This window comes from Odontesthes bonariensis, chromosome 9 (assembly GCF_027942865.1).
Source record: "Odontesthes bonariensis isolate fOdoBon6 chromosome 9, fOdoBon6.hap1, whole genome shotgun sequence".
In the NCBI taxonomy this organism is placed as follows: Eukaryota; Metazoa; Chordata; class Actinopteri; order Atheriniformes; family Atherinopsidae; genus Odontesthes; species Odontesthes bonariensis.
Window position 1 is genome coordinate 573,393 of NC_134514.1, and position 135,276 is coordinate 708,668.

Genomic DNA, 135,276 nt, shown 5'->3' on the forward strand with positions numbered 1-135,276 from the left:
TTCAGTCCAAAACCAAGTCTACATTCAGTCCAAAACCAAGTCTAAAACCAGCCCAAAACCAACCCAAAACCAAGTCTAAAACCAAGTCTAAAACCAGTCCAAAACCAAGTCTAAAACCAGCCCAAAACCAAGTCTAAAACCAGTCCAAACCAGTCTAAAACCAGCCCAAAACCAAGTCTAAAACCAGCCCAAAACCAACCCAAAACCAAGTCTAAAACCAGTCCAAAACCAAGTCTAAAACCAGCCCAAAACCAAGTCTAAAACCAGCCCAAAACCAAGTCTAAAACCAGCCCAAACCCAAGTCTAAAACCAGTCCAAAACCAAGTCTAAAACCAGTCCAAACCAGTCTAAAACCAGCCCAAAACCAAATCTAAAACCAGTCCAAACCAGTCTAAAACCAAGTCCAAAACCAAGTCTAAAACCAGTCCAAAACCAAGTCTACATTCAGTCCAAAACCAAGTCTAAAACCAAGTCTAAAACCAACCCAAAACCAAGTCTAAAACCAAGTCTAAAACCAGTCCAAAACCAAGTCTAAAACCAGCCCAAAACCAAGTCTACATTCAGTCCAAAACCAAGTCTACATTCAGTCCAAAACCAAGTCTACATTCAGTCCAAAACCAAGTCTAAAACCAGCCCAAAACCAACCCAAAACCAAGTCTAAAACCAAGTCTAAAACCAGCCCAAAACCAAGTCTAAAACCAGCCCAAAACCAAGTCTAAAACCAGCCCAAAACCAAGTCTAAAACCAGTCCAAACCAGTCTAAAACCAGCCCAAAACCAAGTCTAAAACCAGCCCAAAACCAAGTCTAAAACCAGCCCAAAACCAAGTCTAAAACCAGCCCAAAACCAAGTCTAAAACCAAGTCTAAAATCAAGTCTAAAACCAGCCCAAAACCAAGTCTAAAACCAGCCCAAAACCAAGTCTAAAACCAGCCCAAAACCAAGTCTAAAACCAGCCCAAAACCAAGTCTAAAACCAGTCCAAACCAGTCTAAAACCAGCCCAAAACCAAGTCTAAAACCAGTCCAAAACCAAGTCTAAAACCAGTCCAAAACCAAGTCTAAAACCAGCCCAAAACCAAGTCTAAAACCAGCCCAAAACCAAGTCTAAAACCAGTCCAAACCAGTCTAAAACCAAGTCCAAAACCAAGTCTAAAACAAGCCCAAAACCAAGTCTACATTCAGTCCAAAACCAAGTCTACATTCAGTCCAAAACCAAGTCTAAAACCAAGTCTAAAACCACTCCAAAACCAAGTCTAAAACCAGTCCAAACAGTCTAAAACCAGCCCAAAACCAAGTCTAAAACCAGTCCAAAACCAAGTCTAAAACCAGTCCAAAACCAAGTCTAAAACCAGCCCAAAACCAAGTCTAAAAGCAGCCCAAAACCAAGTCTAAAACCAGTCCAAACCAGTCTAAAACCAGCCCAAAACCAAGTCTAAAACCAGTCCAAACCAGTCTAAAACCAAGTCCAAAACCAAGTCTAAAACAAGTCCAAAACCAAGTCTACATTCAGTCCAAAACCAAGTCTACATTCAGTCCAAAACCAAGTCTAAAACCAAGTCTAAAACCAAGTCTAAAACCAGTCCAAAACCAAGTCTAAAACCAGCCCAAAACCAAGTCTAAAACCAGCCCAAAACCAAGTCTAAAACCAGTCCAAACCAGTCTAAAACCAGCCCAAAACCAAGTCTAAAACCAGTCCAAACCAGTCTAAAACCAAGTCCAAAACCAAGTCTAAAACAAGTCCAAAACCAAGTCTACATTCAGTCCAAAACCAAGTCTACATTCAGTCCAAAACCAAGTCTAAAACCAGCCCAAAACCAAGTCTAAAACCAGCCCAAAACCAAGTCTAAAACCAGCCCAAACCATCGTACACACAGTAGGGGGTTCCTTACCGCCGGGCCGTCCGTGGTGGTGTAGCGGACCGTGATCTGGATCAGCCGGCCGGGCTTCACCGCCGCGGTGGGCAGACTGATGCAGAGCGAGGAGCCGTAGTCCGTGAAGGGGTCCACCCGGTAGGTGAGGGAGGCGGGCTCCGGCTGCCCGGGGACCTTACAGTCTATGGAGTGGATGAGCAGGGACGGGTGAGAGTCCAGGACCAGGGCGCAGACGCCGGGCTGCACCGGGACCAGGTCCAGGACCAGCCAGCCGCTCATCTCCTTCAGCGCAAAGTTCAGCCGAAGGTCCAGGTGGAGGTGACTCAGCCGGAAGCACCGGAAGTTCGAGGCCGAGGCCACGTCCACCAGAGGGCAGCGCGGGGCCCCGGGACCAGGACCAGGACCGGCCGAGGGCCGGTTAGAGTCCCCAACAAACCGGGGCCCCGAAACCGGCACCGATTTACGGCAGCAGCAAAGCGAGGTGGGAGTCTGCTGGAGCTCTGCCATGGTGGCCTGAACCTGGGACTAAAGTCCGCTTAGACCTACCTGGGCTAAACCTGGGACTGAAGCCCACTTAGACCTGGTTTAGTCCTGGGCTAAACCTGGGACTAAAGCCCACTTAGACCTGGGCTAAACCTGGGACTGAAGCCCACTTAGTCCTGGGCTAAACCTGGGACTAAAGCCCACTTAGACCTGGGCTAAACCTGGGACTGAAGCCAGCTTAGACCTGGGCTAAACCTGGGACTAAAGCCCACTTAGACCTGGGCTAAACCTGGGACTGAAGCCAGCTTAGACCTGGGCTAAACCTGGGACTGAAGCCCACTTAGACCTGGGCTAAACCTTGGACTGAAGCCCCCTTAGACCTGGTTTAGTCCTGGGCTAAACCTGGGACTGAAGCCCACTTAGACCTGGGCTAAACCTGGGACTGAAGCCCCCTTAGACCTGGTTTAGTCCTGGGCTAAACCTGGGACTGAAGCCCGCTTAGTCCTGGGCTAAACCTGGGACTGAAGCCCCCTTTAATCCAGATCCACCTGCTTCCTGAGTCCTTTAAACACAGATCCACCCCACACAGAACCGAGCTTTGACAGCCCAGTTTTAACCGGTTTAGACCAGTTTAAACCCAGTCCAAATAATTCTAACCTAACTGAAACTGATCCGGTCCAACAGACTCAGAAACTCGGGAACAGAACCAGAAACAGAACAAATTCAACAAACTTTTAAATTCACTTTTAAACCGTCGGAAAAAAACGTCTGAAACCGGGTCAGAACCTTCAGCTTTCCGAGCCGACACTCCCGAACTGAGCCGAACCGAGCCAAACCGAGCCGAACCGCGTTCGGAGCCGGTTTTAACGGCATCAGCAGCTCGGTAAAGCGGCACCTTGAGCTGGAAGTGAGGGACAGAAATAGCTCGGAGGAGCTTTAATGTCGGAGTTAGAGGTCAAACCGGCCAGTTAACCAACTTAACTAGTTTAACTGACCTGGTTAGCACAGCCGGCTAATCAGCCTTCAGCCTAATGAGCCTTCAGCCCACATTCAGCATTTTGTGGAGCTTCAGAGGAGAAACATTTAGGTAAAATCCATCAGGAAGCAGGAACCAGAGGAACCAGAGGAACACCGACTCCTCTCGCGGGGCTCAGCCCGGCGCCCTGCGCGGCGGCCCGGGTCACGGAGTCCAGCTCCTCCCGGTGGTTCGGTCACAGCCAGAGTCCGAGGACCGGGACACAGAGGACGGGTTGGGCCGAACAAAAGGGACCGGAGCCGCCGCCGGAGCACCGAGGAGACTCCTCTGCGGGCAAAACAGGAAGTAACTACCGCGGGGAGAAAGTTTCTGCAGGCCGCTGGGGGGCGCTGTGGAGGCGGGGAGAGAGCCGGGGCCGGTCCGGGGGAGGCTGCACCCATCCGACCGGCTACTGGTGGTTTACCCACAGACAGGGGCGGTCCTAGAAGCGGGCCAACCGGGCAGGCGCCCGGGGGGTGGGGAAAAAAAAAAAAAAAAAAAAAAAAAAGGGGGGGGGGGTTCCTGGTTACGTTTCTGCCACAGTTGTTTTTCGGCAGAGCGGCACCCCCATCTTCCCCCTCCCCTTGGCTTGTCCCATGGTGGGAAAGCATCTGGACGCCTGTACAACCCACTGTCCTCTATCTGTCATCATCACGCTCTGCTTATTGTATATTTCTAATAAAGCTTTCCAAATGCTCTACATTCCCATTAGGTTTGTTTGATTCTGTGTTGTGTGTGATGAACCGAATAAATTACCAAGATATGGTGGTAGGTAGTCGTGGTGGTCAACTGGTCAAGATGAAATGTCTCAGTGACAGTCAGTCTCACCTCTGGCGTTACGTTAGCTGAGCAACGCAGCACAGTGCAGGGTTTGTGCAGGGGGGGGTTCAATATTTGGACGAGGAGGTGTTCGTCTGTCGAATCGTAAACAGATTAAGACATAATCATAATGGATAGGAAACGACCAAAGCCATCGGGTGCCCAATTTCGGAAGAAAAAAGAAAGAAGAAGAGGAGAAAAGAGCAAAGGAAAAAGGTATGTATCGAGTTATGTTTGAATGGATTAGTGAGTGATATGACGAATTAGTGGCCTAGCCTGATGATGCTTGCTAAATCGGACGGACAACATATAAACAAACAGTGAAGTGCAACATCTCTCTGTGAGCAGTAGGGGGGGTTAGGGGTGCCAGCACCGGGTTTCGCCCGGGGCGTAAATCAGTGTCGGACCGCCACTGCCCACAGATTAACCCGTTTATTATGATGGTTTAACCACAGATTAACCCGTTTATTATGATGGTTTAACCACAGATTAACCCGTTTATTATGATGGTTTAACTACAGATTAACCCGTTTATTATGATGGTTTAACTACAGATTAACCCGTTTATTATGTTGGTTTAACCACAGATTAACCCGTTTATTATGATGGCTTAACCACAGATTAACCCGTTTATTATGATGGTTTAACCACAGATTAACCCGTTTATTATGATGGTTTAACCACAGATTAACCCGTTTATTATGATGGTTTAACCACAGATTAACCCGTTTATTATGATGGTTTAACCACAGATTAACCCGTTTATTATGATGGTTTAACCACAGATTAACCCGTTTATTATGATGGTTTAACCACAGATTAACCCGTTTATTATGTTGGTTTAACTACAGATTAACCCGTTTATTATGATGGTTTAACTACAGATTAACCCGTTTATTATGTTTTTTATCATGTTCTGTTCTTCATTCTAACTGTTCCCCCGGGTCACAGGGTTAGGGTCAGGTTACAGTTAAGTTAGGTTAGGTTAGGTTAACCCTAACCCCAGAGCACAGGGTTAGGTTACAGTCAGGTTACAGTTAGGTTAGGTTAGGTTAACCCTAACCCCAGAGCACAGGGTTAGGTTACAGTTAGGTTAGGTTAGGTTAACCCTAACCATGAGCACAGCGAGGAAGAAGAAGGCAGTTTGTTCAGCTGAAAGCTGCAGAAACACCTGCTGTTTGATGGTTGAATCACACGCTGAAGCAGGATGTTTGTTTGTTTGTTTATTTATCGCAGCTCTTTGACAGCAGCAGGGACTCGGGTCAGAGCGACAGAGTGTTACACCACTCTGACTCAGGTGAGTCCAGCAGGTTACCTGTCACCTGTTACCTGTCTTTAGCTCCGCCCTCCTCCGGCTGTTCACCATGTGGACCAGCTGGTCTGCCCTCACCTGAACCCAAACCCAGCACCACCCGTGTGTAACTCTCAGGTAACTTCAGGTTCCCACAGGTGTGACGCTCTCAGGTAGAGGCTCCGCCCCCTTGCTGACACGTGCAGTGTTCATCAGAACCCGTTCAGAACTGCTTGGACCCATAAATGCGGCGCTGGTTCAGATTTAAACTGATTTTTCTTATTGATCAGCAATCAATAATTGATAAATAACTGAAAAGTTTCAGTCGCTCATGAGAATAAAAAAAGTTACTTTCTCACGTTTGTTCTGCTTCTTTCTGATCGTTAAAACATCTTCAACGTGTTTTCAGTATTTATGGATCCCTGATTCCAGGGTTTTAAAGGTCAGTTTGTTCAGAGGTAGAACATCTGAGCAGCTGAGACCAGAACACTTTGTTCGGTAAGAAGTAACTCCAGTTGCTCAGAGAACCGAACTCGGTCCCAGTTTAGTTCTGGAGGTTCTTGTTCTCACCTTTCTGCAGGAGCAGAGGCCCGTCGGCCCGTTCCAAACCGGTTCTGCTGGTAATGCGGGCACAGAAGAAGAAATGAGCAGGAAGAGGTGGTCCCGCCCAACGGAGCGCTACAACTCAAAGCTGAGAAGCTCCAAGGCTGTGTTCCAAACCTTCTCCTACTACTCCTACTAACTTTAACTTTTTTAAGTTCCCGGATGCATACTAGATTCTCTAAATGTTGGGTATGCATCATGAGGTTACTACTCATACTCAAACTACCCAAGATGCAACATAACGATCGTCATTTCCTGTCAAAACGGCAGTTTCAAGCTAGCTACAACGAGGGTAGGTTCACTTCCTGTTTTCAAAACAAAAGCACCAATTGTATGGTAATGGCTTTCCCTATGATAAAAGGCAACGGGTATTTTATTTTGTGAAAATAACAGGAAGTGCGTTGCTCACTGCGGCTAGCTTTAGTAGCGCGAATTCGTGGGAACAAAATTGTAAACAGCCGGTATTTTGTCAGGTTTTCAACACGTTGGGGATCTAAACGACTACTTTCTCTCCTGAAAATGTTTCAAATGTTGCTAAAGTTTACAGAGTTTAGAGCTTAAGGGAAATCAGCTTCAGGCCGGCTGATTTCGGCTCGGGCAGGAGCGAGATGCATTGTGGGTAAACGCTCTGCATACTGTCTGATCGATGAGTATGCGGTTTTGAACACAGCCTCAGTGTAGAACCTTCAGAACCAGGCCGCCCTCAAAGACCCGCCTCCACCTCTGAGCTTCATCTGGTTCCGTTTCTTCTTCTGGGACGGCTGTGGAGGCAGCTAACCTTTAACTTACTGCTAATTTCTTTTGTTAGCGTTAGCATGTTTCTCTGTTTCAGGATGTCGAACACCTGCCGGCTCTCAGCCAATCAGGATTCAGCAGGAAACAGACAACACAGCAGCAGGTTGGATCGATCACTTTATTGATCATTTTTTTTTATTTCTGTACAAACATCAGAGACGATTGATCAGCTTCACACCCGAGAGGGATACAGCATCTGAAAAACAGGAAGGGACCGTCAGAATAAAACAGGAAGGGACCGTCAGAATAAAACAGGAAGGGACCGTCAGAATAAAACAGGAAGGGACCGTCAGAATAAAACAGGAAGGGACCGTCAGAATAAAACAGGAAGGGACCGTCAGAATAAAACAGACAGGGACCGTCAGAATAAAACAGGAAGGGACCGTCAGAATAAAACAGGAAGGGACCGTCAGAATAAAACAGGAAGGGACCGTCAGAATAAAACAGACAGGGACCGTCAGAATAAAACAGGAAGGGACCGTCAGAATAAAACAGGAAGGGACCGTCAGAATAAAACAGGAAGGGACCGTCAGAATAAAACAGACAGGGACCGTCAGAATAAAACAGACAGGGACCGTCAGAATAAAACAAGAATAAAACAGACAGGGACCGTCAGAATAAAACAGGAAGGGACCGTCAGAATAAAACAGACAGGGACCGTCAGAATAAAACAGACAGGGACCGTCAGAATAAAACAGACAGGGACCGTCAGAATAAAACAGACAGGGACCGTCAGAATAAAACAGACAGGGACCGTCAGAATAAAACAGACAGGGACCGTCAGAATAAAACAGGAAGGGACCGTCAGAATAAAACAGGAAGGGACCGTCAGAATAAAACAGGAAGGGACCGTCAGAATAAAACAGACAGGGACCGTCAGAATAAAACAGGAAGGGACCGTCAGAATAAAACAGACAGGGACCGTCAGAATAAAACAGGAAGGGACCGTCAGAATAAAACAGTTTCAAGGTGAACATGACCAGCAGGGTTCTGGATCCTCAAACAGATTTCTGAACCCAGGAATTCTCCTGGACCCTCTGAGGGCTCAGAACACCTGTGCAGGTGTGAGCACCATCGGCAGAATATCAGATCTTGGGAACACACTTGGGAATTATTGTTGCCTTTCAGGATGCAACAATAATAATAATAATAATAATAATAACAACAACAATAATAACAGATGGTTTTCTATCTCGCTGATACTTAAAGCTGCTTCCAGAGAATGAAACGGCAGCATATTTCCTAACGACGTCATTTATTTACAAATAAAAGTGTTTTACACGACAACCGTCAGCCTGTTTCCCAGGCGGTCCGTCCGGTTTGTCGTTCTCAGCACGCCACGTTACCGCTGCACGACTACGTGCTGCGCCGCCTTTTCATGGCGCCACCAGGCAGAAATACGTCATTAAGACGGCACGCCGTGAGCGACGCGTCAGCCACAAACCCAGCTTAACGATCACCTGACCATCAGTCAGCAGTGGGGGCGGAGTCAAAGGCAGCTCATTTCATCCTCAGAAAAACAGAAAATCAGTGAAACATCTTTAGGCTATGTACACACGTAGCCGGGTATTTCTAAAACCGAATGTTTCCCCCCCTCCGTTTATAAAATAATCTGTATCCACATTACCTCGTTTTCGAAAAAAAAAAACCTTCCACACATAACCGAACATCTGCGTTTTCACCTGTCTTGGCAACCCAAATGCATTTGCTGTTTTGTGTAATCTGCCCTCGTCAGCTAAATAATAAAGTGTGCACGCAGCTTTTTTGAGCACACTGACAGTGGACTGCCCCTCGATATGAGGACGTAATAATTCCGACAGCGAGAGGAGTGAGGACCGGGACATGCGAAACTGTCACGCCATTCCTCTGGGAGTACGACTGTGGCGTGTAAAATCAAGGCAGTAAACAGCGCCTGCACAATAATAACCACCACAGTTCTCAGGGCAGCCATGCTTCTTCAGTTAGCAAAGGTCGCACTTTAGACTTTAAAGCAGATTTGTTGTTGTTTTGGCGCATATTGTGACGTTCGAAAACGCAAAACTCCGGTTATCTCTGTCTACACGCAGCTGCATAAACGGAGTTTTCAAAAATCTTCACTTTACCCGGAGTTTTTAAAAACATTCGTTTACGATACGTTTTTATGCGTTTTCATGTGGATGACAGGTGCAAACGTAGAAAAAATATATTCGTTTTAGCAGATACCCGGCTACGTGTGGATGGGGCCTTAATCAGATCCTGATTCTGAACTGGTGTTGATCTCTGTTAGCTTCAGGAGCTCCACAGGGCTGTGTACTGTCACCTCTACTCTTCTCCCTGTACACCAACTGTTGCACCTCCAGCCATGACTCCGTTAAGCTTATTAAGTTTGCGGACGACACCACCCTCATCGGACTCATCTCGGGCGGCGATGAGACTGCCTACAGGAGGGAGGTGGACCGGCTGGTGACCTGGTGCAGCAGCAACCACCTGGAGCTCAACGCCCAGAAGACAGTGGAGATGGTCGTTGACTTTGGGAAATCCACAGCTGCCGGCCCAGCTGCCGGCCCAGCTGCCGGCCCAGCTGCCGGCCCAGCTGCCGGCCCAGCTGCCGGTGCAGTTCTACACGGCCATCACGGTGTGGTATGCCGGGGCCTCTGCCAGGGACAGACACAGACTGCAGCGAGCTGTGCGCTCCGCTGAGAAGCTGACGGGCTGCAGCCTCCATCTATCCATGACCTGCACGTCTCCAGGACTCTGGGGCGAGCAGGCCGGATCACAGCTGACCCTTCTCACCCTGCACAGGGACTATTTGCACCAGGAGGCTTCGGTCCATTCGGGAGAGGAACCTCCCGTCACAAAAACAGTTTTCCCCCCTTGCAGTTGGACTTATGAACACTTTATAATCACCTCATAACCTGCCCCAGTCACTTCACCATCATTAAAACTGCACTAATGAAGCTGCACTGTTGTTGCTCTGTATATTGGATACTGTGTATTGTTGTACACACCTTGTACATTTTATATTCATATTTTTTTATTCTTTATTATTATATCCTATATTACATGTTTGCACCTTACGCCGCAGCTAATTCCTAGTTAGTGAACACTGTTCACTAACAATGGCAATAAAACGGATTCTGCTTCACCTCCGTTAGCTTCATCAGAACCAAGAACCCGAGTTAACTCTGACCTCTGACCTTTAGAGCTGGAGCTTCCTCAGATTAAACGGTTCTGACTGAGGAACCAGAACCCCCTGATGTCACATTCTGGGTGCACGTGTGTGCGTGCACGGCGCCCCGACTCACCACTCTGACTCGGTGTCCGATGGCCTTGGCCGGCAGGTTGCTGCCGAACTTGGCGCGCACCATCCCGCTGTTCCCGTGGGCGCGGGTCACCTTCCCCCAGATCACCCGGGTCTTGTTGGGTTTCCCGCCGGGCGTCACCGTGTTCCTGCGGACAGACAGAACCGGGTCAGAACCGGGGCCTCCTGTGCGGGGGCGTGGCCTGTGCGGGGGCGCGGCCTTACTTCTTGGCCTTGTAGACGTAGGCGCAGCGCTTGCCCAGGTAGAAGTCCACCTCGTCCCGGCTGTAGCAGCCCTCCAGCTTCAGCAGCGCCGTGTGCTCGCGCTGGTTCCTCAGCCCGCGCTTGTAGCCGGTGAAGATGGCCTTACTCCAGAGTCTGCGGCACAAACCGGGTCAGAGCGGTTCTGATCATCACTTTAACAACTCAAACCGGGTCAGAGCGGTTCTGATCATCACTTTAACAACACAAACCGGGTCAGAGCGGTTCTGATCATCACTTAAAGGAACAGTTCTCCTCTTTAAAGGGACAGTTCGCCTCTTTAAAGGGACAGTTCGCCTCTTCTGACATGAAGCTGTGTAACATCCCATATCAGCATCATTTCTGAACATCTTCTTACCCCCTGCTGCGTCCTGTGAGCAGAGTTCCAGCCTCGTTTTGGTGTTGATGAAGGTAGTCCGGCTAGTTGGCTGGGGTTTAAAAAATAAAGCGTCTTGCTTCTCAGAACAATATGCGTTCAACAGAGTAATACATTTGCATCACAAAATGGTTCTCCAGGAAAAAGTCAGACCTCACAATCTCCTATTTTCTCTCCCTTCGTATCACTGCCTGCTGTGCAGACTGAGCAGTCCCCTGCTCATACTAACTTTTTGAGTAAGCAGAAGTTCCCGGATGCATACTAGATTCTCCTAAATGTTGGGTATGCATCATGAGGTTACTACTCATACTCAAACTACCCAAGATGCAACGTGACGTCGCCGATCGTCATTTCCTGTCAAAACGGCAGTTTCAAGCTAGCTACAACGAGGGTAGGTTCACTTCCTGTTTTCAAAACAAAAGCACCAATTGTATGGTAATGGCTTTCCCTATGATAAAAGGCAACGGGGATTTTATTTTGTGAAAATAACCGGAAGTGCGTTGCTCACTGCGGCTAGCTTTAGTAGCGCCGAATTCTTGGGAACAAAATGGTAAACAGCCGGTATTTTGTCAGGTTTTCAACACGTTGGGGATCTAAACGACTACTTTCTCTCCTGAAAATGTTTCAAATGTTGCTAAAGTTTACAGAGTTTAGAGCTTAAGAGAAATCAGCTTCAGGCCGGCTGATTTCAGCTCGGGCAGGAGCCAAATGCATTGTGGGTAAACGCTCTGCATACTGTCTGATCGATGAATATGTGGTTTGTAGTATGTGGTTTCGAACACAGCCCTGAACTAAAATAATTATGCTGTAATTGGTTACATTACAGGCTGGTCGATACTTTCCATGTGATACGAAGGGAGAGAAAATAGCACCAAGCGATTGTGAGGTCTGACTTTTTCCTGGAGAACCATTTTGTGATGCAAATGTATTACTCTGTTGAACGCATATTGTTCTGAGAAGCAAAACGCTTTATTTTTTAAACCCCAGCCAACTAGCCGGACTACCTTCATCAGCACCAAAACGAGGCTGGAACTCTGCTCACAGGACGCAGCAGGGGGTAAGAAGATGTTCAGAAATGATGCTGCTGATATGGGATGTTACACAGCTTCATGTCAGAAGAGGCGAACTGTCCCTTTAAAGAGGCGAACTGTCCCTTTAAACAACACACACCGGGTCAGAGCCGGTTCTGATCCACACTTTAACAACACAAACCAGGAGGCAGCTTACCTTCCAGGCATCGTCGTAGTCTTCAGGTGAGTTCACCTGCACAGACAAGACACGTTAGCACCCCTGTGACGTCACTGACACGCGTTATTTACCTCCAGAACATCTGACTGAACCAGAACCCTCAGAACCTCCGGTCCAGCTCAGGGTTCGGTTCATGTGTGAGAGAGAAATCTGATGGTGATGCTGCTAGCCACCGTTAGCTCGCTGCTAGCCACCGTTAGCTTCCCCCATCCGCTCACTATGAGCTCAACTGCTAGCCACCGTTAGCTCGCTGCTAGCCACCGTTAGCTCCTCCATCCGCTCTTAATCTCCGCCATCCGAGCCTCGGCGGCGGACAGAAACCCACCGGCGGCCGGTGGACACTTTGCCCGCATCATTATGTTGTTTATCAACCACAAATGAACCGAACCAAGAGAGAAATTCTGGAGTTTTTCGTCGGACATGTTGGCACTTACCTGTTCTGGGTCTAGAAAGATGGAGGAAAAGGAAGGCCGAACGGAATGCTGGGTAATTAGTGTAAAACAGAGGTGGCCGCGGAGCTGCCGGATCAAAATGTTTCACTCGAAATTATTAAACCGATAAACGTTGATTAAGTTTTCACCCGAGCTGCAGTTTTTGGTTTATTTAGTCAAATCCTAGTTTATGTCATTAAGGTTTTATTCTGTTATTCCATTTTTTTGGTCAAAGGGACGTTTTTAAATGTGAATTAATTCGCGGGGAGCCGCACGATGGTCCCAACAGCAGAGTTTTTTTTTTTTTAATACTTTATTTAAACAGAAAGAAGTATACAACAAACAAACGGATGAGATAAAAACATATAGAAATTGTCCTTGGAGCCTTTTCATTAGTAGCCTCTGTTATTGATTTAAAATATAGTTCCATATTTTTAATAAAATGGGGAAAACATGGCGTTTTATTAGCAAATTTCCATTTATGAATATAAAATTTAGCAAAAAGAATAAGCAAGTTTATTATAAAAACATTTAGCATCCTTTCTGGGGGAATCTATAGAAACAAAATAAAATATTTTCCCAGCATAAGGAAAAATTCCTTCAAATATGGTCATTAATAAACCTGCTAAACTGCCAGTGGAGATTAAACTTTCACCAAATGGAGACATTTTTAAATCCAGGTTAAAAACATTTCTGTTCTCATGTGTCTATGCATGAAATCTGCACGATATCTTTGAACTTATCTGGACTGTTGGTGGTTTTTAAATTCATTTAAATCATTTTATTTGTTTCTCTTTATATTCTTTTATGTATTTTAATGCTTCTTCCACTCCCTGCTACAATGCTTTTATTTTATGTGAAGCACTTTGAACTGTTTGTACATGAAGTGTGCTATACAAATAAATTTGATTTGATTTGATTTGATTTGATAAACTCCATCCAAAACCTCCGTGTGAAAGGGGCGGAGCCTAAATAGATGCGTCACAGTTTCTGGAAGGCCATCACAGAAACTGCAATTAGTATGTATGTCTCCTTTAACCATATGGTGCGTAAATTTCATGGATCATTTTAATGACACTTCCTGTTTACAGATAAATATTTATATAAATATATGTAAATAAATATAAATATTTATGGGGATCATCCAAACAGTTTCCCAGTGGATGTTCGGATATGACGGCTCCAATAAAATGTTCCAAATGGACGGAAACAACCTTCTGTTCCCATTCTGCTGTGGGAAACAGATTCTTCCCACAGATGATCAGGGACAGCGAGTCAGGCTGCGGCTACACGGAAACGTTTTTCACTGTAAACGATACTTTTTCTTATCGTTTCGCTGTCGCGGCCACACGGAGCCGGCGTTCCCACTACCCCAAAACGATAGTTTTTGAAAACGGGTTCCAGAGTGGGAAAGTTTGAAAACGGCCTCGTTTCGTTTCCATTGTTACAGCAAAAACGTTTTTGCGTCAGCCACACGTTGACGCTGGGAGCCAATTTTAACACTTCTCTATTGTCTCACAGCGTGGCGTGACACAGCGGCGTGTGTACTGCATCGTTTCATCGTTGTCGTCTGGACAGCAGCGCGTTTCCGTGTGGTCGCAAGAATTTTCGAACCCGTTTTCAAAAAAAACCTCGTTTCGTTTTCGTGTAGCCGTAGCCTCAGAGTACCAGTTTGTGTTTTTATACAACATTAAGGAGCCTGAGGGTGGAGCATCAACTGTTTTAAATCAAATATCTCTGTAAGGTGTTTGTGAGGTGAGAAGTTGTGTTTATAAATGAGCTGCTTATGGAAAGATGACTTTCACAGGAGGTTTATCAGCTTTGTAATTACAGCTTAAAATGAAGCTAAAGAAAACCTGAGAAGGTTCCAGATACAAGTTGGATTCTTAAAAAAGTGTTTCATTTAGTAAAAGTGTAATTTAGGGTAGAGAAATCCAAACACTGAAGTCTGATTCATAATTATGCATAACAACAGTTTTTCTGATCCAAAATGAAGAATTATACGGTCATATCTTTCCTCATGTTGTTGTCTAAGGGCAGACAAGTGTATGTCAGTCGGGATATAATATAATATATAATATAATATAATATAATCCTTCAGCTTCAGTCATTAATTCTCCTTTTACAGATTAAAGCAGCCACAGCTTTAGGTTCTCTGGTTTTCTGTAGAATTGCTGTGAACTTAGAGCAGCATCTGAACTTTTGGTCTTTAGAGAATAAAAGTCCTAAATAAGAAACTTCTTGTTCCCAACAGCAGGTTCTGGTTCTGATGGGTTCTGGTGGGTTCTGATGGATTCTGGTGGGTTCTGGTGGGTTCTGATGGATTCTGGTGGGTTCTGGTGGATTCTGGTGGGTTCTGATGGATTCTGGTGGGTTCTGGTGGGTTCTGGTGGATTCTGGTGGGTTCTGATGGATTCTGGTGGGTTCTGGTGGGTTCTGGTGGATTCTGGTGGGTTCTGGTGGGTTCTGGTGGGTTCTGGTTACCCAGGCTCCGCCCTCGCAGTGATGCAACACCTTCGGCTCTGCTACACTTACTCAGGCAAACTGCTCATTCAGGTGGATTCGAGTTCCCGAAAAAATGGGAACTCCACCCACTTTGTCGGGAAGCAATCAACTTTGAGCAGCGCCAACCAAGGCGGGTTCAAGGTAGTGACGTGGTTGAACTGCCACTCAACCCATGGATTGTACACGGAAGCGCTTCATTCAATATCAACATGGAGCAGCATCAAGCTTTTGACACTGCTGTAGATGCTGTAATGAAAGTGTTTGACGGGAGATTTAAAAATCGAGCAAAGAACAGCCCTTGAATAATTTCTTGACAGGAAAGACGTTTTCGCCTTGCTCCCTACTGGCTTTGGTAAGAGTTTAATCTACCAGTTAGCCCCGCTGGTAGCTAAATCATACGTCAGAGGAAAGAGTGGTGTGATTGGCTTAAGCTTAGGCACAGCCTTTTCTGGCCACAACCAGTAGCAACCCGAGGGAGGCGGGTTGACCAGGCCATTTCCAATCGTATTCGTTATGGTCTTGGTCAGACCAGAATCTCGAAGAGATTTGAAAGTCTATGTTAATCAGGCTAGGTTCTGGTGGGTTCTGATGGGTTCTGAAACCTGAGCTGAAAGCGTGTTTTCTCTCTGAATGACGACGTGTTTCTGACACAATGAAACAACAAACTTTGGAGAGAAATTTAAAATATTTATTTCATGACTTAAACTCTTCAAACAGCTGTGTTCAAATCTTTTATAGTTTTCAGCAAAAAACAAGTAAAATGTGTTTGTCCCCCTTTAAAAAACGGCGGAATGTCCTTTAGAAACACGGCGTCACATGACCTGTGAGCACGGCGGGACAAAAAAAAAAAAAAAACTTGTCTCCTCGCTTCCTTATCTCACATCCTAGCCCCTCAGCGAGGATGGAGGAGGCTCCCGAACCCTCGGCTCTCTCTGATTGGCTGCTCACGCTTCAGAAAGGTCGACACGAACAAACCGAACGAGTTCAAACCTGAGACAGAGCCCTGCGGGACGCCGGCGGCTTTAATCTGCTCGTCCTGTTTGATGCAGAATCGGAACTCTGGCAGATGCTCGTCCTTCAGCCCGACACAGCTGGACGTGACACTCCTGGTGCCATTTTTAACCGGATAGATTTGTGTGTTTCTTCTTGAAAAGTGCTCAATAAATAAAAGTAGTGTGAACAGGAGCGGTTTGTTTGTTTGGAGGCTACAGCGGGAAATAAAAAACTGAAAGAAAAAACTAAAAAAGGGTTCGGCCTCATATACAGAAAATATCTGAATATGTAAATATTTACAGGATAAATATCTGAGGGCCCGTCAGGAGGTCACATGATGCAGCCGGGTCACATGATGCACCCGCAGCCTCCATCAGAACAACAACAGAAAACAGCTGACAGTTAACAAAAATAAGAAAATAAAAACTGTACAGAGGAACACGGCGCCCGTCTGTCTGTTGGACCCCGAACAGATTTATAAACACGAGGCGTCGGCTTCCTGTTGGGATCTGACGGAGACGTTAAAAACAGCTGAACATTTGGTCTTTGTTTGTTTCAGTCCTATCACTCCATTACCAACGGTTTTATAGTCTCACTGTTTATAAAGGCCGGCCAATCAGAGGAAAGTGGGCGTGTTTGGAGACAGGAAGTAATTTAGCCCGTTTCAGACAGGAAGTAAGTTAGCCCGTTTCAGACGGGAAGTTAGTTAGCCCCTTTCAGACGGGAAGTAAGTTAGCCCCTTTCAGACGGGAAGTAAGTTAGCCCCTTTCAGACGGGAAGTAAGTTAGCCCCTTTCAGACGGGAAGTAAGTTAGCCCCTTTCAGACGGGAAGTAAGTTAGCCCCTTTCAGACGGGAAGTAAGTTAGCCCCTTTCAGACGGGAAGTAATTTAGCCCCTTTCAGACGGGAAGTAAGTTAGCCCCTTTCAGACGGGAAGTTAGTTAGCCCCTTTCAGACGGGAAGTAAGTTAGCCCCTTTCAGACGGGAAGTAAGTTAGCCCCTTTCAGACGGGAAGTAATTTAGCCCCTTTCAGACGGGAAGTAATTTAGCCCCTTTCAGACGGGAAGCAAGTTAGCCCCTTTCAGACGGGAAGTTAGTTAGCCCCTTTCAGACGGGAAGTAAGTTAGCCCCTTTCAGACGGGAAGTAAGTTAGCCCCTTTCAGACGGGAAGTTAGTTAGCCCCTTTCAGACGGGAAGTAAGTTAGCCCCTTTCAGACGGGAAGTAAGTTAGCCCCTTTCAGACAGGAAGTAAGTTAGCCCCTTTCAGACGGGAAGTAAGTTAGCCCCTTTCAGACAGGAAGTAAGTTAGCCCCTTTCAGACGGGAAGTAAGTTAGCCCCTTTCAGACGGGAAGTAAGTTAGCCCCTTTCAGACGGGAAGTAAGTTAGCCCCTTTCAGACGGGAAGTAAGTTAGCCCCTTTCAGACAGGAAGTAAGTTAGCCCCTTTCAGACGGGAAGTAAGTTAGCCCCTTTCAGACGGGAAGTAAGTTAGCCCCTTTCAGACGGGAAGTAAGTTAGCCCCTTTCAGACAGGAAGTAATTTAGCCCGTTTCAGAAAGGAAGTAAGTTAGCCCCTTTCAGACGGGAAGTAATTTAGCCCCTTTCAGACGGGAAGTAAGTTAGCCCGTTTCAGACGGGAAGTAAGTTAGCCCCTTTCAGACGGGAAGTAAGTTAGCCCCTTTCAGACGGGAAGTAAGTTAGCCCCTTTCAGACGGGAAGTAAGTTAGCCCCTTTCAGACGGGAAGTAAGTTAGCCCCTTTCAGACGGGAAGTAAGTTAGCCCCTTTCAGACAGGAAGTAAGTTAGCCCGTTTCAGACGGGAAGTTAGTTAGCCCCTTTCAGACGGGAAGTAAGTTAGCCCCTTTCAGACGGGAAGTTAGTTATCCCCTTTCAGACAGGAAGTAAGTTAGCCCCTTTCAGACGGGAAGTAAGTTAGCCCCTTTCAGACGGGAAGTAAGTTAGCCCCTTTCAGACAGGAAGTAATTTAGCCCGTTTCAGACGGGAAGTAAGTTAGCCCCTTTCAGACAGGAAGTAATTTAGCCCGTTTCAGACAGGAAGTAAGTTAGCCCGTTTCAGACAGGAAGTAATTTAGCCCGTTTCAGACGGGAAGTAATTTAGCCCGTTTCAGACAGGAAGTAAGTTAGCCCGTTTCAGACAGGAAGTAATTTAGCCCGTTTCAGACAGGAAGTAAGTTAGCCCGTTTCAGACAGGAAGTAATTTAGCCCGTTTCAGACACAGGATGTGCTGCATAAACAACATTAAAAACAAGCCTACTGGTTCTAACCCCCCCTTTTATCCCTGGAAAAGCTAAATCCTGGTTCTACTGGCTCTTTGAACCGTCCTGGTTTTTTGTTATTTGACCTTTAAACACCAGGACGGTAACCTGAGTCCGATGACTTGAATACATAAATAAACAAATAAGAACATATCATATCTGAAATATGATCAACACCTGGATACAAGTTAGTATGTAAACAAAGTTTGTGTTTACTATTATTAGCATTTAGCTTGTGTCAGTCAAACCAGAACAGCTACATTTGTGTTTGATACCATTAGCTTTGAGCTACATTAGCTCACCAAACACAACTTATATTTACCATCATAGACGGTTAGTTAATCTGTAAACCAACTCAACCAGTTTTAAATGTTACTTTAAAGCTAATTGGTTTAATTTAATGTATTCTAATACTGGGTGTTAGCAGAGTTAGCATAAACATTACACAAACACTGTTAACTTCACCAGTTTTTCATAGATTTAGGCTAATTACAGCTAGCTGCATTAGCCTAAATCATTTTCATAATACTTTATCATTTGTATCATTAACAGTGAGCTACCTTTGCTTTGAGTTAGTTAAGTTGGCAAACTACACCTCATTTTCTCTCACACTCTAAATTAGCATTTTCATATTACAGCTTATTTATGCTTTATGCTGATCCACCTCTCTGAATTACCACAGAAGAACAGCGGCGGCTTAACAAAACTGATCTGAGAAAACTGTTGTAGCTTTTAATTTAAATAGATTTTCAGGCTTTCAATGTTAGCTTAAAGTCCAAACCAGGAAAGTTTTATTCTAAGCTAATGTTAGCTTCATGCTACATGTAACTTCTCAGCTGCAATCAAAGTTAGTGTAATTTCTAGCTCATTAATATTAGCTATTTTTTTGTCAGTAAGCTACTTTGGTGTCTTTTGAAATAAAATAATAAGCTGCTGCTCATTAGCCTGTTAGTTGTTGTTATCGATTAGCAGCATGTCAGTGTGTTGAGAAGTGTTAGCCATTAGCAACAATAGCTTAATTTACAAAGCAACCATAATCAAGTGGTATTAGTTAGTTATAAATATTCTGATTTAGTTGTAATTTAGTGCTTTGATAAGAATACATTTCTATTGAGACTTAAAGTTGTTTTTAAATATTCTATCTTTGAATTATTTCTGTTTAACACTCGTTTAGCCAAAAATAAATAAAGCTTAAAATGATAAAAAAAAATGTCAGTAATATCGGCAAAGGACTTATTTACAAACTAGAGAAAATAATTGTTTTATCTAAAATCAGGACAGTGAGTCAGTGAAGTATAATCAACACGATGATGTCATCAGCTGTCAAATATAAATACATTAACTTTCTTCCTGTAAAAGCTTTTTTTAATATTTTATTCTGATCTCAGAGGATTTTTACATCCTGGAGATGAAGAAAAAATAAATATGAACAAACCATCTTTTAGGAAAAAGGAAGGAAAGTGTTTTTAATATTCAAAACCATCAATATGTGCAAAAACATCCAAGTTTGAAAGCTTAACTGACTTGGTTTCAGTTTCTCAGGTGTGAAGATATCTGATCGTGGTTTATTTGCATCAGAGAAGATGATGAACGGATGAATTCATCATAAACATCATCACCACCTGCAGCTCAGGTGTAAGGAGCAGCAAACATGCTGAGTCAGCAGCAGCTGCAGCTTCAAAACGCTTCAAATATTTGTTCATCTAAAGGAGAAAAACTTACAAATAAAGAAGTTAAATCTGTTAAATTTGACTAGAAACACTTTATTCTTTACTTACTGTTCGTAATGATGTCAGAAAATAATAAAAAATTACCACCAATGTTCCCTGAATCTCGCATGAAAGCAGATCTGAGGTTTGGTTTGGTCTGAAAAACGGAGAAACTTTCACACCTGAGAAATAAAACCAGCGTTTTTCCGGCAGAATGTGGTCATGTGACCCGGTTGTGTTCAGCTCAGATCACGTCTCCGTCAGAACCAAAGTTTGAACTCGGCGCCGGCGGTTCTGTCACATCCAGACAACATGACTCACCTGTCACAGGTTGCTACGGAAGCCCATTTCTGCCACTTTCAGTTCGAATGTGTCGGTAAATATACAAAGTAAAACAAAACTTTAAACTTTCCTGTGAACCAAAAGTTTAAATAAAAACATGAAATCCGGGTTTTAGACGTATTTAAAGTAAAATCATCTCTAACGAGTTTTATTTTGCTAGTTTTGGCAGACGTGGGCTTCCGTACACAACGCGGCTTCGGCACGGAGACGGTAACCGTGGCAACAGCGAAGCCTGTCCTTGTGCGGATGGGGTCGTTGCTGTTTGTTTTTATAAACATGTGATGTTGTTTGTTTACATTCCGGCTTCCTGGTGACATCACTCAGGCAGTGAAGTACAGCGAGCTGTGATTGGCTGACTGAGCGCGTGCGGTAGGCGGAGTCTAAATGGTGACAGAGGGTCCAGCGGGTGCAGCAGCCGTCGTCGTCGTGGCGACAGATTGTCGGGGCGGGGCCAGCTGGAGCAGCGCGGCGACGGTCCCGGCCACCTGGGGGAGGCCTCGCTCCTCCAGGATGTGAAGAGGAAGACACAACTGACTCTGCGCAGACGGACACCACAGAAGAAGAGACGAACCCGGGGGCGTGCGGGGGGAGGGGGGGACAACAGAAAGGAGGGTCAACGGATGGCAAATTAAATCAACGAGTAAAATAACTGTAACCATGGCAACACAGGGGTGGAAACAGAAGCGGAAACCAAAGGAAACTGATGGAGGTGAAAGGTGGAGGAACAGAGGAGTGAGGTGGAGCAGAAAAAAAACACATCCTGCTGACATCCAATCAGAAAAAGAACCAGGGGCTGATGGGAGTTGTAGTGTAACACCACCAAAGGCATCAGGTTCTTTCAATTACTCCATTTCAGGTCGTGTTTCCATGGAAATACGTATAAATTGCACGAAAACCACGGCATTTTAACCTTTCGGCCCGTCGTTTAGGCTTCTTCATAGTTTACGGACCGTTGTTTACGCTTCTTCCAAGTTTACGGCCCGTCGTTTACGCGCCTTCTAAGTTTACGGACCGTTATTTACGCTTCTTCCAAGTTTACGGACCGTCGTTTACGCGCCTTCTAAGTATACGGACCGTCGTTTACGCGCCTTCTAAGTTTACGGACCGTCGTTTACGCGCCTTCTAAGTATACGGACCGTCGTTTACGCTTCTTCTGAGTTTACGGACCGTCGTTTACGCGCCTTCTAAGTTTACGGACCGTTATTTACGCTTCTTCCAAGTTTACGGCCCGTCATTTACGCTTCTTCCAAGTTTACGGCCCGTCGTTTACGCTTCTTCCAAGTTTACGGGCCGTCGTTTACGCTTCTTCTGAGTTTACGGCCCGTCGTTTACGCTTTTTCTGAGTTTACGGACCGTCGTTTACGCGCCTTCTAAGTTTACGGACCGTCGTTTACGCGCCTTCTAAGTTTACGGCCCGTTATTTACAATTCTTCCAAGTTTACGGACCGTCGTTTACGCGCCTTCTAAGTATACGGACCGTCGTTTACGCGCCTTCTAAGTTTACGGACCGTCGTTTACGCGCCTTCTAAGTATACGGACCGTCGTTTACGCGCCTTCTAAGTTTACGGACCGTCGTTTACGCGCCTTCTGAGTTTACGGACCGTCGTTTACGCTTCTTCTGAGTTTACGGACCGTCCTTTACGCTCCTTCTAAGTTTACGGACTGTCGTTTACGCTTCTTCTGAGTTTACGGACCGTCGTTTACGCTTCTTCTGAGTTTACGGACCGTCGTTTACGCTTCTTCTGAGTTTACAGATCGTCGTTTACGCTTCTTCTGAGTTTACGGATCGTCGTTTACGCTTCTTCTGAGTTTACGGACCGTCCTTTACGCTTCTTCTAAGTTTACGGACCGTCGTTTACGCTTCGTCTAAAGGCTCTAGCATGGTTGCTGCGTCTGCTCACGCGAGCGGTGTTGATGACGTCACGAGTTCGTGCCCGCCATATATAGTGGCGCAAGTCGTTGCGCCAGTAGTTGCAATTTTCTCCGTCACAGAGGTGGCGCTGCTACCTGAAGGTTACCGCTAACTACTCTACAACCACGAAAGTGAAGAAGAAAACAATGAAGAGCAGGAATACTGTCATTAATGATACTGCTGCAGTATTCGGATAATTTTAATTTTCTAATTCAGTTAAAAGAGGTGAATGTCTGAAACCCCCGGCATCACCACTTTTTGAGTCTCTGCCCTCTTCTTTGCCTTCACGTATCTGTCCCGTAGCTTCTTCCACACATTCTTACAGAACTCTTCCTCTTTCCCCAAAGTTCTGCCCATCTCTGTGCACCAGTTTTGGGAGTTTACGTGCTCCCTGTGCTGTTTCCCTGCAGTTTCGTACAGCTGCCTGTACAAACGCACCTCCTGACTGAGCCTGGTCTCACAACGGTCCATCCGGTTTTTCGTTGGTGGCGCCGCCAAGTTACAATAATCGACTGGTGCACGACACCGCGCTGCGCCGTCTTTTCAAGGGAAGCGCCAGGCCTGATACGTCATTTTGACGTCACGGTCCACCACCGCCGTGACAGACGCGTCAACCATGCTAGCGCCTTAAGTTTACGGACCGTCGTTTACGCTTCTTCTAAGTTTACGGCCCGTCGTTTACGCTTCTTCTGAGTTTACGGCCCGTCGTTTACGCTTCTTCTGAGTTTACGGACCGTCGTTTACGCTTCTTCTGAGTTTACGGACCCTCGTTTACGCTTCTTCTGAGTTTACGGACCGTCGTTTACGCTTCTTCTGAGTTTACGGACCGTCCTTTACGCTTCTTCTAAGTTTACGGACCGTCGTTTACGCGCCTTCTAAGTTTACGGCCCGTTATTTACAATTCTTCCAAGTTTACGGACCGTCGTTTACGCGCCTTCTAAGTATACGGACCGTCGTTTACACGCCTTCTAAGTTTACGGACTGTCGTTTACGCGCCTTCTAAGTATACGGACCGTCGTTTACGCGCCTTCTAAGTTTACGGACTGTCGTTTACGCTTCTTCTGAGTTTACGGACCGTCCTTTACGCTTCTTCTAAGTTTACGGACCGTCGTTGACACTTCTTCTGAGTTTACGGATCGTCGTTTACGCTTCTTCTGAGTTTACGGACCGTCCTTTACGCTTCTTCTAAGTTTACGGACCGTCGTTGACGCTTCGTCTAAAGGCTCTAGCATGGTTGCTGCGTCTGCTCACGCGAGCGGTGTTGATGACGTCACGAGTTCGTGCCCGCCATATATAGTGGCGCAAGTCGTTGCGCCAGTAGTTGCAATTTTCTCCGTCACAGAGGTGGCGCTGCTACCTGAAGGTTACCGCTAACTACTCTACAACCACGAAAGTGAAGAAGAAAACAATGAAGAGCAGGAATACTGTCATTAATGATACTGCTGCAGTATTCGGATAATTTTAATTTTCTAATTCAGTTAAAAGAGGTGAATGTCTGAAACCCCCGGCATCACCACTTTTTGAGTCTCTGCCCTCTTCTTTGCCTTCACGTATCTGTCCCGTAGCTTCTTCCACACATTCTTACAGAACTCTCCCTCTTTCCCCAAAGTTCTGCCCGTCTCTGTGCACCAGTTTTGGGAGTTTACGTGCTCCCTGTGCTGTTTCCCTGCAGTTTCGTACAGCTGCCTGTACAAACGCACCTCCTGACTGAGCCTGGTCTCACATCGGTCCATCCGGTTTTTCGTTGGTGGCGCCGCCAAGTTACAATAATCGACTGGTGCACGACACCGCGCTGCGCCGTCTTTTCAAGGGAAGCGCCAGGCCTGATACGTCATTTTGACGTCACGGTCCACCACCGCCGTGACAGACGCGTCAACCATGCTAGCGCCTTAAGTTTACGGACCGTCGTTTACGCTTCTTCTAAGTTTACAGCCCGTCGTTTACGCTTCTTCTAAGTTTACGGCCCGTCGTTTACGCTTCTTCTGAGTTTACAGCCCGTCGTTTACGCTTCTTCTAAGTTTACGGCCCGTCGTTTACGCTTCTTCTGAGTTTACGGCCCGTCGTTTACGCTTCTTCTGAGTTTACGGCCCGTCGTTTACGCTTCTTCTAAGTTTACGGCCCGTCGTTTACGCTTCTTCTGAGTTTACGGCCCCTCGTTTACGCTTCTTCTGAGTTTACGGCCCGTCGTTTACGCTTCTTCTGAGTTTACGGCCCGTCGTTTACGCTTCTTCTGAGTTTACGGACCGTCGTTTACGCTTCGTCTGAGTTTACGGACCGTCGTTTACGCTTCTTCTAAGTTTACAGACCGTCGTTTACGCTTCTTCTAAGTTTACAGCCCGTCGTTTACGCTTCTTCTGAGTTTACGGCCCGTCGTTTACGCTTCTTCTGAGTTTACGGACCGTCGTTTACGCTTCTTCTGAGTTTACAGACCGTCGTTTACGCTTCTTCTAAGTTTACAGACCGTCGTTTACGCGCCTTCTAAGTTTACGGCCCATCGTTTCGAGCATAATTTCATCCAAACATGAAGCGTACAAAGAGACAAAGTGAGCTGAGATGCTATGATCAACTTTATTCAACAAGCTCAGATATTCTCCAACACGAGGACGAAGCAGAGGCACACAGTCAGACATCTTTATCATCACTCTGCAGATAATAAAACGTCTCAGAAGAAAGTCACGTTTCGTTATCGTCCTGAATTACCAAACATAACTGGGTTTCCTGGTTTAAAGCAATGAAAAGTAAAAAAAAAAAAAAAGGACGACCGACTGTTCTTCTGAGCTCAGGATGGCCGGTGCCGAATCCTCATTCAATCGGACTTTAAGGCAGGACCAAAAGACCTCAAGTGGACCAAACTACCCATCAAATATGAAATGGTTAAAATGGTCTGTTCTGAGCAGAACCAAGATTTAGTTCCAGCATCCCGACCCCCTACAGGCAGAGAAGTGAAAACTAAAGAAGAACTGGAGACACTGGTTGGGTTGTGGTTCTGGTCCTGGTATTACTGACCGGTTACTCAATCTCCATGTGAACGTAGATCTGCTCAGTGATGAAAACGCTCAGTCACTGCTGGCATCACAAAGAGGAAGACCACAAGAGGACATTAACTTTTGGTTCAGTTCAGGCAAACATGTCAGCAAAGAACATCAGAACTCCGACGGGTCAAAACAAGTGGCTCCGAACCATTTTACAAACAGTAAAAAACACACTCAGACAGGCAGCCAATCATAAGGCACGGGGGCGGGGCTTCAACAGGCAGGTAACGAGCTTCATGGCGGGATTGTCAGGTTTCAATGTTAGCTGATGGATCGTGTGATCCTCTATGGCTCAAAGGATCTCCAACATCCAAACAACATACGTGTGCTTGGCTGACAACGGTTTGGTCCCAACATGGCTTCAACAGGGAGCCACAAACCAGTACTGGTCTGGACCGACAACAAGGAGCCACAAACCAGTTCTGGTCAGGACCGACGACAAGGAGCCACAAACCAGTTCTGGTCAGGACCGACGACAAGGAGCCACAAACCAGTTCTGGTCAGGACCGACAACAAGGAGCCACAAACCAGTTCTGGTCTGGACCGACGACAAGGAGCCACAAACCAGTTCTGGTCAGGACCGACGACAAGGAGCCACAAACCAGTTCTGGTCTGGACCGACAACAAGGAGCCACAAACCAGTTCTGTTCAGGACCGAATCATTTTCTGGCAGCTGAGAAGTTCTGGTGATGATATGAAGTCATTTCAAGTCAAAGGGTAAAGTTCACGTGAGATTGTGCTGAGTGTGTGACCAGTGGAGGAAACTGGTGAGAACTGGATCTGATAAACGTGCTCCATCTTATAGAGCAGAAATATGTTGAATAGATATGAGATATAATAAATCCGATGCAGGGAACCGACAACAACCTGTTCGGATCAAACAGCTCGCTTTGCGTCTGATTTCTGACATCTATAACACTAGAAGGAAAGTGTCCATCTGAGGCGGACAGATGGACACTTTCCGTCCCTGGGGGGGCCGCGGCCGGCGTGCCGTCAGACGTGCGGCGGCAGATGAACGTAGATGGCGCACAGCACCGACACGATGGACAGGTAAAAGAGGGCGAAGCCGGCCAGCTGGACCTGCAGGGAGGGGCCGACAGGGGGCGGGGCCAAGGACAGCAGCACGCCCACCGTCCTGTAAACCCCGCCTCCCGATCCCTCCAGAACCTCCCCCACCGAACAGAGGCGGTCCTGAGGGCGTGGGTGAGATGGACACGGTGGAGAACGTGGACGGAGGAAGAGACAGAATGATGAAAGATGGAGGAAAGGAAACAAGGCTGTTAGTCGAGGAGAAGAAGAAGAAGAAGAAGAAGCTTCATCATCAGTTTCAGTTTCAGTAGCTTTAAATCAATCACACGGGCTATGTTCGAAACCGCCTACTACTCCTACTACTCCTACTACTCCTACTACCTTTAACTTTTTTTAAGTTCCCGGATGCATACTAGATTCTCCTAAATGTTGGGTATGCATCATGAGGTTACTACTCATACTCAAACTACCCAAGATGCAACGTAACGTGACGTCGCCGATCGTCATTTCCTGTCAAAACGGCAGTTTCAAGCTAGCTACAACGAGGGTAGGTTCACTTCCTGTTTTCAAAACAAAAGCACCAATTGTATGGTAATGGCTTTCCCTATGATAAAAGGCAACGGGTATTTTATTTTGTGAAAATAACAGGAAGTGTGTTAGCTCACTGCGGCTAGCTTTAGTAGCGCCGAATTCGTGGGAACAAAATTGTAAACAGCCGGTATTTTGTCAGGTTTTCAACATGTTGGGGATCTAAACGACTACTTTCTCACCTGAAAATGTTTCAAATGTTGCTAAAGTTTACAGAGTTTAGAGCTTAAGAGAAATCAGCTTCAGGCCGGCTGATTTCGGCTCGGGCAGGAGCGAAATGCATTGTGGGTAAACACTCTGCATACTGTCTGATTGATGAGTATGTAGTATGCAGTATGTAGTATGTAGTATGTGGTATGCGGTATGTAGTATGCGGTATGCGGTATGTAGTATGCGGTATGCGGTATGTAGTATGCGGTATGTGGTATGTAGTATGCAATATGCAGTATGCGGTATGCAGTATGTAGTATGCGGTATGTAGTATGCGGTATGTGGTATGCAATATGCAGTGTGCAGTATGCAGTATGCAGTATGCAGTGTGTAGTATGCAGTATGCAGTATGCAGTGTGTAGTATGCAGTATGCAGTATGCAGTGTGTAGTATGCAGTATGCAGTGTGCAGTATGCAGTATGCAGTATGCAGTATGTAGTATGCAGTATGCAGTATGCAGTATGTAGTATGCAGTATGCAGTATGCAGTATGTAGTATGCAGTATGCAGTATGCAGTATGTAGTAGGCGGTTTTGAACACAGCCACTGAATCCATCAGATCTCCTCCTCAGAGGTACTGAGCTCCTCTTCTCTTCTGTCCTGATGGATTCAGCCTCATTCATTCATCCATCCGGTCACTAACAGCCCATCACTCAGGTGTGTGTTACCTGTGGAACCCCAATCCTGCGGCACGCCTCCAGGAAGTTCTCTACGTTCCGCCGACATTTGGCCATGGTGAGTTTAGGCTGCGGAGTGAGATGAGATTCAGATTTATTGTCATTACACAATATGCTATACAAGTATAGCATAACGAAAAGTAAGTTCCAGTACGACCCATCCAGACAGACAACTTAAAAAACAAACAAGGGAGACGGGTGACCATGGCCATGCCGCTCAGTGATAATTATTATAATGACAATTAATAGCTCAGTGATAATTTATATTTATAATCAATTCAACTCTTACTGTTCTGCATTTCTAATTTTTATTATTTTATGTTATTGTTGAGTGTTGTACTTTGTGAGTGAAGTTACCGGAGTCAAATTCCTTGTTTGTTTAGTCAAACCTGGCCAATAAAGCTGATTCTGATTCTGATAAGCGCTGCCAGATAGGAGAAATACCACATTAGGTGAGAGGAGGAGAAAATCATATTTCACACTTTACCCTTACCAAGATACAGTTTGAGATTGCAAAAAAAAAACAGCACAAAAAAGAAAAAGCAACACATACACACAACATCAAGCCTTGGGACCGGTGAGGAGGTGTGGGAGTCGCGTATGTTAATCATTGAGCATGTGTGTGTGCTTTGTAGGGATGGGAATCGAAAACCGGTTCTTGTTGAGAACCGGTTCCCAGTGTTTCAATTCCTTGGAATCGTTTTGGCGATTTTGCAAACGATTCCCTTATCGATTCCAGTGGGCGCGAATGACGTCACCACGCAGCGTTGCGTGGCGAGTCCAGCGTAGCCAGCAGCCAACAGTAAACATGGCGCCCAAGCGGTACAAACGCTCGAAAGTTTGGTTACACATCCCTAAAAAAGACGACAACAGGGCAACTTGCAAAGTGAATATTTCACCAAAGGGAGGAAATACTACCAACATGCAATAACTATGAATGAATGATTAACGTTGGTGAATCTGAACCCAGCAACGTTAGCAACGTTAGCAACGTTAGCATGTCCTCGGCTAACACTGCAGGTAACTAACAAACACTGTCTATCATGTTAGCACCATTTGCCTGATTGTAAAAGCTGCTGTTAGTAACGGTTAAGGTTAAATGAATGCCTTCTCAGGCATTACATTTAGATGAAATCATGAGAGACAGAGCCTGACTGGCTCAGAGCCAGAGGCTGGTGGTGCTACCCCCAGTTCACCTCTACCTCCAGCTTCTCCTTTCACCAGAGCAGGAAGAGTTAAATTACCCAGGTGGTCAGCTGGGAGGGACTCACCACAGCGGGGGAGGGGACGTGGATGCTGGGGACGGACCGCGGTCTCACATGATTGGCCAGGTGACACAGCACCACGCCGTCTGTCAGAGCTGCTCCCAGGTCGCTAGGCAACGACACCTTTAGACGAGCCTCGATGTTCTAGAGACACAAAGGACAGGTGTGAGACAGATGTGGGACAGGTGTGGGACAGGTGAGGGACAGGTGTGAGACAGGTGAGGGACAGGTGAGAGACAGGTGAGGGACAGGTGTGGGACAGGTGAGGGACAGGTGAGGGACAGGTGAGGGACAGGTGTGAGACAGGTGTGAGACAGGTGAGGGACAGGTGTGAGACAGGTGTGAGACAGGTGTGAGACAGGTGAGGGACAGGTGTGAGACAGGTGTGAGACAGGTGTGAGACAGGTGAGGGACAGGTGTGAGACAGGTGAGGGACAGGTGTGAGACAGGTGTGAGACAGGTGTGAGACAGGTGTGAGACAGGTGAGGGACAGGTGTGAGACAGGTGAGGGACAGGTGAGGGACAGGTGTGAGACAGGTGAGGGACAGGTGTGAGACAGGTGAGGGACAGGTGAGGGACAGGTGTGAGACAGGTGAGGGACAGGTGAGGGACAGGTGTGAGACAGGTGAGGGACAGGTGTGAGACAGGTGAGGGACAGGTGAGGGACAGGTGTGAGACAGGTGAGGGACAGGTGTGAGACAGGTGAGGGACAGGTGAGGGACAGGTGTGAGACAGGTGAGGGACAGGTGAGGGACAGGTGTGAGACAGGTGAGGGACAGGTGTGAGACAGGTGAGGGACAGGTGAGGGACAGGTGTGAGACAGGTGAGGGACAGGTGTGAGACAGGTGTGAGACAGGTGTGAGACAGGTGTGAGACAGGTGAGGGACAGGTGTGAGACAGGTGAGGGACAGGTGTGAGACAGGTGTGAGACAGGTGTGAGACAGGTGTGAGACAGGTGTGAGACAGGTGAGGGACAGGTGTGAGACAGGTGAGGGACAGGTGAGGGACAGGTGTGAGACAGGTGAGGGACAGGTGTGAGACAGGTGAGGGACAGGTGAGGGACAGGTGAGGGACAGGTGTGAGACAGGTGAGGGACAGGTGTGAGACAGGTGAGGGACAGGTGAGGGACAGGTGTGAGACAGGTGAGGGACAGGTGAGGGACAGGTGTGAGACAGGTGAGGGACAGGTGTGAGACAGGTGAGGGACAGGTGAGGGACAGGTGTGAGACAGGTGAGGGACAGGTGAGGGACAGGTGTGAGACAGGTGAGGGACAGGTGTGAGACAGGTGAGGGACAGGTGAGGGACAGGTGTGAGACAGGTGAGGGACAGGTGTGAGACAGGTGTGAGACAGGTGAGGGACAGGTGAGGGACAGGTGTGAGACAGGTGAGGGACAGGTGTGACACAGGTGTGACAGGTGTGGAACAGGTGTGGAACAGGTGTGAGACAGGTGTGAGACAGGTGTGACACAGGTGTGACACAGGTGTGGAACAGGTGTGGGACAGGTGTGGGACAGATGTGGAACAGATGTTGGACAGATGTTGGACAGGTGTGGGACAGGTGTGGAACAGGTGTGACACAGGTGTCGAACAGTTGTGGGACAGGTGTGGGACAGATGTGGAACAGATGTTGGACAGGTGTGGGAAAGATGTGGAACAGGTGTGGGACAAGTGCTGGACAGGTGTGAGACAGGTGTCGAACAGGTGTGGGACAGGTGTGAGACAGTTGTGGGACAGGTGTGGGACAGATGTGGAACAGATGTTGGACAGGTGTGGAACAGGTGTGGGACAGATGTGGAACAGATGTTGGACAGGTGTGGGACAGGTGTCGAACAGGTGTGGGACAGGTGTGAGACAGATGTGGGACAGATGTGGAACAGATGTTGGACAGGTGTGGGACAGGTGTGAGACAGTTGTGGGACAGGTGTGGGAAAGATGTGGAACAGATGTGGAACAGGTGTCGAACAGATGTTGGACAGGTGTGGGACAGGTGTCGAACAGATGTGGGACAGGTGTTGGACAGATGTGGGACAGGTGTGAGACAGGTGTGGGACAGGTGCTGGACAGGTGTGAGACAGTTGTGGGACAGGTGTGGGACAGGTGTGGGACAGATGTGGAACAGATGTGGAACAGATGTTGGACATGTGTCGAACAGGTGTGAGACAGGTGTTGGACAGATGTTGGACAGATGTGGGACGGGTGTGGGACAGATGGGAGACAGGTGTGAGACAGGTGTAGACAGGTGTCGAACAGGTGTGAGACAGGTGTTGGACAGGTGTGGGACAGGTGTGGGACAGATGTTGGACAGGTGTTGGACAGGTGTGAGACAGGTGTGGACAGGTGTCGAACAGGTGTGAGACAGGTGTTGGACAGGTGTGAGAGGTGTGAGACAGGTGTGGACAGGTGAGGGACAGATGTTGGACAGATGTTGGACAGGTGTGGGACAGATGTTTGACAGCACCTTTCTGAGCTGCTCCACCAGCTCTGCATCTTCTCCCACCAGAGGCGGCGGCCCAGGCGCCTCCTGCTGGCTCTGAGCAGGTGTGGCGGCGGCGTCCCCTGGTGGACAGAGAGGGAAGCGCAGCAGCAGTCACACACCTGACAGGTGAAGCTGCTCTCAGCTCCTATTGGCTGATAACAAAGACGGACCACGCACCTTTCCTTTTCTCCTCTCTCTGTCCGAGGCGATACAGGAAGCTCTCCGGCCTCACGCTGGCTGTCCGACAGGCGGCCACGCCCCCTGAGCCGGGGTACGAAGGCGACTGATTGGCTGAGAGAAATCAGAACACGCCGAGTCAAAGGCAGGTGAAGGCGATCAGACCGATGATGTCAGAGTCATGTGGCTGTGCTTACCTGTAGGAGACAGAGCGGCCCTGTCCTCCCCCTGCTGAGAGAACACACAGTTACACACCTGCATTAGGAAACTCTGAAAGTGTATACTGATCTGAACGTGACGATCAGACGGCACCTGAGACCAGTCTGGTGTGAGTCTGACCTAAAGCCATCATGAGGTCCGAGGAAGAACCTTTTCACATCACGTGTGACATCACAAGTCGGACTTAACAGGTGAGATCATAAACGGGTGAGATCATAAACAGGTGAGATCATAAACGGGTGAGATCATAAACGGGTGAGATCATAAACAGGAAACAGGTGAGTCCGACTCAACCTGCAGAACCCACTGACACACAGAGAGGAGAAGAAACAACCATGAAAAAGAAGAAGATTCTCTCTGGATCAACTGAGCTCTTCAGCTGTGAGCCGACGTCAGAACCGGACCTGATGTGTCACCAGAACAAACATTTGTGTTTCTCACAGGTTCTTCTCCTGGTTCTCTCAAACACCCGGGCTGTGTTCAAAACCGCCTACTTCTCCTACTACTCATACTACCTTTAACTTTTTTTAAGTTCCCGGATGCATACTAGATTCTAAATGTTGGGTATGCATCATGAGGTTACTACTCATACTCAAACTACCCAAGATGCAACGTAACGTGGCCGATCGTCATTTCCTGTCAAAACGGCAGTTTCAAGCTAGCTAAAACGAGGGTAGGTTCACTTCCTGTTTTCAAAACAAAAGCACCAATTGTATGGTAATGGCTTTCCCTATGATAAAAGGCAACGGGTATTTTATTTTGTGAAAATAACCGGAAGTGCGTTAGCTCACTGCGGCTAGCTTTAGCAGCGCCGAAGTTGTGGGAACAAAATTGTAAACAGCCGGTATTTTGTCAGATTTTCAACACGTTGGGGATCTAAACGACTACTTTCTCTCCTGAAAATGTTTCAAATGTTGCTAAAGTTTACAGAGTTTAGAGCTTAAGGGAAATCAGCTTCAGGCCGGCTGATTTCGGCTCGGGCAGGAGCGAAATGCATTGTGGGTAAACGCTCTGCATACTGTCTGATTGATGAGTATGCAGTATGTAGTATGCAGTATGCAGTATGTAGTATGCAGTATGGAGTATGCAGTATGGAGTATGCAGTATGGAGTATGCAGTATGCAGTATGCAGTATGGAGTATGCAGTATGCAGTATGGAGTATGCAGTATGCAGTATGGAGTATGCAGTATGCAGTATGCAGTATGCAGTATGGAGTATGCAGTATGCAGTATGCAGTATGGAGTATGCAGTATGGAGTATGGAGTATGCAGTATGCAGTATGGAGTATGCAGTATGCAGTATGGAGTATGCAGTATGGAGTATGCAGTATGCAGTATGCAGTATGCAGTATGGAGTATGCAGTATGGAGTATGGAGTATGCAGTATGGAGTATGCAGTATGCAGTATGGAGTATACAGTTACAGTATGCAGTATGCAGTATGCAGTATGGAGTATGGAGTATGGAGTATGCAGTATGGAGTATGCAGTATGCAGTATGCAGTATGCAGTATGGAGTATGCAGTATGGAGTATGGAGTATGCAGTATGGAGTATGCAGTATGCAGTATGGAGTATACAGTTACAGTATGCAGTATGCAGTATGCAGTATGGAGTATGGAGTATGCAGTATGGAGTATGCAGTATGCAGTATGCAGTATGCAGTATGGAGTATGCAGTATGCAGTATGCAGTATGCAGTTACAGTATGCAGTATGCAGTATGCAGTATGGAGTATGCAGTATGCAGTATGGAGTATGCAGTATGCAGTATGCAGTATGCAGTATGGAGTATGCAGTATGCAGTTTGCAGTATGCAGTATGCAGTATGCAGTATGGAGTATGCAGTTACAGTATGCAGTATGGAGTATGCAGTATGGAGTATGCAGTATGTAGTATGCAGTATGCAGTATGGAGTATGCAGTATGCAGTATGGAGTATGCAGTATGGAGTATGCAGTATGGAGTATGCAGTTACAGTATGCAGTATGTAGTATGCAGTATGCAGTATGGAGTATGCAGTATGCAGTATGGAGTATGCAGTATGCAGTATGGAGTATGCAGTTACAGTATGCAGTAAGCAGTATGCAGTATGCAGTATGGAGTATGGAGTATGCAGTATGGAGTATGCAGTTACAGTATGCAGTATGGAGTATGCAGTATGTAGTATGCAGTATGCAGTATGGAGTATGCAGTATGCAGTATGGAGTATGCAGTTTGCAGTATGCAGTATGCAGTATGGAGTATGTAGTATGCAGTATGGAGTATGCAGTTACAGTATGCAGTATGTAGTATGCAGTATGCAGTATGGAGTATGCAGTATGCAGTATGGAGTATGGAGTATGCAGTATGCAGTATGGAGTATGCAGTATGGAGTATGGAGTATGCAGTATGGAGTATGGAGTATGCAGTATGCAGTATGGAGTATGCAGTATGCAGTATGGAGTATGCAGTTACAGTATGCAGTATGTAGTATGCAGTATGCAGTATGCAGTATGGAGTATGCAGTATGCAGTATGGAGTATGCAGTATGTAGTATGCAGTATGCAGTATGCAGTATGGAGTATGCAGTATGTAGTATGCAGTATGCAGTTACAGTATGCAGTATGCAGTATGGAGTATGTAGTATGCAGTATGGAGTATGCAGTATGGAGTATGCAGTATGCAGTATGGAGTATGCAGTTACAGTATGCAGTATGTAGTATGCAGTATGCAGTATGGAGTATGGAGTATGCAGTTACAGTATGCAGTATGGAGTATGCAGTATGTAGTATGGAGTATGGAGTATGCAGTTACAGTATGCAGTATGGAGTATGTAGTATGCAGTATGGAGTATGCAGTATGCAGTATGGAGTATGGAGTATGCAGTTACAGTATGCAGTATGGAGTATGCAGTATGTAGTATGCAGTATGCAGTTACAGTATGCAGTATGCAGTATGGAGTATGTAGTATGCAGTATGGAGTATGCAGTATGCAGTATGGAGTATGCAGTTACAGTATGCAGTATGTAGTATGCAGTATGCAGTATGGAGTATGCAGTATGTAGTATGCAGTATGGAGTATGGAGTATGCAGTATGTAGTATGCAGTATGCAGTATGCAGTATGGAGTATGTAGTATGCAGTATGGAGTATGCAGTATGGAGTATGCAGTATGCAGTATGGAGTATGTAGTATGCAGTATGGAGTATGCAGTATGGAGTATGCAGTATGGAGTATCCAGTATGTAGGATGCAGTATGGAGTATGCAGTATGCAGTATGCAGTATGTAGTATGTAGGATGCAGTATGGAGTATGCAGTATGCAGTATGGAGTATGCAGTATGGAGTATGCAGTATGCAGTATGGAGTATGCAGTATGCAGTATGGAGTATGCAGTATGCAGCATGGAGTATGCAGTTTGCAGTATGCAGTACGTAGTATGCAGTATGGAGTATGCAGTATGGAGTATGGAGTATGCAGTATGCAGTATGGAGTATGCAGTACGCAGTATGGAGTATGCAGTATGCAGTATGGAGTATGCAGTATGCAGTATGGAGTATGCAGTACGCAGTACGGAGTACGCAGTATGCAGTATGCAGTATGCAGTATGGAGTATGCAGTATGCAGTATGCAGTACGTAGTATGCAGTATGGAGTATGCAGTTTGCAGTATGCAGTACGTAGTATGCAGTATGGAGTATGCAGTATGGAGTATGCAGTATGCAGTATGCAGTATGGAGTATGCAGTACGCAGTATGGAGTATGCAGTATGCAGTATGGAGTATGCAGTACGCAGTACGGAGTACGCAGTATGCAGTATGCAGTATGCAGTATGGAGTATGCAGTATGCAGTATGGAGTATGCAGTATGCAGTATGCAGTATGCAGTATGAAGTATGCAGTATGCAGTATGGAGTATGCAGTATGCAGTATGCAGTATGCAGTATGTAGTATGTAGTATGCAGTACGTAGTAGGCGGTTTCGAACAGAGCCTTGGTCTATATATAAACTATCTGCCATGTTTCCATGGTAACTGGCTTATAACAGAGGGTGTGAGAAGGATCAGTGGAAACAACAACAATCTGTGAGAAGATGTAGGAGAAACCAAAAGGTTAATGGAACTGGATCATCAGATCTGTTGACAGGGAAAGGTTAAAGGAGGAAGGATGGGGGCGGGGCTTACACAACAGGAGACAGGTGTGTTCATGCTGCAGAGAGGAGACCGTGAGGTCACATGCTGCTCGTGACAGTCAGATTTATGAAAAGTCACCAAAGAAGTTTGACGTGTCGCAGTAACTCGAGCAGGTAGACTCAGGTATACTCAGGTAGACTCAGGTAGAGTCATGTAGACTCAGGTAGACTCAGGTAGAGTCATGTAGACTCAGGTAGAGTCAGGTAGAGTCATGTAGACTCAGGTAGAGTCATGTAGAGTCATGTAGACTCAGGTAGAGTCATGTAGACTCAGGTAGACTCAGGTAGACTCAGGTAGACTCATGTAGACTCAGGTAGAGTCAGGTAGACTCAGGTAGAGTCATGTAGACTCAGGTAGACTCAGGTAGACTCAGGTAGAGTCATGTAGACTCAGGTAGACTCAGGTAGGCTCAGGTAGAGTCAGGTAGAGTCAGGTAGAGTCAGGTAGACTCAGGTAGACTCAGGTAGACTCAGGTAGACTCAGGTAGAGTCATGTAGACTCAGGTAGACTCAGGTAGGCTCAGGTAGAGTCAGGTAGAGTCAGGTAGAGTCAGGTAGACTCAGGTAGACTCAGGTAGACTCAGGTAGACTCAGGTAGACTCAGGTAGAGTCATGTAGACTCAGGTAGAGTCAGGTAGACTCAGGTAGAGTCATGTAGACTCAGGTAGAGTCAGGTAGACACAGGTAGAGTCATGTAGACTCAGGTAGAGTCATGTAGACTCAGGTAGAGTCAGGTAGACACAGGTAGAGTCAGGTAGAGTCATGTAGACTCAGGTAGAGTCATGTAGACTCAGGTAGAGTCAGGTAGACTCAGGTAGAGTCATGTAGACACAGGTAGAGTCAGGTAGACACAGGTAGAGTCATGTAGACTCAGGTAGAGTCATGTAGACACAGGTAGAGTCAGGTAGAGTCATGTAGACTCAGGTAGAGTCATGTAGACTCAGGTAGAGTCAGGTAGACTCAGGTAGAGTCATGTAGACTCAGGTAGAGTCAGGTAGACACAGGTAGAGTCAGGTAGACTCAGGTAGACTCAGGTAGAGTCAGGTAGACTCAGGTAGACTCAGGTAGAGTCAGGTAGACTCAGGTAGACTCAGGTAGAGTCAGGTAGACTCAGGTAGAGTCAGGTAGACTCAGGTAGAGTCATGTAGACTCAGGTAGACTCAGGTAGACTCAGGTAGACTCAGGTAGACTCAGGTAGAGTCATGTAGACTCAGGTAGAGTCAGGTAGAGTCATGTAGAGTCAGGTAGACTCAGGTAGACTCAGGTAGACTCAGGTAGACTCATGTAGACTCATGTAGACTCAGGTAGACTCAGGTAGAGTCATGTAGACTCAGGTAGACTCAGGTAGAGTCATGTAGACTCAGGTAGACTCAGGTAGGCTCAGGTAGAGTCAGGTAGAGTCAGGTAGACTCAGGTAGAGTCATGTAGACTCAGGTAGAGTCAGGTAGAGTCATGTAGACTCAGGTAGAGTCAGGTAGAGTCAGGTAGACTCAGGTAGACTCAGGTAGAGTCATGTAGACTCAGGTAGACTCAGGTAGACTCAGGTAGGCTCAGGTAGAGTCAGGTAGACTCAGGTAGACTCAGGTAGACTCAGGTAGACTCAGGTAGAGTCAGGTAGAGTCAGGTAGACTCAGGTAGAGTCAGGTAGACTCAGGTAGACTCAGGTAGAGTCAGGTAGACTCAGGTAGAGTCATGTAGACTCAGGTAGAGTCATGTAGACTCAGGTAGACTCAGGTAGGCTCAGGTAGAGTCATGTAGACTCAGGTAGACTCAGGTAGAGTCAGGTAGACTCAGGTAGAGTCATGTAGACTCAGGTAGACTCAGGTAGGCTCAGGTAGAGTCATGTAGACTCAGGTAGACTCAGGTAGAGTCATGTAGACTCAGGTAGAGTCATGTAGACTCAGGTAGACTCAGGTAGAGTCAGGTAGACTCAGGTAGAGTCATGTAGACTCAGGTAGAGTCAGGTAGGCTCAAGTAGACTCAGGTAGAGTCAGGTAGAGTCATGTAGAGTCAGGTAGGCTCAAGTAGACTCAGGTAGAGTCAGGTAGAGTCATGTAGAGTCATGTAGACTCAGGTAGACTCAGGTAGAGTCAGGTAGACTCAGGTAGAGTCATGTAGAGTCATGTAGAGTCAGGTAGACTCAGGTAGAGTCAGGTAGACTCAGTATAAGGAATATAGGAATAGTCAGTATAATCATCATCGACAGTGTACGGTTTCCTTATGACCAATGTTTCTGGTGATCAAACATAAATCTGACCGATTTCCATGAGCCTTTGTTTTGTAAATCAGTTAGTAGCTTTTTGGGGGAGTGGCCAACCCTTACCATAAAAAGGGCGGAGTCATCTGTGTGGGTGGAGCGTCTGGAGGGGTAGATGTTCTGAACACACAAACATCACAGACACAAACATAAACAAAGACATACAGCTATAACATGAAGGAGAACAGGTGTAGTGAGGGGCGTGGTCTACACATGGGGGCGGGGCTACAACACTGATGGCTGCATGAGACCAAATTCAAGACTGGGAGGAATTCAGTGCTTTGACATGATGAGGGGGTTTATTTCTGAAAGAACATGAAATTAAATTCTAAAAACAGTTCCACAACATTTAGTCTCTTTTTCAGGCCCACGACCTTTTTGATGCCGATGCCCAGAGGGGAGCAGAAAAACCACAGCAACAACAGATAAAGTCTCACCTCAGAATCAGGACCGGACTTTGTTGGACTCTGAGCAGCTTTGTGCTGAAACACAACAATAGGCAGAGGTCAGTGAGTGACACTGCACCTGGTTAACCAGTTGGTTAACCTGACCTAACAGGTGATCTCGACAAAAACACAGAGGAGATACAAGGTCCACCTGCTGGTACAAACAGGTGAACTGGTGCAGGACTGGTTAAACTGGGATGGGACAAGTTCAAACTGGTGCAGGACTGTTTAAACTGGGATGGGACGAGTCAAACTGGTGCAGGACTGGTTAAACTGGGATGGGACGAGTTAAACTGGTGCAGGACTGGTTAAACTGGGTAGGATTTACAATACTAATGTTAAAATGCTTAAACTGATGTAAACTAGTTAAAGAGATGTGTAACTGATTAAAATGGCACGTCACTGGGTAACAGTGGCACGTCAATGGGTAAGAGTGGCATGTCAATGGGTAAAAGTGGCATGTCACTGGGTAAAAGTGGCATGTCACTGGGGAAGAGTGGCATGTCAATGGGTAAAAGTGGCATGTCACTGGGTAAAAGTGGCATGTCAATGGGGAAGAGTGGCATGTCAATGGGTAAAAGTGGCATGTCAATGGGTAAAAGTGGCATGTCAATGGGTAAGAGTGGCATGTCAATGGGTAAAAGTGGCATGTCAATGGGTAAGAGTGGCATGTCAATGGGTAAAAGTGGCATGTCAATGGGTAAAAGTGGAATGTCACTGGGTAAAAGTGGAATGTCACTGGGTAAAAGTGGCATGTCAATGGGTAAGAGTGGCATGTCAATGGGTAAAAGTGGCATGTCACTGGGTAAAAGTGGAATGTCACTGGGTAAAAGTGGAATGTCACTGGGTAAAAGTGGAATGTCACTGGGTAAGAGTGGCATGTCAATGGGTAAGAGTGTCATGTCAATGGGTAACAGTGGCATGTCACTGGGTAACAGTGGCATGTCACTGGGTAAAAGTGGCATGTCACTGGGTAAAAGTGGCATATCAATGGGTAAAAGTGGCATGTCACTAGGTAAGAGTGGCATGTCAATGGGTAAGAGCGGCATGTCAATGGGTAAGAGTGGCATGTCAATGGCATGTCACTGGGTAAAATTGGCATGTCAAGGTAAGAGTGGCATGTCAATGGGTAAGAGTGGCATGTCACTGGTTAAGAGTGGCATGTCAATGGGTAAGAGTGGCATGTCACTGGTTAAGAGTGGCATGTCAATGGGTAAGAGTGGCATGTCACTGGGTAAAAGTGGCATGTCAATGGGTAAAAGTGGCATGTCACTGGGTAAGAGTGGCATGTCACTGGGTAAAAGTGGCATGTCAATGGGTAAGAGTGGCATGTCAATGGGTAAGAGTGGCATGTCAATGGCATGTCACTGGGTAAAATTAGCATGTCACTGGGTAAGAGTGGCATGTCACTGGGTAAGAGTGGCATGTCACTGGGTAAGAGTGGCATGTCAATGGGTAAGAGTGGCATGTCACTGGGTAAGAGTGGCATGTCAAGGGGTAAGAGTGGCATGTCAAGGGGTAAAAGTGGCATGTCAATGGGTAACAGTGGCATGTCAATGGGTAACAGTGGCATGTCAATGAGTAAAAGTGGCATGTCAATGGGTAACAGTGGCATGTCAATGGGTAAGTGGCATGTCAATGGGTAAGTGGCATGTCAATGGGTAAGTGGCATGTCAATGGGTAAGTGGCATGTCACTGGGTAAAAGTGGCATGTCAATGGGTAAGAGTGGCATGTCAATGGGTAAGAGTGGCATGTCAATGGGTAAGAGTGGCATGTCAATGGGTAACAGTGGCATGTCAATGGGTAAAAGTGGAATGTCAATGGGTAAGAGTGGCATGTCACTGGGTAAAAGTGGCATGTCAATGGGTAAAAGTGGCATGTCAATGGGTAAGAGTGGCATGTCAATGGGTAAGAGTGGCATGTCATTGGGTAAAAGTGGCATGTCACGGGGTAAGAGTGGCATGTCACTGGGTAAAAGTGGCATGTCAATGGGTAACAGTGGCATGTCAATGGGTAACAGTGGCATGTCAATGGGTAAAAGTGGCATGTCAATGGGTAAGAGTGGCATGTCACTGGGTAAAAGTGGCATGTCACTGGGTAAAAGTGGCATGTCACTGGGTAAAAGTGGCATGTCACTGGGTAAAAGTGGCATGTCACTGGGTAAAAGTGGCATGTCAATGGGTAAAAGTGGCATGTCAATGGGTAAAAGTGGCATGTCAATGGGTAAAAGTGGCATGTCACTGGGTAAGAGTGGCATGTCAAGGGGTAAGAGTGGCATGTCACTGGGTAAAAGTGGCATGTCAATGGGTAAAAGTGGCATGTCAATGGGTAACAGTGGCATGTCAATGGGTAACAGTGGCATGTCAATGGGTAAGAGTGGCATGTCAATGGGTAAGTGGCATGTCAATGGGTAACAGTGGCATGTCAATGGGTAAGTGGCATGTCAATGGGTAAGAGTGGCATGTCAATGGGTAAGAGTGGCATGTCAATGGGTAAGAGTGGCATGTCAATGGGTAAGAGTGGCATGTCAATGGGTAAGAGTGGCATGTCACTGGGTAAAAGTGGCATGTCACTGGGTAAAAGTGGCATGTCACTGGGGAAGAGTGGCATGTCAATGGGTAAAAGTGGCATGTCAATGGGTAAAAGTGGCACAACTGGTAAAAGTGGCATGTCAATGGGTAAGAGTGGCATGTCAATGGGTAAAAGTGGCATGTCAATGGGTAAAAGTGGCATGTCAATGGGTAAAAGTGGAATGTCACTGGGTAAAAGTGGAATGTCACTGGGTAAGAGTGGCATGTCAATGGGTAAGAGTAGCATATCAATGGGTAAAAGTGGCATGTCAATGGGTAAGAGTGGCATGTCAATGGGTAAAAGTGGCATGTCACTGGGTAAAAGTGGAATGTCACTGGGTAAAAGTGGAATGTCACTGGGTAAGAGTGGCATGTCAATGGGTAAGAGTGTCATGTCAATGGGTAACAGTGGCATGTCACTGGGTAACAGTGGCATGTCACTGGGTAAAAGTGGCATGTCACTGGGTAAAAGTGGCATATCAATGGGTAAAAGTGGCATGTCACTGGGTAAGAGTGGCATGTCAATGGGTAAGAGCGGCATGTCAATGGGTAAGAGTGGCATGTCAATGGCATGTCACTGGGTAAAATTGGCATGTCAAGGTAAGAGTGGCATTTCACTGGTTAAGAGTGGCATGTCAATGGGTAAGAGTGGCATGTCACTGGGTAAAAGAGGCATGTCAATGGGTAAAAGTGGCATGTCACTGGGTAAGAGTGGCATGTAACTGGTAAAAGTGGCATGTCAATGGGTAAGAGTGGCATGTCAATGGGTAAGAGTGGCATGTCAATGGCATGTCACTGGGTAAAATTAGCATGTCACTGGGTAAGAGTGGCATGTCACTGGGTAAGAGTGGCATGTCAATGGGTAAGAGTGGCATGTCAATGGGTAAGAGTGGCATGTCACTGGGTAAAAGTGGCATGTCAATGGGTAAAAGTGGCATGTCACTGGGTAAGAGTGGCATGTCAAGGGGTAAGAGTGGCATGTCAATGGGTAGAAGTGGCATGTCAATGGGTAAAAGTGGCATGTCAATGGGTAACAGTGGCATGTCAATGGGTAACAGTGGCATGTCAATGAGTAAAAGTGGCATGTCAATGGGTAACAGTGGCATGTCAATGGGTAAGTGGCATGTCAATGGGTAAAAGTGGCATGTCACTGGGTAAAAGTGGCATGTCAATGGGTAAGAGTGGCATGTCAATGGGTAAGAGTGGCATGTCAATGGGTAAGAGTGGCATGTCAATGGGTAAAAGTGGCATGTCAATGGGTAAGAGTGGCATGTCAATGGGTAAGAGTGGCATGTCAATGGGTAAAAGTGGCATGTCAATGGGTAAGAGTGGCATGTCAATGGGTAAGAGTGGCATGTCAATGGGTAAGAGTGGCATGTCAATGGGTAAGAGTGGCATGTCACTGGGTAAAAGTGGCATGTCACGGGGTAAGAGTGGCATGTCACTGGGTAAAAGTGGCATGTCAATGGGTAACAGTGGCATGTCAATGGGTAACAGTGGCATGTCAATGGGTAAAAGTGGCATGTCAATGGGTAAGAGTGGCATGTCAATGGGTAAGAGTGGCATGTCACTGGGTAAAAGTGGCATGTCACTGGGTAAAAGTGGCATGTCACTGGGTAAAAGTGGCATGTCAATGGGTAAAAGTGGCATGTCAATGGGTAACAGTGGCATGTCAATGGGTAACAGTGGCATGTCAATGGGTAAGAGTTGCATGTCAATGGGTAAGAGTGGCATGTCAATGGGTAAGTGGCATGTCAATGGGTAAGTGGCATGTCAATGGGTAACAGTGGCATGTCAATGGGTAAGTGGCATGTCAATGGGTAAGAGTGGCATGTCAATGGGTAAGAGTGGCATGTCAATGGGTAAGAGTGGCATGTCACTGGGTAAAAGTGGCATGTCAATGGTTAAAAGTGGCATGTCAATGGTTAAAAGTGGCATGTCAATGGTTAAAAGTGGCATGTCAATGGGTAAAAGTGGCATGTCAATGGTTAAAAGTGGCATGTCAATGGGTAAAAGTGGCATGTCAATGGGTAACAGTGGCATGTCAATGGGTAACAGTGGCATGTCACTGGGTAAAAGTGGCATGTCAATGGGTAACAGTGGCATGTCAATGGGTAACAGTGGCATGTCACTGGGTAAAAGTGGCATGTCAATGGTTAAAAGTGGCATGTCAATGGGTAAAAGTGGCATGTCAATGGGTAAAAGTGGCATGTCAATGGGTAACAGTGGCATGTCAATGGGTAACAGTGGCATGTCAATGGGTAACAGTGGCATGTCACTGGGTAAGAGTGGCATGTCAATGGGTAAGAGTGGCATGTCACTGGGTAAGAGTGGCATGTCACTGGGTAACAGTGGCATGTCACTGGGTAACAGTGGCATGTCACTGGGTAACAGTGGCATGTCACTGGGTAAGAGTGGCATGTCACTGGGTAACAGTGGCATGTCACTGGGTAACAGTGGCATGTCACTGGGTAACAGTGGCATGTCAATGGGTAAAAGTGGCATGTCAATGGGTAAGTGGCATGTCAATGGGTAAAAGTGGCATGTCACTGGGTAAAAGTGGCATGTCAATGGGTAAGAGTGGCATATCAATGGGTAAGAGTTGCATGTCAATGGGTAAGAGTGGCATGTCACTGGGTAAAAGTGGCATGTCAATGGGTAAAAGTGGCATGTCAATGGTTAAAAGTGGCATGTCAATGGTTAAAAGTGGCATGTCAATGGGTAAAAGTGGCATGTCAATGGTTAAAAGTGGCATGTCAATGGGTAAGAGTGGCATGTCAATGGGTAACAGTGGCATGTCAATGGGTAAAAGTGGCATGTCAATGGGTAAGTGGCATGTCAATGGGTAAAAGTGGCATGTCACTGGGTAAAAGTGGCATGTCAATGGGTAAGAGTGGCATGTCAATGGGTAAGAGTTGCATGTCAATGGGTAAGAGTGGCATGTCACTGGGTAAAAGTGGCATGTCAATGGGTAAAAGTGGCATGTCAATGGTTAAAAGTGGCATGTCAATGGTTAAAAGTGGCATGTCAATGGGTAAAAGTGGCATGTCAATGGGTAAAAGTGGCATGTCAATGGGTAAAAGTGGCATGTCAATGGGTAACAGTGGCATGTCAATGGGTAACAGTGGCATGTCAATGGGTAACAGTGGCATGTCACTGGGTAAAAGTGGCATGTCAATGGGTAACAGTGGCATGTCAATGGGTAACAGTGGCATGTCAATGGGTAACAGTGGCATGTCACTGGGTAAGAGTGGCATGTCATTGGGTAAAAGTGGCATGTCAATGGGTAATAGTGGCATGTCACTGGGTAAGAGTGGCATGTCACTGGGTAACAGTGGCATGTCACTGGGTAACAGTGGCATGTCACTGGGTAACAGTGGCATGTCACGGGGTAAGAGTGGCATGTCACTGGGTAAAAGTGGCATGTCAATGGGTAACAGTGGCATGTCAATGGGTAACAGTGGCATGTCAATGGGTAAAAGTGGCATGTCAATGGGTAAGAGTGGCATGTCAATGGGTAAGAGTGGCATGTCACTGGGTAAAAGTGGCATGTCACTGGGTAAAAGTGGCATGTCAATGGGTAAAAGTGGCATGTCAATGGGTAACAGTGGCATGTCAATGGGTAACAGTGGCATGTCAATGGGTAACAGTGGCATGTCACTGGGTAAGAGTCGCATGTCATTGGGTAAAAGTGGCATGTCAATGGGTAAGAGTGGCATGTCACTGGGTAAGAGTGGCATGTCACTGGGTAAGAGTGGCATGTCACTGGGTAACAGTGGCATGTCACTGGGTAACAGTGGCATGTCACTGGGTAAGAGTGGCATGTCACTGGGTAAGAGTGGCATGTCACTGGGTAACAGTGGCATGTCACTGGGTAACAGTGGCATGTCAATGGGTAAAAGTGGCATGTCAATGGGTAAGTGGCATGTCAATGGGTAAGAGTGGCATGTCAATGGGTAAAAGTGGCATGTCAATGGGTAAAAGTGGCATGTCAATGGGTAAGAGTGGCATGTCAATGGGTAAGAGTGGCATGTCAATGGGTAAAAGTGGCATGTCAATGGGTAAGAGTGGCATGTCAATGGGTAAAAGTGGCATGTCAATGGGTAAGAGTGGCATGTCAATGGGTAAGAGTGGCATGTCAATGGGTAAGAGTGGCATGTCAATGGGTAAGAGTGGCATGTCAATGGGTAAAAGTGGCATGTCAATGGGTAAGAGTGGCATGTCAATGGGTAAGAGTGGCATGTCATTGGGTAAAAGTGGCATGTCACGGGGTAAGAGTGGCATGTCACTGGGTAAAAGTGGCATGTCAATGGGTAACAGTGGCATGTCAATGGGTAACAGTGGCATGTCAATGGGTAACAGTGGCATGTCAATGGGTAAGAGTTGCATGTCAATGGGTAAGAGTGGCATGTCAATGGGTAAGTGGCATGTCAATGGGTAAGTGGCATGTCAATGGGTAACAGTGGCATGTCAATGGGTAACAGTGGCATGTCAATGGGTAAGAGTGGCATGTCAATGGGTAAGAGTGGCATGTCAATGGGTAAGAGTGGCATGTCACTGGGTAAAAGTGGCATGTCAATGGGTAAAAGTGGCATGTCAATGGTTAAAAGTGGCATGTCAATGGGTAAAAGTGGCATGTCAATGGTTAAAAGTGGCATGTCAATGGGTAAAAGTGGCATGTCAATGGGTAACAGTGGCATGTCAATGGGTAACAGTGGCATGTCAATGGGTAACAGTGGCATGTCACTGGGTAAAAGTGGCATGTCAATGGGTAACAGTGGCATGTCAATGGGTAACAGTGGCATGTCACTGGGTAAAAGTGGCATGTCAATGGTTAAAAGTGGCATGTCAATGGTTAAAAGTGGCATGTCAATGGGTAAAAGTGGCATGTCAATGGGTAACAGTGGCATGTCAATGGGTAACAGTGGCATGTCAATGGGTAAAAGTGGCATGTCAATGGGTAAGAGTGGCATGTCAATGGGTAAGAGTGGCATGTCACTGGGTAAAAGTGGCATGTCACTGGGTAAAAGTGGCATGTCACTGGGTAAAAGTGGCATGTCAATGGGTAAAAGTGGCATGTCAATGGGTAACAGTGGCATGTCAATGGGTAACAGTGGCATGTCAATGGGTAAGAGTTGCATGTCAATGGGTAAGAGTGGCATGTCAATGGGTAAGTGGCATGTCAATGGGTAAGTGGCATGTCAATGGGTAACAGTGGCATGTCAATGGGTAAGTGGCATGTCAATGGGTAAGAGTGGCATGTCAATGGGTAAGAGTGGCATGTCAATGGGTAAGAGTGGCATGTCACTGGGTAAAAGTGGCATGTCAATGGTTAAAAGTGGCATGTCAATGGTTAAAAGTGGCATGTCAATGGTTAAAAGTGGCATGTCAATGGGTAAAAGTGGCATGTCAATGGTTAAAAGTGGCATGTCAATGGGTAAAAGTGGCATGTCAATGGGTAACAGTGGCATGTCAATGGGTAACAGTGGCATGTCAATGGGTAACAGTGGCATGTCACTGGGTAAAAGTGGCATGTCAATGGGTAACAGTGGCATGTCAATGGGTAACAGTGGCATGTCACTGGGTAAAAGTGGCATGTCAATGGTTAAAAGTGGCATGTCAATGGGTAAAAGTGGCATGTCAATGGGTAAAAGTGGCATGTCAATGGGTAACAGTGGCATGTCAATGGGTAACAGTGGCATGTCAATGGGTAACAGTGGCATGTCACTGGGTAAGAGTGGCATGTCAATGGGTAAGAGTGGCATGTCAATGGGTAAGAGTGGCATGTCACTGGGTAACAGTGGCATGTCACTGGGTAACAGTGGCATGTCACTGGGTAAGAGTGGCATGTCACTGGGTAACAGTGGCATGTCACTGGGTAACAGTGGCATGTCACTGGGTAACAGTGGCATGTCAATGGGTAAAAGTGGCATGTCAATGGGTAAGTGGCATGTCAATGGGTAAAAGTGGCATGTCACTGGGTAAAAGTGGCATGTCAATGGGTAAGAGTGGCATGTCAATGGGTAAGAGTTGCATGTCAATGGGTAAGAGTGGCATGTCACTGGGTAAAAGTGGCATGTCAATGGGTAAAAGTGGCATGTCAATGGTTAAAAGTGGCATGTCAATGGTTAAAAGTGGCATGTCAATGGGTAAAAGTGGCATGTCAATGGTTAAAAGTGGCATGTCAATGGGTAAGAGTGGCATGTCAATGGGTAACAGTGGCATGTCAATGGGTAAAAGTGGCATGTCAATGGGTAAGTGGCGTGTCAATGGGTAAAAGTGGCATGTCACTGGGTAAAAGTGGCATGTCAATGGGTAAGAGTGGCATGTCAATGGGTAAGAGTTGCATGTCAATGGGTAAGAGTGGCATGTCACTGGGTAAAAGTGGCATGTCAATGGGTAAAAGTGGCATGTCAATGGTTAAAAGTGGCATGTCAATGGTTAAAAGTGGCATGTCAATGGGTAAAAGTGGCATGTCAATGGGTAAAAGTGGCATGTCAATGGTTAAAAGTGGCATGTCAATGGGTAAAAGTGGCATGTCAATGGGTAACAGTGGCATGTCAATGGGTAACAGTGGCATGTCAATGGGTAACAGTGGCATGTCACTGGGTAAAAGTGGCATGTCAATGGGTAACAGTGGCATGTCAATGGGTAACAGTGGCATGTCAATGGGTAACAGTGGCATGTCACTGGGTAAGAGTGGCATGTCATTGGGTAAAAGTGGCATGTCAATGGGTAATAGTGGCATGTCACTGGGTAAGAGTGGCATGTCACTGGGTAACAGTGGCATGTCACTGGGTAACAGTGGCATGTCACTGGGTAACAGTGGCATGTCACTGGGTAACAGTGGCATGTCACTGGGTAACAGTGGCATGTCACGGGGTAAGAGTGGCATGTCACTGGGTAAAAGTGGCATGTCAATGGGTAACAGTGGCATGTCAATGGGTAACAGTGGCATGTCAATGGGTAAAAGTGGCATGTCAATGGGTAAGAGTGGCATGTCAATGGGTAAGAGTGGCATGTCACTGGGTAAAAGTGGCATGTCACTGGGTAAAAGTGGCATGTCAATGGGTAAAAGTGGCATGTCAATGGGTAACAGTGGCATGTCAATGGGTAACAGTGGCATGTCAATGGGTAACAGTGGCATGTCACTGGGTAAGAGTCGCATGTCATTGGGTAAAAGTGGCATGTCAATGGGTAAGAGTGGCATGTCACTGGGTAAGAGTGGCATGTCACTGGGTAAGAGTGGCATGTCACTGGGTAACAGTGGCATGTCACTGGGTAACAGTGGCATGTCACTGGGTAAGAGTGGCATGTCACTGGGTAAGAGTGGCATGTCACTGGGTAACAGTGGCATGTCACTGGGTAACAGTGGCATGTCAATGGGTAAAAGTGGCATGTCAATGGGTAAGTGGCATGTCAATGGGTAAGAGTGGCATGTCAATGGGTAAAAGTGGCATGTCAATGGGTAAAAGTGGCATGTCAATGGGTAAGAGTGGCATGTCAATGGGTAAGAGTGGCATGTCAATGGGTAAAAGTGGCATGTCAATGGGTAAGAGTGGCATGTCAATGGGTAAAAGTGGCATGTCAATGGGTAAGAGTGGCATGTCAATGGGTAAGAGTGGCATGTCAATGGGTAAGAGTGGCATGTCAATGGGTAAGAGTGGCATGTCAATGGGTAAAAGTGGCATGTCAATGGGTAAGAGTGGCATGTCAATGGGTAAGAGTGGCATGTCATTGGGTAAAAGTGGCATGTCACGGGGTAAGAGTGGCATGTCACTGGGTAAAAGTGGCATGTCAATGGGTAACAGTGGCATGTCAATGGGTAACAGTGGCATGTCAATGGGTAACAGTGGCATGTCAATGGGTAAGAGTTGCATGTCAATGGGTAAGAGTGGCATGTCAATGGGTAAGTGGCATGTCAATGGGTAAGTGGCATGTCAATGGGTAACAGTGGCATGTCAATGGGTAACAGTGGCATGTCAATGGGTAAGAGTGGCATGTCAATGGGTAAGAGTGGCATGTCAATGGGTAAGAGTGGCATGTCACTGGGTAAAAGTGGCATGTCAATGGGTAAAAGTGGCATGTCAATGGTTAAAAGTGGCATGTCAATGGGTAAAAGTGGCATGTCAATGGTTAAAAGTGGCATGTCAATGGGTAAAAGTGGCATGTCAATGGGTAACAGTGGCATGTCAATGGGTAACAGTGGCATGTCAATGGGTAACAGTGGCATGTCACTGGGTAAAAGTGGCATGTCAATGGGTAACAGTGGCATGTCAATGGGTAACAGTGGCATGTCACTGGGTAAAAGTGGCATGTCAATGGTTAAAAGTGGCATGTCAATGGTTAAAAGTGGCATGTCAATGGGTAAAAGTGGCATGTCAATGGGTAACAGTGGCATGTCAATGGGTAACAGTGGCATGTCAATGGGTAACAGTGGCATGTCAATGGGTAACAGTGGCATGTCACTGGGTAAGAGTGGCATGTCACTGGGTAAGAGTGGCATGTCACTGGGTAAGAGTGGCATGTCACTGGGTAACAGTGGCATGTCAATGGGTAACAGTGGCATGTCAATGAGTAAAAGTGGCATGTCAATGGGTAACAGTGGCATGTCAATGGGTAAGTGGCATGTCAATGGGTAAGTGGCATGTAAATGGGTAAGTGGCATGTCAATGGGTAAAAGTCGCATGTAAATGGGTAAGTGGCATGTCAATGGGTAAGTGGCATGTAAATGGGTAAGTGGCATGTCACTGGGTAAAAGTGGCATGTCAATGGGTAACAGTGGCATGTCACTGGGTAACAGTGGCATGTCAATGGGTAACAGTGGCATGTCAATGAGTAAAAGTGGCATGTCAATGGGTAACAGTGGCATGTCAATGGGTAAGTGGCATGTCAATGGGTAAGTGGCATGTAAATGGGTAAGTGGCATGTCAATGGGTAAAAGTGGCATGTAAATGGGTAAGTGGCATGTCAATGGGTAAGTGGCATGTAAATGGGTAAGTGGCATGTCACTGGGTAAAAGTGGCATGTCACTGGGTAAAAGTGGCATGTCACTGGGTAAAAGTGGCATGTCAATGGGTAACAGTGGCATGTCAATGGGTAAGTGGCATGTCAATGGGTAAGTGGCATGTAAATGGGTAAGTGGCATGTCACTGGGTAAAAGTGGCATGTCACTGGGTAAAAGTGGCATGTCACTGGGTAAAAGTGGCATGTCACTGGGTAAAAGTGGCATGTCAATGGGTAAGAGTGGCATGTCAATGGGTAAGAGTGGCATGTCAATGGGTAAGAGTGGCATGTCAATGGGTAAGAGTGGCATGTCACTGGTTAAAGTGGCACATAACTGGTTATGTGGCATATAAGTGGTAAACGTGGCGTAGAGCTCGATAAAGTAGGTGTACCTTGGCATAGCTGGTGACGCCATCCCGCTGTAGAGAACGGTTCTTCTGTCTCTCTTCGTCATACCGCAGAGCAGCCAGCTGCGCCTCCCTCCTCATCCTCTCCACACCTCTCTGAGGATGAAGACACAGATGGTCAGTCCGAAGGCAACGCTTGGTCTCACAGAGATGATCAGTCTGACAGGTGGGAGGAGTTACCTGGCCGTGGGAGCTAGAGGGCGCTGTGACACCATCGACCACACTCCTGCATCACAAAGGGGGGCGGACAGGAGGTTAGACAGAAAGTGAGGTCACATAGATGCAGGAAGTGAGGTCACATAGATGCAGACCGAGTTGGTTTCTGTTTGTACCTGTTCTGTCTCTTTGTGTCCTCCGGCCTGGACAGGCTGTTTTTGACGGGAGAACCCTGAGAACACAGAGTGTTTTTCTAAATGAAACTGTTGGAACACGATGCCGAGTCAGAACCTCATGATGGTAAAAACCTTTGAACCGTGTGTTCCTGCAGCAGCACATGATGAGCTACACGGAGGAAACCTCCGCACTCAGCTGATGAGCCAAACGGAACAAAGCTTCCCTTCGTGTGGTCACAACTAAAAACAGTCACATGACTCATCTCTTTTTACTTCAGTTCAGGAAACAACGTTAATCACAGAAGTTAAAGGTAAAGTCAATGCCACTCTTACCCATTGACATGCCACTCTTACCCATTGACATGCCACTCTTACCCATTGACATGCCACTCTTACCCATTAAGGTAAAGTTAATCAATGAAGTTAAAAGGTAAAGTTAATCACAGAAGTTAAAGGTAAAGTTAATCACAGAAGTTAAAGGTAAAGTTAATCACAGAAGTTAAAGGTAAAGTTAATCGTTAACTAACCCGGCCCTTCTGGTCACCTGAGTGACTTGTGGGCGGAGCTCCTACCTCTCTGGTGATGCGTCTCTCGATGTAGGCCATGAACTGAGAGCTGAGGCTGCTCCTGTCCCCTCCCCCTCCTCCCCCTCCTCCCCCTCGACTCTTCCCCTCCTCCTCCTCCTCCACACAGCTGTCGATGAAGTCTATCTGCTCCATCTCCACACCTGGAACAGACAGGAGATGATGAGGAGCTGAAGCATCGTTCCTCACCTGTAACCTGATCAGAAGGAGTCTCACATGTTCCGTTGGGCAGCAGAGGCGCTCCTGCTCGCCGCTGGTCTCTGCTGACGTCGTTCCCTCTGAGCGGCAGCTCCGACAGCTCCTCCGAGGTCTGAGAGGACAGACAGGAAGCTGATTCCGTATTCCCCCTCCGGTGAGCAACACTTTGGTGTTTAACTCATCAGGTTAAATAAATGTGAAAAGGTTTGTGAGGCGGAATCTGTTCGCTGCACAGGTCGGGGTCAGGTTTTAGGGATCCGAGGTTGGTTATGTGTTGGTTCTCACATGCACAGTACATGTGTGTGTGTGTATGTGTATATATATATATATATATATATATAGGTTCTCACATGCACAGTACATGTACAGTGGGGAAAAAAAGTATTTAGTCAGTCACCAATTGTGCAAGTTCTCCCACTTAAAAAGATGAGAGGCCTGTAATTGACATCATAGGTAGACCTCAACTATGAGAGACATAATGAGAAAAAAAAAAAACTCAAAAAATCACATTATAATGATTTTTACAAATAACTACTGTACGGTAAAATAATCATTTTAATCATCAATACGAACTGAAGGCTTCAAATTGCGGAGATCAGCGCCGCCCCACCGCGACCCGAGTCATTGGATTAGAACGGGAGAAAATGAAAAATGATTTTGAAAAAAAATACAAAGTACAGTACAGTGGGACAAATAGTGACTCAGGTGTATCTCACTGCTCTCTGACTGAGCCGCTGCATCCTGACTCCGCTCTGTAGCGCTTTTTTCTCCTAAAGCCCGCGGTGCAGGTGTGTTTTTTCGAGAGAAGAGCTTAGTTATCGGTAGTTGTTGTCGCTCTTTTTTCTTCTGGGCAAAAAGATTCTTATATACCGACATGCCACCATCGATTATGTTTGAAAACTGTAATGAACGTGTACGTGTACATATTAAACCGCAACGTTATTGACACACAGGTAAAGTAGAAGCGGAGAGACTGTTTAGCCAATCAGAATGCAGAACACAATGCACGATGCAAATCCGTGAAGCAGCGAGACCGTGAAAGGTGAACCACGTTATAGCGAGGGTTCACTGTATATCCTTTGTTGGCAATGACAGAGGTCAAACGGTTTCTGTACGTCTTCACAAGGTTGGCACACACCATTGCTGGAATGTTGGCCCATTCTTCCTCTAAAGCAGTGATGTTCTGGGGCGGGCAACACGGACTTTCAACTCCCTCCAAAGGTTTTCGATGGGGTTGAGATCTGGAGACTGGCTAGGCCACTCCAGGACCTTGAAATGCTTCTTACGAAGCCACGCCTTTGTTGCCCTGGCAGTGTGCTTGGGATCGTGGTCATGCTGAAAGACCCAGCCACGTTTCCTCTTCAGTGTAGGTCTTACATTTTCTGATTATCGCCCCCACAGTAGATTTCTTCACACCAAGCTGCTTGCCTATTGCAGATTCAGTTTTCCCAGCCTGGTGCAGGTCTACAATTCTGTTTCTGGTGTCCTTCGACAGCTCTTTGGTCTTCACCATAGTGGAACTTGGACTGTTTGAGGTTGTGGGCGGGTGTCTTTTATACTATTAACGAGTTCAAACAGGTGCCAGTGATACAGGTTATGAGTGGAGGACAGAGTAGCCTCTTAAGGAAGAAGTTGCAGGTCTGTGACAGCCAGAAATCTGGCTTGTTTGTAGGTGACAAAATACTTATTTTCCACCCTTATTTGCAAATAAATTCTTTAAAAATCATTATAATGTGATTTTTTGAGTTTTTTTTTTTTCTCATTATGTCTCTCATAGTTGAGGTCTCCCTATGATGTCAATTACAGGCCTCTCATCTTTTTAAGTGGGAGAACTTGCACAATTGGTGACTGACTAAATACTTTTTTCCCCACTGTGTATATATATATATATGTGTTGGTTCTCACATGCACAGTACATGTATATATATATGTGTGTGTGTGTGTGTGTGTGTGTGTGTGTGTGTGTGTGTGTGTGTGTGTGTGTGTGTGAGTCTGACCTCGTTGCCCAACCATCTCTTGTCTCCACTGTCCACGCTGTTGAAGCCGGAGTCGAGCGCTCCGTACGGGCGGCCGGGGTACAGCTCATCCACACTGGCACGAGAGACGGACAGTCAGTAACAGTGAGTGAGTGTGTGTGTGTGTGTGTGTGTGTGTGTGCATGTGTGTGTGTGCGTGTGTGTGTGTGTGTGCATGTGTGTGCATGTGTGTGCGTGTGTGTGTGTGCGTGTGTGTGTGTGTGCGTGTGTGTGTGTGTGCGTGTGTGTGTGTGTGCGTGTGTGTGTGTGCGTGTCTGTGTGCATGTGTGTGTGCATTTGCGTGTGCATGTGCATGTGTGTGTGTGTGTGTGTGCATGTGCGTGTGTGCATGTGCGTGTGTGCATGTGCGTGTGTTTGAGTGTGTGTGCGTGCATTTGCGTGTGCATGTGCATGTGTGTATGGGTGTGTGCATGTGACAGACCAGGAGGTCAGGGGTCGCCTGTCGAACTCGGGCAGGTCCGGCGTGGTCTTGCTGGCCTCCAGGTTCAGGTATTTAAAGATGTGGACCTTCCCTTTGATGCAGATCTGCAGATCAAACAGCAGACGGTTAAACACCAACACAGGCCGGCTGCACGCCGTGATGTCACTTCCTGCGTACCTGTGCGGGCGGAGTCTGCAGCGGGTTGTTGTCGAGGACGATGGTCTGCAGCTGCGTCAGGCGGCGGTAACAGACGGGGATGGAGGTCACTTTGTTGCAGGAGAAGTCGAGACGCACCAGAGGAAGTTCAGCCAGCTCTGAGGCAGAGAAACAGGGAAACAGAAAGGTTCTGATCAGGTTCTGATCAGGTTCTGATCAGGTTCTGATCCGTTACAGTTCAGGATGTGATGTCATCAGTTCACATCCAGGTGAGTTTAACCTCCGCACCTGAGCTAACAGCGTGTGTGTTAGCCTGTGTCAGCCTGTATTAGCCTGTGTCAGCGTGTGTCAGCCTGTGTCAGCCTGTGTCAGCCTGTGTTAGCCTGTGTCAGCCTGTGTCAGCCTGTGTTAGCCTGTGTTAGCCTGTATTAGCCTGTGTCAGCCTGTATTAGCCTGTGTCAGCCTGTGTCAGCCTGTGTTAGCCTGTGTCAGCCTGTATTAGCCTGTGTTAGCCTGTGTCAGCCTGTGTTAGCCTGTGTCAGCCTGTATTAGCCTGTGTCAGCCTGTGTTAGCCTGTGTCAGCCTGTGTTAGCCTGTGTCAGCCTGTATTAGCCTGTGTCAGCCTGTGTCAGCCTGTGTTAGCCTGTGTCAGCCTGTATTAGCCTGTGTCAGCCTGTGTTAGCCTGTGTTAGCCTGTGTCAGCCTGTGTCAGCCTGTGTCAGCCTGTGTCAGCCTGTGTCAGCCTGTATTAGCCTGTGTCAGCCTGTGTCAGCCTGTGTCAGCCTGTGTCAGCGTGTATTAGCCTGTGTCAGCCTGTATTAGCCTGTGTCAGCCTGTGTTAGCCTGTGTCAGCCTGTGTTAGCCTGTGTTAGCCTGTGTCAGCCTGTGTCAGCCTGTGTCAGCCTGTGTCAGCCTGTATTAGCCTGTGTCAGCCTGTGTCAGCCTGTGTCAGCGTGTATTAGCCTGTGTTAGCCTGTGTCAGCCTGTGTCAGCCTGTGTTAGCCTGTGTCAGCGTGTATTAGCCTGTGTCAGCCTGTGTCAGCCTGTGTCAGCCTGTGTTAGCCTGTGTCAGCCTGTGTCAGCCTGTGTTAGCCTGTGTCAGCGTGTGTCAGCCTGTGTTAGCCTGTGTCAGCCTGTGTTAGCCTGTGTTAGCCTGTGTCAGCCTGTGTCAGCCTGTGTCAGCCTGTGTTAGCCTGTGTCAGCCTGTGTCAGCGTGTATTAGCCTGTGTCAGCCTGTGTCAGCCTGTGTCAGCCTGTGTTAGCCTGTGTCAGCCTGTGTCAGCCTGTGTTAGCCTGTGTCAGCCTGTGTTAGCCTGTGTTAGCCTGTGTCAGCGTGTGTTAGCCTGTGTTAGCCTGTGTCAGCCTGTGTTAGCCTGTGTTAGCCTGTGTCAGCCTGTGTTAGCCTGTGTTAGCCTGTGTCAGCGTGTGTTAGCCTGTGTTAGCCTGTGTTAGCCTGTGTCAGCCTGTGTCAGCCTGTGTTAGCCTGTGTCAGCCTGTGTCAGCCTGTGTTAGCCTGTGTTAGCCTGTGTCAGCCTGTGTCAGCCTGTGTCAGCCTGTGTTAGCCTGTGTCAGCCTGTGTTAGCCTGTGTTAGCCTGTGTCAGCGTGTGTTAGCCTGTGTTAGCCTGTGTCAGCCTGTGTTAGCCTGTGTTAGCCTGTGTTAGCCTGTGTCAGCCTGTGTCAGCCTGTGTCAGCCTGTGTTAGCCTGTGTCAGCCTGTATTAGCCTGTGTCAGCCTGTGTCAGCCTGTGTCAGCCTGTGTCAGCGTGTATTAGCCTGTGTCAGCCTGTGTCAGCCTGTGTCAGCCTGTGTTAGCCTGTGTTAGCCTGTGTCAGCGTGTGTTAGCCTGTGTTAGCCTGTGTCAGCCTGTGTCAGCCTGTGTCAGCCTGTGTCAGCGTGTATTAGCCTGTGTCAGCCTGTGTCAGCCTGTGTCAGCCTGTGTTAGCCTGTGTTAGCCTGTGTCAGCGTGTGTTAGCCTGTGTTAGCCTGTGTTAGCCTGTGTTAGCCTGTGTCAGCGTGTGTTAGCCTGTGTCAGCCTGTATTAGCCTGTGTCAGCCTGTGTCAGCCTGTGTCAGCCTGTGTTAGCCTGTGTCAGCCTGTGTTAGCCTGTGTCAGCCTGTGTTAGCGTGTGTTAGCTTGTGTCAGCCTGTGTTAGCCTGTGTTAGCCTGTGTCAGCCTGTGTCAGCCTGTGTTAGCCTGTGTCAGCCTGTATTAGCCTGTGTCAGCCTGTGTTAGCCTGTGTCAGCCTGTGTTAGCCTGTGTCAGCCTGTGTCAGCCTGTGTTAGCCTGTGTTAGCCTGTGTCAGCGTGTGTCAGCCTGTGTTAGCCTGTGTCAGCCTGTGTTAGCCTGTGTTAGCCTGTGTCAGCCTGTGTTAGCCTGTGTCAGCCTGTATTAGCCTGTGTCAGCCTGTGTCAGCGTGTATTAGCCTGTGTCAGCCTGTGTCAGCCTGTGTCAGCCTGTGTCAGCCTGTGTTAGCCTGTGTCAGCCTGTGTTAGCCTGTGTTAGCCTGTGTCAGCGTGTGTTAGCCTGTGTTAGCCTGTGTCAGCCTGTGTTAGCCTGTGTCAGCCTGTGTCAGCCTGTGTCAGCCTGTGTTAGCCTGTGTCAGCCTGTATTAGCCTGTGTCAGCCTGTGTCAGCCTGTGTCAGCCTGTGTCAGCGTGTATTAGCCTGTGTCAGCCTGTGTCAGCCTGTGTCAGCCTGTGTTAGCCTGTGTTAGCCTGTGTCAGCGTGTGTTAGCCTGTGTTAGCCTGTGTCAGCCTGTGTCAGCCTGTGTCAGCCTGTGTCAGCGTGTATTAGCCTGTGTCAGCCTGTGTCAGCCTGTGTCAGCCTGTGTTAGCCTGTGTTAGCCTGTGTCAGCGTGTGTTAGCCTGTGTTAGCCTGTGTTAGCCTGTGTCAGCGTGTGTTAGCCTGTGTCAGCCTGTATTAGCCTGTGTCAGCCTGTGTCAGCCTGTGTCAGCCTGTGTTAGCCTGTGTCAGCCTGTGTTAGCCTGTGTCAGCCTGTGTCAGCCTGTGTTAGCGTGTGTTAGCTTGTGTCAGCCTGTGTTAGCCTGTGTCAGCCTGTGTCAGCCTGTGTTAGCCTGTGTCAGCCTGTGTCAGCCTGTGTTAGCCTGTGTCAGCCTGTGTTAGCCTGTGTTAGCCTGTGTCAGCCTGTGTTAGCCTGTGTCAGCCTGTGTCAGCCTGTATTAGCCTGTGTTAGCCTGTGTTAGCCTGTGTCAGCCTGTGTTAGCCTGTGTCAGCCTGTGTCAGCCTGTGTCAGCCTGTGTCAGCCTGTGTCAGCCTGTGTCAGCCTGTGTCAGCCTGTGTTAGCCTGTGTCAGCGTGTGTTAGCCTGTGTTAGCCTGTGTCAGCCTGTGTCAGCCTGTGTCAGCCTGTATCAGCCTGTATCAGCCTGTGTCAGCCTGTGTCAGCCTGTGTCAGCCTGTGTTAGCCTGTGTCAGCGTGTGTTAGCCTGTGTTAGCCTGTGTCAGCCTGTGTTAGCCTGTGTCAGCCTGTGTCAGCCTGTGTCAGCCTGTATTAGCCTGTGTCAGCCTGTGTCAGCCTGTGTTAGCCTGTGTCAGCCTGTATTAGCCTGTGTCAGCCTGTGTTAGCCTGTGTCAGCCTGTGTTAGCCTGTGTTAGCCTGTGTCAGCCTGTGTTAGCCTGTGTCAGCCTGTGTTAGCCTGTGTCAGCCTGTGTCAGCCTGTGTCAGCCTGTGTCAGCCTGTGTCAGCCTGTGTCAGCCTGTATTAGCCTGTGTTAGCCTGTGTCAGCCTGTGTTAGCCTGTGTTAGCCTGTGTCAGCCTGTGTTAGCCTGTGTTAGCCTGTGTCAGCCTGTGTTAGCCTGTGTCAGCCTGTGTTAGCCTGTGTCAGCCTGTGTCAGCCTGTGTCAGCCTGTGTCAGCCTGTGTTAGCCTGTGTCAGCCTGTGTTAGCCTGTGTTAGCCTGTGTCAGCCTGTGTTAGCCTGTGTCAGCCTGTGTTAGCCTGTGTCAGCCTGTGTTAGCCTGTGTCAGCCTGTGTCAGCCTGTGTTAGCCTGTGTCAGCCTGTGTTAGCCTGTGTTAGCCTGTGTCAGCCTGTGTTAGCCTGTGTCAGCCTGTGTTAGCCTGTGTCAGCCTGTGTTAGCCTGTGTCAGCCTGTGTCAGCCTGTGTCAGCCTGTGTCAGCCTGTGTTAGCCTGTGTTAGCCTGTGTCAGCCTGTGTTAGCCTGTGTTAGCCTGTGTCAGCCTGTGTTAGCCTGTGTCAGCCTGTGTTAGCCTGTGTCAGCCTGTGTTAGCCTGTGTCAGCCTGTGTCAGCCTGTGTCAGCCTGTATTAGCCTGTGTTAGCCTGTGTTAGCCTGTGTCAGCGTGTGTTAGCCTGTGTCAGCCTGTGTCAGCCTGTGTTAGCCTGTGTCAGCCTGTGTTAGCCTGTGTCAGCGTGTGTTAGCCTGTGTTAGCCTGTGTCAGCCTGTATTAGCCTGTGTCAGCCTGTGTTAGCCTGTGTTAGCCTGTGTCAGCGTCTGTCAGCCTGTGTTAGCCTGTGTCAGCCTGTGTCAGCCTGTGTCAGCCTGTGTTAGCCTGTGTCAGCCTGTGTCAGCCTGTGTTAGCCTGTGTCAGCCTGTGTCAGCGTGTGTTAGCCTGTGTTAGCCTGTGTCAGCCTGTATTAGCCTGTGTCAGCCTGTGTTAGCCTGTGTTAGCCTGTGTCAGCGTGTGTTAGCCTGTGTTAGCCTGTGTTAGCCTGTGTCAGCCTGTGTCAGCCTGTGTTAGCCTGTGTCAGCCTGTGTCAGCGTGTGTTAGCCTGTGTTAGCCTGTGTCAGCCTGTATTAGCCTGTGTCAGCCTGTGTTAGCCTGTGTTAGCCTGTGTCAGCGTGTGTTAGCCTGTGTTAGCCTGTGTTAGCCTGTGTCAGCCTGTGTTAGCCTGTGTTAGCCTGTGTCAGCCTGTATTAGCCTGTGTCAGCCTGTGTTAGCGTATGTTAGCCTGTGTTAGCTTGTGTTAGCCTGTGTTAGCGTAGGTTAGCGTATGTTAGCCTGTGTTAGCATGTGTTAGCCTGTGTTAGCATGTTTTAGCCTGTGTTAGCCTGTGTTAGCCTGTGTCAGCGTGTATTAGCCTGTGTTAGCCTGTGTCAGCCTGTGTTAGCCTGTGTTAGCATGTTTTAGCCTGTGTTAGCCTGTGTTAGCCTGTGTCAGCGTGTATTAGCCTGTGTTAGCCTGTGTTAGCCTGTGTTAGCCTGTGTCAGCCTGTGTCAGCCTGTGTTAGCCTGTGTCAGCCTGTGTTAGCCTGTGTTAGCCTGTGTTAGCCTGTGTCAGCCTGTGTTAGCCTGTGTCAGCCTGTATTAGCCTGTGTCAGCCTGTGTCAGCCTGTATTAGCCTGTGTTAGCCTGTGTCAGCCTGTGTTAGCCTGTGTTAGCCTGTGTCAGCCTGTGTCAGCCTGTGTTAGCCTGTGTCAGCCTGTGTCAGCCTGTGTTAGCCTGTGTCAGCCTGTGTCAGCGTGTGTTAGCCTGTGTTAGCCTGTCAGCCTGTATTAGCCTGTGTCAGCCTGTGTTAGCCTGTGTTAGCCTGTGTCAGCGTGTGTTAGCCTGTGTTAGCCTGTGTTAGCCTGTGTCAGCCTGTGTTAGCCTGTGTTAGCCTGTGTCAGCCTGTATTAGCCTGTATTAGCCTGTGTTAGCCTGTATTAGCCTGTGTCAGCCTGTGTTAGCCTGTGTTAGCCTGTGTTAGCCTGTGTCAGCCTGTGTCAGCCTGTGTTAGCCTGTGTTAGCCTGTGTCAGCCTGTATTAGCCTGTATTAGCCTGTGTCAGCCTGTATTAGCCTGTATTAGCCTGTGTTAGCCTGTGTTAGCCTGTATTAGCCTGTGTTAGCCTGTGTTAGCCTGTGTCAGCCTGTGTCAGCCTGTATTAGCCTGTGTCAGCCTGTATTAGCCTGTATTAGCCTGTGTTAGCCTGTGTCAGCCTGTGTTAGCCTGTGTCAGCCTGTATTAGCCTGTATTAGCCTGTGTCAGCCTGTATTAGCCTGTATTAGCCTGTGTTAGCCTGTGTCAGCCTGTGTCAGCCTGTATTAGCCTGTATTAGCCTGTGTCAGCCTGTATTAGCCTGTATTAGCCTGTGTTAGCCTGTGTCAGCCTGTGTTAGCCTGTGTCAGCCTGTGTCAGCCTGTGTCAGCCTGTATTAGCCTGTGTCAGCCTGTATTAGCCTGTATTAGCCTGTGTTAGCCTGTGTCAGCCTGTGTTAGCCTGTGTCAGCCTGTATTAGCCTGTATTAGCCTGTGTTAGCCTGTGTCAGCCTGTGTCAGCCTGTGTCAGCCTGTGTCAGCCTGTATTAGCCTGTGTCAGCCTGTGTCAGCCTGTATTAGCCTGTGTCAGCCTGTATTAGCCTGTATTAGCCTGTGTTAGCCTGTGTCAGCCTGTGTTAGCCTGTGTCAGCCTGTGTCAGCCTGTGTCAGCCTGTGTCAGCCTGTGTTAGCCTGTGTTACCTGGAGGCAGGTGGACCAGGTGGTTCCTCCTGATGTTCAGGTCTCTCAGAGCCTCCAGCTGACCCACCTGAGATGGTAACATCTGGATCTCATTACAGCTGACGTCCTGCGGGGGGGGGGCAGCCACAGACAGTCTGTCAGCACCTGAACACCAATAATCCAGGTGTGTGCGTGTGTTTGTGAACAGACTGACCAGCTCGGTGAGGTGCCTCAGCTGGCCCAGCTCCTCTGGCAGAGACACCAGCTTGTTGTTGCAGGCGATCAGAACCTTCAGGGGGAGGCTGCAGACCACCGGCGGCAGGACCGACAGCTGGTTCCGGCTGAGGAGGACAGACGGACAGGTGAGCAACAGGTGAGGGACAGGTGAGCGACAGGTGAGCGACAGGTGAGCGACAGGTGAGCGACAGGTGAGCGACAGGTGAGCGACAGGTGAGCGACAGGTGAGGGACAGGTGAGCGACAGGTGAGGGACAGGTGAGCGACAGGTGAGGGACAGGTGAGCGACAGGTGAGCGACAGGTGAGCGACAGGTGAGCGACAGGTGAGGGACAGGTGAGCGACAGGTGAGCGACAGGTGAGCGACAGGTGAGCGACAGGTGAGCGACAGGTGAGGGACAGGTGAGCGACAGGTGAGGGACAGGTGAGCGACAGGTGAGGGACAGGTGAGCGACAGGTGAGCGACAGGTGAGCGACAGGTGAGCGACAGGTGAGCGACAGGTGAGCGACAGGTGAGCGACAGGTGAGCGACAGGTGTGTGTTACCTGAGGTTCAGGTAGGTGAGGGCCTGCAGGTTCTGGAGGCCATCGGGCAGAGACCTCAGACAGTTCTGGTACAGGTTCAGACTCTCCAGAGACACGAAGAGACAAACCTCCAGAGGAAGCTCCGACAGGCGGTTACGGGACAGATCTGCACACACATGTCGATGTTTGACTACAGATGTTCGATTACAGGTGTTTGACTACAGATGTTCGATTACAGATGTTCGATTACAGGTGTTCGATTACAGATGTTCGATTACAGGTGTTCGATTACAGATGTTCGATTACAGGTGTTTGACTACAGGTGTTTGACTACAGATGTTCGATTACAGGTGTTCGATTACAGATGTTCGATTACAGGTGTTCGATTACAGGTGTTCGATTACAGATGTTCGATTACAGGTGTTCGATTACAGATGTTCGATTACAGGTGTTCGATTACAGGTGTTCGATTACAGGTGTTCGATTACAGGTGTTCGATTACAGATGTTCGATTACAGGTGTTCGATTACAGATGTTCGATTACAGATGTTCGATTACAGATGTTCGATTACAGATGTTCGATTACAGGTGTTCGATTACAGATGTTCGATTACAGGTGTTCGATTACAGATGTTCGATTACAGATGTTCGATTACAGATGTTCGATTACAGATGTTCGATTACCCGGTGGGAGGAGCTAAGCTTACAGAAGGGGACCCGGTGGGAGGAGCTTACAGAAGGGGACCTCCTCCCACCGGGTCCCCTTCTGTCATACGGACACACTGGAAAAGATCCCACTGAGGTTACCTGCTCTGCAGCAGCTGTTTGTTTCTTTAACAGTTTGTGAACTCGAACTGGAACCAAACCAGTTCCAGTTCCAAACAGCAGCAGAAACTGGTCCTTTAAGCTGGAGTTACAGTTGACGCGTCGCTCACGGCGGTGGCGACCAGTGACGTCGAAATGACGTTTCAGGCCTGGCGCTTGCCTTGAAAAGACGGCGCATACTACTGGGGTTGGGTTAGCTAGCTGCCTTTGGGCCTGGGGTTGGGTTAGCTAGCTGCATTTGGGCCTGGGGTTGGGTTAGCTAGCTGCCTTTGGGCCTGGGGCTGGGTTAGCTAGCTGCCTTTGGGCCTGGGGTTGGGTTAGCTAGCTGCATTTGGGCCTGGGGTTGGGTTAGCTAGCTGCATTTGGGCCTGGGGTTGGGTTAGCTAGCTGCATTTGGGCCTGGGGTTGGGTTAGCTAGCTGCATTTGGGCTTGGGGTTGGGTTAGCTAGCTGCATTTGGGCCTGGGGTTGGGTTAGCTAGCTGCATTTGGGCCTGTGGTTGGGTTAGCTAGCTGCATTTGGGCTTGGGGTTGGGTTAGCAGCTGCAGAAGCAACAAGTGCTTTATATTTGCATGGGTTGATGTAAGGTGCTTCATTAGATTTGAGTTACTTGAGGCAGACGTGGATACGCCGATTTTATTTTTCTTCATGCATTATGCAGATATGACGATGACGATATATAATAATAATAATAATAATACATATTATTAATATACATGTCGGATCTGCCGGCCCAAATAGCACGTCGGCCCAGCGGGCAAATGCCCGGTACGCCCAATTATCAGTCCATGCCTGGCGTTGTAACGATGGGAAAAGTAATAAATTAGATTACTCCATTACTGGAAGTATAACGCCGTTAGTAACGGCGTTAGTAACGCCGTTACTCCCAACACTGCCTGTACGACACTGCAGTGAAACAGCACAGGGAGCACGTAAACTCCCCAAACTGGTGCACAGAGATGGGCAGAACTTTGGGGAAAGAGGGAGAGTTCTGTAAGAATGTGTGGAAGAAGCTACGGGACAGATGCCTGAAGGCACAGAAGAGGGCAGAGACTCTGGTGATGCCGGGGGCTTCAGACCTTCACCTCTTTTAACTGAATTAAACAAATAAAATGATCCTGCAATAATACTGCAGCAGAATCATTAATGACAGTGTTCCTGCTCTTCATTGTTTTCTTCCCCACTTTCCTGGTTGTAGAGTAGCGCTAACCTTCAGGCAGCAGCGCCACCTCTGTGACGGAGAAAATTCCAACTACGGGCGCATCGACTCGCGCCGCCGTATACAGCCGGCAGGAAATCGTGACGTCATCAACAGCCTTTACTGGAGTTAAAGAGAGAAACCGTTTGTTTTACGCAGCCTCGGTGCGCTCTGCGGCAGGCTGGACAGAAACCACATAAACATCTGTACAGATGTGCTGGAAACATCACAAAGAGTCCTGCGGTGTGCTCAGACAGGTGAGACGAACGCACCTGCCTCAGGTGTGCAAACACGGTCTGAGATCTGAGCCCCTGTGTCCACACGGAGTCCCGTTTCCAGCCGTTTCCAGCCGTTTCCAGCAGTTTCCAGCAGTTTCCAGCAGTTTCCAGCCGTTTCCGGCCGTTTCCAGCTGTTTCCGCCCCGCAGACTGACCTCAGACAGCTCAGTGAGCAGCTGTGCAGCACCTGGCCAGCAGGAAGCACACGTCGCCACGGTGACGTCCACTTCCTGTCGCCTGTGAGGCTCCTTCATCATCATCATCATCATCACACGCAGGAAGTGGCCTGAGCAGCTGGATTCAAGCCCTGCACATCTGCAGAGCCACTTCCTGTGTTGTTTGTTTACTCGGTTACAGGAACACAAACTCAAACATCTTCCAACACGTGGGTTCCAGCTGTTTCACTCTTAAGTTTCACAGTTTAAGGCGAGACACGGCGGGCAAACACAGGGATTTCATGCAGTGGTCCTTTTTTAGATTTTGGGCCAGTCTACTCCTTCAATATGTGTTATTTCAAAACATAAATTAAAATGTTTATTTCATCACATTTTGTTTCATCGCGGCCGTACGTTTCGCCCAAATTTACCAAAATGAATTCCCCTGTTTAAATCTTTAAATGCCGTTTTCTCAAAATCTGTTTTTTGTATTTTTCCAGTATCAATATCTCAGCCTATGGAGCACCTACTAACACCAAACTTTCCAGTTATACACTTAGCAGTATTATGAAGATATTTACTGAAGGATTTGTTGATAAATCATTCCTGGCCTGATTTATGTGACATTATAATCAAAAAATATGGCGAAAATTGATGTTTTTTAGGCTATGGGCAGCATATTTTGATTTCCTAGGAAATGAAAGCAGATATCCTGAAATCCCTCTGTAATTTTCTTTTATTCTGTGTGTAAACAAAATGAAAAAAGAATTTTGCACCTGGCTTTATCACATGTTCAGATCTATCTTCTGGAAATATATGCAAATGTGCGCATATTTAATGAGATAATGCCTCATTTGCATAATTAAACACACATATTTCTAAAACTTGTAATACATTTTTTTTAATACTGTCCTTGTATAAGTAATCAACTGAGGAAGTTTCATGGTGATATCTGTTATTTCAAAATATTACCCTATTCAGCTGTGGTGTCTCGCCTTAAAGGAATAAACCAGATTAACCAGTAAAAATGACTCTTTATATTCTTTTAGAGGTCCCACGGTGGAGATCTAAGCTGTGGGGTGATGGTTCCTTTCCCTTTGCTGCTCCTGGACTGTGGAACAAACTGCCCCCTGACACCCGCCCCATCACTGATCTCGGCCTTTTTAAATCGAAGCTTAAGACCTTTTTAGAACTCTGATTAGGGCCACTATGCATCCATTCTACCCGCTCCTTTTTAATTATCTTAATTTTATACAAATTTTATTCCGTTCATTGTATTGCACTTGTGGAAGGCTTTTAATGCCCTGCAGCACTTTTAGCACTTTTACCATTTCTGAATCGTGTTTTATGTATTGTTGTTTTTATCCTGTTGGCTATTGTAAAGGGCTGTATAAATAAAGTTTGATTGATCATTAATTAATGATTATTTTTAATGGGTTTTTTAAAAAAAGAATTATTTTTATTATTATTATTTTTAATTTTTTTATTCAATTTAATTTGATTTAATTTTATTTTTTTAATGGTTTTATTGCCTTCTTGTGATTTTATGCAGCTGTGAAGCACTTTGAATTGCCTTGTGTAGGAATTGTGCTCTATAAATAAAATTGCCTTGATTGATATTTCAGTGTCAACAACCACAATAATCCTTTAAAAGCCAGAAATAGCATGCTAACATGCTAACACCGAACTCATTTGTTCTGGTTGTGTCCTCATTGTAAAGATTTCTGGCAACATTTTTGTCATTTTGTTGACTTAAAAATATCAGCAAGCTTCCAGTTGTACTGGGAACATGTCCTGTTTGGGTTTCACCTCAGTGGCAAAATGAATCCAAAGGTTTTCTTTCATTAATTATCAAAGCTAAATTTCACATACACAAATGCAAATTTTTGAAAAGAAAACCAAATTCCTGTTTTTCTTGATTGAATTAAAGCAATACTTGCTCACAATTAAACCTTCAACTAATCATAAAGCAAAAACAACAATATGTGCTTGTTCCCAACTTGGGATTATGGACGAACTGTTGTCCTAAATCTTTGTTTTATTTGTTTTGTTTTACACGAGACTCCTCGGCACATATGTACAGAAGAGTATTAGGGCCAGGCATAAGAAAATATAATAATATTTTGCCTGTCGAGGTTAATGGCGACATGTCGACTTTATTCTCGACAGGCAAAATATAAATATTTTTTCTTATGCCTGGCCCTAATACTCTTCCGTACATGTCAGTTTGTTCAATAGTTTTCTTTTTGCAGAGTTTTGTGACTGTCATTCTCTTATTATTATTATTCTTATCTTTATGCTCCCCTTGGCTGGCTTTTTTTTTTTGACGTTATGTATGTCGTTATTCTGCTTTATTGCAAATAAAGTTATAAAAAAAAAAAAAAAAAGTTACGGAAATTCAAAATAAACGAGTGACATGGAGGAAAAAAAACAGAGTTCTGGTCCCGCTCACCCCGCCGTGTTTACATTTCACAGCCCTCAGACTGTTAGCATGCTAACCGCTACAAACATGCTACAAACCGTAGCCCCAGACTGTGCTTCGGTGTTAGCATGCTAACATGCTAACCGTCTGCACCAGTGTACTGTCACAAACTGTAGCCTGAAAACACAGAGCCGGACGTCGCAGCTCCCGCATCGGGCGCATCTTTTCTGAAAATTCAGCCGTGTTCCACCTATAAATGTGTCTCAGTGGAAATGATCCGGACTGTTAAAGCTGTCAGACTCCCAGCACCATAACACCGAACAGACTCCCGGCGGGGACTCGTTTCACGGGGGTACATTTCCCGTCCTAACACCGGCCCTGACGGTTTTCCTTCCATCCATCCTCTGTGGAGCCTGAAAAGTTGGATTCTGAGTTTCCCCCGCTGAAAAAGTCCATTAAAACCGCCTTTAAGTTGACGTTCCGCGGCCCGGCGGACACCGCCCCGTCTCCCCCGCGTCCTCTGCCGGGCTGTGAGGCTTACTTACCGGCCCTGGTGGTGTCCGTCAGGTCGTGGTTGGCGGCGCTCCGGGGGAACTCCTTCAGCTTCCTGCCGCTGAGGCTCAGGCTCCCGGTGACCGAGGCTTCTTCCAGCGCCCGGTCCAGAGAACGGTTCCAGGAGGCCGGGCCAGCCGGTCCCTGGCAGTTAGAGTTCCCAATTAAAACGCTCCCGGTGCCGCCGCCGCCGCCTCCGACCGTGAAGCTGAGTCCGGCGCTGTCCGCAGACCCCAACAACACCGAGGCCGCCATTACACACTCCGGCTGTTAGCTCACAGGCTAACGGCTAGCTCCCACCCTAAAGTCCGGAGCTGCGCATGCGCACTGCGGCGCTCCGGAGACGCATTAACAGACCAAAACATCTAAGATCTGTATAGTATTAATACTCCTAAATTAGGAGTATTAATACTACATCATCACTACAATAGAATAGAATAGAAGAATACAATAGAAAAATACTTTATTTATTCCCCCATTGGGGGAAATTCAAATTCGTCCAGTAGCTCAACATTTTTTTAAATATTTACAATGATTGTATTAACAACAATAAAACAACAATAATAATACTACTACTACTAACTAAATAATAATAAATGACTAAATGACAAAATAAACAAATAACTAAAAAATCAATCAATCAATTTGAGAAGAACTTAGCAGTCACTGTTATAAACCCTTATGTCTGTGGGAACAAAGGACCTTCTGAACCTCTCAGTCCTGCAGCGCAGTGAGATGAGCCTCTCACTGCAGCAATATCATTATTACTAATATATTACTGCCATACAACAACAATACTACAATGATGCAGTTTATAATAGTACAATTCAGTAATATTACTGAAAATACAGCCAAAATTACTCCTGTCTGTGCTGAGAAAATTCCTTAATATTACCAGTAATGATGAGAAAATGTGATCCTCCTCCTTTCCTGTTACCGCTCTGTCTGCAGTCTCTAGCCCCTTTCACACTGAGGAATAACCCGCGTTTAATTTGCGAATTTAGCGTGTCCGCTGTTGCGTTCACACTGCCGACCCGGGCTGCCGCGTCAACTCGACTCGCCTTTCGACCCGCGTCGGACCCTAGTCTTTTTGCCGAGCCGAGTTTGGTGTGAACGCAATCGACGCGGGTCGGACGTGGGCGTGACGTGAGGAGTTTAAAAGACAGAATGGACAGCTGATTCAGAACAACAGCGACAGGTGAGGACAAGTTTCACTTCAAGTTCTACTCTGCAAGTTCGAGACATTTTTGAAGATGGCCAACTGGTGAGACAAGGAGGTCCGCGAGCTCCTCAGCCTCCAAGCAGAGGACGTTATTTACCGCCACATGTCGGGGACGGTGAAAGATGGACCTCTGCTGGAAGGGCTGGCTGTTCGCCTTCTTCTGCTTCAAATTGTCGATGGATTTCCTCAACTTGGACACTATAGTGCTCTTGTATTCTCCGCATATGTTCTTCGGCGGCATCCCACGTTGTAACCATCCACACCCCGTAAAATAACATCTCCATGAACTGCATATACACTTGCAAAAACGAGTCCTCAAGATGTCCCGCCATCGTTGGTTTGAACATTTGATGCAGACAGGTGTATTTAACCCTACCTCCGACGCATGGCTGTGCCTACGTCATTGTACACGCCCAGCATTTTATGTGTTTCGTGTGACGCTCTGCCACTAGGCCACGCCCCCGGAACTCGGCTTCAGGCGGCACGGGTCACCAACACGCCAAGCGTTCACATTGCTCGACGCGGGACGAAGTGGCAATTTGGACCCGCGATGGTAGCGGATCTCAGTGTGAAAACAGCTAGTAACTAAGATAAGAAACACAAAGAAAACAAACTCAGATGAGGCATGAAGAGGAAAACAAACTGGATCTAAAGACAAAACTCTGAGCTGAGGACTGAGACCAAAGGAACGAAACAGGACACAGAGAACATGGACCAGAACCTAAAGGCTGATTTATGGTCGTCGTAGGAGACCCTCCCGGAGACGCTCTCCTATCTATCCATCGAGGAGGCGGAGACTCGCGGAGAACCCAAGGCTTGTGATTGGTCGGCTAACGACATCATTTCCTGAATCACTTTTCCGGTTTAGCTCCTTCCTCTCAGAACAACAACACCGCCATTTCTGAAAGAGTTTACTGTGTGGCGGTCAACATTTGGTCAACGAGCTCCAACTCCAACAACAGTCTTTCTCTCTCGGTCGCCATCGTTCACTGTGAGGAGGAACGGAGCCGGAAGGTGAACAACCAATCAACCACTTTCACCATAGACGTAAGAGATTGGGTCGTCTAACGTAGCGCCGCCTGCTGATCGGGAGGGGAACTGCCTTGGGTATCCGACATCCCGACGGAGAACTTCCAAAGGTTTAAAGCCTCTGGTTCCAAAGGTTTAAAGAGTCGGATTGATGGATATATATATATATACATATAATAATTCAATTGCAAATTAATCCAATTCATTCATACAGAGACAATTCAAAAAACAGTTTCCTTGCTAAGTAAACCAACAGATTGCAGTGAAACTTCTCTCTGATCCAATACCCCATCCTGAGCTGCACGAGGCGACTGTGGAGAGAACAAACTCCCTTTGAACAGGAAGAAACCTCCATCAGAACCAGAACCAGGAACCATCTGCCTGGACCAGCTGGGGGCTGAGAGGACAGGAAAGAGGGGACAACAAGCAGCGTAACACCAGGCCAGAGACACCTGCTGAGAGAGAGAAACACAAGTTAATGGCTGTGTTCGAAACCGCATACTGCATACTGCATACTACATACTTCTATACTACATACTACATACCGCCTACTACATGTTACATACTACATACTACATGCTACATACTACATGCTACATACTACATACTTCCATACCACATACTACATACCGGCTACTACATGCTACATACTACATACTTCCATACTACATACTACATACTACATACCGCATACTACATGCTACATACTACATGCTACATGCTACATACTACATACTTCCATACTACATACCGCCTACTACATGCTACATACTACATACTACATACTTCCATACTACATACTACATACTGCATACTACATACTACATACCGCATACTACATGCTACATACTACATGCTACATACTACATACTTCCATACTACATACTACATACTGCATACTACATACTACATACCGCATACTACATGCTACATACTTCCATACTACATACTACATACTACATACCGCATACTACATGCTACATACTACATGCTACATACTACATACTTCCATACTACATACTACATACTACATACCGCATACTACATGCTACATACTACATGCTACATGCTACATACTACATACTTCCATACTACATACTACATACTGCATACTACATACTACATACCGCATACTACATGCTACATACTTCCATACTACATACTACATACTACATACCGCATACTACATGCTACATACTACATGCTACATACTACATACTTCCATACTACATACTACATACTACATACCGCATACTACATGCTACATACTACATGCTACATGCTACATACTACATACTTCCATACTACATACCGCCTACTACATGCTACATACTACATACTACATACTTCCATGCTACATACTACATACTACATACTACATACTGCATACTCATGGATCAGACAGTATGCAGAGCGTTTACCCACAATGCATTTCGCTCCTGCGCGAGCCAAAATCAGCCGGCCTGAAGCTGATTTCTCTTAAGCTCTAAACTCTGTAAACTTTAGCAACATTTGAAACATTTTCAGGTGAGAAAGTAGTCGTTTAGATCCCCAACGTGTTGAAAACCTGACAAAATACCGGCTGTTTACAATTTTGTTCCCACGAATTCGGCGCTACCAAAGCTAGCCGCAGTGAGCTAACGCACTTCCTGTTATTTTCACAAAATAAAATACCCGTTGCCTTTTATCATAGGGAAAGCCATTACCATACAATTGGTGCTTTTGTTTTGAAAACAGGAAGTGAACTTACCCTCGTTGTAGCTAGCTTGAAACTGCCGTTTTGACAGGAAATGACGATCGGCGACGTCACGTTGCATCTTGGGTAGTTTGAGTATGAGTAGTGACCTCATGATGCATACCCAACATTTAGGAGAATCTAGTATGCATCCAGGAACTTAAAAAAGTTAAAGTTAGAATGAGTAGGAGGCGAGTTTTTTTTTTTTTTCTTTATTGAAAACCACAATGTTACAACAACAACAATCTACATTATAATACAAAACGCGAATTCTCAATATACAAGTGTTTATATCAATATATGGGCAATAAGAAAGAAGAAGAAGAGAGAGAATGCTTTCTGAGTTGCCTGGGGGGTTCAGGGTTCATCAATTATCTTCAATGAGGAACATGTTTCCATAGTTCTTCTGGCTTTGGGTTTCTTTGAGTTCTTGATTGAAATGATGTACTGTTTAAATGTATTATAAAAGGCTATAAAGCTTGGCTTCTTCCCTGAGTACTTGCAACAATGAATATAAAATTTAGAAAGTATAATCAAAAGGTTAATCGGGTACAATGCATCACTTTTGATTTGGCTGTTCTTGTGTAACCCAAACAGTACATCCTTCCAGAAACTAACAAAGTTTTCCACAATATTATTAACAACAAAGTCACAGAGTCTCTGCCAAAAGTCTTTCACAGCAGGGCAATGCCAGAATAAATGTACATCAGGTCAGGACAGTCATTACAGAAGGTACAGTTTACACCAATGTCCTTGTTAAATCTAGATTTAATACACATTTTGGTTGGATGGAGAAGTAGGCGGTTTCGAACAGAGCCAATGACAACAATGATGTCACATGGAGAGGTGCATCATGGGAGCTCATGTTAAGATACTTTGAAAATACTACACATGTGAATGTATACATCCCTCTATCCAGGGCTCATAAAAATAGCTTACATGTATAAATATATTTTGAATATATTTTGAATAAAGTATTTTTCTCTTCTATAAAACACTTTTTCTGTAGTATTTTCAACGTATTTTAAAATAAATGACTTTAACTTCCCTCCATGTGGCCAACTTCATTACATGACCGTCTGACGTCATCAAAACCACAAACTCCGTGTCCCACAATGCCCCGGCGCTGTCGCATCTACACGCATGCGCGTTGCGGTGGTGTCCAGGGCCGGGTATCATGGCGACGTACGTGGATATCTTGAAGAGCGAGTTTCCTGAGATCGACACGGAGCTTTTTGACTACATCACAGGTTAGAAGCCGGGAGCAGAGCGGCTGTCCGCGGGGTTCCGGGCCGCTGAGCGCCGGGGGGGGGACAGAGCCACCGTCCGCTGGTCCCCCGGAGCCGCTAACAGGGGCCTTTAGTCCGCCTGTTAGCCGGGCGGCCGCAGCTCTGTAGCCGCTCGGCTAACCGGCTGGCGGCGCCCCGCGCAGGGACACCGGATATCCCGGCCCGGCCCGACCCGGCACGGCCCGGTTATTAGCGGGACTGGTGCGGGTCAGACTTTCTGGAGCCCCCACACTGAAGGTACCACAGAGGGTACCTCACAGGAAGCTGAGAGCTGGAGGGAAAAAGACTAAAAAATGACTAAAAACTAAAGTTATTGATACAAGATCAGCTGTTAGATGCAGCACGTGTCTGCCAGGTACCGTCACGTGATTCTGTTGAATTCAGCTGAGGAGAGAGGAAAGGAATCAAGGATGTAGGGATTAGGAGGTTCTGGATGTTCAGGAGGTTCTGAAGGTTATGGAGCTTCTGAAGGTTCAGGATGTTCTGAAGGTCCTGAAGGTTCAGGATGTTCAGGAGGTTCTGGAGGTTCTGGAAGTTCAGGAGGTTCTGGAAGTTCAGGAGGTTCTGGAAGTTCAGGAGGTTCTGGAGATTCAGGAGGTTCTGGAGGTTCTGAAGGTTCTGGAGCTTCTGAAGGTTCTGGAGCTTCTGAAAGTTCTGGAGCTTCTGAAGGTTCAGGAGGTTCTGAAGGTCCTGAAGGTACTGGAGCTTGTGAAGGTTCTGGAGGTTCAGGACGTTCAGAAGGTTCTGAAGCTTCTGGAGGTTCTGGAGGTTCAGGAGGTTCTGAAGGTTCTGAAGGTTCAGGAGGTTCTGGAGGTTCTGGAGGTTCTGAAGGTTCTGAAGGTTCAGGATGTTCTGAAGGTTCAGGAGGTTCTGAAGGTTCTGGAGGTTCAGGAGGTTCTGGAGGTTCAGGAGGTTCTGAAGGTTCTGAAGGTTCAGGATGTTCTGAAGGTTCTGAAGGTTCAGGAGGTTCTGGAGGTTCTGGAGGTTCTGAAGGTTCTGAAGGTTCAGGATGTTCTGAAGGTTCAGGAGGTTCTGAAGGTTCTGGAGGTTCAGGAGGTTCTGGAGGTTCAGGAGGTTCTGAAGGTTCTGAAGGTTCAGGAGGTTCTGAAGGTTCTGAAGGTTCTGGAGGTTCTGAAGGTTCTGAAGGTTCAGGATGTTCTGAAGGTTCAGGAGGTTCTGAAGGTTCTGGAGGTTCAGGAGGTTCTGGAGGTTCAGGAGGTTCTGGAGGTTCAGGAGGTTCTGAAGGTTCTGAAGGTTCAGGATGTTCTGAAGGTTCTGGAGGTTCAGGAGGTTCAGGAGGTTCTGGATCTGTGAGGCCTGGACAGGAGTTCATAGATGATGTAACTGAATGCTGACAGCTGTGTTTTTATTCCAGGTGTGTTGGCCAGCGGCGGTCCAGACTTTGAGGATGGCGAGGAGGTGTTCGACGCCATCGGCGGCGTCCTGCAGGACGTCTCTGCGGACAGCAAAAATGAGGAGGACATCAGAGACATCTGCTTCCAGATGTTCAACACGCTGCAGCTGTGAGCAGAGCTTCCTGAGTGGTTCTGGTTCTGGTTCTGGTTCATGATGGGCTAACATTTGTGTCCTCTCGTGTTCTTCAGGAACAACCATCGAAGCTCCCAGAGGCAGGTTCTGTTGGACGCTCCGGTCCAGCTGTCTCAGATCTCTGTAGAACCGGGTAAGAATCCAGAAACAACCACAACATTTCTGAACCACAAAGAAGAAGGAAGAGTTTGGTTACTCTGAAGCGACAGCTCGTGGCGTCCCACAGGGTTCAGAACCGGGACTCCTGTTAGTTCTGTGTCCTGGTTCTATTGGAGCTGGTGGCGTCCCACAGGGTTCAGAACCGGGACTCCTGTTAGTTCTGTGTCCTGGTTCCATTGGAGCTGGTGGCGTCCCACAGGGTTCAGAACCAGGACTCCTGTTAGTTCTGTGTCCTGGTTCCATTGGAGCTGGTGGCGTCCCACAGGGTTCAGAACCAGGACTCCTGTTAGTTCTGTGTCCTGGTTCTATTGGAGCTGGTGGCGTCCCACAGGGTTCAGAACCAGGACTCCTGTTAGTTCTGTGTCCTGGTTCTATTGGAGCTGGTGGCGTCCCACAGGGTTCAGAACCAGGACTCCTGTTAGTTCTGTGTCCTGGTTCCATTGGAGCTGGTGGCGTCCCACAGGGTTCAGAACCGGGACTCCTGTTAGTTCTGTATCCTGATTCCATTGGAGCTGGTGGCGTCCCACAGGGTTCAGAACCGGGACTCCTGTTAGTTCTGTATCCTGATTCCATTGGAGCTGGTGGCGTCCCACAGGGTTCAGAACCGGGACTCCTGTTAGTTCTGTATCCTGATTCCATTGGAGCTGGTGGCGTCCCACAGGGTTCAGAACCGGGACTCCTGTTAGTTCTGTATTCTGGTTCCATTGGAGCTGGTGGCGTCCCACAGGGTTCAGAACCGGGACTCCTGTTAGTTCTGTGTCCTGGTTCCATTGGAGCTGGTGGCGTCCCACAGGGTTCAGAACCGGGACTCCTGTTAGTTCTGTATTCTGGTTTCATTGGAGCTGGTGGCGTCCCACAGGGTTCAGGACCAGGACTCCTGTTAGTTCCATTGGAGCTGGTGGCGTCCCACAGGGTTCAGGACCAGGACTCCTGTTAGTACCATTGGAGCTGGTGGCGTCCCACAGGGTTCAGGACCAGGACTCCTGTTAGTACCATTGGAGCTGGTGGCGTCCCACAGGGTTCAGGACCAGGACTCCTGTTAGTTCCATTGGAGCTGGTGGCGTCCCACAGGGTTCAGGACCAGGACTCCTGTTAGTTCCATTGGACCTGGTGGCGTCCCACAGGGTTCAGGACCAGGACTCCTGTTAGTTCCATTGGAGCTGGTGGCGTCCCACAGGGTTCAGGACCAGGACTCCTGTTAGTTCCATTGGAGCTGGTGGCGTCCCACAGGGTTCAGGACCAGGACTCCTGTTAGTACCATTGGAGCTGGTGGCGTCCCACAGGGTTCAGGACCAGGACTCCTGTTAGTACCATTGGAGCTGGTGGCGTCCCACAGGGTTCAGGACCAGGACTCCTGTTAGTTCCATTGGAGCTGGTGGCGTCCCACAGGGTTCAGGACCAGGACTCCTGTTAGTTCCATTGGACCTGGTGGCGTCCCACAGGGTTCAGGACCAGGACTCCTGTTAGTTCCATTGGAGCTGGTGGCGTCCCACAGGGTTCAGGACCAGGACTCCTGTTAGTTCCATTGGAGCTGGTGGCGTCCCACAGGGTTCAGGACCAGGACTCCTGTTAGTTCCATTGGAGCTGGTGGCGTCCCACAGGGTTCAGGACCAGGACTCCTGTTAGTTCCATTGGAGCTGGTGGCGTCCCACAGGGTTCAGGACCAGGACTCCTGTTAGTTCCATTGGAAAGGTTCTAGGGACATAAACCTGATGATGGATGTCCGTCTGCTTCTCCTCAGTTTCAGCAGCCACAGATGTTCAGGGCATCTGGATGATGAAGCGTGCTCAGAACACGGTGAGTCTCGTTCAGAAACTGTAAAAACGAGTTCAAGTTTCAGGAACTTTTATCAAAACTTTCTGCTTCTGCTCAGACGGTCGATGCCAAAAAGCTGGAGAAAGCTGAAGCCAAACTGAAAGCCAAACATGAGCGCAGGAACGAGAAGGACTCGCAGAAATCCACCAGTCCACTGTGAGTCCCCCACCTGTCCTCACCTGTCCTCCTCTCACCTGTCCTCACCTGTCCTCCTCTCACCTGTCCTCACCTGTCCTCACCTGTCCTCCTCTCACCTTTCCTCACCTGTCCTCCTCTCACCTGTCCTCCCCTCACCTGTCCTCCCCTCACCTGTCCTCCTCTCACCTGTCCTCCTCTCACCTGTCCTCCCCTCAGCTGTCCTCCTCTCACCTGTCCTCCTCTCACCTATCCTCCTCTCACCTGTCCTCCCCTCACCTGTCCTCACCTGTCCTCCTCTCACCTGTCCTCCCCTCACCTCCCCTCACCTGTCCTCACCTGTCCTCCTCTCACCTGTCCTCCTCTCACCTGTCCTCCCCTCACCTGTCCTCCCCTCAGCTGTCCTCCTCTCACCTGTCCTCCTCTCACCTATCCTCCTCTCACCTGTCCTCCTCTCACCTGTCCTCACCTGTCCTCCTCTCACCTGTCCTCCTCTCACCTGTCCTCCTCTCACCTGTCCTCCCCTCACCTATCCTCCTCTCACCTATCCTCCTCTCACCTGTCCTCCCCTCACCTGTCCTCCCCTCACCTGTCCTCCTCTCACCTGTCCTCACCTGTCCTCCTCTCACCTGTCCTCCCCTCACCTGTCCTCCCCTCACCTGTCCTCCCCTCACCTGTCCTCCTCTTACCTGTCCTCACCTGTCCTCCTCTCAGCTGTCCTCCTCTCACCTGTCCTCACCTGTCCTCCTCTCATCTGTCCTCACCTGTCCTCCCCTGTCCTCCCCTGTCCTCCTCTCACCTGTTCTCCCCTCACCTGTCCTCCTCTCACCTGTCCTCACCTGTCCTCCCCTCACCTGTCCTCCTCTCACCTGTCCTCCCCTCACCTGTCCTCCTCTCACCTATCCTCCCCTCACCTGTCCTCCTCTCACCTGTCCTCACCTGTCCTCCTCTCACCTTTCCTCCTCTCACCTGTCCTCACCTGTCCTCCCCTCACCTGTCCTCCTCTCACCTGTCCTCCCCTCACCTGTCCTCACCTGTCCTCCTCTCACCTTTCCTCCTCTCACCTGTCCTCACCTGTCCTCCCCTCACCTGTCCTCCTCTCACCTTTCCTCCTCTCACCTTTCCTCACCTGTCCTCCTCTCACCTGTCCTCCTCTCACCTATCCTCCTCTCACCTGTCCTCACCTGTCCTCCTCTCACCTTTCCTCACCTGTCCTCCTCTCACCTTTCCTCACCTGTCCTCCTCTCACCTGTCCTCACCTGTCCTCCTCTCACCTTTCCTCACCTGTCCTCCTCTCACCTGTCCTCACCTGTCCTCCTCTCACCTGTCCTCACCTGTCCTCCTCTCACCTGTCCTCACCTGTCCTCCTCTCACCTGTCCTCACCTGTCCTCCTCTCACCTGTCCTCACCTGTCCTCCCCTCACCTGTCCTCCTCTCACCTTTCCTCACCTGTCCTCCTCTCACCTGTCCTCACCTGTCCTCACCTGTCCTCCTCTCACCTTTCCTCACCTGTCCTCCTCTCACCTTTCCTCACCTGTCCTCCTCTCACCTGTCCTCCTCTCACCTGTCCTCCCCTCACCTGTCGTCCCCTCACCTGTCCTCACCTGTCCTCCTCTCACCTGTCCTCCTCTCACCTGTCCTCCTGTGTTTTGTCTCAGAGTCCTGGAGGAGGCGTCGGCCAGTCAGGCGAGCAGCAAGAAGGACAGCCGAGTCGACCAATCGGGGAAGAACCGCAGCTACGACATCCGCATCGAGAACTTTGACGTTTCCTTCGGGGAGAGGTGAGCACCTGTCCAGGTGAGTCGGCAGGACGCTGTGCGGCGCCCGGAGCTCACCTGGTGTCCACGTGTCCACAGGTGTCTGCTGCAGGGGGCGGAGCTGTCCCTGGCGTCCGGCCGGCGCTACGGCCTGATTGGCCGGAACGGGCTGGGGAAGACCACGCTGCTGAAGATGCTGGCGAGTCGGAGCCTGCGCGTGCCGGCGCACATCTCCATCCTGCACGTGGAACAGGAAGTGGCGGGGGACGACACCATGGCGCTGCAGAGCGTCCTGGAGAGCGACACGCAGCGGCAGGAGCTGCTGGACGAGGAGCGGCGGCTGAACGCTCGCATCGCCGGCGGAACGTAAGAAACCCGCGCCGTGCTGCACCGACCAATGGGAGCACACCTGGGGCTGGGTCTGTCCAATCAGCTGGTAAAGGTGGGAGGAGTCAGGGCTGAAGGTGGGAGGAGTCAGGGCTGAAGGTGGGAGGAGTCAGGGCTGAAGGTGGAGGAGTCAGGGCTGAAGGTGGAGGAGTCAGGGCCGTGCAGCTGGAGGTGGGAGGAGTCTGGGCTGGAGGTGGGAGGAGTCTGGGCTGGAGGTGGGAGGAGTCTGGGCTGGAGGTGGGAGGAGTCAGGGCTGAAGGTGGGAGGAGTCAGGGCCGCGCAGCTAAAGGTGGGAGGAGTCAGGGCTGAAGGTGGGAGGAGTCAGGGCTGAAGGTGGAGGAGTCAGGGCCGTGTAGCTAAAGGTGGGAGGAGTCAGGGCTGAAGGTGGGAGGAGTCAGGGCTGAAGGTGGGAGGAGTCAGGGCTGAAGGTGGAGGAGTCAGGGCCGCGCAGCTAAAGGTGGGAGGAGTCAGGGCTGAAGGTGGGAGGAGTCAGGGCTGAAGGTGGAGGAGTCAGGGCCGTGTAGCTGAAGGTGGGAGGAGTCAGGGCTGAAGGTGGGAGGAGTCTGGGCTGAAGGTGGGAGGAGTCTGGGCTGAAGGTGGGAGGAGTCAGGGCCGTAACTAACCTTTAATATAAGCAGAATACCTTTACCAGTCAGGTTTCTGCCACCCGATGTTTCAGCCCGTCTCTGTTGTTGTTTCAGCGCCGATGGGATGGAAAGCGTTCGACTGTCGGAGATTTACGCCAAACTGGAGGAGATCGAAGCTGACAAAGCCCCAGCTCGGTAACCATGGCAACGCAGTGTTTTCAGTTAAAACAGCTGATCGTTAGGTCTAACTTACTCAGACCAACGTTAAGAGATCCGGTTATAAATGATAAATGGAATCAGGCCCGAATCCGAACTTTCAGAAACTGAAACTCCTTCTCATCCAATCAGAGCCTCCGTCATCCTGGCTGGTCTCGGATTCTCTTCAAAGATGCAACAGCAGACCACCAAGTGAGTCACACACACACTAACACACACACACACACACACTGATAACACACACGTGTTTCACCTGGTTCAGACGGCTGTGTTTTCTGTCTCAGAGAGTTCTCCGGAGGCTGGAGGATGAGGTTGGCGCTGGCCAGAGCTCTGTTCGCTCGGTGAGTTTGAGCCCGCTGTAGCCACGCTGTAGCCCCGCTGTAGCCCCGCTGTAGCCCCGCTGTAGCCTCGCTGTAGCCCCGCTGTAGCCTCGCTGTAGCCTCGCTGTAGCCCCGCTGTAGCCTCGCTGTAGCCCCGCTGTAGCCTCGTTGTAGCCCCGCTGTAGCCTCGCTGTAGCCCCGCTGTAGCCCCGCTGTAGCCTAGCTGTAGCCCCGCTGTTGCCCCGCTGTAGCCCCGCTGTAGCCCCGCTGTAGCCTCGCTGTAGCCCCGCTGTAGCCTCGCTGTAGCCCCGCTGTAGCCCCGCTGTAGCCGAGCTGTAGCCGAGCTGTAGCCGAGCTGTAGCCCCGCTGTAGCCGAGCTGTAGCCGAACTGTAGCCTAGCTGTAGCCCCGCTGTAGCCGAGCTGTAGCCCCGCTGTAGCATGGCTGTAGCCCCGCTGTAGCCCCGCTGTAGCCCCGCTGTAGCCTCGCTGTAGCCTCGCTGTAGCCCCGCTGTAGCCCCGCTGTAGCCTCGCTGTAGCCTCGCTGTAGCCCCGCTGTAGCCTCGCTGTAGCCGAACTGTAGCCTAGCTGTAGCCCCGCTGTAGCCCCGCTGTAGCCTCGCTGTAGCCGAACTGTAGCCTAGCTGTAGCCCCGCTGTAGCCCCGCTGTAGCCTCGCTGTAGCCCCGCTGTAGCCTCGCTGTAGCCCCGCTGTAGCCCCGCTGTAGCCTCGCTGTAGCCCCGCTGTAGCCTCGTTGTAGCCCCGCTGTAGCCTCGCTGTAGCCCCGCTGTAGCCCCGCTGTAGCCTAGCTGTAGCCCCGCTGTAGCCTAGCTGTAGCCCCGCTGTAGCCCAGCTGTTGCCTAGCTGTAGCCCCGCTGTAGCCCCGCTGTAGCCCCGCTGTAGCCTCGCTGTAGCCCCGCTGTAGCCTCGCTGTAGCCTCGCTGTAGCCCCGCTGTAGCCCCGCTGTAGCCTCGCTGTAGCCCCGCTGTAGCCTCGCTGTAGCCCCGCTGTAGCCTCGCTGTAGCCCCGCTGTAGCCCCGCTGTTGCCCCGCTGTAGCCCCGCTGTAGCCCCGCTGTAGCCTCGCTGTAGCCCCGCTGTAGCCGAGCTGTAGCCCCGCTGTAGCCCCGCTGTAGCCGAGCTGTAGCCTCGCTGTAGCCCCGCTGTAGCCGAGCTGTAGCCGAACTGTAGCCTAGCTGTAGCCCCGCTGTAGCCGAGCTGTAGCCGAGCTGTAGCCCCGCTGTAGCATGGCTGTAGCCCCGCTGTAGCCCCGCTGTAGCCTCGCTGTAGCCTCGCTGTAGCCCCGCTGTAGCCCCGCTGTAGCCTCGCTGTAGCCTCGCTGTAGCCGAACTGTAGCCTAGCTGTAGCCCCGCTGTAGCCCCGCTGTAGCCGAACTGTAGCCGAACTGTAGCCTAGCTGTAGCCCCGCTGTAGCCCCGCTGTAGCCTCGCTGTAGCCCCGCTGTAGCCTCGCTGTAGCCCCGCTGTAGCCCCGCTGTAGCCTAGCTGTAGCCCCGCTGTAGCCCCGCTGTTGCCCCGCTGTAGCCCCGCTGTAGCCCCGCTGTAGCCTCGCTGTAGCCCAGCTGTAGCCCCGCTGTAGCCTCGCTGTAGCATGGCTGTAGCCCCGCTGTAGCCCCGCTGTAGCCCCGCTGTAGACTCGCTGTAGCCCCGCTGTAGCCTCGCTGTAGCCCCGCTGTAGCCCCGCTGTAGCCTAGCTGTAGCCCCGCTGTAGCCCCGCTGTTGCCCCGCTGTAGCCCCGCTGTAGCCCCGCTGTAGCCTCGCTGTAGCCCAGCTGTAGCCCCGCTGTAGCCTCGCTGTAGCATGGCTGTAGCCCCGCTGTAGCCCCGCTGTAGCCCCGCTGTAGCCTCGCTGTATTCTCGCTGTAGCCTAGCTGCAGCCCCGCTGTAGCCTCGCTGTAGCCCCGCTGCTGTAGCCTCGCTGTAGTCTAGCTGTAGCCTAGCTGTAGCCTCGCTGTAGCCTCGCTGTAGCCCCGCTGTAGCCTCGCTGTAGCCCCGCTGTAGCCTCGCTTTAGCCCCGCTGTAGCATGGCTGTAGCCTCGCTGTAGCCTCGCTGTAGCCTAGCTGTAGCCTAGCTGTAGCCCCGCTGTAGCCCCGCTGTAGCCCCGCTGTAGCCGAGCTGTAGCCGAGCTGTAGCATGGCTGTAGCCCCGCTGTAGCCCCGCTGTAGCCCCGCTGTAGCCCAGCTGTAGCCTCGCTGTAGCCTCGCTGTAGCCCCGCTGTAGCCCCGCTGTAGCCCCGCTGTAGCCTCGCTGTAGCCCCGCTGTAGCCCCGCTGTAGCCTCGCTGTAGCCCAGCTGTAGCCTCGCTGTAGCCCCGCTGTAGCCTCGCTGTAGCCCAGCTGTAGCCTCGCTGTAGCCCCGCTGTAGCCTAGCTGTAGCCCCGCTCTAGCCCCGCTGTAGCCCCGCTGTAGCCTCGCTGTAGCCTCGCTGTAGCCCCGCTGTAGCCTCGCTGTAGCCTAGCTGTAGCCCCGCTGTAGCCCCGCTGTAGCCTAGCTGTAGCCCCGCTGTAGCCCCGCTGTAGCCCCGCTGTAGCCTCGCTGTAGCCCCGCTGTAGCCCCGCTGTAGCCTCGCTGTAGCCCCGCTGTAGCCTCGCTGTAGCCTCGCTGTAGCCCCGCTGTAGCCTAGCTGCAGCCTCGCTGTAGCCTCGCTGTAGCCCCGCTGTAGCATGGCTGTAGCCTAGCTGTAGCCTAGCTGTAGCCTCGCTGTAGCCCCGCTGTAGCCTCGCTGTAGCCCAGCTGTAGCCTCGCTGTAGCCCCGCTGTAGCCCCGCTGTAGCCTCGCTGTAGCCTAGCTGTAGCCTCGCTGTAGCCTCGCTGTAGCCTCGCTGTAGCCTAGCTGTATTCTCGCTGTAGCCCCGCTGTAGCCCCGCTGTAGCCTCGCTTTAGCCTCGCTGTAGCCTCGCTGTAGCCTAGCTGTATTCTCGCTGTAGCCTCGCTGTAGCCTAGCTGTATTCTCGCTGTAGCCCCGCTGTAGCCTCGCTTTAGCCCCGCTGTAGCCTCGCTGTAGCCTAGCTGTAGCCTCGCTGTAGCCTAGCTGTAGCCTCGCTGTAGCCCCGCTGTAGCCCCGCTGTAGCCCCGCTGTAGCCTAGCTGTAGCCTCGCTGTAGCCTAGCTGAGACTGATGATGTGTTCCTTCTCCTTTCAGACCGGACCTGCTGCTTCTGGACGGTGAGTCAGAGCCTCCCCCATAAGGCCGTAGTGTTTGTAGTTCTGTGGTGGTGTTGTGACCTCTGTGTGACCTCTCTTTGACCTCTGTGTGACCTTGCAGAGCCGACCAACATGCTGGACGTCAGAGCCATCCTGTGGCTGGAGAACTACCTGCAGGTCTGACCCCCCCCGTAACCTTTCTGTTGCCCCCGGGCATGATTTGCCTCCAGCTAATGCTCCCCTCCTCCCCCAGACGTGGCAGTTCACCATCTTGGTCGTCTCCCACGACAGAAACTTCCTGAACGCCGTGGTCACCGACATCATCCACCTGCACTCCCAGAGGCTCGACAGTTACCGTGGCGACTACGAGAACTTTGTGAAAACCAAAGAGGACCGACTGAAGAACCAGCAGAGAGAGTACGACGCCCAGCTGCAGTACAGGCAGCACATACAGGTACACCTGTGGCTCATTAAGTATTCACAGCTAACGGTGGGCGGGGCCTGTGAGCGGTGGGCGGGGCCTGTGAGCGGCGGGCGGGGCCTGTGAGCTGTGGTTCTGGGTGGGACCCAGTCTGTATACCACAGACACCTGTGGCTCATAAAGTATTCACAGGTGGGGCGGTCAGTGGCGTAGTGGGTTAAGCGGCCGCCCCATGTACAGAGGCTACAGTCCTCGCTGCAGCTGACCCAGGTTCGAGTCCCGCACCGAGCGGCCCTTTGTTGCATGTCTCCCCCTCTCTCTGCCCCCTGCTTCCTGTCTCTCTCCAACTGTGCTATCATTAAAGGCATAAAAAGCCTGTGAGCTGTGGGCGGGGCCTGTGAGCTGTGGGCGGGGCCTGTGAGCTGTGGGCGGGGCCTGTGACCCAGTCTGTGCTTGTCAGCAGCTGACAGGACCTGAATGTGATGGTGGAGCGTGGTACTGGCTAACCTGCTGAGTTTGTGTTTCAGGTTTTCATCGACAGGTTTCGGTACAACGCCAACAGAGCGGCCCAGGTGCAGAGCAAACTGAAGCTGCTGGAGAAGCTGTGAGTCTCTCAGACTTTGTGTCTCAGACTTTGTGTCTCTCAGACTTTGTGTCTCTCAGACTTTGTGTGTCTCAGACTTTGTGTCTCAGACTTTGTGTCTCAGACTTTGTGTGTCTCAGACTTTGTGTCTCAGACTTTGTGTGTCTCAGACTTTGTGTGTCTCAGACTTTGTGTCTCAGACTTTGTGTCTCTCAGACTTTGTGTCTCTCAGACTTTGTGTCTCTCAGACTTTGTGTCTCAGACTTTGTGTCTCAGACTTTGTGTCTCTCAGACTTTGTGTCTCAGACTTTGTGTCTCTCAGACTTTGTGTCTCTCAGACTTTGTGTCTCTCAGACTTTGTGTGTCTCAGACTTTGTGTGTCTCAGACTTTGTGTGTCTCAGACTTTGTGTCTCTCAGACTTTGTGTCTCTCAGACTTTGTGTCTCTCAGACTTTGTGTCTCAGACTTTGTGTCTCAGACTTTGTGTCTCAGACTTTGTGTCTCTCAGACTTTGTGTCTCAGACTTTGTGTCTCTCAGACTTTGTGTGTCTCAGACTTTGTGTCTCAGACTTTGTGTCTCTCAGACTTTGTGTCTCTCAGACTTTGTGTCTCAGACTTTGTGTCTCAGACTTTGTGTCTCAGACTTTGTGTGTCTCAGACTTTGTGTGTCTCAGACTTTGTGTCTCAGACTTTGTGTCTCAGACTTTGTGTCTCTCAGACTTTGTGTCTCTCAGACTTTGTGTGTCTCAGACTTTGTGTCTCAGACTTTGTGTGTCTCAGACTTTGTGTGTCTCAGACTTTGTGTCTCAGACTTTGTGTCTCTCAGACTTTGTGTCTCTCAGACTTTGTGTCTCTCAGACTTTGTGTCTCAGACTTTGTGTCTCAGACTTTGTGTCTCTCAGACTTTGTGTCTCTCAGACTTTGTCTCTCAGACTTTGTGTCTCTCAGACTTTGTGTCTCAGACTTTGTCTCTCAGACTTTGTGTCTCTCAGACTTTGTGTCTCTCAGACTTTGTGTCTCAGACTTTGTGTCTCTCAGACTTTGTGTCTCTCAGACTTTGTCTCTCAGACTTTGTGTCTCAGACTTTGTGTCTCAGACTTTGTGTCTCAGACTTTGTCTCTCAGACTTTGTCTCTCAGACTTTGTGTCTCTCAGACTTTGTGTCTCTCAGACTTTGTGTCTCTAAGACTTTGTGTCTCTCAGACTTTGTGTCTCTAAGACTTTGTGTCTCTTAGACTTTGTGTGTCTCTCAGACTTTGTGTCTCTTAGACTTTGTGTGTCTCTCAGACTTTGTGTCTCTTAGACTTTGTGTGTCTCTCAGACTTTGTGTGTCTCTCAGACTTTGTGTCTCTCAGACTTTGTGTCTCTCAGACTTTGTCTCTCAGACTTTGTCTCTCAGACTTTGTGTCTCTCAGACTTTGTGTCTCTCAGACTTTGTGTCTCTCAGACTTTGTCTCTCAGACTTTGTGTGTCTCAGACTTTGTGTGTCTCAGACTTTGTCTCTCAGACTTTGTGTCTCTCAGACTTTGTGTGTCTCAGACTGTGTGTCTCAGACTTTGTGTCTCTAAGACTTTGTCTCTTAGACTTTGTGTCTCTCAGACTTTGTGTCTCTCAGACTTTGTGTCTCTCAGACTTTGTGTGTCTCAGACTTTGTGTCTCTCAGACTTTGTCTCTCAGACTTTGTGTCTCAGACTTTGTCTCTCAGACTTTGTCTCTCAGACTTTGTGTCTCTCAGACTTTGTGTCTCTCAGACTTTGTGTTTCTCAGACTTTGTCTCAGACTTTGTCTCTCAGACTTTGTGTCTCTCAGACTTTGTCTCTCAGACTTTGTGTCTCTCAGACTTTGTGTTTCTCAGACTTTGTCTCAGACTTTGTCTCTCAGACTTTGTGTCTCTCAGACTTTGTGTCTCTCAGACTTTGTGTCTCTAAGACTTTGTGTCTCTAAGACTTTGTCTCTCAGACTTTGTGTCTCTCAGACTTTGTGTTTCTCAGACTTTGTCTCAGACTTTGTGTCTCTCAGACTTTGTGTCTCTCAGACTTTGTGTGTCTCAGACTTTGTGTCTCTCAGACTTTGTCTCTCAGACTTTGTGTGTCTCAGACTTTGTGTGTCTCAGACTTTGTGTCTCTCAGACTTTGTCTCTCAGACTTTGTGTGTCTCAGACTTTGTGTGTCTCAGACTTTGTGTCTCTCAGACTTTGTGTCTCTCAGACTTTGTCTCTCAGACTTTGTGTGTCTCAGACTTTGTCTCTCAGACTTTGTGTCTCTAAGACTTTGTCTCTTAGACTTTGTGTCTCTCAGACTTTGTGTCTCAGACTTTGTGTCTCTCAGACTTTGTGTCTCTCAGACTTTGTGTCTCTCAGACTTTGTGTCTCTCAGACTTTGTGTGTCTCAGACTTTGTGTGTCTCAGACTTTGTGTCTCTCAGACTTTGTCTCTCAGACTTTGTGTCTCAGACTTTGTCTCTCAGACTTTGTGTCTCTAAGACTTTGTCTCTTAGACTTTGTGTCTCTCAGACTTTGTGTTTCTCAGACTTTGTCTCAGACTTTGTCTCTCAGACTTTGTGTCTCTCAGACTTTGTCTCTCAGACTTTGTGTCTCTCAGACTTTGTGTTTCTCAGACTTTGTCTCAGACTTTGTGTCTCTCAGACTTTGTGTCTCTCAGACTTTGTGTCTCTCAGACTTTGTGTCTCTAAGACTTTGTGTCTCTAAGACTTTGTCTCTCAGACTTTGTGTCTCTCAGACTTTGTGTTTCTCAGACTTTGTCTCAGACTTTGTGTCTCTCAGACTTTGTGTCTCTCAGACTTTGTGTCTCTCAGACTTTGTCTCTCAGACTTTGTGTGTCTCAGACTTTGTGTCTCTCAGACTTTGTCTCTCAGACTTTGTGTGTCTCAGACTTTGTGTGTCTCAGACTTTGTGTGTCTCAGACTTTGTCTGTCTCAGACTTTGTGTCTCTCAGACTTTGTGTCTCTCAGACTTTGTCTCTCAGACTTTGTGTGTCTCAGACTTTGTCTCTCAGACTTTGTGTCTCTAAGACTTTGTCTCTTAGACTTTGTGTCTCTCAGACTTTGTGTCTCAGACTTTGTGTCTCTCAGACTTTGTGTGTCTCAGACTTTGTGTCTCTCAGACTTTGTGTCTCTCAGACTTTGTGTCTCTCAGACTTTGTGTCTCAGACTTTGTGTCTCTAAGACTTTGTGTCTCTCAGACTTTGTCTCTCAGACTTTGTGTCTCAGACTTTGTGTCTCAGACTTTGTGTCTCTCAGACTTTGTCTCTCAGACTTTGTCTCTCAGACTTTGTGTCTCTCAGACTTTGTGTCTCAGACTTTGTGTCTCTCAGACTTTGTGTCTCTCAGACTTTGTCTCTCAGACTTTGTGTCTCAGACTTTGTGTCTCTCAGACTTTGTCTCTCAGACTTTGTCTCTCAGACTTTGTGTCTCTCAGACTTTGTGTCTCTCAGACTTTGTGTCTCTAAGACTTTGTGTCTCTCAGACTTTGTGTCTCTAAGACTTTGTGTCTCTTAGACTTTGTGTGTCTCTCAGACTTTGTGTCTCTTAGACTTTGTGTGTCTCTTAGACTTTGTGTGTCTCTCAGACTTTGTGTCTCTCAGACTTTGTGTCTCTCAGACTTTGTCTCTCAGACTTTGTCTCTCAGACTTTGTGTCTCTCAGACTTTGTGTCTCTCAGACTTTGTGTGTCTCAGACTTTGTGTGTCTCAGACTTTGTGTGTCTCAGACTTTGTCTCTCAGACTTTGTGTCTCTCAGACTTTGTGTGTCTCAGACTGTGTGTCTCAGACTTTGTCTCTCAGACTTTGTGTCTCTAAGACTTTGTCTCTCAGACTTTGTGTCTCTCAGACTTTGTGTCTCAGACTTTGTGTCTCTCAGACTTTGTGTGTCTCAGACTTTGTGTCTCTCAGACTTTGTCTCAGACTTTGTCTCTCAGACTTTGTGTCTCTAAGACTTTGTCTCTTAGACTTTGTGTCTCTCAGACTTTGTGTTTCTCAGACTTTGTCTCAGACTTTGTCTCTCAGACTTTGTGTCTCTCAGACTTTGTCTCTCAGACTTTGTGTCTCTCAGACTTTGTGTCTCTCAGACTTTGTGTCTCTAAGACTTTGTCTCTCAGACTTTGTGTCTCTCAGACTTTCTGTTTCTCAGACTTTGTCTCAGACTTTGTGTCTCTCAGACTTTGTGTCTCTCAGACTTTGTCTCTCAGACTTTGTGTGTCTCAGACTTTGTGTGTCTCAGACTTTGTCTGTCTCAGACTTTGTGTCTCTCAGACTTTGTGTCTCTCAGACTTTGTCTCTCAGACTTTGTGTGTCTCAGACTTTGTCTCTCAGACTTTGTGTCTCTAAGACTTTGTCTCTTAGACTTTGTGTCTCTCAGACTTTGTGTCTCAGACTTTGTGTCTCTCAGACTTTGTGTCTCTCAGACTTTGTGTGTCTCAGACTTTGTGTCTCTCAGACTTTGTGTCTCTCAGACTTTGTGTCTCAGACTTTGTGTCTCTAAGACTTTGTGTCTCTCAGACTTTGTCTCTCAGACTTTGTGTCTCTCAGACTTTGTCTCTCAGACTTTGTGTCTCTAAGACTTTGTCTCTTAGACTTTGTGTCTCTCAGACTTTGTGTCTCTCAGACTTTGTGTCTCTCAGACTTTGTGTCTCAGACTTTGTGTCTCTCAGACTTTGTGTCTCTCAGACTTTGTCTCTCAGACTTTGTGTCTCTAAGACTTTGTCTCTTAGACTTTGTGTCTCTCAGACTTTGTGTCTCAGACTTTGTGTCTCTCAGACTTTGTGTCTCTCAGACTTTGTGTCTCAGACTTTGTGTGTCTCAGACTTTGTGTTTCAGACTTTGTGTCTCTCAGACTTTGTGTCTCTCAGACTTTGTGTCTCTCAGACTTTGTGTCTCAGACTTTGTGTCTCTCAGACTTTGTGTCTCAGACTTTGTGTGTCTCAGACTTTGTGTCTCTCAGACTTTGTGTCTCTCAGACTTTGTGTCTCAGACTTTGTGTGTCTCAGACTTTGTGTCTCAGACTTTGTGTCTCAGACTTTGTGTCTCTCAGACTTTGTGTCTCAGACTTTGTGTCTCAGACTTTGTGTCTCTCAGACTTTGTGTCTCTCAGATTTTGTCTCTCAGACTTTGTGTCTCTAAGACTTTGTCTCTTAGACTTTGTGTCTCTCAGACTTTGTGTCTCAGACTTTGTGTGTCTCAGACTTTGTGTCTCTCAGACTTTGTGTCTCAGACTTTGTGTCTCAGACTTTGTGTTTCTCAGACTTTGTGTTTCTCAGACTTTGTGTGTCTCAGACTTTGTGTCTCTCAGACTTTGTGTCTCTCAGACTTTGTGTCTCTCAGCCTTTGTGTCTCTCAGACTTTGTGTTTCTCAGACTTTGTGTTTCTCAGACTTTGTGTCTCTCAGACTTTGTGTTTCTCAGACTTTGTGTCTCTCAGACTTTGTGTCTCTCAGACTTTGTGTCTCAGACTTTGTGTCTCTCAGACTTTGTGTCTCTCAGACTTTGTGTCTCTCAGACTTTGTCTCAGACTTTGTGTGTCTCAGACTTTGTGTGTCTCAGACTTTGTGTCTCTCAGACTTTGTGTCTCAGACTTTGTCTCTCAGACTTTGTGTCTCTCAGACTTTGTGTGTCTCAGACTTTGTGTGTCTCAGACTTTGTGTCTCAGACTTTGTCTCTCAGACTTTGTGTCTCTCAGACTTTGTGTCTCTCAGACTTTGTGTCTCAGACTTTGTCTCTCAGACTTTGTGTCTCAGACTTTGTCTCTCAGACTTTGTGTCTCAGACTTTGTGTTTCTCAGACTTTGTGTCTCTCAGACTTTGTCTCTCAGACTTTGTCTCTCAGACTTTGTGTGTCTCAGACTTTGTGTCTCTCAGACTTTGTGTCTCAGACTTTGTGTGTCTCAGACTTTGTGTCTCTCAGACTTTGTGTTTCTCAGACTTTGTGTCTCTCAGACTTTGTCTCTCAGACTTTGTCTTTCTCAGACTTTGTGTTTCTCAGACTTTGTGTCTCAGACTTTGTGTCTCAGACTTTGTGTCTCAGACTTTGTGTCTCTCAGACTTTGTGTCTCTCAGACTTTGTGTCTCAGACTTTGTGTCTCTCAGACTTTGTGTGTCTCAGACTTTGTGTGTCTCAGACTTTGTGTGTCTCAGACTTTGTGTCTCTCAGACTTTGTGTCTCAGACTTTGTCTCTCAGACTTTGTGTTTCTCAGACTTTGTGTTTCTCAGACTTTGTGTCTCTCAGACTTTGTCTCTCAGACTTTGTGTTTCTCAGACTTTGTGTCTCTCAGACTTTGTGTCTCTCAGACTTTGTGTCTCTCAGACTTTGTGTGTCTCAGACTTTGTGTGTCTCAGACTTTGTGTCTCAGACTTTGTGTCTCTCAGACTTTGTGTCTCAGACTTTGTGTGTCTCAGACTTTGTGTGTCTCAGACTTTGTGTGTCTCAGACTTTGTGTCTCAGACTTTGTGTGTCTCAGACTTTGTGTCTCAGACTTTGTGTGTCTCAGACTTTGTGTCTCAGACTTTGTGTGTCTCAGACTTTGTGTGTCTCAGACTTTGTGTCTCTCAGACTTTGTGTCTCAGACTTTGTGTCTCTCAGACTTTGTGTCTCTCAGACTTTGTGTCTCTCAGACTTTGTCTCTCAGACTTTGTCTCTCAGACTTTGTGTGTCTCAGACTTTGTGTCTCTCAGACTTTGTGTGTCTCAGACTTTGTGTGTCTCAGACTTTGTGTCTCAGACTTTGTGTCTCAGACTTTGTGTCTCTCAGACTTTGTGTCTCTCAGACTTTGTGTCTCAGACTTTGTCTCTCAGACTTTGTGTGTCTCAGACTTTGTGTGTCTCAGACTTTGTGTCTCAGACTTTGTGTCTCAGACTTTGTGTGTCTCAGACTTTGTGTCTCAGACTTTGTGTGTCTCAGACTTTGTGTCGCTCAGACTTTGTGTCTCTCAGACTTTGTCTCTCAGACTTTGTGTGTCTCAGACTTTGTGTCGCTCAGACTTTGTGTCTCTCAGACTTTGTCTCTCAGACTTTGTGTGTCTCAGACTTTGTGTGTCTCAGACTTTGTGTCTCAGACTTTGTGTCTCAGACTTTGTGTCTCTCAGACTTTGTGTCTCTCAGACTTTGTGTCTCTCAGACTTTGTGTCTCAGACTTTGTGTGTCTCAGACTTTGTGTCTCAGACTTTGTGTCTCAGACTTTGTGTCTCTCAGACTTTGTGTCTCTCAGACTTTGTCTCTCAGACTTTGTGTGTCTCAGACTTTGTGTGTCTCAGACTTTGTGTGTCTCAGACTTTGTCTCTCAGACTTTGTGTCTCTCAGACTTTGTGTCTCTCAGACTTTGTGTCTCTCAGACTTTGTGTCGCTCAGACTTTGTGTCTCTCAGACTTTGTGTCTCTCAGACTTTGTGTCTCAGACTTTGTGTGTCTCAGACTTTGTGTCTCTCAGACTTTGTGTCTCTCAGACTTTGTGTCTCTCAGACTTTGTGTCTCTCAGACTTTGTGTCTCTCAGACTTTGTGTCTCAGACTTTGTGTCTCTCAGACTTTGTGTCTCTCAGACTTTGTGTCTCTCAGACTTTGTCTCTCAGACTTTGTCTCTCAGACTTTGTGTGTCTCAGACTTTGTGTCTCAGACTTTGTCTCTCTCAGACTTTGTCTCTCTCAGACTTTGTGTCTCTCAGACTTTGTGTCTCTCAGACTTTGTGTCTCTCAGACTTTGTCTCTCAGACTTTGTCTCTCAGACTTTGTGTCTCTCAGACTTTGTGTGTCTCTCAGACTTTGTGTCTCAGACTTTGTCTCTCAGACTGTGTGTCTCTCAGACTTTGTGTCTCTCAGACTTTGTGTCTCAGACTTTGTCTCTCAGACTGTGTGTCTCTCAGACTGTGTGTCTCTCAGACTTTGTGTCTCTCAGACTTTGTGTCTCTCAGACTTTGTCTCTCAGACTTTGTGTGTCTCTCAGACTTTGTATCTCTAAGACTTTGTGTCTCTCAGACTTTTTGTCTCTCAGACTTTGTGTCTCTCAGACTTTGTGTCTCTCAGACTTTGTGTCTCTCAGACTTTGTGTCTCAGACTTTGTGTCTCAGACTTTGTGTCTCTCAGACTTTGGGTAAAGCAGCGTTTTTTCCTTCCTTTCAGACCTGAGATGAAACCCATTGAGAAGGAAACGGAGGTCACTTTAAAGTAAGATCTGCGGTTTTGACTGAAACCTGGTTCAGGTCCTGATGGACCTCTGAGGACGGACGTGAGGAACTGATACATTGATTGGTGTGTCCTCAGGTTTCCAGATAACTTTGAGAAGCTGTCTCCTCCCATCCTGCAGCTGGACGAAGTAACGTTTTACTACGCTCCCGAGCAGCCTCTGTTCCTGGGCCTCAACCTGTCGGCCGACCTCGACTCTCGGATCTGCATCGTACGTGTCGCCGCCATCAGGAAGTCGTCCGATCATCGATCAGTCCAGACGGCTGAAAAACCCAATCAAATCGATCAATGATGCAGCTCTGTTGTTTCCTGGCAGGTCGGGGAAAACGGCGCCGGGAAAACCACCGTCCTCAAACTGCTGATGGGCGAGTTGACGCCGGTCTGCGGAGTCAGGCAGGCTCACAGGTGAGAGAGCCGGCCGACCAATCAGAGCGCGGCGGTCGGCTTCATCCACCTTTCTGATCGGGGAACATCATATTGTTTTAAGGAACCCAGTTTGATCAGGTCCTTTTATTTTCTTTGGGGAACATTTCACTCCTTCCGTAACCTTTTACATTTTGTTAACGGAGTCGAGTCTGTTGAGGGAACTCGTTAGTTTTTAATCAGGGAACATTTTCTGCTTCCTCAGGCAGCTGATTATCATCAGTTTAACTGTTTTTAGGGAACAAGTCGCCTTGTGTCCGGGGTACTGATGTTACAGGGGGCAGCGGTTTGCTTTGAAGTTCATTTATAAACTCGGGAACACTCGTAAAGCCGTCTTTAACCAGGCTTGACGATGTTCTCCGCACCTCGACAGGAACCTGAAGATCGGTTACTTCAGCCAGCATCACGTGGACCAGCTGGACCTGAACGTCTGCTCCGTGGAGCTGCTGCTCAACAAGTTCCCCGGTAACCATAGCAACAGTAACAACAGTGACGACACCGGCGGCGGCTCCTTGTTAAGCTGTGATTGGCTGCTGTGTTTGTGTCGCAGGTCGGAATGAGGAGGAGTACCGCCACCAGCTGGGAGGTTACGGCATCACCGGAGAGCTCGCCACGAGGCCGGTGGCGAGTCTGTCGGGAGGACAGAAGAGCCGGGTGGCCTTCGCACAGATGACCATGCCATGGTAACTCAGAGCTGATCAGCTGATGTGATGTTGTTTTTTTTTATTTAACCTTTATTTTACCAGGAAAATAGACCCGTTGAGATTAAAAATCTCTTTTACAAGGGCGTCCTGGCCAAGTGGCAGCACAAGTTACAAAATAAACATTTCCGTTGCATTAAAATAACAAATGTTGGTGATTATGATGATGATGATGGTGATGACGATGTCCTTGTCTTTCAGTCCAAACTTCTACATCCTGGACGAGCCGACCAACCACCTGGACATGGAGACCATCGAGGCGTTGGCCAAAGCCCTCAATAAGTTCAAAGTGAGTGTGCGTCCTGTTTCAGAGGGTGGGTCTGCTCAGGTGGGTCTGTCTCAGGTGGGTCTGCTCAGGTGGGTCTGTCTCAGGTGGGTCTGCTCAGGTGGGTCTGTCTCAGGTGGGTCTGTCTCAGGTGGGTCTGCTCAGGTGGGTCTGTCTCAGGTGGGTCTGTCTCAGGTGGGTCTGTCTCAGGTGGGTCTGCTCAGGTGGGTCTGTCTCAGGTGGGTCTGCTCAGGTGGGTCTGTCTCAGGTGGGTCTGTCTCAGGTGGGTCTGCCTCAGGTGGGTCTGCTCAGGTGGGTCTGTCTCAGGTGGGTCTGTCTCAGGTGGGTCTGCTCAGGTGGGTCTGTCTCAGGTGGGTCTGCTCAGGTGGGTCTGTCTCAGGTGGGTCTGTCTCAGGTGGGTCTGTCTCAGGTGGGTCTGCTCAGGTGGGTCTGTCTCAGGTGGGTCTGCTCAGGTGGGTCTGTCTCAGGTGGGTCTGCTCAGGTGGGTCTGTCTCAGGTGGGTCTGTCTCAGGTGGGTCTGCTCAGGTGGGTCTGCTCACCTGTGTGATGTCACGTGTTTCAGGGCGGAGTCATCCTGGTGTCGCACGACGAGCGGCTGATCCGGTTGGTGTGCAGGGAGCTGTGGGTGTGCGAGTTTGGGAAAGTTCAACGCGTCGACGGCGGCTTCGACGAGTACCGAGACATCCTGCACGAACAGTTCAAGAAGGAGGGTTACCTGTGAGGCTCCGCCCACTGCTGACTGACCACACCCACCAGCTACATAAACACCACCCGCCCCATGAAAACACGTGTAACAGCAGCCGATCGGCCGTCTGAGCACGCCGGAGGACGTTTTCTTCTCCGAACCGACTCACCTGCTGCTCGGGTGATGCGCCGCCAGACGATTGGCTGTTGGGAGTCACCCGGTGAGGTCACAGCGACCTCTGGTGGAGAAGGAGGCGTCACGGACGAGTTTCGTTTCATGACTCAGATTTAAAGGACCAGACTGTCAAATAAACATGAATTTAATCCAGAGACTAAATAAAAAACATCAGATCATGTCTTCTGTTTCTCTTCCTCAGTCTGAGCGGTTCACGCGTGGCGTTGTTAGCTCCTCGCCGTCTGTGTGATGTCATCAGGAAGGAGGGGCCTCTGATATGTTTACAGCTGAATGGGCGCGTTTCATTGGGTCTGTCAGTGCCAGATGACTGATTGGCTGAAAAAGCAGAAATTTAGTGTGACGTTAGCCTGATTTATGGTTGTCTCCGTCCCTTGGCGTGCGTCGGCCAACATTCCTAATCTATCCGTCGAGGAGGCGGAGACTCGCGGAGACCGCAAGGGTGGTGATTGGTCGGCCAACAGCATCATTTCCTGAATCACTTTACCGGTTTAGCTCCTTCCTCTCAGAACAACAACACCGCCATTTTTGAAAGAGTTTACTGTGTGCCGGGAAACATTTGGTCAACGAGCTCCAACTCCAACAACAGTCTATGGCTGTGTTCGAAACCGCATACTACTCCTACTACTCCTACTAACTTTAACTTTAAGTTCCAGGATGCATCCTAGATTCTCTGAAATGTTGGGTATGCATCATGAGGTTACTACTCATACTCAAACTACCCAAGATGCAACGTAACGTGACGTCGCCGATCGTCATTTCCTGTCAAAACGGCAGTTTCAAGCTAGCTACAACGAGGGTAGGTTCACTTCCTGTTTTCAAAACAAAAGCACGTTGGATAAGAAGTAGGGCAACGACTAACATGTTTAATCTAATTAATCACATGATTTCCCTGATTAATCACGATTAATCTCATTTGTTCGCAGAATCCAAAAATGAATCCAAAAGTAGCGTATAGCTTTTAGCATTTAGCTTTATTTTAAATGTGCTGCCATATGAATGAAAGTGCCATAACATTTGTTGTGCAAACACACTTTTAACATCAGCATCTTTCTGTAGTTTTTATGTAGAAGCCTCGCTCCACTGTCTGTTTCCTTGAATGACTTGCTGCTATCAGTTGTGTGTTTTGCCTTTAAGTGATATTTTAGACTGGAACTACTACGCTGAGAAGACAATTCAACTTGGCAGTGTTTACAGATGACTTTGGTTCTGTCGACTCCGCCGTCTGGAAGAACTTTAAAATGAAAATGGCCGAGTAAAAGTTCCGTACCCTTCTCCATGTTTGGTGGATCCGCCGATTACTTTCTTTTCCTGTTCCACAGCAGACAGCAGCAGACTTTTACAAAATAAAAGCCTGTGAGCAACAGACTTTTACAAAATAAAAGCCTGTGAGCAGCAGACTTTTACAAAATAAAAGCCTGTGAGAAACAGACTTTTACAAAATAAAAGCCTGTGAGCAACAGACTTTTACAAAATAAAAGCCTGTGAGCAACAGACTTTTACAAAATAAAAGCCTGTGAGCAACAGACTCTTTTTTTCAGACAAAAGATGACACGTGATGTCATATCAAACACACCATTATTTATTCTGAGCTGCTCTCCCATTGGTCAGCGTCTGTGACATCACACTCCTGAAGCCGGTCCAATGGAAGTGGTTCTACAGACTGTCCCCAGGTTCTGTTGGACAGCTCAGTCTGTAGAACCCAACATGATCCGAACACACGAACCTTCAGAGGTTCTAAAGTAACACATGCACACCATGACTCAGCACATCATCAAACAGCAGAAGAAGAAGCTCTTTTAAACGTTTAAAAGCCCAGCAGTGAAACCAGTAAAGCGGGTCCCCCCCCCACACAGGTGTAACAGTCCTTCTGTCCTTGCCGCCATCCACACACGCTTCAGTCCACCGATGTCCCAGAACCAGAACCTTTCCCGGTCTTCCTCTGGACCGGGTCCAGACGGTTCTGGGTGCCAGTCGGACCTTTCTGGGTCTCTGTTACAACCCTCTTAATGGAAGTTAGTCATGGCACTGACAAACAAAGTAAGTAAACCTCAAGCAGTTGCTGTCCATAGATAAAGTATAATTTATTTTACAATGGTGAAAGGGTAACATAACAAAAGTATCATCCCAAAACACAGTGAAGCTTTAGTCTTCAGGGTCTCCGAGGCCAAAACAACAAACAAAACAGCCCCTCTAATTCTGAAAACAAAATGTCTCTGGCTAAGAGTAAACTTAAAAGTACAAGTGCTAAACTCCCTGCCTGACCACAAAACAGGAGAAAAGAGTGAGAACCCCTACCAGCTTCCACTGAGAAAACAACACAAATTACTCGTCAGTGACCTAAAGCAAACTCCAAACTACTGCACAGCTTTTCAAAGCACAACACACAATCAAGATCCCACCAGATGAAGGCCCAGAGGGAAAGGAACGGGGGCACATCTGAGGTGAAACTCTTTCTGGAGCAGCTGACGAGCTGTAACACCAACACCTGTGGCAGCGATGTAGGCCTGAAACACAGGAAAGGGTGAGAAGGGCGTCTCATGGGGAGCCCCCCCCGGAGGTCAGGGACCGTCACGGTCTCTACAGCTCCGGAGTCCAGCTCGCCGCTCCTTCCTGCTGCGTCTTCCTCCTGATGTGCGGCAGGACGGCGTCCCGGTAAAACACCTCCAGCTTGGAGGCCGTCTCCTCCCACAGCTCGGGGTCAAAGGTCACCGGGACCACGGCGGTCTCCCGCAGGGTGAAGACGACGAGGTCGGCCCGCCTCAGACCCGTCACCGCCAGCTGGCACTGGATCTGCGTGAAGTAGCTGTGGGACGTCTTCAGGCGGTACGGCGGCTGCAGGGGGGCGAGAAGGACACGGGGGGCGTCAGGGCGGTCCAGACCCCGGTCTGAAGGGCGCCGCCGGGTCTTACCTGTCCGGGCTCCCGTCCGTCCTCGTCCTGCAGCTGCAGGCAGAAGGCGGGGTCCGTCCTGCAGGCGTCCTCCACCCGCCCGTGGCGGTGTTTGTAGGGACACTTCACCTCCAGGCAGAGCAGCCATTGGCCGGTCCGGCTGTCCGTCACGATGCCGTCAGGGCTGGCGCCCAACCAGGGCCGCCGGGCATCGATGAACAGCCCGCAGTCCTGAACCGCCACCCGCCGCCCCAACGCCGCCGACTTCAGCTCCTGAAGGGCGACATCAGCAGTGACATCAGCAGTGACATCAGCAGTGACATCAGCAGTGACATCAGCAGTGAATCTTATTCATATCCGTCACAAAGAGCTTCAAAAGAAAATAAAAACAATAAAAAAGTGAAAATAAAAGATGGAGACTGTGTATAACTGTGTCTCAGGAGCAGAGGGGGGGCTCAGTGGAGGTTCTGATGGGTTCTGATGGGTTCTGTGAGGTTCTGGGGGGGTGAAACATACCTGGTACCTGCGAACAGCTTCGGCTTCCATCTGGACCCCCCAGCTCATGGCTCTGGTCTGGACTCTGGGCCTCTCACCTGTGGAGACACGGAGGTGTGTGCTGATCAATACTTGGCTCTGGTTCTGGTCCAAACTGTTTAAACTTGTGGACCATCTGGTTTAGTTCTGGTTTACAGGCTGAAACTTATTTTCTTCATCTATTAATCAATTTTTGTTTAATAAAAAAAAAAACATGTTTCATTTTCTGTCACTAAACAGATCAATAATCAACAGATCAATAACCAACAGATCAATAACCAACAGATCAATAATCAACAGATCAATAATCAACAGATCAATAACCAACAGATCAATAACCAACAGATCAATAACCAACAGATCAATAACCAACAGATCAATAACCAACAGATCAATAACCAACAGATCAATAATCAACAGATCAATAACCAACAGATCAATAAGTGTTTGATGCTGCTGATCAAACAAAGAAACTTTAAAGTTTAAAGTAAAAGTTTGAATCAATTATTGTTGCTGATTGGTTGGTTTTTGATTGATTGATGACATCATCGGACCTTCAGGGGGCGTGGCCTACCTGTGACTGCAGCCAGGTAGGAGGTGGGCGGAGCCGTCCTCCGTCCGTTAGCGAATCGGCTGCGAGCGATGGCGTGAGCCGTGGAGGCCGTGATCCGGTTCTTCCTCCAGGCGAACCAGTCCGGGTTGAGTCTCTGTCCGCGGGTCAGGACCTCCACCTGCTCCACCACACACCTGTCCAGGTGCGCCTCCAGGTCCAGGGGGACCTGCTCCGGCCTGGGAGGAGCTCCGGTCCCAGCAGCTGGTTCAGGAAGAGGATCTGGACCCTCAGCAGTTGGTTCAGTTTCTGGTCTCAGTGAAGGACAGGTCTTGGTGTCCTGGTTCTCCTGGACCTCCTGGACCTTTCTGGTCCTGGTCTGAGGGGGGCGTCCAGTATTATGTCTAGTCTTCTGGGTTTGGGTGGAACCACCTACTGGAGCCTGGATGGAGGGGTGGTACCGGACCTGTGGGAGGACCGGTTTCTGGGCCGGACCGGTTTCTGCATGGGTCTGCTTGGTGTTCTGGTTCCGCATGTTAAGGAGGTCCGAGTCCAAACAGGGACCAGAAGAAGAACTGGTTCAGACAGAAGAAAAGAAGAAAAAAGAAGAATCCTGTGATCAAAAACATCAAACCAGAACATTTCTGAGGAAACTCGGATGTTTGTTGGGTGGAACCGGTTGGTTCTGAAACCTCCTGAAGGAAAATGTTAAACTGGTGTCATCAAAGGTTAGAAATCATGGATGTATTAAATTAAATTGTATTAAAAACGTCCAATGAGTATTAAATTTGTACAAATTAAATTTGTATATAGCGAATGTTTATTCACTATTTTTTATTTTTTATTTTAGTCTATTCTATTTGCTTGTTTTTACTTTAATTGTTTTCATATATTTTACTGTATGCTTCTGCAACTTCCGGCTACGTCACAGTGTGTTAATGTAAACAACGAGACAGTTTTGTCCTGCTTTCAGTTCCGGATCGAACACGTGACACGCGTCCACCAGACTCCGTTCACGTTTGACCTCAGACTCGTTTCACAGTGTTTAGGTGAACGCAGCTTCTCTCCGGACTTCGGTTTGTTGACTGTCAGACTATAAAAAACCTGCTCATGTATTCGGCATTAATCTCATGTCCGCAGCTTCACTGATTAAACCCAATATTTCGGTTTTTACGCGCTTCCGGTTCCTCCTGTTCGGGATCTCAACCGCCCACATTGGATAACTAAATTATCTAATAATAAATAAATAATAATAATCTAAATAAGGACCGAAGAAAATAAGATTTCTGTCGCGATGGAACAGGAAGACACAGGACTGGACCGAACCGCTGAAATGGAATAATTTTGTATGAAGTCTGGTTTAAATCCCGATAGTCTCGGAATAAACCGCGACATCTCGTATTACAGTTTTCACAGACGGCGTTAAAGCTTTAAATGCCCTAAATGCCCTCATCTCCCTGGCAGGTGAGTCTAAGGAGCGTCAGAACAGAATTTACCTGCAGATCTACCTTTAGATCCGGTCCCGTTTCTCTGTTTGTCCGTTGGAGTGAAAGCCGAAGTGAAACTAAGAGTTTTTAAAGTGACTCACTAACCCGTGACACTCCCGAACATGTGAAAACATGTCCCGAACGCAGTGGCGAGTCTAGAGTCTGTGGGGGCCCCAAACAAAAAAATCCATTTTATATATACATAAAATAGCTTTCATTCTTCGTTGCATCAACGCATTCACTTAACGCTAGCTGCTATTCAGTTCTGTCTCTCCTTTAGTTTGACAAAGTAGCATCATTTTTCAATAACAGTCATTTACTGTTAATGTTATGCTTAAATCATTATCTGCTCCACTCACCACTTTCTTTCTTTCTTTTAGCTTCTTCTTCTTTTTTCTTCTTCTTCTTTTCACTGCCAGATGAATAGGTCTTCTTCCTTTTCCATCAGCTTATTTTCCGATTCAACGTCACTAACTGTCATTTTCGAAACCGTGAAGTTATCCGGGCTGGATTTTGATTGGGCAAAGCCAATGTCAATCAATCAACATCGAATCCAATCAGAATTTTGACATGCAGTCGCGTAGCGCTCTATGATCCTTGATAGGTTACCTACGTTGGCACTTATATTCGCCTGTTGCTATTTATCCACCGGGTGTAGCTGGCCATCCAATAATAATTGTGTTCATTTAAAGATTCTTTGTGACAAGTAAAGCTGTTCATGATATCGACTTCATGAGTATGGTTTTTATTTTCCACTAGCCTTGAATTTCCGGCGAACGTTGCCAACAATGGCAAACACTCTGAGGGGCCAGTTCTCCCGAACACAGCCTACAGTGGAACTCTACGTGAGTTTGACGAAGTCAACAATGCAATTATGGAATTATAGAACGGCATGTTAACGAGACAATCTTTGACTAAATCATTTAAATTGAACTGTTCAAAGAAAACATGTTCACCACGAACGTTCGCCACAGTTTATAAGGTAACTAGACAATCTTTGATTGAATGCACCTCGGCTCTCTGGGGCCCCTAGTGGCTCGGGGCTCCAAGCAGTTGCCTGTTGACAAGGTGCGCCTCTGCCCGAACGTCCCGAACTGATTTTACCGGGATGCTAAAGAGTTTTGGGCGGCTGTAGCTCAGGAGGAAGAGCAGTCACCCACCAATCGGAAGGTCGGTGGTTCAACTCCGGCTTCCACGGGCTACATGTCGAAGTGTCCTTGGGCAAGACACTGAACCCCATGTCGCCTACCGATAAATCTGTCGGTGTATGAATGGTTGTGTGAATGATTATAAAGCACGTAGTGTGTATAGATGTAGACGTGCTGTATGAGTGTGTGCGATTGGGTGAATGTGGCATGTAGTGTTAGAAGCGCTTTGAGTGGTCAGTTAGACTAGAAAAGCGCTATACAAGTACAGTCCATTTACCATTTATATGTTTTCCAGTGACTGTGGACGAATTAGAAGTAAAGTTGTATAACCAAGACTCTGACTCTGTGCTGGGTTGTTGCGTCAGAATGGCCACAGTCAGGTTGCAGTCTCCCCGGGAGGCGCGGGTTCGAATCCCGCTTCTGACATCAATGTTTTAGCAACAGTTTTATTTTAATTCATTTTTTTTCAGGGTTGGACTCACGTGTTCACAGAAATAATACACTAATTAATGATCAGCTGTTCTCTGACATCACAGCTGGTTTCAGATGTAAATATGTTTCATCCCTGAGCAGTTCTGGACCTGGTCCTGCAGGTCGCCATGCGGGTCTCTCAGGTCTCTGCCGGGCTGTACCTCACTGATCTGGACTCGGCTCTGAACCGTGGCGTGCTGACCAGCAGGAACGTCACGCTCGTGGTTAACGCCAGCGGGCTGCAGGACCTCTCCTACCCGCCGCTTGGCGGCCTGCAGGTCCTCCAGGTCCCGGTCCAGGATCAGCCCCACGCCCCTCTGAGGGACTACTTTGACCCGGTATCTGAACGGATCAGGCAGAACCACTCTGGGGCCACGCTGGTCCACTGCACCGCCGGCCGGAGCCGCTCCCCCGCCCTGATCATGGCGCACCTGATGAGGTAACAGCCCGCAGGGTCCGGTTCTGCTCCGGCTTGGTTCTGGTTTCTTTAAGGGTCTGATTTCTTTAAGGGTCTGGTTTCTTTACGGCTCTGGTTTCTTTACGGTTCTGGTTTCTTTACGGTTCTGGTTTCTTTACGGTTCTGGTTTCTTTTCGGTTTTGGTTTATTTACGGTTCTGGTTTCTTTACGGCTCTGGTTTCTTTACGGCTCTGGTTTCTTTTCGGTTCTGGTTTATTTTCGGTTCTGGTTTCTTTTCGGTTCTGGTTTCTTTACGGTTCTGGTTTCTTTACGGCTCTGGTTTCTTTACGGCTCTGGTTTCTTTTCGGTTCTGGTTTCTTTTCGGTTCTGGTTTCTTTTCGGTTCTGGTTTATTTTCGGTTCTGGTTTCTTTTCGGTTCTGGTTTCTTTACGGTTCTGGTTTCTTTACGGCTCTGGTTTCTTTACGGTTCTGGTTTCTTTACGGCTCTGGTTTCTTTACGGCTCTGGTTTATTTTCGGTTCTGGTTTCTTTTCGGTTCTGGTTTCTTTACGGTTCTGGTTTCTTTACGGCTCTGGTTTCTTTTCGGTTCTGGTTTCTTTTCGGTTCTGGTTTCTTTACGGCTCTGGTTTCTTTACGGCTCTGGTTTCTTTTCGGTTCTGGTTTCTTTACGGCTCTGGTTTCTTTTCGGTTCTGGTTTCTTTACGGCTCTGGTTTCTTTTCGGTTCTGGTTTCTTTACGGTTCTGGTTTCTTTTCGGTTCTGGTTTCTTTACGGTTCTGGTTTCTTTTCGGTTCTGGTTTCTTTACGGTTCTGGTTTCTTTTCGGTTCTGGTTTCTTTACGGTTTTGGTTTATTTTCGGTTCTGGTTTATTTTCGGTTCTGGTTTCTTTACGGTTCTGGTTTCTTTTCGGTTCTGGTTTCTTTACGGTTTTGGTTTATTTTCGGTTCTGGTTTCTTTACGGTTCTGGTTTCTTTACGGTTCTGGTTTCTTTACGGTTCTGGTCCGTGTGTCGCAGGTGTGAAGGTCTCAGCCTCCGTCAGGCCCATGAACTGGTTCTGGAGCGGCGGCCGTTCGTCCGGCCCAACGCCGGGTTCTGGAGGCAGCTGATGGACTACGAGAGGGCGCTGTTCAGCCAGAACACGGTCAGGATGGCGAGCACCGGCGCCGGGGTTCTGCCCGAGGCTCTGCCGGACCTGCAGGACCCGAACGCTGCGGCGGCGTACTGCCTCAACCTGTGAGCTGCGGCGGGTTCGTCCGGGAGACTGAGCCGGGAACCAGGTCCAGCTGGAACCGGTCCAGGACCGGCCCGCCAGGTCGTCAGAACCAAAAGCTTCCAACAGATCAGATCCAAGTAGGTTGAGATGATCCATCACCTGATCCAGTGATTGATCACTGATTGATCAGTGAGTGATCAGGTGTTCCTGATCTTTAAAAAGAGAGACCAACAAACCAGAAGTAGAAAAAGACAAATCAGATTTTATTGGGACAACAGAAGGAATGATCAGATTGATCAGATCGATCGGTAATCAATGAACCCATCGGGGTCCAGACGGGTCTCAGGTCTGGGGTCCGGCTGCAGGTTCTGGTCTCAGTACTGGAAGCTCCTCTTGGTCTGGATGTCGTCGAGGATCTGCTGCAGCTCCTCGTCTTCAAAGCGACCCTCCAGACTGAAAACAGGTTCAAACCAGAACTTTATTCACACAAACAAACCAACCAATAAACAAACGAGTCAGAATCACTGAACGAGTCAGAATCACTGTGAACGAGTCAGAATCACTGAACGAGTCACTGAACGAGTCAGAATCACTGAGAACGAGTCAGTGAACGAGTCAGAATCACTGTGAACGAGTCACTGAACGAGTCAGAATCACTGAACGAGTCAGAATCACTGTGAACGAGTCACTGAACGAGTCAGAATCACTGAGAACGAGTCAGTGAACGAGTCAGAATCACTGTGAACGAGTCACTGAACGAGTCAGAATCACTGAACGAGTCAGAATCACTGTGAACGAGTCACTGAACGAGTCAGAATCACTGAGAACGAGTCACTGAACGAGTCAGAATCACTGAGAACGAGTCAGTGAACGAGTCAGAATCACTGTGAACGAGCCACTGAACGAGTCAGAATCACTGAACGAGTCAGAATCACTGTGAACGAGTCACTGAACGAGTCAGAATCACTGTGAACGAGTCACTGAACGAGTCAGAATCACTGAACGAGTCAGAATCACTGAGAACGAGTCAGTGAACAGAACATGGAGTGGCAGCTATCCTCAGATCAGGGTAACTAATCAGTCAGATTAGTTTGAGCTCTTTTGAATCTCATTCTCAGTTTTCCCAAAGTGGAAATCCCAGAAACCTCTTGTGTTTGTTGTTGTGTATCGTCCACCTGGCCCTTATTCTGAGTTTCTGTCTGAATTCTCAGAGTTTTTATCCCAGTTAGTGCTGAGTACAGATAAAGTCATTGTAGTGGGATGTGGGCCGGACTCACCTGGGGATCAGGGCTTTGGCCTCCTCCGCAGCTTCTGGGCACAGGTTGGCCAAACTGGCCAGTTCGAACTTATGAAGCTTCTTCTGCAGGAGGAGGCTGGAACAGAGAGAGGAGGGTCAGAACCGGAAGCAGAACCAGAACCAGAAGCAGAACACAGAAGCAGAAGCAGAACACAGAAGCAGAAGCAGAGCCAGAAGCAGAGCCAGAAGCAGAAGCAAAAGCAAAAGCAAAAGCAAAAGCAAAAGCAAAAGCAAAAGCAAAAGCAAAAGCAGAAGCAGAGCCAGAAGCAGAGCCAGAAGCAGAGCCAGAAGCAGAACACAGAAGCAGAAGCAGAGCCAGAAGCAGAAGCAGAAGCAGAAGCAAAAGCAGAAGCAGAAGCAGAGCCAGAAGCAGAAGCAGAGCCAGAAGCAGAGCCAGAAGCAGAAGCAGAGCCAGAAGCAGAAGCAGAGCCAGAAGCAGAAGCAGAGCCAGAAGCAGAGCCAGAAGCAGAAGCAGAGCCAGAAGCAGAGCCAGAAGCAGAAGCAGAGCCAGAAGCAGAGCCAGAAGCAGAAGCAGAGCCAGAAGCAGAGCCAGAAGCAGAAGCAGAGCCAGAAGCAGAAGCAGAGCCAGAAGCAGAGCCAGAAGCAGAAGCAGAGCCAGAAGCAGAGCCAGAAGCAGAAGCAGAGCCAGAAGCAGAGCCAGAAGCAGAACACAGAAGCAGAAGCAGAGCCAGAAGCAGAGCCAGAAGCAGAAGCAGAGCCAGAAGCAGAGCCAGAAGCAGAAGCAGAGCCAGAAGCAGAACACAGAAGCAGAAGCAGAAGCAGAGCCAGAAGCAGAGCCAGAAGCAGAAGCAGAGCCAGAAGCAGAAGCAGAGCCAGAAGCAGAACCAGAAGCAGAGCCAGAAGCAGAAGCAGAAGCAGAAGCAGAAGCAGAAGCAGAAGCAGAGCCAGAAGCAGAAGCAGAGCCAGAAGCAGAAGCAGAGCCAGAAGCAGAGCCAGAAGCAGAAGCAGAGCCAGAAGCAGAGCCAGAAGCAGAGCCAGAAGCAGAGCCAGAAGCAGAGCCAGAAGCAGAAGCAGAGCCAGAAGCAGAGCCAGAAGCAGAAGCAGAGCCAGAAGCAGAGCCAGAAGCAGAAGCAGAGCCAGAAGCAGAGCCAGAAGCAGAGCCAGAAGCAGAGCCAGAAGCAGAAGCAGAGCCAGAAGCAGAAGCAGAGCCAGAAGCAGAGCCAGAAGCAGAAGCAGAGCCAGAAGCAGAGCCAGAAGCAGAGCCAGAAGCAGAAGCAGAGCCAGAAGCAGAGCCAGAAGCAGAAGCAGAGCCAGAAGCAGAACACAGAAGCAGAAGCAGAAGCAGAAGCAGAGCCAGAAGCAGAAGCAGAGCCAGAAGCAGAAGCAGAGCCAGAAGCAGAGCCAGAAGCAGAAGCAGAGCCAGAAGCAGAAGCAGAGCCAGAAGCAGAGCCAGAAGCAGAACCAGAAGCAGAACACAGAAGCAGAAGCAGAGCCAGAAGCAGAGCCAGAAGCAGAAGCAGAAGCAGAGCCAGAAGCAGAAGCAGAGCCAGAAGCAGAGCCAGAAGCAGAAGCAGAAGCAGAAGCAGAAGCAGAAGCAGAGCCAGAAGCAGAGCCAGAAGCAGAAGCAGAGCCAGAAGCAGAAGCAGAGCCAGAAGCAGAAGCAGAGCCAGAAGCAGAACACAGAGCCAGAAGCAGAGCCAGAAGCAGAAGCAGAGCCAGAAGCAGAGCCAGAAGCAGAAGCAGAAGCAGAAGCAGAAGCAGAAGCAGAGCCAGAAGCAGAGCCAGAAGCAGAAGCAGAGCCAGAAGCAGAACACAGAAGCAGAAGCAGAAGCAGAAGCAGAGCCAGAAGCAGAAGCAGAGCCAGAAGCAGAAGCAGAGCCAGAAGCAGAAGCAGAGCCAGAAGCAGAAGCAGAGCCAGAAGCAGAGCCAGAAGCAGAACCAGAAGCAGAACACAGAAGCAGAAGCAGAGCCAGAAGCAGAGCCAGAAGCAGAAGCAGAAGCAGAAGCAGAAGCAGAGCCAGAAGCAGAGCCAGAAGCAGAAGCAGAAGCAGAGCCAGAAGCAGAGCCAGAAGCAGAAGCAGAGCCAGAAGCAGAAGCAGAGCCAGAAGCAGAAGCAGAAGCAGAGCCAGAAGCAGAACACAGAGCCAGAAGCAGAGCCAGAAGCAGAGCCAGAAGCAGAAGCAGAGCCAGAAGCAGAGCCAGAAGCAGAAGCAGAGCCAGAAGCAGAAGCAGAGCCAGAAGCAGAGCCAGAAGCAGAGCCAGAAGCAGAGCCAGAAGCAGAAGCAGAGCCAGAAGCAGAAGCAGAGCCAGAAGCAGAGCCAGAAGCAGAGCCAGAAGCAGAGCCAGAAGCAGAAGCAGAGCCAGAAGCAGAGCCAGAAGCAGAAGCAGAGCCAGAAGCAGAAGCAGAAGCAGAGCCAGAAGCAGAGCCAGAAGCAGAGCCAGAAGCAGAAGCAGAGCCAGAAGCAGAGCCAGAAGCAGAAGCAGAAGCAGAAGCAGAAGCAGAAGCAGAAGCAGAGCCAGAAGCAGAAGCAGAGCCAGAAGCAGAAGCAGAGCCAGAAGCAGAAGCAGAGCCAGAAGCAGAAGCAGAGCCAGAAGCAGAAGCAGAAGCAGAGCCAGAAGCAGAACACAGAGCCAGAAGCAGAGCCAGAAGCAGAGCCAGAAGCAGAAGCAGAGCCAGAAGCAGAGCCAGAAGCAGAAGCAGAGCCAGAAGCAGAAGCAGAGCCAGAAGCAGAACCAGAAGCAGAACCAGAAGCAGAACACAGAAGCAGAAGCAGAGCCAGAAGCAGAAGCAGAAGCAGAAGCAGAAGCAGAAGCAGAGCCAGAAGCAGAGCCAGAAGCAGAGCCAGAAGCAGAAGCAGAGCCAGAAGCAGAGCCAGAAGCAGAAGCAGAGCCAGAAGCAGAGCCAGAAGCAGAGCCAGAAGCAGAAGCAGAGCCAGAAGCAGAGCCAGAAGCAGAAGCAGAGCCAGAAGCAGAACACAGAAGCAGAAGCAGAAGCAGAAGCAGAGCCAGAAGCAGAAGCAGAGCCAGAAGCAGAAGCAGAGCCAGAAGCAGAGCCAGAAGCAGAGCCAGAAGCAGAAGCAGAGCCAGAAGCAGAGCCAGAAGCAGAAGCAGAGCCAGAAGCAGAGCCAGAAGCAGAAGCAGAGCCAGAAGCAGAAGCAGAGCCAGAAGCAGAGCCAGAAGCAGAAGCAGAGCCAGAAGCAGAACACAGAAGCAGAAGCAGAAGCAGAGCCAGAAGCAGAAGCAGAGCCAGAAGCAGAAGCAGAGCCAGAAGCAGAGCCAGAAGCAGAAGCAGAGCCAGAAGCAGAAGCAGAGCCAGAAGCAGAAGCAGAGCCAGAAGCAGAGCCAGAAGCAGAAGCAGAGCCAGAAGCAGAAGCAGAGCCAGAAGCAGAACCAGAAGCAGAACACAGAAGCAGAAGCAGAGCCAGAAGCAGAAGCAGAAGCAGAAGCAGAAGCAGAGCCAGAAGCAGAGCCAGAAGCAGAAGCAGAGCCAGAAGCAGAAGCAGAGCCAGAAGCAGAGCCAGAAGCAGAAGCAGAGCCAGAAGCAGAAGCAGAGCCAGAAGCAGAAGCAGAAGCAGAGCCAGAAGCAGAACACAGAGCCAGAAGCAGAGCCAGAAGCAGAAGCAGAGCCAGAAGCAGAGCCAGAAGCAGAGCCAGAAGCAGAAGCAGAAGCAGAAGCAGAAGCAGAGCCAGAAGCAGAGCCAGAAGCAGAAGCAGAAGCAGAAGCAGAAGCAGAAGCAGAGCCAGAAGCAGAAGCAGAGCCAGAAGCAGAAGCAGAGCCAGAAGCAGAAGCAGAAGCAGAAGCAGAAGCAGAAGCAGAGCCAGAAGCAGAGCCAGAAGCAGAAGCAGAAGCAGAGCCAGAAGCAGAAGCAGAAGCAGAAGCAGAGCCAGAAGCAGAAGCAGAAGCAGAAGCAGAAGCAGAAGCAGAGCCAGAAGCAGAAGCAGAAGCAGAGCCAGAAGCAGAGCCAGAAGCAGAAGCAGAAGCAGAAGCAGAGCCAGAAGCAGAAGCAGAAGCAGAGCCAGAAGCAGAAGCAGAGCCAGAAGCAGAAGCAGAGCCAGAAGCAGAAGCAGAAGCAGAAGCAGAAGCAGAAGCAGAAGCAGAGCCAGAAGCAGAAGCAGAAGCAGAAGCAGAAGCAGAAGCAGAGCCAGAAGCAGAGCCAGAAGCAGAGCCAGAAGCAGAAGCAGAAGCAGAGCCAGAAGCAGAGCCAGAAGCAGAAGCAGAGCCAGAAGCAGAGCCAGAAGCAGAGCCAGAAGCAGAAGCAGAGCCAGAAGCAGAAGCAGAGCCAGAAGCAGAGCCAGAAGCAGAGCCAGAAGCAGAAGCAGAGCCAGAAGCAGAGCCAGAAGCAGAGCCAGAAGCAGAAGCAGAGCCAGAAGCAGAAGCAGAGCCAGAAGCAGAGCCAGAAGCAGAAGCAGAAGCAGAGCCAGAAGCAGAAGCAGAAGCAGAAGCAGAGCCAGAAGCAGAAGCAGAGCCAGAAGCAGAAGCAGAGCCAGAAGCAGAAGCAGAAGCAGAGCCAGAAGCAGAAGCAGAAGCAGAAGCAGAAGCAGAAGCAGAGCCAGAAGCAGAAGCAGAAGCAGAAGCAGAAGCAGAAGCAGAGCCAGAAGCAGAAGCAGAAGCAGAAGCAGAAGCAGAAGCAGAGCCAGAAGCAGAAGCAGAAGCAGAAGCAGAGCCAGAAGCAGAAGCAGAAGCAGAGCCAGAAGCAGAAGCAGAAGCAGAAGCAGAGCCAGAAGCAGAAGCAGAAGCAGAAGCAGAGCCAGAAGCAGAAGCAGAAGCAGAGCCAGAAGCAGAAGCAGAGCCAGAAGCAGAAGCAGAGCCAGAAGCAGAAGCAGAGCCAGAAGCAGAAGCAGAAGCAGAGCCAGAAGCAGAAGCAGAGCCAGAAGCAGAAGCAGAAGCAGAGCCAGAAGCAGAAGCAGAAGCAGAGCCAGAAGCAGAAGCAGAGCCAGAAGCAGCTGACGGCGGGGCCCACCTGCGCACGGCGGTGATGGTCTCGCGGTTCTTGAAGCGGCTGAAGCGGGCCGTGTAGTTGAGCGTCTTCATGAAGACCTCGGACAGCTCCTGCTCGTCCTCGGCGCTCTCGTTCTGCTGCTTCCGGTGTTCCAGCAGCATGTGGACCTCCGAGTTCAGCAGCGTCTCCGCGTTCTCGAACTCTGCGGAGCCACAGGACACGTTACCACGGTTACCAACGATCCGCATCAAATCAAATCAGATTTATTTGTAGCACATTTCATGTACAGAACAATTCAAAGTGCTTCACATAAAATAAAAGCATTGCAGCAGGGAGTGGAAGAACCCTGGAAAAAAATCTAAATCTTACCAAGTATATTTGTCTCACTGAGTATCTCGTTACACTTAATATGAGACACAACTGCCTAACAAGCACCATTTCAGCCAGATATAGGGACTTGTTTTAATACAATACATCTTGAATATCTTGTTAAGTAAAAAAGTCTTGAAAACAAATTGTTTTGAGTCACATTTCATATGAAACAAGCTTTTTCTTTTCATTTGAAGAGGGTTTTAAGCTCATTTCAAGATTGCTTTTAAATCAAAAGTCCTAAATATCACATTTTATTTCAAGAAATCTGGACAAGCCGATTTTCACTAGTTCCATTGGCAGATTTTTTTTGCTTATTTCAAGCAAAAACGTCTTTTATTTATTGTTTTTCTTACTTATTTTTGGAGGGGCATTTTTTCCAGTGAAGCATTAAAAATACATAAAAGAATATAAAGAGAAACAAATAAAATCATTTAAATGAATTTAAAAACCAGCAACAGTCCAGATAAGTTCAAAGATATTTCATGCATAGACACATGAGAACAGAAATGTCTTTAACATGGATTTAAAAATGTCTCCATTTGGTGAAAGTTTAATCTCCACTGGCAGTTTGTTCCACTTGTTGGCAGCATAACAGCTAAATGCTGCTTCTCCATGTTTAGTCTGGACTCTGGACTGGACCAGCTGACCTGAGTCCTTGGATCTAAGAGCTCTGCTGGCTTTATATTCTCTGAACAGATCACAGATGGAAACCATCAGCAGGCTTTTAGTCTGCAGATGGTTTACAAACGCAGACATCCCAAGTCTCCCTGATATTGATAGTTAATCACGGATGCCCGCGAGTCGGATAAAATATCCCGGATTTTAGACTATGCGAGCGAGTGAGAGCGTGCAGGCAACACAATAACTCGTGCACCATGCGCAGGCACGAGAGAGAGAGAGGTGTGAAACCTGTGCGTGTCTGTCCAAAGCGATGCTCTGTTCCAGCGCTCAGGGCGACTGCTGGTCAGCTGATTGGTTTAGTCAGCAAAATAAGCCAATAAGGTTCGGTGTGGGAGGGCTTCCATTTACTCTCTGACAGTCGCCTAAGTTACCACTCAAAACTGTGCATCCTGAGTAAAAACCGAAAATATAAGACTCATTTTACAGCAGAATATACTAAAGTATATCCATGTGTAGTGAAGGTGAAGAATGATGACACCGTGCGAGGTGCACAGTGTGTAACAGTGACTTCAGTGTTGCCCACCGCGGACTTAATGACTGTAAAACATGTGGAGGTTAAATGCTGTTATAAAATAAAGCAAAACGTATCAAACACTTATTTAAAGTATCAATACACATTTAGTTTCTAAATTGTGTAGTTCTATATCTAACTAGCCAGCTACAGTTTTTGGCCTTAAAGGCGGGGTAGGGGATCTTTTTCTGGAACATTTTTTTACATATTGCTTGAAATACTCTTCACACCCCCATTGCAACCAATTAATTAAAAGCTTTGACACAAATATGAAAAGTTTTAGTGGCCTCTAGAACGTACAATCTAGGAAAAACAGTATCCAATCATACTGAACGATTGGATTCTGATGCCGTCTATCAAACTGCAATCTGCTCCTCCCTCCCCCCCCCCCCTGTGCACGTACCCTGCTCCGTGAACGAATTACGCCTCCAGAAGCTTGGCAGGAAGGTAAACTAGAGCCAGCTTGGCTAGCACCTAGCATTATGAAACGTATAGTTATACTAAATACAGCAACGATCGATGCTTGCTGTCAGAACAGCGCTCGTGCACCTTCGTGCTCGTGCGCGTTCATGTACTCTAGAGGCGTGCCTTCGGGGGGAAAGTGAAGAAAAGGGTTGGGACTTTTTACCTGTGTATTTTCAAAATGCAGCTTCGCTGGACTCAAAATCCAGGATCTCCTACCCTACCTTTAATTGTGTACGGGGGCAGGGGGGTGGGGGGGGTTCGATAAGCATCTCCCTGAAAGGAGTTTTTGGAACTTGGGATGTCTGCAAATGGTTTACGGTTCACGAAACTTTTAGTCTGCTGATGTCTGGAGGCTCAGTCTTTCAGGCCTGAGCCTCCAGCTGCTGTGCATCCTGAGCTACGTTCAGGTTAAACGGGCCAGAACCCGACCCGCCTCTGTCAGTGCAGCTGGAGACCCTCAGGCCCCGTTTACACGATAGGAAGACGCAGATATTTTCCTGCGGTTTGGCCTCTCATTTACACCAAAACCCCGTTTTAATCACAGAAAACGATTATTTCTCAAACCTCCGGCCAAAGTGGAGATTTCTGATAACGCCGGTTATGTGTTGTCGTGTCAGCTGGGAGAAACGGCGTTTTAGGTTCTTAAACGTCACATTATGCGCCAGAAAATGCTTAACGCCATGCGAGCGCCTTGTGTTTACAGTTTGTTTGGCTGCTGATCAGGATTATCATGGATGCTGTTAAAGTTCTACTCATTTTTACGTTTGTGCAAACCATTCTGGCCTTACTGCATCTGCCAAACCTGCTCGCTCAGTTCCAACAGAGGAGCAGCACTCTCCCCTGGCCGCTCCTGCGTCCAGTATCCACTGACTGTCTATATTTCCCTCTTATTGCCTTCAGTTTTGTTGTGATATTTGCTCGCGTTATCTCCTCCTTCACCCGAGGAAAGTCCTCGATTCTGAGGATTTTGATTGGCTTGCATGGCTTTATTCCTTTTGGCACAGTTATTATGGCGCTTTACGGCGTATTTATGCGGGTTGATGTAAATGACAAGTTTTTTGAAAACGATGTTGTGTGCACGATGTTATTATTGAAAACGCGGGGGGGGGGTATTCGTTTCTCTAAATACCCGGCTATGTGTAAATGTGGCCTCAGTCCTGTGTTCAGATCACATCTGCTGACAGAACCAGATGTGCTCCAGCTGTGCTCCTCACAGCGTTGGTGGTATAGTGGTTAGCATAGCTGCCTTCCAAGCAGTTGACCCGGGTTCGATTCCCGGCCAACGCAGCTCATTTTTTTTCCTTCAGCAGCATCTGAAGTTAAAGCGAATATCCTGCTCGGTTTCTTCACCGCAGCGCCCTCTGGTGGACAAACAGCGATGGTGCAACTGAGCCGCAGCTCAGAACCTCCGTGGTTCCGTCAGAAACACAATGAAACTGAACAAAATGATCCAAAATGAGACCGGACTCCAAACTTTGGGTCAAACTTCGCTTCAACTTCAGATGATGCTGAAGGGAACGAAAAGAAAATGAGCTGCGTTGGCCGGGAATCGAACCCGGGTCAACTGCTTGGAAGGCAGCTATGCTAACCACTATACCACCAACGCTGTGAGAACACAGCTGGAGCACATCTGGAATATTGAGAGCACAGATGTGCAGGTAACTGAAGCGGAACTGTCACAGATCCCGACCTGAACACAACCCGAAGAAGAAGAGTCCAAACCCGCCGAACCAGAATCCTTTCAAAGCGTCTTTAACACGTGATGTAATTAAATATAAATATATGTATAAAACCAGATCTGAACACCCGGTCCCGGTCCAGACTCCGGCCCTTCCCACCTTTGGGGAACTGCAGCTGGGACGCGTCCTCTTCAACGTCTCCCACATGCTGAACAGCCGCGCCGCCTGCGGCCGCCATGATGTCGGCGCCCCGCGGCTCCTGGAGGACGCAGCGGGCGGAAGAAGCGGCGGGTCGGGCGGCGGCAGACTTCCGGTGAGTCCCGGTGAGTCCCGGTGAGGCCGGTCAGGGGAAACTCCGCGGAAAGTGAAGGCAAACTGCGGGGAAAATCACGACAAAGAGCCCGCGCGGAGCTGTTCAGTCACACAATAACAGTCAGAAGCACTTCCGGGTCGAACGCTTCCACTTCCGGTTCTTCTCTCTCTATTTTTTTTTTTTATTGGCGGTTGGCAAACAACTTAAGGAAGCATTACCGCCACCAACTGGTAAGGAGTGTGGATTACATGACAATTCTATATACATTATATACATATATACACATAATAATATATATATATATATATATACATATATATATATGTACATATATAACATAATAATATATATACATATATATACATATATACATATATATACATATATACATATATATACATATATACATATATATGTATATATATACAGTCAAGCCCGGAATTATTCACACCCCTGGCAAATTGTGACTTAAATGTACTTTTATTCAACCAGCATTTTTATTTTTGACCGGAAACGACACAGGCATCTCCCAGGAGATAATACGATGATGTCCAAGAGGCATCATTGTGGAAAAAAATATTCCCCAGCTTTTATTCACATTTGAACAAAAAGTGGCATATTTCCTACAATATGAAATAACATGTTCAATTGTCTCATCTTCCCCACACTCACATTTCCCTGACTGATGTTTTCCTATCATATATAGGATTTTATTCAATCCATTATGTCCAATTCTAAGTCTTGTTATAATCGTCTCTTCTCTCCTACTTCTTTCTGATCTTCTCATTTGTATTTTATACAACCAACGTCCTTTTCTTTCTTCCTCCTATAACTTTTGCCATCTCGCTTCCTGCTACTTCTTCTGTGGTGGCTATTCAAGTGCACTGCTGCCCTCTCCCCACAGGAGCAGACATAATATTATGTCTATGGGAGTAGAGCTCCAATTAAAATCAAACCAAAACCCCAGTTAATTAAAAACTTTCATTAAAACTTCATTCAGGACATTACTTTCTGCTTAATTCTCCTATTTTTATTAAAGCCAGAGTGTTTATGACAACAACAATGTTTTTAATATTTGTAACTCACGTTTGCGTCTTGCTGTGATGCTTTAAAACAGAAGGAAACAGCGCCCCCCCGTGGAGAATCAGTAACAGTGTGAAACACGGAATATTTTTCACTTCTTAAAGACGAAAAAACAAAAAAATGTAACCTTTAAATCTTATTGAACGGTTTATAATAGACTTATTTTGTTTTGAGATATTTCTTCATCTGTGGATGGATGGCCAGATGTACTTTTCTTTATCTCGAAAATGAAAAAAAACAAAAAACACTTTAATTATCAGGTTTTTACGGCTTGGATAGAAACGGCTCCAGAGCAGTTACTGAAGACAGAGCAAGATTTAATAACTGATTTAATTTCAAACCAAAATTACAAAAAGGAAACCAAAATGTAGCTGCGTTGGCCGGGAATCGAACCCGGGTCAACTGCTTGGAAGGCAGCTATGCTAACCACTATACCACCAACGCACTGCATCATTTCATAACAATGATGGCTCAAATACGAAGACCGGAAGTGAGTTCCAGTATTTGTGTCGACATTTAGGTGAGTGGATTTGGGTTTTTTAACACTGTTTTGGTTTTATTTGTAGATTTCTTTTTTTTCCGCTGCAGTCAGATTAACATGTAAGTAGTTTTGTTGTTATACTGAAGTAGTTTTTAAATTCATTTAAATTATTTTATTTGTTTCTCTTTATATTCTTTTATGTATTTTTAATGCTTGTTCCACTTCCTGCTGCAATGCTTTTATTTTATGTAAAGCACTTTGAATTGTTTGTACATGAAATGTGCTATACAAATAAATTTGATTTGATTTGATTTGTTTTGTATATGTGTCCTATTTCTATCATAATATGATATAAAATGTGACTTTGTCACGGTTTCTAATTAAATAAACAACACTAAAAGGGACAATAAAGAGAAATATATATCCACCTGAATTCCAGTTGGTCTAATCAAGGTTTGAAAGTCGTGGCATTTGTGTGACAGAAATATCTCTCTCGTAAAGGATGGCCTGCTGTAGCCTGTGCTAAAGTAGATAATTAAGGAAGCATTGGAGCTCCTTTCTTTAGCATTTTAGATCATTGGCATGGCTTTTATCACAGCTGCTATGGAGTCTTCCAGGTCATTTCACTCAGTTCAGAAGGTTCCTAAGCAAAACATACTACAAATTTCAGCAGGACCGTTTTGCTGTGTTTGAATTGTTCACTTGTTCGACATGAGTCGGCCATTTTTAGATCAGTTATTGTTACAGATAGATAACAAAATAAAATATAAATCAGCTGACAAACATGTAGGAAGTTAAAGTGGAGCCGAGAGGAAGGTGTGGTAGAAACCTTCAAACCTTAGCAACAGCTTAGCTGATGATGTCACACACAGCGTCAGCAGGTAACTGATGATGTCACAAGCAGCGTCAGCAGGTAACTGATGATGTCAAACGCAGCGTCAGCAGGTAGCTGATGATGTCACACGCAGCGTCAGCAGGTAACTGATGATGTCACACGCAGCGTCAGCAGGTAGCTGATGATGTCACAGGCAGCGTCAGCAGGTAGCTGATGATGTCACAACCAGCATCAGCAGGTAGCTGATGATGTCACACACAGCGTCAGCAGGTAACTGATGATGTCACACGCAGCGTCAGCATAACTGATGATGTCACACACAGCGTCAGCAGGTAGCTGATGATGTCACACCCAGCATCAGCAGGTAGCTGATGATGTCACACCCAGCGTCAGCAGGTAACTGATGATGTCACACACAGCGTCAGCAGGTAACTGATGATGTCACACCCAGCATCAGCAGGTAACTGATGATGTCACACCCAGCATCAGCAGGTAACTGATGATGTCACACCCAGCGTCAGCAGGTAGCTGATGATGTCACAACCAGCATCAGCAGGTAACTGATGATGTCACACGCAGCGTCAGCATAACTGATGATGTCACACACAGCGTCAGCAGGTAGCTGATGATGTCACAGGCAGCGTCAGCAGGTAGCTGATGATGTCACAACCAGCATCAGCAGGTAACTGATGATGTCACACACAGCGTCAGCAGGTAGCTGATGATGTCACACCCAGCATCAGCAGGTAGCTGATGATGTCACACCCAGCGTCAGCAGGTAGCTGATGATGTCACACCCAGCATCAGCAGGTAACTGATGATGTCACACCCAGCATCAGCAGGTAACTGATGATGTCACACCCAGCATCAGCAGGTAACTGATGATGTCACACCCAGCGTCAGCAGGTAGCTGATGATGTCACACCCAGCATCAGCAGGTAACTGATGATGTCACACCCAGCGTCAGCAGGTAACTGATGATGTCACACCCAGCGTCAGCAGGTAACTGATGATGTCACAACCAGCATCAGCAGGTAACTGATGATGTCACACGCAGCGTCAGCATAACTGATGATGTCACACACAGCGTCAGCAGGTAACTGATGATGTCACACACAGCGTCAGCATAACTGATGATGTCACACACAGCGTCAGCAGGTAGCTGATGACGTCACACCCAGCGTCAGCAGGTAGCTGATGATGTCACACGCAGCGTCAGCAGGTAGCTGATGATGTCACACACAGCGTCAGCAGGTAACTGATGATGTCACACGCAGCGTCAGCATAACTGATGATGTCACACACAGCGTCAGCAGGTAGCTGATGACGTCACACCCAGCGTCAGCAGGTAGCTGATGATGTCACACGCAGCGTCAGCAGGTAACTGATGATGTCACACGCAGCGTCAGCAGGTAACTGATGATGTCACACGCAGCGTCAGCAGGTTAGCTGATGACGTCACACGCAGCGTCAGCAGGTAGCTGATGACGTCACACGCAGCGTCAGCAGGTAACTGATGATGTCACACGCAGCGTCAGCAGGTTAGCTGATGATGTCACACGCAGCGTCAGCAGGTAGCTGATGTCACACGCAGCTTCAGCAGGTAGCTGATGATGTCACACGCAGCGTCAGCAGGTAACTGATGATGTCACACGCAGCGTCAGCAGGTAACTGATGATGTCACACGCAGCGTCAGCAGGTTAGCTGATGATGTCACACGCAGCGTCAGCAGGTAGCTGATGTCACACGCAGCGTCAGCAGGTAGCTGATGATGTCACACGCAGCGTCAGCAGGTAACTGATGATGTCACACGCAGCATCAGCAGGTAGCTGATGATGTCACACGCAGCGTCAGCGGGTAGCTGATGATGTCACACGCAGCGTCAGCAGGTAGCTGATGATGTCACACGCAGCGTCAGCAGGTAGCTGATGATGTCAAACGCAGCCAGCTGTTCAACATCTGGGCTGCAGACACTCCAGGTCCAGGATTACAGCATCTGTTGTTAAGCAGCTCTGTGATCCTCCTCCTTTCCTGTTACCGCTCTGTCTGCAGTCTCTGTCTTTTCCACCAACAACTACTCCTTCTCAGCTAGTTAAATTTGGGTTATTCCCGGCATTACTTTGGCTTTGCTCCAACAGGTTAACAACTTTCTGGTTGCCATGGTTGAGATCAGATTTATTGGTCATGCATACATACACGAAATTTGTCCTCCGCTTTTACGCTTTTAACCCATCCAGGTTGGCACCTGTTGACACACTCATGCACAGGCTCACACACTCATAGGCTGTGTTCGAAACCGCCCACTTCTCCTACTAACTTTAACTTATTTAAGTTCCCGGATGCATACTAGATTCTCCTAAATGTTGGGTATGCATCATGAGGTTACTACTCATACTCAAACTACCCAAGATGCAACGTAACGTGACGTCGCCGATCGTCATTTCCTGTCAAAACGGCAGTTTCAAGCTAGCTACAACGAGGGTAGGTTCACTTCCTGTTTTCAAAACAAAAGCACCAATTGTATGGTAATGGCTTTCCCTATGATAAAAGGCAACGGGTATTTTATTTTGTGAAAATAACAGGAAGTGCGTTGCTCACTGCGGCTAGCTTTAGTAGCGCCGAATTCGTGGGAACAAAATTGTAAATAGCCGGTATTTTGTCAGGTTTTCAACACGTTGGGGATCTAAACGACTACTTTCTCGCCTGAAAATGTTTCAAATGTTGCTAAAGTTTACAGAGTTTAGAGCTTAAGAGAAATCTGCTTCAGGCCGGCTGATTTCGGCTCGGGCAGGAGCCAAATGCATTGTGGGTAAACGCTCTGCATACTGTCTGATCGATGAGTATGTAGTATGCAGTATGCAGTATGTAGTATGCAGTATGTAGTATGCAGTATGCAGTATGTAGTATGCAGTATGTAGTATGCAGCATGTAGTATGCAGCATGTAGTATGCAGTATGCAGTATGCAGTATGCAGCATGTAGTATGCAGTATGTACTATGCAGTATGCAGTATGTAGTATGCAGTATGCAGTATGTAGTATGTAGTATGCAGTATGCAGTATGTAGTATGCAGTATGCAGTATGTAGTATGCAGTATGTAGTATGTAGTATGCAGTATGTAGTATGCAGTATGCAGTATGTAGTATGCAGCATGCAGTATGCAGTATGTACTATGCAGTATGCAGTATGTAGTATGTAGTATGCAGTATGTAGTATGCATCATGTAGTATGCAGTATGTACTATGCAGTATGCGGTATGTAGTATGCAGTATGTAGTATGTAGTATGCAGTATGTAAGTATGCAGTATGTAGTATGTAGTATGCAGTATGCAGTATGTAGTATGTAGTATGCAGTATGCAGTATGCAGCATGTAGTATGCAGTATGTAGTATGCAGTATGCAGTATGCAGTATGTAGTATGTAGTATGCAGTATACAGTATGTACTATGCAGTATGCAGTATGTAGTATGCAGTATGTAGTATGTAGTATGCATCATGTAGTATGCAGTATGTACTATGCAGTATGCAGTATGTAGTATGCAGTATGCAGTATGTAGTATTTAGTATGCAGCATGTAGTATGCAGTATGCAGTATGTACTATGCAGTATGCAGTATGCAGTATGTAGTATGTAGTATGCAGTATGCAGTATGTAGTATGCGGTATGCGGTATGTAGTATGCAGTATGCGGTATGTAGTATGCGGTATGTAGTATGTAGTATGCAGTATGCGGTATGTAGTATGCAGTATGTAGTATGTAGTATGCAGTATGCGGTATGTAGTATGCAGTATGTAGTATGCAGTATGCAGTATGCAGTATGTAGTATGTAGTATGCACTATGCAGTATGTACTATGCAGTATGCAGTATGCAGTATGTAGTATGCAGTATGCAGTATGCAGTATGCAGTATGCGGTATGTAGTATGTAGTATGCAGTATGCGGTATGCGGTATGTAGTATGTAGTATGCAGTATGCGGTATGTAGTATGCAGTATGTAGTATGTAGTATGCAGTATGCGGTATGTAGTATGCGGTATGTAGTATGCAGTATGTAGTATGCAGTATGTAGTATGTAGTATGTAGTATGCAGTATGTAGTATGCAGTATGTAGTATGCAGTATGTAGTATGTAGTATGCAGTATGCATCATGTAGTATGCAGTATGCAGTATGTAACTATGCAGTATGTAGCATGTAGTATGCAGTATGTAGTATGCAGTATGCAGTATGTACTATGTAGTATGCAGCATGTAGTATGTAGTATGTAACTATGCAGTATGTAGCATGTAGTATGCAGTATGCAGTATGCAGTATGTAGTATGCAGGATGTAGTATGCAGTATGCAGTATGTAGTATGCAGTATGTAGTATGCAGTATGCAACTATGCAGTATGTAGCATGTAGTATGCAGTATGCAGTATGTAGTATGTAGTATGCAGAATGTAGTATGCAGTATGCAGTATGAAGTATGCAGTATGTAGTATGTAGTATGCAGCATGTAGTATGCAGTATGTACTATGCAGTATGCAGCATGTAGTATGCAGTATGTAGTATGCAGTATGCAGTATGTACTATGCAGTATGCAGTATGCAGTATGTAGTATGCAGTATGCAGTATGCGGTATGTAGTATGCAGTATGCAGTATGTAGTATGCAGTATGCGGTATGTAGTATTCAGTATGTAGTATGCAGTATGCGGTATGTAGTATGCAGTATGTAGTATGTAGTATGCAGTATGCAGTATGCGGTATGTAGTATGCAGTATGCAGTATGTAGTATGCAGTATGCAGCATGTAGTATGCAGTATGCAGTATGTAACTATGCAGTATGTAGCATGTAGTATGCAGTATGCAGTATGTAGTATGCAGTATGCAGTATGTAGTATGCAGTATGCAGTATGTAGTATGTAGTATGCAGTATGCAACTATGCAGTATGTAGCATGTAGTATGCAGTATGCAGTATGTAGTATGTAGTATGCAGTATATAGTATGCAGTATGCAGTATGTAGTATGCAGTATGTAGCATGTAGTATGCAGTATGCAGTATGTAGTATGCAGTATGCAGTATGTAGTATGTATTATGCAACTCTGCAGTATGTAGCATGTAGTATGCAGTATGCAGTATGCAGTATGTAGTATGTAGTATGTAGTATGCAGTATGCAGCATGTAGTATGTAGTTTGTAGTATGTAGTATGTAGTATGTAGTATGTAGTTTGTAGTATGCAGTATGCAGTATGCAGTATGTAGTATGCAGTATGTAGTATGTAGTATGCAGCATGTAGTATGCAGTATGTACTATGCAGTATGCAGTATGTAGTATGCAGTATGCGGTATGTAGTATGCAGTATGTAGTATGCAGTATGCGGTATGTAGTATGCAGTATGCAGTATGTAGTATGCGGTATGTAGTATGCAGTATGTAGTATGTAGTATGCGGTATGTAGTATGCAGTATGTAGTATGCAGTATGCAGCATGTAGAATGCAGTATGCAGTATGTAAGTATGCAGTATGTAGTATGTAGTATGCAGTATGCAGCATGTAGTATGTAGTTTGTAGTATGTAGTATGTAGTATGTAGTTTGTAGTATGCAGTATGCAGTATGAAGTATGTAGTATGCAGTATGTAGTATGTAGTATGCAGCATGTAGTATGCAGTATGTACTATGCAGTATGCAGTATGTAGTATGCAGTATGCGGTATGTAGTATGCAGTATGTAGTATGCAGTATGCGGTATGTAGTATGCAGTATGCAGTATGTAGTATGCGGTATGTAGTATGCAGTATGTAGTATGTAGTATGCGGTATGTAGTATGCAGTATGTAGTATGCAGTATGCAGCATGTAGAATGCAGTATGCAGTATGTAAGTATGCAGTATGTAGTATGTAGTATGCAGTATGTAAGTATGCAGTATGTAGTATGTAGTATGCAGTATGCAGTATGTAGTATGTAGTATGCAGTATGCAGTATGCAGCATGTAGTATGCAGTATGTAGTATGCAGTATGCAGTATGTAGTATGTAGTATGCAGTATACAGTATGTACTATGCAGTATGCAGTATGTAGTATGCAGTATGCAGTATGTAGTATGCAGTATGCAGTATGCGGTATGTAGTATGCAGTATGCAGTATGTAGTATGCAGTATGCGGTATGTAGTATGCAGTATGTAGTATGCAGTATGCGGTATGTAGTATGCAGTATGTAGTATGTAGTATGCAGTATGCAGTATGCGGTATGTAGTATGCAGTATGCAGTATGTAGTATGCAGTATGCAGCATGTAGTATGCAGTATGCAGTATGTAACTATGCAGTATGTAGCATGTAGTATGCAGTATGCAGTATGTAGTATGCAGTATGCAGTATGTAGTATGCAGTATGCAGTATGTAGTATGTAGTATGCAGTATGCAACTATGCAGTATGTAGCATGTAGTATGCAGTATGCAGTATGTAGTATGTAGTATGCAGTATATAGTATGCAGTATGCAGTATGTAGTATGCAGTATGTAGCATGTAGTATGCAGTATGCAGTATGTAGTATGCAGTATGCAGTATGTAGTATGTATTATGCAACTCTGCAGTATGGAGCATGTAGTATGCAGTATGCAGTATGCAGTATGCAGTATGTAGTATGTAGTATGTAGTATGCAGTATGCAGCATGTAGTATGTAGTTTGTAGTATGTAGTATGTAGTATGTAGTATGTAGTTTGTAGTATGCAGTATGCAGTATGCAGTATGTAGTATGCAGTATGTAGTATGTAGTATGCAGCATGTAGTATGCAGTATGTACTATGCAGTATGCAGTATGTAGTATGCAGTATGCGGTATGTAGTATGCAGTATGTAGTATGCAGTATGCGGTATGTAGTATGCAGTATGCAGTATGTAGTATGCGGTATGTAGTATGCAGTATGTAGTATGTAGTATGCGGTATGTAGTATGCAGTATGTAGTATGCAGTATGCAGCATGTAGAATGCAGTATGCAGTATGTAAGTATGCAGTATGTAGTATGTAGTATGCAGTATGCAGCATGTAGTATGTAGTTTGTAGTATGTAGTATGTAGTATGTAGTATGTAGTTTGTAGTATGCAGTATGCAGTATGCAGTATGAAGTATGTAGTATGCAGTATGTAGTATGTAGTATGCAGCATGTAGTATGCAGTATGTACTATGCAGTATGCAGTATGTAGTATGCAGTATGCGGTATGTAGTATGCAGTATGTAGTATGTAGTATGCAGTATGTAAGTATGCAGTATGTAGTATGTAGTATGCAGTATGCAGTATGTAGTATGTAGTATGCAGTATGCAGTATGCAGCATGTAGTATGCAGTATGTAGTATGCAGTATGCAGTATGCAGTATGTAGTATGTAGTATGCAGTATACAGTATGTACTATGCAGTATGCAGTATGTAGTATGCAGTATGTAGTATGTAGTATGCATCATGTAGTATGCAGTATGTACTATGCAGTATGCAGTATGTAGTATGCAGTATGCAGTATGTAGTATGTAGTATGCAGCATGTAGTATGCAGTATGCAGTATGTACTATGCAGTATGCAGTATGCAGTATGTAGTATGTAGTATGCAGTATGCAGTATGTAGTATGCAGTATGCGGTATGTAGTATTCAGTATGCAGTATGTAGTATGCGGTATGTAGTATGTAGTATGCAGTATGCGGTATGTAGTATGCAGTATGTAGTATGTAGTATGCAGTATGCGGTATGTAGTATGCAGTATGTAGTATGCAGTATGCAGTATGCAGTATGTAGTATGTAGTATGCACTATGCAGTATGTACTATGCAGTATGCAGTATGCAGTATGTAGTATGCAGTATGCAGTATGCAGTATGTAGTATGCAGTATGCAGTATGCAGTATGCGGTATGTAGTATGCAGTATGTAGTATGTAGTATGCGGTATGTAGTATGCAGTATGTAGTATGCAGTATGCAGCATGTAGAATGCAGTATGCAGTATGTAAGTATGCAGTATGTAGTATGTAGTATGCAGTATGTAAGTATGCAGTATGTAGTATGTAGTATGCAGTATGCAGTATGTAGTATGTAGTATGCAGTATGCAGTATGCAGCATGTAGTATGCAGTATGTAGTATGCAGTATGCAGTATGCAGTATGTAGTATGTAGTATGCAGTATACAGTATGTACTATGCAGTATGCAGTATGTAGTATGCAGTATGTAGTATGTAGTATGCATCATGTAGTATGCAGTATGTACTATGCAGTATGCAGTATGTAGTATGCAGTATGCAGTATGTAGTATGTAGTATGCAGCATGTAGTATGCAGTATGCAGTATGTACTATGCAGTATGCAGTATGCAGTATGTAGTATGTAGTATGCAGTATGCAGTATGTAGTATGCAGTATGCGGTATGTAGTATGCAGTATGTAGTATGCGGTATGTAGTATGTAGTATGCAGTATGCGGTATGTAGTATGCAGTATGTAGTATGTAGTATGCAGTATGCGGTATGTAGTATGCAGTATGTAGTATGCAGTATGCAGTATGCAGTATGTAGTATGTAGTATGCACTATGCAGTATGTACTATGCAGTATGCAGTATGTAGTATGCAGTATGCAGTATGCAGTATGCAGTATGCGGTATGTAGTATGTAGTATGCATCATGTAGTATGCAGTATGTACTATGCAGTATGCAGTATGTAGTATGCAGTATGCAGTATGCGGTATGTAGTATGCAGTATGCAGTATGTAGTATGCAGTATGCGGTATGTAGTATGCAGTATGTAGTATGCAGTATGCGGTATGTAGTATGCAGTATGTAGTATGTAGTATGCAGTATGCAGTATGCGGTATGTAGTATGCAGTATGCAGTATGTAGTATGCAGTATGCAGCATGTAGTATGCAGTATGCAGTATGTAACTATGCAGTATGTAGCATGTAGTATGCAGTATGCAGTATGTAGTATGCAGTATGCAGTATGTAGTATGCAGTATGCAGTATGTAGTATGTAGTATGCAGTATGCAACTATGCAGTATGTAGCATGTAGTATGCAGTATGCAGTATGTAGTATGTAGTATGCAGTATATAGTATGCAGTATGCAGTATGTAGTATGCAGTATGTAGCATGTAGTATGCAGTATGCAGTATGTAGTATGCAGTATGCAGTATGTAGTATGTATTATGCAACTCTGCAGTATGTAGCATGTAGTATGCAGTATGCAGTATGCAGTATGTAGTATGTAGTATGTAGTATGCAGTATGCAGCATGTAGTATGTAGTTTGTAGTATGTAGTATGTAGTATGTAGTATGTAGTTTGTAGTATGCAGTATGCAGTATGCAGTATGTAGTATGCAGTATGTAGTATGTAGTATGCAGCATGTAGTATGCAGTATGTACTATGCAGTATGCAGTATGTAGTATGCAGTATGCGGTATGTAGTATGCAGTATGTAGTATGCAGTATGCGGTATGTAGTATGCAGTATGCAGTATGTAGTATGCGGTATGTAGTATGCAGTATGTAGTATGTAGTATGCGGTATGTAGTATGCAGTATGTAGTATGCAGTATGCAGCATGTAGAATGCAGTATGCAGTATGTAAGTATGCAGTATGTAGTATGTAGTATGCAGTATGCAGCATGTAGTATGTAGTTTGTAGTATGTAGTATGTAGTATGTAGTATGTAGTTTGTAGTATGCAGTATGCAGTATGAAGTATGTAGTATGCAGTATGTAGTATGTAGTATGCAGCATGTAGTATGCAGTATGTACTATGCAGTATGCAGTATGTAGTATGCAGTATGCGGTATGTAGTATGCAGTATGTAGTATGTAGTATGCAGTATGTAAGTATGCAGTATGTAGTATGTAGTATGCAGTATGCAGTATGTAGTATGTAGTATGCAGTATGCAGTATGCAGCATGTAGTATGCAGTATGTAGTATGCAGTATGCAGTATGCAGTATGTAGTATGTAGTATGCAGTATACAGTATGTACTATGCAGTATGCAGTATGTAGTATGCAGTATGTAGTATGTAGTATGCATCATGTAGTATGCAGTATGTACTATGCAGTATGCAGTATGTAGTATGCAGTATGCAGTATGTAGTATGTAGTATGCAGCATGTAGTATGCAGTATGCAGTATGTACTATGCAGTATGCAGTATGCAGTATGTAGTATGTAGTATGCAGTATGCAGTATGTAGTATGCAGTATGCGGTATGTAGTATGCAGTATGCAGTATGTAGTATGCGGTATGTAGTATGTAGTATGCAGTATGCGGTATGTAGTATGCAGTATGTAGTATGTAGTATGCAGTATGCGGTATGTAGTATGCAGTATGTAGTATGCAGTATGCATTATGTAGTATGTAGTATGCACTATGCAGTATGTACTATGCAGTATGCAGTATGCAGTATGTAGTATGCAGTATGCAGTATGCAGTATGTAGTATGCAGTATGCAGTATGCAGTATGCGGTATGTAGTATGCAGTATGTAGTATGTAGTATGCGGTATGTAGTATGCAGTATGTAGTATGCAGTATGCAGCATGTAGAATGCAGTATGCAGTATGTAAGTATGCAGTATGTAGTATGTAGTATGCAGTATGTAAGTATGCAGTATGTAGTATGTAGTATGCAGTATGCAGTATGTAGTATGTAGTATGCAGTATGCAGTATGCAGCATGTAGTATGCAGTATGTAGTATGCAGTATGCAGTATGCAGTATGTAGTATGTAGTATGCAGTATACAGTATGTACTATGCAGTATGCAGTATGTAGTATGCAGTATGTAGTATGTAGTATGCATCATGTAGTATGCAGTATGTACTATGCAGTATGCAGTATGTAGTATGCAGTATGCAGTATGTAGTATGTAGTATGCAGCATGTAGTATGCAGTATGCAGTATGTACTATGCAGTATGCAGTATGCAGTATGTAGTATGTAGTATGCAGTATGCAGTATGTAGTATGCAGTATGCGGTATGTAGTATGCAGTATGCAGTATGTAGTATGCGGTATGTAGTATGTAGTATGCAGTATGCGGTATGTAGTATGCAGTATGTAGTATGTAGTATGCAGTATGCGGTATGTAGTATGCAGTATGTAGTATGCAGTATGCAGTATGCAGTATGTAGTATGTAGTATGCACTATGCAGTATGTACTATGCAGTATGCAGTATGTAGTATGCAGTATGCAGTATGCAGTATGCAGTATGCGGTATGTAGTATGTAGTATGCAGTATGCGGTATGCGGTATGTAGTATGTAGTATGCAGTATGCGGTATGTAGTATGCAGTATGTAGTATGTAGTATGCAGTATGCGGTATGTAGTATGCGGTATGTAGTATGCAGTATGTAGTATGCGGTATGTAGTATGCAGTATGTAGTATGCAGTATGTAGTATGCAGTATGTAGTATGCAGTATGTAGTATGTAGTATGCAGTATGCATCATGTAGTATGCAGTATGCAGTATGTACTATGTAGTATGCAGCATGTAGTATGTAGTATGTAACTATGCAGTATGTAGCATGTAGTATGCAGTATGCAGTATGTACTATGTAGTATGCAGCATGTAGTATGTAGTATGTAACTATGCAGTATGTAGCATGTAGTATGCAGTATGCAGTATGCAGTATGTAGTATGCAGGATGTAGTATGCAGTATGCAGTATGTAGTATGCAGTATGTAGTATGCAGTATGCAACTATGCAGTATGTAGCATGTAGTATGCAGTATGCAGTATGTAGTATGTAGTATGCAGTATGTAGTATGCAGTATGCAGTATGAAGTATGCAGTATGCAGTATGTAGTATGTAGTATGCAGCATGTAGTATGCAGTATGTACTATGCAGTATGCAGCATGTAGTATGCAGTATGTAGTATGCAGTATGCAGCATGTACTATGCAGTATGCAGTATGCAGTATGTAGTATGCAGTATGCAGTATGCGGTATGTAGTATGCAGTATGCAGTATGTAGTATGCAGTATGCGGTATGTAGTATGCAGTATGTAGTATGCAGTATGCGGTATGTAGTATGCAGTATGTAGTATGTAGTATGCAGTATGCAGTATGCGGTATGTAGTATGCAGTATGCAGTATGTAGTATGCAGTATGCAGCATGTAGTATGCAGTATGCAGTATGTAACTATGCAGTATGTAGCATGTAGTATGCAGTATGCAGTATGTAGTATGCAGTATGCAGTATGTAGTATGCAGTATGCAGTATGTAGTATGTAGTATGCAGTATGCAACTATGCAGTATGTAGCATGTAGTATGCAGTATGCAGTATGTAGTATGTAGTATGCAGTATATAGTATGCAGTATGCAGTATGTAGTATGCAGTATGTAGCATGTAGTATGCAGTATGCAGTATGTAGTATGCAGTATGCAGTATGTATTATGCAACTCTGCAGTATGTAGCATGTAGTATGCAGTATGCAGTATGCAGTATGTAGTATGCAGTATGCAGTATGTAGTATGTAGTATGTAGTATGCAGTATGCAGCATGTAGTATGTAGTTTGTAGTATGTATTATGCAACTCTGCAGTATGTAGCATGTAGTATGCAGTATGCAGTATGTACTATGCAGTATGCAGTATGCAGTATGTAGTATGTAGTATGCAGTATGCAGTATGTAGTATGCAGTATGCGGTATGTAGTATGCAGTATGCAGTATGTAGTATGCGGTATGTAGTATGTAGTATGCAGTATGCGGTATGTAGTATGCAGTATGTAGTATGTAGTATGCAGTATGCGGTATGTAGTATGCAGTATGTAGTATGCAGTATGCAGTATGTAGTATGTAGTATGCACTATGCAGTATGTACTATGCAGTATGCAGTATGTAGTATGCAGTATGCAGTATGCAGTATGCAGTATGCGGTATGTAGTATGTAGTATGCAGTATGCGGTATGCGGTATGTAGTATGTAGTATGCAGTATGCGGTATGTAGTATGCAGTATGTAGTATGTAGTATGCAGTATGCGGTATGTAGTATGCGGTATGTAGTATGCAGTATGTAGTATGCGGTATGTAGTATGCAGTATGTAGTATGCAGTATGTAGTATGCAGTATGTAGTATGCAGTATGTAGTATGTAGTATGCAGTATGCATCATGTAGTATGCAGTATGCAGTATGTACTATGTAGTATGCAGCATGTAGTATGTAGTATGTAACTATGCAGTATGTAGCATGTAGTATGCAGTATGCAGTATGCAGTATGTAGTATGCAGGATGTAGTATGCAGTATGCAGTATGTAGTATGCAGTATGTAGTATGCAGTATGCAACTATGCAGTATGTAGCATGTAGTATGCAGTATGCAGTATGTAGTATGTAGTATGCAGTATGTAGTATGCAGTATGCAGTATGAAGTATGCAGTATGTAGCATGTAGTATGCAGTATGCAGTATGTAGTATGCAGTATGCAGTATGTAGTATGCAGTATGCAGTATGTAGTATGTAGTATGCAGTATGCAACTATGCAGTATGTAGCATGTAGTATGCAGTATGCAGTATGTAGTATGTAGTATGCAGTATATAGTATGCAGTATGCAGTATGTAGTATGCAGTATGTAGCATGTAGTATGCAGTATGCAGTATGTAGTATGCAGTATGCAGTATGTATTATGCAACTCTGCAGTATGTAGCATGTAGTATGCAGTATGCAGTATGCAGTATGTAGTATGCAGTATGCAGTATGTAGTATGTAGTATGTAGTATGCAGTATGCAGCATGTAGTATGTAGTTTGTAGTATGTATTATGCAACTCTGCAGTATGTAGCATGTAGTATGCAGTATGCAGTATGTACTATGCAGTATGCAGTATGCAGTATGCAGTATGTAGTATGTAGTATGCAGTATGCAGTATGTAGTATGCAGTATGCGGTATGTAGTATGCAGTATGCAGTATGTAGTATGCGGTATGTAGTATGTAGTATGCAGTATGCGGTATGTAGTATGCAGTATGTAGTATGTAGTATGCAGTATGCGGTATGTAGTATGCAGTATGTAGTATGCAGTATGCAGTATGCAGTATGTAGTATGTAGTATGCACTATGCAGTATGTACTATGCAGTATGCAGTATGTAGTATGCAGTATGCAGTATGCAGTATGCAGTATGCGGTATGTAGTATGTAGTATGCAGTATGCGGTATGCGGTATGTAGTATGTAGTATGCAGTATGCGGTATGTAGTATGCAGTATGTAGTATGTAGTATGCAGTATGCGGTATGTAGTATGCGGTATGTAGTATGCAGTATGTAGTATGCGGTATGTAGTATGCAGTATGTAGTATGCAGTATGTAGTATGCAGTATGTAGTATGCAGTATGTAGTATGTAGTATGCAGTATGCATCATGTAGTATGCAGTATGCAGTATGTACTATGTAGTATGCAGCATGTAGTATGTAGTATGTAACTATGCAGTATGTAGCATGTAGTATGCAGTATGCAGTATGCAGTATGTAGTATGCAGGATGTAGTATGCAGTATGCAGTATGTAGTATGCAGTATGTAGTATGCAGTATGCAACTATGCAGTATGTAGCATGTAGTATGCAGTATGCAGTATGTAGTATGTAGTATGCAGTATGTAGTATGCAGTATGCAGTATGAAGTATGCAGTATGCAGTATGTAGTATGTAGTATGCAGCATGTAGTATGCAGTATGTACTATGCAGTATGCAGCATGTAGTATGCAGTATGTAGTATGCAGTATGCAGTATGTACTATGCAGTATGCAGTATGCAGTATGTAGTATGCAGTATGCAGTATGCGGTATGTAGTATGCAGTATGCAGTATGTAGTATGCAGTATGCGGTATGTAGTATGCAGTATGTAGTATGCAGTATGCGGTATGTAGTATGCAGTATGTAGTATGTAGTATGCAGTATGCAGTATGCGGTATGTAGTATGCAGTATGCAGTATGTAGTATGCAGTATGCAGCATGTAGTATGCAGTATGCAGTATGTAACTATGCAGTATGTAGCATGTAGTATGCAGTATGCAGTATGTAGTATGCAGTATGCAGTATGTAGTATGCAGTATGCAGTATGTAGTATGTAGTATGCAGTATGCAACTATGCAGTATGTAGCATGTAGTATGCAGTATGCAGTATGTAGTATGTAGTATGCAGTATATAGTATGCAGTATGCAGTATGTAGTATGCAGTATGTAGCATGTAGTATGCAGTATGCAGTATGTAGTATGCAGTATGCAGTATGTAGTATGTATTATGCAACTCTGCAGTATGTAGCATGTAGTATGCAGTATGCAGTATGCAGTATGTAGTATGCAGTATGCAGTATGTAGTATGTAGTATGTAGTATGCAGTATGCAGCATGTAGTATGTAGTTTGTAGTATGCAGTATGCAGTATGCAGTATGTAGTATGCAGTATGTAGTATGTAATATGTAGTATGCAGTATGCAGTATGCAGTAGGCGGTTTTGAACACAGCCATAGAGACAGATGCCAACCCGGAGCGGTGGGCAGCCATTCACAGCGGGGGGCATGGGGGGTTCGTACCTTGCTCAAGGGCACCTCGGCCGTGACAAGGAGGTGGAACTGACACCCCTCCAGCTGTCAGTTCCACCACTCTTTCTTGAGTGGCGAGAGTGGGAATCGATCCGCCAATTGGACGACCGACTAACCACTGAGCCACGGCCGGGGTTAGGAACTCAAAAGCAACAGCAGCTCAATCCACAACTCCAAAACTTTAAAATAATATCGGCCTTCAAAAGGAACACCAGCCTTCAAGACCTCCTAGTCAGGTCTAAATTCACCTCCAACCGTGAAAAAGAAAGAGGGAATCCACACGGAACGCAACCAACTATCAGGAGTACGAAAACCAACAAAAGGTGGCAGTTCCAATCCAAAATCACACACAGCATCAAAAAACGTGATCGACATCGTCTGGTGCATAGCCCTAACTTTAAGTCCCCCACTCCATGCCACGTTTTGAAAAATGTATTTTCATAATTTTTCCCCAAATCTTTCTTACCCTAAATTAGACCCCCTACATTTTTATAATATGCCTTCTTATTTTTTAATAACTGCTTACAGCCTTCTCTTTATAATCTTTCAACTTCATCTCCCTGCTCCCCCTGTTATTCTGCAGAGTGCACACAGACTGGTTTCTGCTGCTTTAGACCTTTATATTAAGAATTGTGTTGGTTCAGATCGAAGCAACTTGATTCAACTTTTCACATTTGAGGAAACATTGAATGCAGTTATTCATCTGATTTTGAGAGGCTCGATTTGGTACGATTTCCTTCGAACTAACAAGTTAACATGATTTGAAAAGTTGGGTTTTGGTCAGACTGACGCAATGATTCAGTTTGTGTCATGATGTGTTTAATATCAGAAAGACAAACATTATGTTATTGTTTCATTAAAATGCTATAGTTGATGGATTTGAATGTGTTTTGAATTAGAGATGTAAAACGTGGAGCTGTGTGGGAGAGGAATGTCATGACATGGCCTAATTACATCCTGGGCCTTGTTGACTGGTTCATATGAATATTGTTGATAGTTAGAATGAGCTTGTTTATGATTACGGCGGGAGCTAGGCGCCTGAAGAAGATTGGGGCCTGGCCACGTACGCTTGTTATGATCCAGGACCGGTATAAAGCCAGGTTGCAAAATGAGGTCGTTGGAGATTGGTGAACATTCTGTACGCACATTTGCTGTGACGGCTGTTCAAATAAACTTCCCCAATGAAAGGCTGACCGACGCGTATTCGACTCCTTTTCTCCACAACATAATGGTGACCCCGAATTCGTGAGATTTCTACATCTGGAGCCCGGCGGAGCGTGTCCTCTGTGCCCCGACAACCGACATCAGCTGTGAAAGCCGGCAGGTGGGATTTTTTCCTACCATTAAACAGCGGATTTCTGTTGGTGGTGCACAGCTGACGGCTCTTTCCGGTTTCCCCAAATTAAAAGAACACAGGAGAGAGTACGGATTCTGCATTCGGTAAGCATTTCATTGTTTACCTCTGCGCAGGGGGGCTGTTGACATTGTTTGAGAAATTTTGGGCCAAGAGGAGCCGAATGTTTGAATTGAGATAAAGATTGGGCGAACAGCAGCTTATGTGAGACGTGTTTAGCAGACGGCTGTGAACAGCTGGTCGGGCTATTGTGTTGATATATTTTTTGTGGTGATTAAAGAAGGGCTAGTCGCTAATGCCCCGGCAGGTAATGAATCTGTTCAAACTGGATTGATGGATACGCTTTAAAGAAGCGAACAGGTTGTTGAGCAATCGTTCATGGTGTTTCTTGCGGCCAACAGCCATCCTTCAATGCATTGGGGGGGGAATACTGGCGGAGGTACGGGCACATTAGTCATTAAATATATGTGGAAATCATTTTCACTAGTCAAGGAGTAGACGAATACTGATAATTGATTGACTTGCGAACATAAAAAGTTTGAGGGTGGGATCAATAAGCGCATATACAAAACAAATCAATACTTTCAAGAAAACTCTGAAAAGTAAAATCCAGTTCTATACGGGCACATTTTAAATATATGTTTATATCATTTTATATCTGCTTAGAACTCTTTGGAGTTATCCGAGACCTCAGTATAAAGACATTTTGAGAAGAAAATTCAAATTCGTTCATGAATTGACCACAGGAGATTAAAATAAGGGGTCATAGCTGATAAAGTGCACGTCAGCATCTGTTGTTCTGGTCCTTAGAGACCATATCACAAGGCTTGTAGGGAAAACACATTTTGTATTTCATATATTGCCGACACCAACATCTCCTGAAAAATTAAAAGTCTAAATGAAAGAAATTGATAATTTAAAAATGTGAAGATTTGAACGGTGACTGACAAAACTTTGATCGACTGACTTGGTGTGAGTGTGGGACCGGTCTCTGTTTGTCTGTCGATGTGTGTGAAATCCTGCTGTTTTATGTGAATCCAAAAAAGAAGAAAAGAAAAAGTTATTTTGTGTGAGAAATCAAGGTTCCAACTCATCTCATCCCTTGACTTTTGAGTATTTTTGTCATTTTGAGTTAACACATAGAGTTAACCCAACGTCTTACTTATAATCTTAGGCTAAATAAAAGATTAAGTGAGTGCAGACACACTCAGATTTGATTCATTGTTATAGTTGCTGCATTGATATTGTGTTACAGTGGTGAGCTGTGAGTTTTAAACGCTGTGTGCTGATTTCTTTAATATTGTGAATTTTTATTGAGTGCATCTTATTATTATTGAATTATTGAATACTGCTGTGATTTGTGTTAGGTTTCTAAAGTTCTGTGTTCAACAGGCTTGTTGGATGTGTTTGGGTTTCAGGGGGGAGAGCGAGGGGCTGCGCGTGCACGCTGCTTGTGCGGATGCACGCTGCTTGTCCTTGACATTCTTGTGCTGTTTTTACACTCACAGATGTTCGTGTGTAATCACATTTTCTTTCCTTTTTGTTTTCCAGGGCACTTTATGGTTGAACTGTAATAATTATTAGTTTCTTTAGGTAATGTGCTAATTGCAGAGTTGTTATCAGTCGAGTAAATGAGGGTTTCGCAAACTTAGGGGAGAGGTTCTGCCGCTAAGCCATTTGTTTGTCACGCCATTCGACGTGATTTTTGACATTCCTGATAAAGAAAGTTTTTTGCTTATGCATCGTTTCTGTATCCTTTGGTCTGTATTTCTCCCTGTCCACAGCGTGTTAAAGTGTATCTCTTTCTCTTTCTTAAATTGTTACAGAAGTGTGACAAACGCCATTTTGAGTTGAAGAATAGTGCAATTGTTATTTCTGTATTGTTTGGTTTGTATTTCTCCCTGTCCACGGCTGGACAAATTGAATTTCTTTCTCTTTCTTAATTTGTTACAAAAGTATAACAAACGCCATTTTGAGTTAGGGTGTGGTTCAATTGTTATGTCTTGTTCATAAGATTACAGATTGGGAGGAGTTAATAAGAGCCTGGGAGGCAGGCTTAGAGGTGTGTTCATATTTTATTGGTCAGAATTTACGTAGCTGTGACGTACATTGTATCATCTGGATTGGTGGAGAGACACTGGCCCTCATTTATCAAACTTGCGTAAGACGAAAAACATGCGTAGGTCGTGTGTACGTTCTTTTCTGCGCAAAGGTTGGCATTTATCAAATCCATCGTGAGCGCAGGAAAGATGAAATCGTCACGACAGGTCTGAGGCAGTGTGCGCACTTTTCCATTTTGACTTGCGGTGACTGCAATAGCATACATAAACAGCAGCGTCACTAGTGCGTGCCTCATGAGTCGCAACAAATCCCTCGGTTAAAATTACAGACTTATCACTTCAAAGAAGGCCCATGTTTTATTTGACTTCAACATAAATATAAACATAAACGCAAATTAAATAAATAAAAAAATTAAACAAGTACAACTCCGTAATTGGAAGAGTGATGGCTCATTATTCAACCGCCTATTTAAGAGCTGATTCTAGCGGCGCGGTAATGGCGAAACGATGGCAGATCTGGCTTTGTTAGAGGACCTGAACGCGCGCATCAGGCGCGAGAGAGTGTTCTGGGACCGCCAGGATTTCTTTCGGGAAAATGATGAGTGGCTTATGAGCCGTTTTCGTCTCCCTAGGCATCTCCTTATTGAGCTCTGTGGCATCCTGGAGCCACAGTTAAGGCGAGACACCCGGCGGTCCAATGCCATACCTGTGCCTGTACAGGTGCTGTCCACCCTGGCATTCCTGGCCACCGGGTCGTTTCAGAGGGAGATAGGGGACAGATCTGGCATTACTCAGCCATCCATCAGCCGAACCATGCCAGGCGTGTTAAAGGCTATAAATTCCCTGTCTGGCAGGTACATCCAGTTCCCCTACAATGATGCTCAGCAAACGGTGATTAAAATGGCATTTTATGAGATTGTTGAGTTTCCAAACGTGATTGGAGCGATTGATTGTACCCATGTGCGTCTGAAGCCACCATCCGTTGATGATTACGCATACATCAATCGCAAACACTTTCACTCCATCAATGTGCAGATAATTTGCGACGCGAAACTGTCGATTCTAAACCTTGTAGCCCGGTGGCCTGGGGGCACACATGATTCCTTCATCTTTCAAAACAGCATCGTCGGCACTCGGTTGGAGGGAGGCGCACCGCGCGGTCGGA

General features: G+C 47.0%; 7 protein-coding genes and 3 non-coding genes across 19 annotated transcripts in view; 3 read left to right on the top strand and 7 right to left on the bottom strand.

Annotated features, from left to right (window-relative positions):
* rnpepl1 (arginyl aminopeptidase like 1) overlaps nt 1–3,716 on the bottom strand; it is a 14,476-nt gene extending 10,760 nt beyond the window's left edge. Inside the window, exons 1-2 of one of the 2 annotated variants that reach the window (XM_075472684.1) lie at nt 2,756–3,716; nt 1,889–2,710 (exon numbers count right to left, since the gene is read on the bottom strand). In XM_075472684.1, the coding sequence (XP_075328799.1) occupies nt 1,889–2,377 (489 nt within the window). In that variant the 5' untranslated portion in view covers nt 2,378–2,710; nt 2,756–3,716. Of the gene's footprint in view, nt 1–1,888 lie in introns of both variants that reach the window. The other variant, XM_075472683.1, reaches the window with a different exon arrangement.
* Nucleotides 3,717–6,980: 3,264 nt separating this feature from the next.
* Nucleotides 6,981–12,536, bottom strand: rpl35a (ribosomal protein L35a). The gene is made up of 5 exons (XM_075472685.1): nt 12,476–12,536; nt 12,021–12,056; nt 10,382–10,534; nt 10,161–10,305; nt 6,981–7,072 (listed from the first exon to the last, which is right to left on the bottom strand). Exons 2-5 carry the CDS (start codon nt 12,029–12,031, stop codon nt 7,049–7,051), a joined length of 333 nt encoding a protein of 110 aa, XP_075328800.1. The 5' UTR covers nt 12,032–12,056; nt 12,476–12,536; the 3' UTR covers nt 6,981–7,048.
* Nucleotides 12,537–19,594: 7,058 nt separating this feature from the next.
* lrch3 (leucine-rich repeats and calponin homology (CH) domain containing 3) lies at nt 19,595–67,317 on the bottom strand. Of its 5 annotated transcripts, none has more exons than XM_075472688.1 (20): nt 67,023–67,317; nt 61,623–61,767; nt 61,057–61,183; nt 60,864–60,969; nt 54,475–54,611; nt 54,298–54,401; nt 53,838–53,931; nt 51,859–51,952; nt 51,631–51,785; nt 51,059–51,114; nt 50,907–50,952; nt 50,712–50,822; nt 38,734–38,778; nt 38,363–38,416; nt 31,855–31,888; nt 31,658–31,771; nt 31,463–31,560; nt 29,011–29,148; nt 27,731–27,808; nt 19,595–20,828 (listed from the first exon to the last, which is right to left on the bottom strand). In XM_075472688.1, exons 1-20 carry the CDS (start codon nt 67,282–67,284, stop codon nt 20,673–20,675), a joined length of 2,154 nt encoding a protein of 717 aa, XP_075328803.1. In that variant the 5' UTR covers nt 67,285–67,317; the 3' UTR covers nt 19,595–20,672. The 5 variants fall into 5 exon arrangements, with proteins under 5 accessions (XP_075328803.1, XP_075328802.1, XP_075328801.1 ...); XM_075472687.1 differs by lacking the exon at nt 19,595–20,828 and adding an exon at nt 24,749–26,427 and having other exon boundaries at nt 31,855–31,885; XM_075472686.1 differs by lacking the exon at nt 19,595–20,828 and adding an exon at nt 24,749–26,427.
* Nucleotides 67,318–72,149: 4,832 nt separating this feature from the next.
* abcf3 (ATP-binding cassette, sub-family F (GCN20), member 3) lies at nt 72,150–94,015 on the top strand. The gene is made up of 21 exons (XM_075472691.1): nt 72,150–72,265; nt 73,680–73,827; nt 73,909–73,985; nt 75,753–75,808; nt 75,885–75,982; nt 77,620–77,742; nt 77,818–78,084; nt 78,807–78,887; nt 79,041–79,100; nt 79,193–79,249; nt 82,381–82,403; nt 82,504–82,559; nt 82,636–82,836; nt 83,331–83,407; nt 91,503–91,547; nt 91,644–91,776; nt 91,882–91,970; nt 92,362–92,453; nt 92,539–92,671; nt 92,891–92,978; nt 93,538–94,015. Exons 1-21 carry the CDS (start codon nt 72,193–72,195, stop codon nt 93,694–93,696), a joined length of 2,136 nt encoding a protein of 711 aa, XP_075328806.1. The 5' UTR covers nt 72,150–72,192; the 3' UTR covers nt 93,697–94,015.
* A 1,398-nt stretch (nt 94,016–95,413) lies between these two features.
* On the bottom strand, nt 95,414–99,805 carry LOC142387935 (uncharacterized). Of its 3 annotated transcripts, none has more exons than XM_075472694.1 (5): nt 99,674–99,805; nt 97,852–98,402; nt 97,260–97,336; nt 96,765–97,016; nt 95,414–96,687 (listed from the first exon to the last, which is right to left on the bottom strand). In XM_075472694.1, the coding sequence occupies exons 2-5, from the start codon at nt 98,360–98,362 to the stop codon at nt 96,433–96,435; spliced, it is 1,095 nt and encodes a 364-aa protein (XP_075328809.1). In that variant the 5' UTR covers nt 98,363–98,402; nt 99,674–99,805; the 3' UTR covers nt 95,414–96,432. The 3 variants fall into 3 exon arrangements, with proteins under 3 accessions (XP_075328809.1, XP_075328808.1, XP_075328807.1); XM_075472693.1 differs by lacking the exon at nt 99,674–99,805 and adding an exon at nt 99,336–99,444; XM_075472692.1 differs by lacking the exon at nt 99,674–99,805 and adding an exon at nt 99,324–99,444.
* LOC142387936 (dual specificity protein phosphatase 14) lies at nt 98,855–104,210 on the top strand. 3 transcript variants are annotated; one of them, XM_075472695.1, is made up of 4 exons: nt 99,262–99,291; nt 100,074–100,159; nt 101,056–101,372; nt 102,365–104,210. In XM_075472695.1, exons 2-4 carry the CDS (start codon nt 100,103–100,105, stop codon nt 102,585–102,587), a joined length of 597 nt encoding a protein of 198 aa, XP_075328810.1. In that variant the 5' UTR covers nt 99,262–99,291; nt 100,074–100,102; the 3' UTR covers nt 102,588–104,210. The 3 variants fall into 3 exon arrangements, with proteins under 3 accessions (XP_075328811.1, XP_075328812.1, XP_075328810.1); XM_075472696.1 differs by lacking the exon at nt 100,074–100,159 and having other exon boundaries at nt 98,855–99,291; XM_075472697.1 differs by lacking the exon at nt 100,074–100,159 and having other exon boundaries at nt 98,860–99,291; nt 101,036–101,372.
* Nucleotides 102,806–112,936, bottom strand: polr2d (RNA polymerase II subunit D). Its single transcript, XM_075472698.1, has 4 exons — nt 112,629–112,936; nt 108,783–108,963; nt 103,841–103,936; nt 102,806–103,016 (listed from the first exon to the last, which is right to left on the bottom strand). The coding sequence occupies exons 1-4, from the start codon at nt 112,705–112,707 to the stop codon at nt 102,938–102,940; spliced, it is 435 nt and encodes a 144-aa protein (XP_075328813.1). The 5' UTR covers nt 112,708–112,936; the 3' UTR covers nt 102,806–102,937.
* Nucleotides 112,006–112,077, top strand: trnag-ucc (transfer RNA glycine (anticodon UCC)). Its single transcript has one exon. It is a non-coding gene; the product is annotated as a tRNA-Gly (tRNA).
* trnag-ucc (transfer RNA glycine (anticodon UCC)) lies at nt 112,325–112,396 on the bottom strand. The gene has a single exon. It is a non-coding gene; the product is annotated as a tRNA-Gly (tRNA).
* A 1,301-nt stretch (nt 112,937–114,237) lies between the features above and the next one.
* Nucleotides 114,238–114,309, bottom strand: trnag-ucc (transfer RNA glycine (anticodon UCC)). The gene has a single exon. It is a non-coding gene; the product is annotated as a tRNA-Gly (tRNA).
* Between the last annotated feature and the right edge of the window lie 20,967 nt (nt 114,310–135,276).

Bases quoted from the DNA above. Each gene is read 5' to 3' on its own strand.
- rpl35a (XM_075472685.1), bottom strand. The intron at 10,306-10,381 runs GTAAGGCCGCGC...GTCTGTCCGCAG, and splicing joins TACGTCTACAAGGCCAAGAA to GAACACGGTGACGCCCGGCG. The intron at 7,073-10,160 runs GTGAGTCGGGGC...CCTGTTTTTCAG, and splicing joins TCGGACACCGAGTCAGAGTG to ATGCTGTATCCCTCTCGGGT.
- abcf3 (XM_075472691.1), top strand. From the start codon at position 72,193: ATGGCGACGTACGTGGATATCTTGAAGAGCGAGTTTCCTGAGATCGAC. The intron at 79,250-82,380 runs GTGAGTTTGAGC...TTCTCCTTTCAG, and splicing joins GCCAGAGCTCTGTTCGCTCG to ACCGGACCTGCTGCTTCTGG. The intron at 82,404-82,503 runs GTGAGTCAGAGC...GTGACCTTGCAG, and splicing joins GGACCTGCTGCTTCTGGACG to AGCCGACCAACATGCTGGAC.
- lrch3 (XM_075472686.1), bottom strand. From the start codon at position 67,284: ATGGCGGCCTCGGTGTTGTTGGGGTCTGCGGACAGCGCCGGACTCAGC. The intron at 51,115-51,630 runs GTAGGAGCTCCG...CTGTGTTCTCAG, and splicing joins AGAGACGCATCACCAGAGAG to GGTTCTCCCGTCAAAAACAG. The intron at 50,823-50,906 runs GTAACTCCTCCC...CTTCATCCTCAG, and splicing joins CCTCTAGCTCCCACGGCCAG to AGAGGTGTGGAGAGGATGAG.
- LOC142387936 (XM_075472695.1), top strand. From the start codon at position 100,103: ATGGCAAACACTCTGAGGGGCCAGTTCTCCCGAACACAGCCTACAGTG. The intron at 100,160-101,055 runs GTGAGTTTGACG...CTGGTCCTGCAG, and splicing joins AGCCTACAGTGGAACTCTAC to GTCGCCATGCGGGTCTCTCA. The intron at 101,373-102,364 runs GTAACAGCCCGC...CGTGTGTCGCAG, and splicing joins ATCATGGCGCACCTGATGAG to GTGTGAAGGTCTCAGCCTCC.
- LOC142387935 (XM_075472694.1), bottom strand. From the start codon at position 98,362: ATGCGGAACCAGAACACCAAGCAGACCCATGCAGAAACCGGTCCGGCC. The intron at 97,337-97,851 runs GTAGGCCACGCC...GTGTCTCCACAG, and splicing joins CTACCTGGCTGCAGTCACAG to GTGAGAGGCCCAGAGTCCAG. The intron at 96,688-96,764 runs GTAAGACCCGGC...GCCCCCCTGCAG, and splicing joins ACGGACGGGAGCCCGGACAG to CCGCCGTACCGCCTGAAGAC.
- polr2d (XM_075472698.1), bottom strand. From the start codon at position 112,707: ATGGCGGCCGCAGGCGGCGCGGCTGTTCAGCATGTGGGAGACGTTGAA. The intron at 103,937-108,782 runs GTGGGCCCCGCC...TCTCTGTTCCAG, and splicing joins ACCATCACCGCCGTGCGCAG to CCTCCTCCTGCAGAAGAAGC. The intron at 103,017-103,840 runs GTGAGTCCGGCC...ACCTGTTTTCAG, and splicing joins GCCAAAGCCCTGATCCCCAG to TCTGGAGGGTCGCTTTGAAG.